Source organism: Neopelma chrysocephalum, unplaced genomic scaffold (genome assembly GCF_003984885.1).
Source record: "Neopelma chrysocephalum unplaced genomic scaffold, ASM398488v2 Primary Assembly neopelma1_72, whole genome shotgun sequence".
In the NCBI taxonomy this organism is placed as follows: domain Eukaryota; kingdom Metazoa; phylum Chordata; class Aves; order Passeriformes; family Pipridae; genus Neopelma; species Neopelma chrysocephalum.
In genome coordinates, this window is record NW_020897732.1 from 6,504,042 (window position 1) to 6,648,220 (window position 144,179).

At 38.7% G+C, this 144,179-nt stretch overlaps 1 protein-coding gene across 1 annotated transcript; it reads left to right on the top strand.

Moving 5' to 3' along the window:
* Nucleotides 1-43,138: 43,138 nt before the first annotated feature.
* On the top strand, nucleotides 43,139-95,536 carry VIPR2 (vasoactive intestinal peptide receptor 2). The gene is made up of 13 exons (XM_027686962.1): nucleotides 43,139-43,421; nucleotides 46,343-46,445; nucleotides 58,282-58,389; nucleotides 62,001-62,098; nucleotides 74,136-74,233; nucleotides 79,920-80,061; nucleotides 82,066-82,216; nucleotides 83,108-83,168; nucleotides 85,422-85,491; nucleotides 89,412-89,503; nucleotides 92,322-92,451; nucleotides 92,538-92,579; nucleotides 94,186-95,536. Exons 1-13 carry the CDS (start codon nucleotides 43,371-43,373, stop codon nucleotides 94,357-94,359), a joined length of 1,320 nt encoding a protein of 439 aa, XP_027542763.1. The 5' UTR covers nucleotides 43,139-43,370; the 3' UTR covers nucleotides 94,360-95,536.
* Nucleotides 95,537-144,179: the final 48,643 nt, after the last annotated feature.

Below are 144,179 nucleotides of genomic sequence, written 5' to 3' on the forward strand. Positions count from 1 at the left end.
TTAGTCTGAAGAAAAATGTGAAGGGCAAAAGCCAGCATGTCTTGATTAATGATCCAGAAGACCTTTCAGGGATTAGGAATCTGGATGAATTGTTTAAAAGCATCTAGAGTTTTAGGGGGACCTTTCTAAATGTTGTAACTTAAACCAATACCTTTGTAAATTGCATAATAATAACTCTTACCATATGGTGAACATAAGTGTATTCCAAAGGCCTCCTTCCAATTTCACTTGCTTGCTTTAACTCTCTATTGAATACACGGCAGTATATTCTTGTCATGTACAGCAGGAAATGAAATACAAATTGGTCACTGGAGATAAGAGAAATAAAAACGTGTGCTACTAACTCCTAGTTCATATCAACAATACTGTGCTAAAAGAAAAGTTATGAAATATTTGAAATTAACATAGTTATGGTAATGGCAACTCTACTTTCTAATGCTGACTATAACTGGCTAGGTCCCTCAGAGGTCACTAGCTAGAAGGAAAGTGAAATCTACCTCTAAATTCAAATCAAAGTTCACTTTGTTTAAAGAATTGGCAGCATTGGTTCCTCTGATTAAGTAGAGAGTAAAGTTTGGTTTGCAGGTTTAAGCACATCTCAACAGAGTGAGAATATGCAGTGAGGCTCTATTGGGAAAAAACCCCATACAGCTGGTACACCTAACTGGTCACACCACCTCTTAGTAGCACACAGTCTGCTGATATGAGAACCTCCGGGTTAAAAAAGTTGTGTTTTTTATTACTTGTATTAAAAAACATGCACTGTCAAAGACATGGTGGGAAAATAATTAATTTAAAGAAATATTTACTGACTGACTGTGTCTCATTCCATTCCTGTAAGAGTATCTAAATCTGATTATAGGGGAACTTTTTTTTTAGATTAGGAAAAAAATTTGACAAATAAAAAAAAGGAAAAAACAAATCTGTACTAAGGAAACAATCTAGGCAAGAACTTATCCTGTTTTCACATAAACTCCAACCCCAACTTATTTAAATAAGTCTATGTCGAGTAAGTTAATGAGGAACTTCAGACCTGGTGGCTGGGAAAACAACTCAGAATAAATGTACAAATATAGCATGAATTTCCAAACTAAAATGATGCATAGACGTCTGAATTGTTTCTGGCACGGGAGCTCATGAATTATATTTCCTCATGAAGAAATCCATGAAGTAATTTGGAATTCTCCCAACAGAGCTACCAGGTACCATATATGTATTGGAAAAAATTTACAAGAATATCTGGCTATGCCACAGTCCTAAGCCTCAGAACCAAATATAATAAACTATATGTGATAAGAAAGCAGATGAAATATAAGAAAAAACCCAACTCTGAAAAATAAAAGAGAAATTTAACCACAGAAGACTAAGATTTGTGCTATTTACTGCAGCAATTTCAAACTAAACTAAAGAGTTCACATGCGGAAAGGCTTGACTTATCACAGGCCATCAACACGGACATCTTGAAGCCCTTTCTCTGTGACAGTATCATAAATTCTGGAAAAAATACATTTTCCAGAGAGGTAATCCTTCAGCATGGGTAAATACAGAGATCTATCAACAAAAGGAAATCAGCCAAAATACACTTTTTCAAGAAACATTTTAAAAAACTCCAACAAGCTCACAACTCTGCCATGTGAAGCAAAATCAATAAAAATCCTGTCAATAAAAGCAGTACAGAAAAATCCAAGAGGATTTATGTGAATAGTAAGGAAATTGATACAAATGTTGGAAGATGTGCTAGTAGGCTTACTTACAAGGCCTACTACATTAATCTATAATATTAAATTACATCTATAATATATCTATAATCTTTAATATTAAGTTATAAGGGCTAAATAAATTATGAAGCTCAACCTGGGAAAAGTTCAACAACACAATTAATAAGTGAAATATGCATCTTAAAAAGGAACTGAAAGAAAGCTTAGCAAGAGCAGGGTTGGTCTTAACCAGTCTTTGAACACATTTTCAGCCATAGAAGATTGTATTAGAGATATATCAAACAAACACTTAAAATAGGCACTAAATTTTTTAAGAAAATATTTGATAACCTCCTTCTTGGAATACTGTATAAGCAAAAAGAAGGTAAATATGATATAATGGGTTTATAACAGGGCATATCTTGCACAGGTGAAGTAGACAGAATATTGATAAAAGTAGCATAGATGTCAGAGAGTTTGTCACAGTGTGGGATTTGACACTGAATGTATGTTTTAAGATGGAGTCAGACAAAGTGATAACAGTGATCCAACAGCAGAACATTACTTGTGTTTTATCAATGATACTGCTCCTATTTCAGACAGTCAGGTAACAGGCAAATTAAACAGTACTGTAAGAAAAGGGGGTTAATAAGCAGTAATAAAAACAATGCAGAACACCAAATATTTTGTAATTTTCCATTGTATTTAAAGGTAATGAGTGTTAAGACAATTTGCTTTCATGTAGATATAAGAAATAATCAGATGAATACTCTATTATGAACTGGGAAGTCAGTTGCATCATTCATTAAATCAAAAGAAATACGGTCACTGCAAATTTAGTAACTCAAGACCAAACTAATCTTTGCTTCCAATATAATTTCTAAATTCACATTGGATGTCTTCAGTGTTTTTGAAAAATAGTAAATATTGAGCAGAGGTTAGTTTATAACGAATTCATAGATTTATCCTAAAATTCCATAATTCCAGCACGTGCTAAGAATGAAGCTATAGGGAGTATCATTGCCTAACAGAAAAACATAGAAAAGGGTCAATGAAAGTAATTTGCAGCTCAGAGAGGTTTGGGAAAACTTACAGATCATAAATAGGATAAAGAAATGGTAATAGAAAAGATTTTTTTCTTCTTTTTTCCTAGCTCTTTTTTGCTTGCATGGGAGAATCCAGATTCAGACGACCCAAATCATTGAATATTTTGACATTCAGATCTTTGCAGTTATAGTTACCTTTCGTGCCTTGGGGAAAAAAAAGGAGCTGTTACCTTTTGCAAGATCCCTCATTACAGCTCTGAAGTTACTGTTGATTTTCACATATTTAGTTTCCTTTCACTTTCATTACTGGGATATATTGACCTTGGGTATTTTGAACCTGCATTTATAAAGCTGATGATGCTGTTGGAATGAATCACACAGGCTTGCATTTCCATTTAATTCATATGTCTTTTGAATTGTGTCTTTTTTACACATCATGCTGAATTTAGACCTTGGAAAATTGAATTGCTACTTGAATTATAGTGGTAAGTGGCACTTTGGAAAGCCTATTGAAAGTTCTTAGTTTTCCTATTTGCCATATGCAGTACTAATTTTCGAAAGTCATTGGGATTAGCTTATCCTTCTGAAGAAGTATTTTTGGACATGACAAACTCATTCTCCCTCCCCTCTCCCCACTTGCAGCCGAGAAGAGTTGTTTTTGCTGGCAAAGTAATAAAGCAGGAGTGCCTGAGCCTGCAGAGACACTCAGCTGGTGGATGGGATACATCAGGAGATGCAGACCAGTTCATTGCAGAATGGCACAGCTGAAGCCACAGTCCTCTAAAGACACTGTGGGACCACAACTTACTTCTTTTGCCTTTGACCCCTGAAAAGCTGCAGCCACTGCTGCACTCACAGGGCACTGCTGGGTACATGTCAGGAGCAGGGGGTGCTGGTAAACCCTTCTCCTTCCACCAGAAGTAGAGCTAATGCTTCCACCTTCACTTGCTGGCAGGTAACTCTATGGCTGTTCTTTAGGTTGCTACTGATCTGACTTGGATTTGATCACGCTTCCTTCCCTGTCTTTTCAGCAGGAATCAATAGGTATGAGTCCTCGTTCCTCAGTCTTGGAGCTGGAAAATTAAAATGAAATGGTGACTGCGCTGCTGAGAGGCCCTGAGCTGGCACTGTGGGCTGGAATTACGTCTGTGAGTGTAACACAGACAAGCCCAGGCCTGGCTTGGGCCAGCTACAACAATGACCTGCTGGAGTACACCCTCCTAAAATGATTCTCAGCCTGGAAGAAGATTTTTGTCTAGCCAGGTCAGAGCAGCAATAAAAGCGCCCTCAGAAAGTCAGATCCACACTGCTATGTGATGAAATATAACTTCTCTCTTTGCCCAGAGAAGCTGTGGATACCCCATCCCCGGCACTGTTCAAGGCCAGCTTGGATGGCCAGCCAACCTGGCCATTTGGTGGGGGGTTGGAACTAGGTGATCTTTATGGTCCCTTCCAATCCAAGCCTTTCTATGATTCCTATGATTCTACGAAACAACTGTGTCACATTTATCACAAAGTAGATAAGCACAATCCTGCTTTTAATTATGTTGGACTAAGCCTGAGGTGGTGCCACAGCCTCTTCTGGAGCCACTCAAGCATTACACCTACGTAGGCCTGCACCCAGAGCTGGGGCTGAATCACCTGTGTGCTGCCTACGAAACTAGAGACCTTGTTTCTACTTTCTTTGGGGCTTTGTGTCTCTATATTACTGCTGCCAGTCCTAAGTGCATCAGTTCTTGCTTTGCTTAAAAAAAAAAAAATGTAGTCTAGTGTTTCACTTCTTAGTACTGGAAGAATTATGGAATATCTATAAATACATATATTCGGCTCCAAAGCTAAGTCCCTTCTGAACGTGATTAGCCTTGAAAAGTGTGGAAATTCTCAGTGCTTTTAGACCATAAATCTGTCAGGATGCATCCTTTTTCTCACTTTGTGTTATATGAGTTGAATGTGAAAGGATTACTTTTTCAATCTGCCCTTTTCCAATCTGGAAAGACATGATATACATTTTTTTATTTATTTATTTGATTGAAAATTCATTTTCTCATTCTTGATATTACAGTTTATTTTGCGATTGAGGTTACCACAAAGGGTGCCTTTAAAAAGTTTTTCTTTTTTCCTGATAATATTTTTTTGTTTTTTTCTCTGTGAAAATATTACTTCTTAGTTGAGTGAATTCTGTTATTACTATTGTCTTTTCCATTAAGCTTTTTTAAAAGTGAAGTGAAGGAGAAGGAATTTGAAGGAAGAAATGGCAGTTCAGCCAGCAAAAGAAATTTCCAAAATGTTGTTGAGCTACAGTAGCTATCCCTACCATATTTCTACTGCAATCTGTTTGTAATTTCCTGATCGGCTTGTGCAATTCTCTGAAGACTGTGGCCTTGACAGGTAGGGCCTGAGTCAGGATTGCTTCTTAGAGATAAATGAGTCAATCTTTTTCCCTCAGCTGCAATCAGTTCATTGTGGTTTTTCATGTATAAATTCAGATAGTATAGATTAGAAGAAGATAACTCGATTCAGATGAGTTACTATTAAGGGCTGATCAACGTCAAAGTTCCAGGAAAAAAAAGATTTTTTTTTTTTTAATTTTTATATATATGTTAGAGTAGGTATTAGGAATTAATATTAGGAATTAAAATAAGTTCTTATATTTCTTTTTTTTAAAAGAGATTAATCAACACTTGGATATCTCCTCCAAAATTCTGCTACGTGCTCCAATATTGAAGGTTCACAGACAATAGGAAACAAATTGTTTTGCTTTGCAATATCATTATTTAGCTTTGTGCCAATTTTTCTGTACATCGTACAGAGCTTCCTCTTTTAGCAAAAAATTTGCAAAAGGATGTTTGTCGTATAACTAACATTCTAGGCTTTCTGAAATCAAAATCTTGTTTTTTTTCTTAAAAAAATAAATAAAAAGCATCTAAATGAAGTTTAAACAAAAGAAGGTGGATGATAGATTATTTGTACTATATCTTTCTGTATAGACTTCAGTGCATAGCACAAAGGAATCTTGAGGACGTTCCGAGCTACTTAACCTAGTAAATCATTAATCCTAGACTACAAAATAAACCATGCTGGTGGGATCTCATGAGTTGGAATAGGATCTCCTTATACAGCTCTCTGAAGGAACTTGACCTTAGTAAGTAGATGATGAAGTTCAGGGTAGTTCTTACATCCAAGCAAACAAATATTCGGGCTGGGGGGGGAAACAACAGTCATCTGATTCCTAAATTGCTGACTAGATATGCTTTAAGTATGTTCTCATATCAATCTTACATTTTGATGGGGAGAGAATAGCCCATCTCCTGTATATTATGATTTTGAAAATAATAGATAAGACTAAACAATAACTAAAGATATAAGGGAAGTAAATATTTTCTGATGTGCCAGCTCTGGAGTCAGCATGAAGTGTTTTACATGAAGAATTGGTTAAATGGGTACAAAAAAGCAACTAAACAAGCTGAAGTTAGTAATAGGCAGGCTGAAAGCTTGCCAAGTTTCTGAAGAGTGGAAAAATGAAAGACACTAGAAACTTTATTCATGTTCTTTGTGTTTGTGTTTCCCTCAAACAGGGATGTGAAGAGTGTTAAGAGAAAGAAATATATTCATGCATCCTATATTGTCCACTGGCAGCTGGCAGAAGTCAAGAGCTTTAGAAGCTTTGTCTTTCTGCTGTGTGTCCTAGAACTCTGACTTTCTGTATTTGGATCAACGTGGCAAAACCTGTAATCTTCTTATAAACCTCCTTCAAAATTTTGTTTATGTATCTCGAAACATAGCACCCAAATGAATTTTACCCACTCTAAGTGCAAGAAAGGTCCCTGCCTATTCTCTTTGGTTTACATCAGGGTATATTAAGAGCCAAATTCAGCCAATGTTTTGGATATTTATTTTGCTTATTTTTCCTGCTTTTCGGCAAGGTGCATCATAGTCTCTTTAGTTAATATAGTCTTGGTAACAGAAGATCTTGCTTGATCTGTTTTCTCTTGAAGATTGAGGATGTTCAGGGATTTGAAATGGATAGATTTACTATGAAGCACTGGTGGATTTGTAAAACAGCAAAATAAGAACTGGATACCCTGCTCCTCCAGTAGTGATTGCCAACAACACTTTGAAAAGCAATGAAAATCCACTGTAGTAGTCCTTACCTAATAGCAAAAACCTCATTGCTTATATCATTGCATGTCTAGTCAGAGATTTTGTGGGTCCCAGGGCATGCAGCCCTGTACATTGGAAAATACAGCCCAAGGGGAATGTAGAAGCACAACATGTCCACAATTTCTGTGCTCAAAAAATAGAGGCAAAAATTTAAATTTAATAAAGAAAAAAAGGACAAAAAAAGGAAAGCAAGAAGTATTCAGGGTTTTGATTAAGTCACTGAATTTCCCATGTAAATCAGAATGTCCAGAAACTTCCCAGGAGGATTCAGGCTATTTCTTCCTTCCTTACACAGGGAGTAAGTAGCAGTACAGCTGTGGTTTGGTGCAGGGGTAACAGAGTAATCTGTGTTAATGCCATTGTTTTACATTGTGATTGGAATCCATCTACTTCTTTGACTTTTGCAGATAGGAAGTTTGCTCCCCTAAATGCAACAGAATGAGAAAATTAAAACATCCTCTCTCTTGCAATACCAAGTGAGGTTCCAGAATGCTGGTGCTGAGGTCTGTGTCTGGATAGAGTCCAGTCCTCCTGCCATTTGCAGGACTACTCAGATTTATATTAGCTTTGTCACTGGGGAAGATTTTGGGGTGGTCACAAAATCTCTTACTTTTTTCATTACAGGTTTTGGACTAATAGAGGGCCAGATATGCTTAACACAGGATTTCTTTTTTCTTTTTTTTAATTTTCCATTGTCTGGAAAGGAATTCTGCTTCATTTACTTGCGTGTCTGGTCCTTGCTATGCCCCACATTTGACGTAATAATCCTATGATGAGAAAGAAATGTTTTTATCCAAAATAGTAAGATTTTGGTATAGGTGTTTTCACATTTAAAAATAGAAAAATAAGGCATACTACTCTGACAGCACTGTGAATTGTAGTTGAGCATAAAACACAGATAACAACAGAATAGGCTGTTAGTATCGTAAGTTTGTGCAACTAAATTAAAATCACTGTTTTTTCTTTATATTAAAATATTCTTGTTTACAAAAACTGAGTTCTCAGAGCCAAGATTTTTTTGTTAAGAAAAAAATAGTAGGTTAAATCCTTGTAATTAGAAGCTAAATGTTATTTTGATATTGGTCAGAATACTACCTAGAAGGTATGAAGTATTTTTGTAAATTAGCAGTCTAGAGTTCCTCTCACTTATTAATCACCATTTAAAAGGTAGGCAGGGCACATAAGAACCCTCCATCTCCGTGGTGGGTCAAAGGCTCCTCCTGGAGAGAAAAACGTATCTCAGACTGTTGGAATGAATTGCTTTTTCCCCAGGTGTCTGTTTCTATAAATCGCTGGGAAAAGGTGACTCAAAGCATTTCACTCAAATATTTTCCTCTTAGGTGAAGTGAATCCCATCTAAGATTAATAAATTCAGAGAAATATTGGAGTGGAAAAAAAAAACAAAACCAGGCATTCTGCAATGCAGGGCATTTATGTGCCTTCCCACAAGTAAAATTATGTTTTGGATAATAAATGTGCCTATAAATATCAGGTAGCTATGGGAATTTTTAAAGATTGTATGTGGCTGGAAGGGTAAATAGAGACTGACTGCCAGTGCTAGCAAGATGATAATCTTTCTCTCAACAAAACACTTGTAAGTTGCTATTCACATGTGAAATATTGTAGAGGACAACATTTAAGGGTCAAATACAGTAGAAACTGGATTGAAGGGATATGGTTAGCATACTGGATTGGTTTCAGTAGTGAACAAGAACTAGAGCCCATCAGACCCTGGGAATTCCTGGATGTTCTTTAATAAAGTTCATTTTCGCCACACAGCAAATTATTACAACCTTAAATGGCAATTTATTTTTGCCTCAGTCTCAAATGACCCTTTCCCCCCCCAGCTGACCTGTTGGCTGACCTTATTTCTTCGCACCTTCTCAGATAAGAAAGTATTCGGAAACCAAAGCTTTAGGGATACATCTCAAGATTCAGGAACTCAATAATTAGATGCTTTAATTTTGAACAGCTAACACCTGGTTCCAGAATAGAATCCACTGCACTCATCATCATGCTGTACCTGAGAATGGACACCCAGCTCTTGTCACACTCAACACCCCTTGAGCAAACCAAGAGTAAGCTCTGAGGCTATATATGAAACACAACCCACCTTGCAGAATTTTTCTGTACAGAGCACTGTACAGAGGCACTGAACTTGAGTTCTATAGTCTGCAACCATTCTTTGAAGCAGTATGTATAGGTCTCTCTTCCTTTTTTTTCCCTAAGTAAAACTTTTTTTCTTTTCAAAACATAGGAACTTTCCCTACTTTTACACCTTTGCACTATAGGGCACACAGCCCTTAATGAGAGAAAGAAATTCAAGTGTGTTTTCATCTCAATAGCTCTGCACCCATCTTTTAGGAAAATTTCCTCCCCACAAAGGTACAAGCTGCTCAGTAGTGCTGCAAACTGCTCCAGCTGAATCTGCTCCAATGCACAGAAAACAGGTAATTAGGAACTATTATGTGGTTTTATTTGCTCAAATTATATACCTGGAGAAAATGACAAACTGTGGTGCTCCAGGTGGCTTCATCAAAGTTACCAAGTGAGAAAAAATCAAAAGGGTAATTGCAGTAAGATTAAATTAGCCACACTTACATTTCACTTGTTTTGATACAGTTTAATCATTTTGCAATGTCTTGTCTTTTCTGCCAACAAGAAACCTTTTCCCCAAATTTGTCCGTTTTCCCACGTAGACTAACTTATCTTATGAAAAACACCTACTTAAGGTCCCCAACTTTGTCTTTGATGTCTTGAATACCCTCAGATAAAAGGAAGGCAAAGCTATTTGTCCTAAAAATTATACAGAAAGAGTTTTGTATGCACAGACGTGATATGTGTGATCTTGCCCTGCCTGGAGTGTGTACGTATGAAAGGATATAGGTTGACAAGATATAGATACATAAGATATTTTACATCAAATGATATAGAAAAAATATATTTGTATCAGCACATAAACCTTTATGTTATCATACTATTCTGAAGTCCTGGAGAATTTTGCAACTCAGTAAATCAATCTATAACCAGTATTTTGTTACTAGAAGTCTGGGAAAATATCATCAGAGTTAAGGAATTTCCTCAGCCATTACTTGTTGATATTTCTAATACTGTCTTTACTTTTGTCCAGTGTGAATTAGAAGTCCTTGTGCCAAGTGATTTTATCTCTTTCCATACCAGGAAACCTCTTTATTTTTACAGAGGAGAGCAAGGATAAATACAGTTTTCCCTCCCTTTCCTTTGTGAGTATGAAGCTTATCATAGGATCAGAGGAAATATTAAAAGAATACTATTGTCCCAGCATTTGCTGTATATTATTGGCAGGTAAGTGCAGGGAACACGAACAATCTATAAACTCAGGAAAAAACACCACTCCTTTGACACTCTATTCTCTCAAGGCATATATTCCAAGAAGGATTACAATTTTTCCACTCACATTTTCTAATTCCTAAGACTTGTTCATGCTTGAGGCTACAGTGAGACACCTCAGCCCCTGAAGGGAGGGTCTATGTTCAGTGGGATGATTTCTTTCCCCCCTCACTCTGATCTATGACATGAAGATGCAATGTCAAGTATATGGCCCTAAATTTTCAGTTACACAAATTCAGTCTGTTTACCTGCAGCCAGGATCCACTGTATCAGCAGCATGAATGCACCAGAGATTTCTGGTTTCCAATATTTAACAGTTTTGCAGAGTAGGAATATAGTCTTCATTGGTGGTTTAATTAAAAAAAAATGTATACCAAATGTAAAACCTAAGTTGTTTTGGAATAAAGTATCAGTTTTTACAGAGTGAATTACCATATCAAATTCATAGGCAACTGCAAAGTCTACCAAAGTAAATCGTCTTCAGGCACAAAAAAAATAGGGACAGCAGCAGCAAAAAAAGAAAATCTTTCTCTAAAACGCCTGAGAAAACAAAGGTCCCTGATGTTATATTAAATATAATGAATAATGATAAGTACTGCTAAAACAAGCTTCCAATATAGTCTTGACAGTGACACCAGTGATTTGTGCTAATGGCAAATGGTGTTTTCTTAATGGACAATTTAAGGTCCATTTCCTTGAATGAGTCCAGTAGGAGGTGATCCTCAGTGGACATCCACTTGATTCTGCCACACTCTTACCAACATACTAATCTGCAGAATCATGAATGTCAGTGTGCTAATGACAATAAAGGCTCTACATAAAGAAGATTGGTTACCATCTACCATTTCTAGATAGTTACCATCTATGCTTTGAACACATATTAGTGGTGATCTTTCTTTCAGCTTACAGACCAGGGCTTTAGGAGGGTCTACTCCCATATGTCTGCACAGATTAATATCTGTACTGGTGCTGGAGTCTGCAACAAACACTACTGGTTTGTGGTTATGAGATCATGAAATCAGAGGTATTAATGGAGAAATTTTGTTTCATTCTTGCCCCCTTTAAATAATTATTTATCCTAGAAATGAGTTCACCATTTTCTTCTTCTTGCCCTTCTTGTCTGCAGGATCTCTCCTAATCCACAACTCAATCATGCTCATGTTGTAGTTTTACAAAAATAGAATATCCATTACACCCAGAAAGGAGTGGGATAAATGCAGCCCAAGATTAAAAGCGTGGGTGTTCTTTTATTGATCAAAAATCATTAAAATGGGCTCTTGTGCACAACAAGAAGGATGTTGGACATCTCCTGTTTTTCCAAATCCTGGAGCTGGTGATGAGTTCCCTTCCTAGTCTTTCTCTATTTGTACACACACAGTGACTACAGATGTGACTAGTGTCCTGAGCTCTTCAGACTCTAAGTCAGACTTCATTGCAGTTTAAGCCTATTTCTAACCAGAGTACAACTGACGTATTTGAATAGGAATCACGACATTTGGGCAGAACTAGCATGGAAATCAGCTCATTTACATTTTCCAGGCTACACAAAAGTCAGTAGACAAGAACACTGTTTGTGTAGAGATTCTTGAATTAAATGAATGTGAGTCAGCATGTGCTTTAACATGGCATTCAAAAAGTTATTTCTTAGACTGTCTTCCAGCTGTTGTATAATATTCTGATTTCATTTATAATATGTGCAGTCACACAAATTCTGTTGACGTCAGTTGTAGTTTCTCCTTATAATTAGTGCGTAATACTCTTCTCATGTTTAACACAGGGAAGTGGAGGAATCATTAATTTTTCTCGAATAATTAAGTTGTCATCAAAATATAATGAAGATAAGAAAATTAAACAAACTCTCTTATTAGTCTGAATGAAATTTAAACTGAAAAAAAATAGATAACTGTCTATATCTGGGTTTTTTCCAGAAGTAAATAACCTTGTTTTTAAAAAAAAAAGCCCCTTCAGCTGGTGCCTTGACAAGTGTGTGCATCTGTCATTAAGAGCAAACCCTAAACACTTGAGTAAATTAATAATTAAGGATATCATAAATCTTATGCCACCCACATAATTATGCCACTTTAGTAGTGCATAAAACAGTAGACTTGGAAAAGATTCCTCTGGTGCAGGCATAAGAGAGTGCTGACATCTAGCTTAAACCTACCTTTGCCCCCTATCAGCCCTTCTCCTGTGCCTCAAATCAATGAAATTTGTGTTGAAAACAACAGAAAAACTCTCACTGATGCTAAGAAAAGCCTCAAAATAATGCAGATCTCTTCATATATGAAAGACAGGATCTAGCCTATTATTCTTATTCATGCCTATTCATAAAATGGGTTTGGTTGGAAGAGACCTTAAAGATCATCTAGTTCCATGCTCCTTGTCATGAGCAGGAATATTAATTGTAATGTCTCAAAACAAAAACCTCTTGTGCTGGTTTACTATTACAGTAAAAAAATTAAAATAAACCTGGAAAAAAAAAGAAAGTATGAGGGTAGTTAATTAATTTTCAAGAAGGGGGTCAGACACAGCACAGTCAATTCAACCCTCATTGTGCAAAAGCTTCCACTAGTCATTCATTTAATATCGTTTATAAAACCTCTTTGAAAAAGACAGTATGTTAGGAAGAAATTTGTCTGCTAATGCCAAGACTAAACCACAGATGTTTCTTCTTATTCAAGCCTATTGGAGAAATGAAGAATATCTGTTTTGCAGAAGAGAATCTGAAAAAGTTTTCTTCAAAACATATTTCTTATTTCTACATATTTCATATTCCTACAATTTCCAAAAAAACCGCTAGTTTTTATTGTTGCAGAAGACCAAATTTGTATCTTCTGGCATGACCACAGGGATGGTTACATCTTGCAGACAACAATTCAGAGAGCCGACAAACCCTGTAAGGACAGAAAAACCCAATGACTAGAAGCATTATTTGTTTGTCTGACTTTGAAGAACTCAATGATCCGTGAGCAGACAGAAACAAAAGACTCATTTGCAAGGTACAGCCTTGGCTATGTGAAGCTTCTGTGTGCACTTAGTTTCAGGCCCAGTTAGTCCAGCATATACAGATGAGAAATTGCAGCCTATTTTCCAACTTCTAAGTAGGGAAAGACTTGGGACTTGATCTAAATCTCAGTGAAGTCAATGGGCATCTTTCCATAGACTCCAATGGACTTTGAACTGGGATCTTTGTTCCAAACACTGCTAGTAAGCAAAGCTGTGAGAAAGTATTACGAGTAGTTTCTTTACTGAGGGTCTTTAGGAAAAAACTGGTCTGTGAGATGTGATTTTGCACATGTGAGCGCGTGGGTGTATGTACTAATTATATACCAACAGGAAAAAGACATTTTCATGAGCAAACTGCTTTCCTTAAATGACTCCCTCCTGGCCTGACTATTTTTGACTGAAAGTACTATAAACAGAGCAGGACAGACATTTGTATCATTCAGACAAGGATTTCTCTTGGGTCAGCATAAGAGCAAACACAATTAAGTCGCCTCTTGAGTGAGGCAATGGCTGTGTTCATATGGATATATGCACGCAACCTAAGATTTCCATGACCCCCTTGTTTTTGCGCCAACTTTTCACAATTGATTGACATCACCCATATTGGCCTTACATTCCCTCCTCACCACCAAATGCCTCACCACTTGCCATTTCTCCCTTCCCCACCACCGCATCCAAATCCCACCCACCACTGGGAAATTCCTGCCTGTATCCTGAATTGGCTGTCTGTTTTTCCAGGACAATTCTAATTACTCAAAAGGAGGGGGGGGAAAAAAGGCAATTGGAACATGCCATTAATTCTCAATGGATTTCCATTGAATCTGCCCATCTTTCTCTCTTCTAGCTGTATCTGCAATTGAAGATATTCACAAACACAGACTTAACATTTTCCAGCCTATTTACTTCTTCTTTCACTGCTCAGTTCCCTTGTTTGCCCAAGATATTCATAATACGCAAAGAGACAGTTTCAGGACTTTGTATTAACTTAGCTCAGCAAGTCATTTTACTATGCCATAAACAAAAAAGAAACATCCACACAAGTGATGTGTGAAGAGAGCAGGTCCCCAAATCTGCTAAAAAAACTCAGTGATAACCTTCTTGTGTTTGTCTTGCTAAGATAGTTGGCAGCTATAGTTTTGCTGCAAATATACAAGTTCTGAGTTGTAACCCAATAGGGGATTTTGTTTCAGCTTGAGTTCTGTATATAGGAAATAATGCACTCCACTCCACCAAGGATCTTGTAATTCACTCTGAAAACCCTGAAATTCATCAGCTTCACTGCTGTCTTCCATTCAGTCTTTTTGTATTAGAGCTAGAGACTTCTTCCATAGGGTTAATAGCCCATTCAGTTCTCCTTCCTAATCCTTGTAGATATGTGATTAAAGGTGATGGGCATGAATACAATGGAGGCTGCTTCTCAATATGGCAAATCAGTCTTTGTTAGGGTCTTTCATACCACAGTTAATTCAGCTAAAATAACCTCAGCACTACTGAGTAGGCAGCAATGCCCCTGCTTCAAACTCAGGAGCAAAAACTCATTTTTATATAGGATTCAGGGATGTGGGGTTGATTTTCTTGTCTGCGGACAGATTTGGACTCTACTTAGAATCACATCGCTGCTCCAAATTTCTGTAAAATAAGTTATGTTTGTTCTTTAAAGAACTCAGGGAAAAAGGTCTTTCTTGACAAAATTTTCTGAGAAAAACCTGACTCCAGCTGAAGTCAATGGGAGTTCTGCCACTGAGTTTACTGAGACCAGCGTTGTGCCTCAAGGACCGTAGATATCCTACAACCCTGTTGGATCTGTTCTTGTTACATCTGATACATTTCTTGTTAGGGAAAACATAGGAGCTAAAGCACTTATCTATACTGGATCCTCTCCAGTACCAGTTCCCTTTTAACTTCCAGGCAAGGCATGAAATATAAAACTGAGCACTCTTCTCGCCTTCTGGACAGCTTCTGAGCCATCTGTCTGGAAAGCCACTATGTAGAAGCTTGAAAACTGTCTCTTTTTTCACAACTAACTTTGCTTATGGCCTGAAAAGCAAGTTTCACTGTTGAGTACAACCACAGTATTGAGGCTTTCCACAGTGAATTCTCTGTTTTGGGGCAAGGTGTTTTTTACTTTTAGGCTGAAGGGAATATTTAACACTCTAAACCTCAGGCATGCAGCAGTTGCCTAAATCAGAAGGCCAAGTCCAATGTGTCATCTCTGATGGCTCTAGAAGAGGATGAAATGCACATAAATTAGGCACCTCCCTGACTTCCTTGACTTTAAAACTGACTGTGTTAAAAAAGAAAGCTAAAATCTATTTTCATGCAGACAAACCAATAAAGAAACAAATCTCGATGTCCTAACAGTGATGTTAAATACAGACATTGAAAAATTTCAGGACTGAGAACCACCCAAAAGTCTGGATAGTTTTTGAAGCTATTAGAATCACTTTTATCAGCTAAATTGGGTTGGACAGTCTTGTGAGAACTGGTTTTTTACATTTTTTTCAAGTTCTTTCTGCTTATGGATAAGCTGTAAATAGCCTGAGAAAAGGCTTTCTCATAGAATTTTCTCATTCTATCCCAAAGGGACCTGGGGCAGTGTGAAAACAAAGACAGAAAATAAATTTTAAGATTGCCTAAAAGCTTGAAGATGAAAGAGAAGTGGAGGATAGAGAAGTAAGATAGATGATGAGGCCAGTTTTTTGATTTGAGTTGATTCCCCTAATACAAGAATATAGGACAACAGTTGACAAGATCATAGAAATGCAAGGACATTTCTATTCAGACCAAAGATTTGTCTAGCCTGGTATTTGACCAGCAGCAAAATCCTTCCAGTGTAAGAACAGGACAAGCTCATATTCATTATCTCCTTGGGGCTGCTCACGGTAGCTTGTGTTTTATGGCTTTCTTGAGCCACTGATGGCATCCCAGTGCCAGTCAATGCTTATTCAGGAGAAGGGCCATGCAGCCCTTTCCCACAGGATGGAGAGAGATTGCAGTTCCTACACATATTCTTTCTACCTGTGAATTCACTGCCCACCTACCAGCAGCTTTCCTCATAAGGTACAAACAATCCCCCTTTTTCTGAGCTGATCTTTCCCTATACAGACAGTTCACAGGATGTGAGCATCTTACCAACAAAGAATATCGTGAAGAGGTTTGTCTTATTTATACCAGCCTAGAAAACAATTCAAAACCACTGAATGAGGAAACGAGGGAAGGGTGGAGCAAATGATGAGAGATTAACCTCTCTGCCTTTGGATGCTGCTGGTAACAACATAATTTCTCCCCGTGTTCAGGTTCTGATTTGTGTGAACTAAAGCAGAGGAGGGATCTGTCTCCCAGAATCAACACAGAGGCAGCTATGGCAGTCTGGAGGCAGAATTACCCATCAGGAAAGTATTCAGCCAGGCACATGTGTGTGTTTCCTGTGAACACGAAGGCCCCACAACATCCACCAGCCCCACCACCACTGCTCGCTGTTCCCTGGGAGTGGAAGTGTCAGCCTGGGGATGGCTGCACATCTGTGCCTGGGGCAGAACAACAGAGAGAAAGGGGAAAATTGCATGGAGCAATGTATTAACAGCAAATCCCAATCCCATAAGGAGCAATCACAATAATAAACACAGTAATAAACTGCCAGAGGGTAATGGTCAATGGCTTAGATCCTAATGGACATCAGTCACAAGTGGTGTCTCTCAGGGGTCTGTATTGGGACCTGTGTTATTTAATATCTTAGTTAATGACATCGATTAAAGGATTGAGTGCACGCTCAGCAAGTTCACTGATGACACCAAGCTGTGTGGTGCAGTCGACAGACCTGAGGGATGGGATGCCATCCAGAGGGACCTGGACAAGCTCGAGAAGTGGGCCTGTGGTAATCTCATGAGGTTTAATAAGATCAAACACAAGGTGCTGCACCCGGGTCAGGGCAAAACCCTGTACCAACACAGGCTGGGGTATGAACAGATGGAGACCAGCCCTGCCGAGAGGGACTTGGGGATGCTGGTGGATGAGAGGCTGGACATGACCCAGCAATGTGCACTTACAGCCCAGAAAACCAGTTGTGTCTTGGGCTGCATCCAAAGCAGTGTGGGCAGCAGGTCGAGAGAGGGGATTCTGTCCCTCTGCTCTGCTCTGGTGAGATCCCACCTGGAGAACTGTATCAAGGTCTGGGGTGCCCAGCACAAGAAAGACATGGACCTCTTGGAGCAAGACCAGAGGAGGTCACCAAGATGATTAGAGGAGTGGAGCACCTCTCCTATCAGGAAAGCTTGAGAGAATTGGGATTGTTCAGACTAAAAAACAGAAGGCTTTGGGGTGACTTAATTGTAGCCTTCCAGTACCTGGAGGGAGTCTGCAAGAAAGACAGAGAGGGACTTTTTACATGAGCATATGGTGACAGAACAAGGGGAAATGGCTTCACACTGAAAGAAAGCAGGTTTAGACTACATATAGGAAAAAAATTCTTTACTGTGAGGGTGGTGAGGTTGTGGATGCCCCATCCCTGGGGGTATTCAAGGTCAGATTGGATGGAGTTCTGAGCAACTTGGTCTAGTGGAAGGTGTTCCTGCCCATGGCAGGGGGACTGGAACTAGATGATCTTTAAGGTCCCTTCCAACCCAAAATATTCTATGATTCTGTGAATCTATGTAAAATATCTGCATATTATAACAGGTTTTATTACTACTAAAACAGAAATTATGAAAAGTCCTGTCAGTAAAAATAAGAAAACATTTAACTTATTTGTGTTGCAAGTATACTTTCTATCCCAATATGTCAAATGGTCTCCATGTAGAGTGTGGGGTGGGAAAGGACTTCCTTATTTGTTCTCAGTGTTAAAGGAGATGAAAGAGATTATGCAGCCATAAGAGGTACGACTTTTATCCTTGCATAGCTGACTCAAGGAGGTAAGGCCTTCTTAAAGCAGAATTAAGTAACTGTAGAAATCCCATGGCATTTGTAAAATACCGCCCAGCAACACAGTGGGGTGCAGGAATATTCTCCTTAATGACAAATTGTCCTTCCTTTGACAGCCATGCAGCTGGCCAGCAGGGATTACTAACCTCATTAGTATCTCATGTTTAGTTCTAGTTTATAAATAGACCCGAAATTAGGCATGTACATGGTCTATGCAACTAAGTGTTCTTATCGCTTTTTCCCTCCTGTTCTCTTCTCCAGTCTTTCCGTTTATCTTATTTGTTTATTCTGTCTGAATCCAGGCTGCTAGCTCTACAGATCAGAAACATTTGTTTGTACAGTTAGGATGATAAGATGATCTTGTTCTGACGGGAGCTGTGGTAATACAAATATAATATAAATTATGTTAATTAGTAATGTTGTTAATCTGTTTGACAAAATCCTTTTGCAGTTATTTTACTGACAAAAGAATAAGCACTCTGGTGAGCAGTATATGGATTAGAGCACTGGAGACACAAGCCAGAAGTTACAGCATACTCTCACTTTTTCCTGCTAACTTCCTTAGATAATTTAAGCTGCAATCTCAGTCTTCCTTATGATGATTTCTCTGTTCTTGGACTAAAAGCAATTGCTCATTCCTGAAAGCAGCTCTCTTTATGATCACCTCCCCTACTCTTGTATGCCAGGGAAGACACCAATTATATAAATGTTCACAGTGAAAAGAATAATTTTTGGTAGATCTCCTAAAATTGAAAATCAGTGGGGGGAAAAAAAATGCAAAAAGTTATGTTTTTTTCTTTCTTTAACATAAGAAAAAATTAAATTAAATGTTTTCATCTGTCCATCAACAAATTGTTTCATCTGAATATCAGTCATCAGCCTCAACTGTGATGTAATGAAAAGAGAAGTGTGACAATAGACAGTAAAACTGCAGTTACGTCATCACTTTTGGTTAGAGCTCTAAGGTTGAATCCTCTGCTCTTTTTAAAAGGTCCCCACATTCACCACCATGTTCCTGCCCTACTCTGCATGAAGTATAAAACATCAATATTGTGACTGAGACAGACTGACTTCGTAGGGTGGCTGTTATCCCTTCCTGTGTGCAGTCGTGCTGCAGTGACTTCATTTCTGTGATAAATGTGGTACACTGTGAACAGGGGAGTGAGATGCTTGGAAAGTGGAGAGGTGAAAAAAGAACTTTTAAGGAGAAAGGGAAATAAGATGTATGTTCTCTAATTCCTTGGTTAAAAGCCTAAATGTTGTATCAAAGGATAAAATTTCTTCCAGTATTTTTAAATTCTAACTGATGATTTCTCTTTCACTGTTTTGGTCAGGTTATCTCTAAAATAAGTAGAAAATAAGTTATGTGTATAACAAGTAATAATTTTATTTGACAACTTTCTCTGAATTCAATTTGAAATTATAAGTGGGTTAGGGTTATTCAATAACATATTTTCTAGTTAATAAATAGCTCATGTGGAAAGAATCATCCAATGCTAACATTAGTTATAGTTGAACATAATTCTCACTTAGCTAAGATGTTTTCAAACTGTTGTTGGACTATTCCTTATCCTATATTGCAGTTGAAACAAAATGACTGCAGAAAAGTAGTTGAATTATAGACTGGTTTGGGTTGAAAGTGACCTTAGGGATCATACAGTTCCCCTGCCATGGGCAGGGACACCTTCCGCTAGACCAGGTTGTTCAAAGTTCCATCCAACCTGGCTTTGAACACTCCCAGGGATAAGGCATCCACCGCTTCACTGGGCAACTTGTGCCAGTGTCTCACCATCCTCACAGTACAGAATTTCTTCCTAATATCTAATCTAAATGGACCCTCTTTCAGTCTATAGAAACATCTTGTAGCTGTGAACTTACACAACACAGTAATGTTCATTGTGCTGCATTGACTGCTTTTACAGTATTGCAATGCAACCCTGAGATTTTGCAGATGCTTCTTGATATATTCCACATTAATATTTCAGAGCATCTGAAAATGTTTTATACTCTATACTAAATGTCAGACGAGACATAGTATGCAACTAATGAAACAGCAACCAATGACCTCTAGCAGTCAGCAATTCAGCAAATCAGTTTTTTTGTGTTGGGTTTTTTTTCTTTTCAGAAGGATTACTACAGCTTGAAGTTGTGCAAATGAGTCTGGCAAAAAAACTTTCTCATATTATTACATATTATTCCTACAGCCATTCTTTTTGATTTCTGACGGGCTGTGTGAGCAAAATTTTAGGGCCAGACAGCATATGTCTTCATAAAATCCTTCACCAAGGGAACAAAACAAAACACTTTGGTTGTGTATGGACGAATAGCTTGATGCATTCTTGAACACCAGAAAGGGCGTTAAAATGATTTGTAGTATTTAATAAAAATCATCAGTTCACTCAAAACTTGAGTCCACCACTTGAGCTTTTTGAGATTACTGGGCCAGTGACAAAGACTGAAGCCTTGACTTGCCATGTGGACACAAAAAGCAGCCACAGTGCTGGCTTTCACAGGAAAAACCCACTTCTCAATGACACTGTGTACACACAGTCCTGCTCCTCTGCATTCTCCCCTTCTTCCATCCCTGACTTCACTCTCATTCCAGGACACAGGACAGGAACAGGTAGTGAGAGAAAGTGCTTGTAGCCCTGCTAGTTGGCCCCTGAAGCTGAGCTGCTCCTTTGTGCTCACAAATCCAGCACCATTTGTGATTTGTCACATCTGTTCTGCCATGACAGTGCAGACAGGTTTTTTTATTCTTTTGTCTATATTTTCACACATTCTATCAGTTTAAAAATAAACCCATCCATCAGGCATAAGTATTCAGGGTTAATGTAGAGGTGGAAAGGATAAAGAAGTTGATTACTAGAGTCACATTACCCAGACTGACAGTGATAAGTTAGAAATATATGATTATACCATAAGAATGTGACTGAAGTCAGACATTTAAGGCCATTCTTTTGTAGACTTAACCATAGGTGAAAAAACATTTTCGCTTCCCAAAATAAATGAATATGTAATTTCCGGGAAGTAGCATAACCAACCTCTATGGAAAAATTTCATGAAATTTAATTACAATTAAAAAAATGGGTGCGGTGATTATGTGAATTAATTAGGTTTATTAAAAATTAATTAAAATATAGAATGCAAAAATAACTAAATAATTATGCTAAATTAATTAGATAATCATATATCTACTGTAGTGTTCTCTGGGAATTTTTAAATAAAATTAGAAAGGTTATTATTCTCTGTTTGTAAAGAATAGAAATATTAATCTTGGGGGGTTTTCTGACTAAAAATATTGTGTGCTTGGCAACCTCATTGAGTTCATTGGCACTGCACAGGTTTAGTAACAATGGTTTGAAATATCAGCTAGAGATCAAAACAAAGCAGAGCAAATCCAGAGAGAGTGCTCTGTACCTTGAAATGGGAAGATGAATGTTTTCCTGAAGCCTTCAGGGGTGTTGGTTTTCCAGAGTCAATACAAAAAGTCTTATTTTGCTCCAGTTTTGAGCTGCCCTCTAATCTGCTTTCACCACTGCAGCTTCAAAAGGCACTAAGCATATTCAAGCATTTATGGAATAAATTTATGCATAACTGTGAAGCCCTTAACATCTAGACTGCAGTTTCTTTGTTTCATTTAATTGTTCCTCAGAAAGGTACTTACTGTTTCCAGTTCGCTGTAGCTCACCAATTTCAAATGAAACACGTGTACATAGAAAGTATTCAAAACTCACTTGATATTATTTTGTAACTCTCTAAGGGGTGGTTCAAGCACTTTCTGTGTCATACAGAACTGTAATTATTAACTGTTTAATTAAAAGTGCAGAAAAACTGCAAATGAACAGCTTTGCTCGCTAAAAGCCTGTCAATGCCATGATGATAAGGCTAAAATAGCATTACAAAACGTTTTCTATATAGCTATTCTGGCAGAAATTAGTGTAGTCAGAGTTGACTACTGTTGATCAGCATTTTCCATTTAAGACTGTTTGAAGTTGCCTACAATGTTGTATAAAATAGACCAGACTCAATTAGAACAGACCTACAGAGATCATCCAGGCAAACTCCCTGAGCATTTCAGGGCTGATCACAAGTAAAAGCACATTATTAAGGGCATTGTCCAAATGCCTCTTAAAAACTGACAAGTGTGGGAGGGTGGGAAGTCGAAGTGTGAGGGTGCGTATACAACAACTGCACATTAAAACAATCATTCCACTGAGAAGTTAGGGGACCTCTGTGGTTTGGAGGGTTATCCTGGCGTCATTCCTAAGTAAATCTTCCAAAATCTGGGTATGTAGCAAAGTTCTGAAAAAAATCAGTCAGCAATATAAATTTTCTAGTATTTAATAGCTGGGTAACTCTCCTGAGGTTTTATTAAGACTCAGTATGCTGCAGTCCACGCCTGCACAGCTTGAGCTATTCTTTCCTTGCAATTGCTCCTTTCTCTTGATAGTGCTGAAAATATTAAGAAGGCTCTGCTGTTCCCTCAATATATCTATTGAAAGGAAAAAAATTAAAGGCACGGGAGAGAGACAGAGAAAGAATCTACATGAAGCACACAAGAAAGAAACAGAAGAAATACAAAAAAAATGTTCAGAACATAATACAAAAATAATGCATAGTTAAACCCTGGAATACTGAACACATTCCAGAAGGGCATGATGAAATCCATGACAAACACTTCAATCATATTAAGAGGATTATTAGGATTTCTACTGATGTTATTTTGCCATTTTCACAAATTGAAATGACATCCAAAGTTAACTTAAGTAATGTAATGGTGGAAAACTCAAGTTTTCAAAAGGTAAGAAATACAACAAAGGTGTCATGTGCACAAGTGTTATGTTGAGGTCCAGGACACTTTAATATTGGTGAGGAACCTAATACTGAACTCTAATTATTGCTGGACTAATGAATGGTCCCAACAGAGCTCACTCATCCCACACAGAGTATGTCAAGGCAGCAAAATGTATGCCTGTGCTCCCATCTGGTTTTCATAAGCCCTTTCTGGCACTCATGGCAGAGGGCTGAGACGAGCCTCCAAGCAGGCAGAACCCACCCCGTAGTCAAGCACCTCCACGCTTCTGTCATTCCTCACTGCTTTCACAAGCTCCCACTTCTCAGACTTTAAGTTACCATTCGTGCAAGGCCTCTCCTGCCCGCCCAGAGTCATCTCCCACGCTGGTGGGAAAAATTTCCCCCCACACCTGTGGTGCCCCCTGAGCTCTGTGGACACAGACCTTTTTTGATTCTGGTCTCACCTTTTTTTTAACTCTCTACTCAAAGACTTCTCTTCCTTTGCTTCCCATAAAATTATTATCACAGTTAGCTCTGTCTTGGGGCTTCTCTAGCTGACCATGCTAGAAAGGCAAAGACCCTTTCTTTATATGAAGTTTAAACTGGTTTCTTCTCCATTTCACTGCTTACATTCTGATACCAAGGTCTACGAGTCACTTTGGGACTCTTCTTTACATTTATCACAGGCATATTTTGGCCAAAGGCTTTCCCAGATCTTCCTCATGCCACCTCTGAAACCAGAGCCATGTAAGCTGAATGGTGACCACAAGTATGAGGCTGCTGCATGCTGGAGGTGTGGGTGTGCTGTAGTTGATTTGGTGTTTTCCTGTTTGTGAGTGGATTGCCTGGTCTTTTTCTGCCTGTTCAGTTTTATGGGAGGCAATGAGCCATTGCTTAGAGCTGAAGGCTGAACTACAGGAAAAGGAAGGCTTGAGCTAGGACTTGATGGTTGTCTATTTTATTGCCTTAGGTATTTGAGGAAAGTGCCTTTCTGGTAGCAGCAAGGCATCAATTAATATTTAAAGATGGTTATGAGGGTTTCTTTTTCTACACTTACTGGGGAGATCAGAAGCGTTCTGTCCTGGCTAGTGGAATCCAAGCTAGTGGCCTATGTCCCCAGTACCTCCCACATACATAAAAACCCATGGAAGTTTGCCCAACTGCTGTCACCGAGGGACTCTGCAAAGTGCTGATGTGTTTTGTTGCTTCAGCTAGGTGCAGGGGATTCCTTCAGGAAGTGGCATTCACTCCCTATAGGATGACATATCTGGGTAATGAAGTCTAGGATGTCAAAGAAGTTCTCTCCATGTGGTCCCTCAAAAAAGCTGAGACCACGATGGAAAACATTTGATCCCCTCTTGTAGTAGTCTGTGGGGATAGACAGGTCCTTGGAGGTACAGGGGAAACAAGCAGCACCACAGAGGCTGGAGTTCAGTCTGGCTGCCCCCTCTCTCTGCTACAAAGGTCTGGCTGATCATGTCAAAGGCAGAACGCTCTGCCTGCTACGCCAGGTTACACATCAGGTCACAGGCTGTGCAGTGTGGAGATGAGGGGGTAAACACTGGAAAGTCCTCGCAGGCTGTTAGTGAATTCGATGCCTTTCTGGAAGCATCTGCCTGGCATTCGGTGTTGATTTCATTGAGACTGTCTGGAGCACTCTCACCAAAGTATCTTAAAATTGCAGTTTGTAGGTTGTTAGAAAGTAGGAAGTCCTAAGCAATCAGGCTGCAGGCATTTCAGCTTGGAACACAAAATTAGGTAGTTAGCTTTTGACCTTCATCTCTAGGTCCCTACAAAGGGCTAATAATAATGTGTCACCTCATCTGGGTGCTGTGAAAATTAATCCCTTCCATTTGTGAAGTATCCAAATACTCCAACACTGAGCACATCAAAACAACCATTGAGAAAATTGGCAAATCTCTGTTCTGAGGAGGGTTTGGATAGCATGAATTAAGTAAGATCTCCAAGGTCACATACTGAATAAAATAAAAAGAAGCATAGAGACTGAGGAATAAATATCATCCTGTAATGAAGGTCTGAACTGTATGCACACACCAGAAGGCCAACAGAAAACTTATAGGCAACCTTAAGTCTTCCTTTCTGAAACTTTTGAATCCTTGGCTTTGTAGCTTTGGTCCTTCCCTCCTTCCCTCCTGCCTTCCTGCCTGCCTTTCTTCCTGCCTTCCTTCCTTCCTGCCTTCCTTCCTTCTTGCCTGCCTGCCTCTCTCCCTCCCCTCCACTCATTTGATGGTGACTTAACAAACTCTGTAAGTTCGAACATCCCCAGTTTTATTGCTGAGTGTGACATCACATGGTGTGGGACATCCCTTTGGTCAGTTGGGGTCAGCTGTCCCAGCTGTGTTCCCTCCCAGCCTCTGGTGCTCCCTCAGCCCCCTGGCTGCCAAGGTAGCTGTGTGAGCTCAGCAGTGCCTGAAAGACTGATGTGTATCAACAACAAATCTAAAACATAACAACCTATGAGTTACTATGAAAAAAATTAACTCTATACTAGCGAAACCAAGTATATTTTCTTTATTTACTTTCCTTTCTTTGCTTTTGTTCTTTATTTCAATCCTTCCTTTCTCCCCTTTTTCCCATTTTCTCTTCCTAGGACAGCATTTTTGAATGCTGTGTACATTTTCTGCCACCATGAAGGTGAATTCTATGCAGCAGCTAACAGCTGTTTAGAAGGCAAATATTTCTAAGCATCTCAAATTGACAGGATCTTTTCCAGATTTTTAGAGCTTGATAATATCCAGAAAAAAATCTGGATACTCAGGTGTTTTTGCTCTAACATGTGCTCAGCATATGACTCATCTTTACTGTCCACTGAGATCCAGCAGAACTTGGATCCACAACACACAGGACAGATCAAGGTGACAGTTCACATTTGTTGGTTTATGTTTTCAAAAGGAATAAATTTCCTAAAACAATGAGAGATATTTTGGGCCACTGATCCATAGAGCTGCATGAAGTGGCTTAGAAAATATTTTAAAACTACAATTGCAACCAGTTGCACCATGCTGACAAGGCAGAGTGATGAAAGAATTAGAAAATATTGTAATACTGAGGTATGGGATGGGATAAAAAATTAATTTGTAGCTTGTTTCTGCTCTTTATAATAAGCTTGTTTGTGCAACGTGATATGTATGGTGAGCTCTGGATTGCCTGACTGGGCAGCAGGCACAGCAGGAGACCCTCATGCCCACTCAAGGGATGTGCCAGCAGGTACAGCCACAGCCTGGCCGTGGGCTCTCAGCCAGGCAGCCACATGGGCAGGAGGCAGAGGACTCCTTGTGCACAGTCATTTCAGGGACTATTCCTTCTGAGCAGCAGACACACAACCCCAGCTGTACCCTCAGCATGAACAGATCTATTTAGACAGTGTCTACTTGCTGTTTAATCTTGGAGAAGTCACTTAATTTCTTTTTGTCCGCAGTTCCTGAGAGTAGATGCTACCATGGGAAATCTCCAAGTCATACTTGCTGGTAACTTTAGAGCTCTGATGAGTCTTTCTGTGAATGTTTGGCAGCATTTGCAAACCTCTAGTAATGCTTCCTAAATATTTAAGGCTTCCGCGTCACAGCTAATGAAGCACCTTAAACTGAAAGAGCAGGTGAGAGCTCAGCAGTTCTTAAATTCTGGTTGTTTTAATTCAAATGATTACATGGAAGACTAGCTCTTCTTGTCCTATCTTCTGTACATGTACTTTTGTAAGCACTTTAATGGTATCATATTGATAACTAAAAAACAGGTTCATATATTTTGAAACAAGAATGGGCAGTTATTGATATAGATAGTCTGTCTTCCTCTACAGATGACTGAAATTCTCTGTGCAATTTTTTCACCAAGTCTCAGCTCACCTACAGCATTTATTTAAAAAAATCTGATCAGTTCGACATCTGGTTTTATTGAAAGATATCTATCCTCTTCTTAAATAAACTACTTACTACACTGGTCACAAAATACTTTTTCCAGTGACAAAGGAATCCGGGTGTGGGGGTAGGATTCCACTTGGAAAAGCCAACACAGAATTTCTTGGGAAATGGATGTCTTTTCCATAAGCCAGGTTACCTGGTTGAATTATAGCTTCCAAGATGCACTGTGGTCTTTATTCTACTCAAAAGAAGCGTAGTAGGTCATTGGTAGAAAAAAGGGATGTATCAATTGCCATGTAACTCCAGTTTCTGGTTGTCAATATAATGATTTTACCAAACTCAAAATATTTTCCATGTGAGTATTTATATTCAAAATTATATGAAAAACAGAAAAACAGTAAAAAAATAAAAAAAAATTGGGTATAATAGAATATATTATACTATTTTTTTCTTAGTTAAAAACACCAATCAAATATGCCGTTTTCAAGGCTGTGCAAAACAGTGCTATGACCCATGGCCAGAAAGCTTCCAATTCTGCTTGAATATTAGAACAATTATGATGCACCAGGGAGTTCTTTTTCCTCTGAATAAGATATCAAGAAAAAGGACAGAAGCTTGATGTTGAGGTGGGATTTGGAAGACAGATGTTTAATTTCCTCCTTCAGACTTCCTATGTAACTGAACATATTATTTGGGTCTCAGTTACTTTTTTCAGGGTCCCAAACACAGGGGCAACAGATGAAGAAATGTGTAACGGCCTTTGGGGCAATCTCTCCACAAGTTTCTTAACTCTGTTAGGCCCTGAGACAGTACAGGACAGTTGCCTAAGCAAAGCATCATGCATCAGGGAAGCTCATAATGAAAATGCAGCATATGTGAAATTTCAACTCCTCCAACCATAAGCAATGGCTGAATCAGAGTTTTGGGGATCACAGTTTAGTACTTGCCCTTTATCCTCCACAAGATGGCTTTTTTCTTTCATTGTTATTTTAGTAGTGTTTTTTTGTTGTTTTGTTTGTTTGTTTTGTTTTGTTTAATCTAGTTGTGTCTCAGTCATCTATGAAACCAGGGGGATGGGTCTACCTGAACTATCAGCTGAGCTCTGAAAGCAAAGGCTATACAGATTTTGAGTCATTATTTTTGCCAGTATGTAGGATCATATAAGTAAGGTGGATGCTTAAAATAAAGCTAAAGCTGAGGATGTATTCTTAGAGCAGTATAAATAAATTTTCTCTCTTAAAAAAGTGATATCCGGAATACTATTTTTGTTTAATTCCATTTTTTCTGTTTACAGTGGGTTTTTATAGGCAGTACTGTATAATGAGGACAGTTGTTTACATTCAAGTACAACCCCCACAAAGCCAGACCACCATAGTTACTATGGAAAGATAGATACTAAGTTGCCAGAAATTTTATGAAAATGGTTGAATTGAAAAAGGAAGAATTCCATCAGTCCATCCATTCTCAGAGAAGAATGCAGTAGTAGTTCAGGCCTTGCTACGAAGAGAATTCATGGAAGAGGGAAACATTAGAAATATTCTAAAGATGGGAAAAATGTCAGTGGGAACTTTGCCTTATTAGGCACTGATGGATGCATTCCTCCCTCAAGATTTTTCTTCCATGTGAGTTCCCTTCACTAAAGTTCTCACTTAAGGCTAAACACAAATCCTTAAAAATGTTGTTCTCTTCCATTGGTCCCGCAATTACTTTTTTTCCTGGTTGATCCTATTTGGATTTTAAAATTCTAGGAGCTTATATTTGTCTAGAATAAAAATTTTGTACTTTGCAACATTTTGTTGCTTGTTTCAGTAGTGTTTAAGCAATTGAATCAATTGCATTAGATACTTATGGAAAACCTCAGCTCTTCCTCTAGGGTTTGCTTTGCTAGATAACACAAGCTAAAATAAAATTTCCTCTTTCTATAGTATATGGGGTTTAATGAGGTTGCAACTAAGAAAAGAGCTATATCCCTTTTATTCTAATATGAGCAGACTGTAAAGTCTGTTGGAAAAGATTAGCAGAATAATGACATATCCTAGATGAGAAATGACATCCCGAGACCAAAGGCAGTCAAACTAGAGCTATTCAGAACAGAAAGGATTTTTTTTTTGCTAACAAAATATTCTGGGTTTTCATAGCTCTTCATTATTTGTTACTTGATTTCAGGAGCCCTTTAAAAAAATATTTGGCATACGTCACGTTTGAAAAAAGTTATTAACAGGCTGCACCTTTATTTTCTCAAAATAATGACTCAACAAAACAAGAGAAAAGTTGATATTTATTGAGTTTTTTTTAAGTTCCAGGCAAAAAAAATAAAACAAACAAATCCCCCAAACAAGCTCCTACATCCCATTTTTTTCCAAATGATTGATAGCAAATACGTATCAGCAGCGTGATCACAAAGGGCTCACAGCCTCAGAAATCCAGGTTTTATTTTTTGCAAACCACCTTTAAGACACGGCTTCAAATTTGCAAAGTATGTCCAGTAAGCCTCTTCATCTTAAATCTTAGTATGTGAGTTCATGAAAGATGAGACATTTTCTTGCTTAAAAAGCTGTGACCTCAGCTGACATGTGCATAACAGGCTATAATGGAACAGATGTTTCTCTCCATGTCCAGCAAATGAAAAATATGCTAAAGAAATGTGTATACAAATATAGGTAAAAAATGAAAATTTCAGGATAATACTCTGGAAATTGGAACCATGAAAGCAATTTTTATTATTATTTTGAGGTCAGCTGCTGTAAATACTTTATCAGCATTATGTTGACACAGTATTTCAACAAGTTTATGCCATCTTTTTTATCCAGCTACTTTAATACAGCTTGTTTTCATATCTTTATGCGTTTTGGGGCAGAAATTGATGGAAGTTATTTTACTAGCTGGGGTGGAAGGTGAAGGATATCTTACTTACCAACCCCATTCACACGTGTGCCTGTGTACATACAATGGAGTAAAGAAATCAAAGGAAGTGCACGAGAGATACTACAATCTCATTTAGGAAACTGCTGAAAGAAAGTTTAGTTTTTGTGTCATTAGTGAATAAAATACACACAAACCAGAAGAATCGTGGATTTCCTGCCCTACTGATATTTTTGGAAATGCAGTAACTATTTGTTCCAACTTTCCTCAGTATTTTGAGCAGATGCTGCAGTTTAATCTCAAGGAAATTTTATGAAGAGGATCTCTTCGTTTTCTGCAGTCTAGGAGACCAAATGCTGCCTTCAGGCTCAGGAGAGTAAAACTCAGCCCCCTGCCCACAGACTGACCTCAGGAAAGCCATGTCACCTCTGATAAACTTTTGAAATGTTTGCGATACTCGTTGTCAGAACTTTATTTGAAGCTGGTGAGTGCAGGTCAGGTAGAAAGATGTGAAAACCATCCAGTGGCCAATATTTGGTCCCATTATCAAGCATTGGTACCAAAGCCTTCAAACAGAATATCTGGGCTAGTTCACTTCATCTGGAATGAGGAATTGGAAACCAAGACCTTTGCCAGCATACGGGAATATATTTAGTTTTCTTTGACCTGATACCCAAATATACGTTTCAAAATCTCCATTTTCTATCTGTGAATGGAACTAGTTTATAGCTGTTTTATCTGATTTGTTTACAATGCAGTAGGAAGGATTTGGAAATTAGATTTATGTCTGAGAGAAAGTTATAGGGGAATGAAGCAGTTTGGAACAGAAATAATAAACAAGGATATATATTCATCTTAACGATACTGGTCTTGTGGGAAATTAATTTATATTTCTGTTTCTGGGCGATTCCAGAGAAAATATTACTAAATAATACACAGTTTGTTACCAAAATACATTTTATAAGTATAAATATTTAGAATTAACTAAACAGTTTGAGCATTTGTATTGGGACCCAATCCAGCCTTGGGGTGTTAAGGCTGCTTAGTCTTCACCTAGCAGCACATTTTTAGGATGGGATCTTAAAATCTTAGCCAAAGTCTAGCAACACATTGACACAGGCTTTTGGAAATTACAGTCTTCCAGGAAAACAAGCAGGAGCTGGCAGCTCTTCTCACTGGTGCAGTCTGCAAGTACCAAGACTGAGCCCAGAATTTTCTGAAATACATTTTTCTTTTGTCCATTAGCAATGGGTGTTGGGGCTTATAGGACTGTTTCAATTTTAAACTTTTCTTTTGGCTATTCTTTGGACAATACTCTTTAAATTTAGCGTCTGCCAGATTTTTCTAGATTAAAAAAAAAATAACTGTGAGAGAGATCTGGATAGTCTTCAGAAATAACACAATAAAAGGTACTGTCGTATCCGTTCATCTCATGAGATTCAAGGAAGCAAATAGTTCTTTCTGTGTGCGCAGTTTTTTCCAAGACACCCTGTATCTATTTTGCTGCAGCAGCCACACCAATTCAAACTTGTAAGCAATGTTCAAGTCTGTGAAGAAGTATCTCATGTTCCCATACCAATATGGAAGTAACTGCTTACCAACCACTGTAGAAAACCACATGTTCCCAAATCACTAATTGGTGCTGCTTATATCAATTACTTCTCGTTTAGTGATAAAACCATTAACAAAAAGGTTTTCCAGGATAACGTTGACAGACCATCCCAAGTAACTAATGGCACTCATATGGAGGACAGCTCCCTTCAGGAGACAATCTCTGTGGTTATGTACAGATTCACATCGATGCTCTGGGACCAGAGGCTTTTCATTCCTTACAGTATCTGCAAAAGTCACCCTCCTTTTTGTGCTCTGTGCTTGAGCTGGGAGGAAACTTGTTTCTCCTGAGTGTGTTTTTACCTGTAGCCTTATGCCTCAGAGTACCACCTTTTTCTTTCTCACGTCCTTCTGCATAACAATATATTGATTTTCCATTAGAGAGGTGCATTGTCTCTTTCTTTACATTCTGCCTACTTTTTGTTCCATCACTTTGTAATATTCAGCCTGGGTAAGGAGTCATGTTAAATAGACATTCCTTCCATTTGTTTGGCTTAGGAGAACGTGATATACCACAGGAATATCACATTTATGCTGCCAAAAGCTAATAAAGACCATCTTGGAAGATCTTTCAGTTCAACCTCTGATACAGGCAAGCCACGCTGCAGACAGTAACTGATTGCTAATGCAAATTTTTTGCAGGGAGTAGTGAAATACTCTGGATCATTCCAGATATGTTACAATTCTTTGGATCTCCAGTTGTGAATATTATTTTAAACTTCAAGGATAAGGGGACTTATAGGCTGTATGAGGTATGTTGTACCTGATTAATTTATGGGATAAGTGGTGTAAGGATGAATTTATATGCCAAATAAAATATCAATTGAAATAGATCTTTCTGTGCTCCCTAGTTTGGGAACAGAGAGTACAATGGACTTGGCTAATACATGTTGCTAGTCGCTGATTCTGCTCTTTCATAAAATCTTTTAGGGTTGGTATGATTTCAGCTTTCCATTTCCTTACAATTAAGTGGACACTAAAAACGCCTAAGCAAACTTAAAATGAAAAATATGTTTTCATAAGAATATAAATAATCTTGCCTGTCAGCAAGAAATAAGTGTGCATTTAACTACCTGCAGAAGAACCAGCAAAAATACATTTGCTTCTTAAAACTGCTGGAACATAAAATCTAACACCATCAGAACTTCCATACTAATCCAACACATTGTGTCTGAGAGCAGCAAACAGCAAATATGTAGAAAACAGTGTAAAAATGGGACGAAGAAAGTTGGTCTTTGATGAGTATTCTCCCAGAATCCAGTGATTTACATTTAAAGTGTTTCCTAAGACAGTGGTAATATCTTTGCATTTAACCCTCTATGGACTTTTCTTCCACTAATTTGTTCGGTTTCTAACCTGTATAAACTTTTAGTGACCAGGGTCCTCTGGAAAGATGCATTGTGTGAAAAATGTAGCTTGGCAGTTAATTTCATGTCCTGACTAATCTTTGTATTAAGAGTACCAGCAAACTTCCATTATTCATCTTCATGCCACCCATACTTATCCCCTGCAATACCATATTTGTACCATATTATCTCAGTGCCAGTCTTCTGCACCAAAGATTAAAGTGAGACTTCACACACTACTAGCAACTCAGTTAGCAGCTCAGTTCTTCCACTTGGAAATTCCTCTAGGATCCTTTGGGAATATTGTCAGACCTAGCAGGTACTGTTCTTTTTGTTTCTTTATTCCATAGATGTCTATCAAAATATTGACAAGAGACAGATTTTCCTGATACATTGCTAATAAGCAAGGCTCTGGCAAGGTGAACTCTCTACATTTCTTCACTGCAATGAATCAGGTACAAAGAATTTCACAAGTATAAAGAATCCATTTTGGTTTTTTTCTATGGCTTACTTTTTTTTGAAATGTTGATGTATCTTGATCCTCTATTTGCTATACTGATGCTCCAGCAGAATTGCTGCTACTGATATATTTGAGAAAGACGTAATCAGTACTGATGTCCACCTGGAAGTTCATCTTCTGTCCTGTTCTGCTTTTTATGTGTAATATAGAGAATTTTATTATTTTTATGGTTTTCTTTTTTTGAGCACATTTTCAGCTTTTGCTTTCTTTTTCTCTTTCTTTCTTTTTCTTTCCTTTCTTTCCTTCCTTTCTTTCTTTCCTTTCTTTCCTGTCTTTCTTTCCTTTCTGTCTTCCTTCTGTAACCTTCCCTACCCTTCTCTCCAGCCATTCTCAATTTCTTTTTGTCTTTCTAAAATGGGACGCACTTGGTCTGAATTCTCATGTTACTTTGAATAGGTTCTTTGCTTCTTGCCAGAGCTTTATCCTTTGACTACCCCTTTTATTGAGCTTCCTCCTCTGTATGCAATTCTTGTTTTTGAAGACACGAGGAGTGGTATTCTTGTTCATATATCTCCTACCACAACTGAAAGATACACCAATATTTAGGCCTTACGCAAAGACATCATCTGTCCTTTACTCCAGAGGCTCAGGGGCATCACAATCCATAGAAAGTGGCAGACTGTTGAGTATCATCCTATAGACTTTTCCATACTTTATCATTCCATGCACATTTATTGCATTGGATCGCTCCATGACCAACAGTCTATTCAACTTCTTGCTACCTCCATGAATTCGATTCTTCCTTCATGCATCCTTTCTGCAGTGTCACATCTGCATCTTTCTTCCCATCTGCATTAACATAATCAATGCACTCAGCCCTTGGCAGAATGGCAAGCCCTTCATATTTCAGAGTAGCTATTAGAAAACAGAAAAAACATAACAATAATTTTCACAACCCATAATTCAGAAATAACAGAAAGGCTCTTAGTTTCAGATTCAATTAGGCAAGTGACCTCTATGAGCAATATATTAAAAATGAAATAATACTGAGGTTGCTGTGGCTACTGCAGTCAAAATCACAGCTTCTGGCTATTCTGAAACCCAGATGCTGGGAGTGCAACCAGACATTGCACATCCCAGGTGAGTTACAATCATGGCTTGACAAGTGGGAGTTGGCAAATGACCCTAAAAAGCTGTTGAGGTAAAAAGAGTGAAATTGCTACCAAATGCTATCTAGTGTCCAGCAGTACAAGGGGGAGAGACAGGAATGTAGAAAGGCCACATGGCAAAACTGTAAACGGTGAGAACACAAACAGATGACCCTTTGAATCTGAGCCCTGTAATTCGTCATCATACTGCAACCAAAACACAAATCAGCAACATAGACTGATGACTAGCAGTTAAGGGACAGAACTTACAAAGACTTACAGGATGTGAGACTGGGGCTATTTCAGAAATAGAGAAGCATCATCGAGTACCATTAACATGTAAGTTTAGTATTGCATGAAACCTGGTGTTAGCATTTGAACTTACAACCTTTCATGTGCCACTATGGACTGAGATACTTACAGTGAGCAGATGCAGTTAGTTCAAGCACAATGTAATTTGAAGCTCATTTACTACAGAGCAGTCCATGCAATCAAAGCCCTGTGATGAAAGCTGTTTTTCAAATAAAAACCATCAACATTAAAGGTTTGTTACCAGCTGGCGTATGCAAATGCATTAAGAAAAAGGGGGGGAAATAGAATGACTAGGAAGGGAAAGCACGCACTGTGTGTGCTCTTTTTATGCTCTATTTGGATAGAATGTCACATTTCAATCCAGCCTAAAAAGAAAAAAAAAAAAAGTAAATCTTAACATCTCTGCAGACAGTTGCTCATAATCATCTTCTAGGATATTCTGAGCTTGTTCCTTTGTTTTGTGTTCTTGTCTTGTTTTAACTGCTTTGTGCCCTGTGTCATTGCTAACCACTGTGGAAGGAATATGTAAAATGCTATCAAAACAGAACATTATATCCACTCCAGTCATTTTGCTCCAATGTAAATCACTGCATAAGGTGCAAGATAATAAAGACTGAGCGCCACTGTATTTCCATAGCCTGACCTTAATATTAAATCCTATCACTGGTGAGTCAGTTTCTGTCTGGTATTTTGACATTTGCCTCTCACTAATCATTCTGCACAATTCCATTAAAAACAGTATATGTTAAAGCAGGGAAATTACTTCCCTTAGAATTAGTTTCTGAATTTTTAAACCCAAAATGGCATTACAACTGTTCTACTGTGATTTCAGTTTGGGAGACTTGGTTAGCTAATTGCTGGCATATTTAGTTATTGTGTACCATTCCTCAATATATGAGGTGCCCCACACAATAGCTGATGTAAGATACTTTAAAAAGGAGGAAACTGTGCTATCATTTCTCTGATGATCATAGGCTCAGCCAGCTATGTGCTCAAAAAAGGCAGTGTGATTTATAGAAATTTAAGGTTTGAGTAGAATTTATATGGTTTCATAGCCAAGTGCTCTATTCTGTTCCCAGCTGAAGCCAATGGCACTATTGTCATTGATCTCAAGGTAAACAGGGTTGGGCCACAAATACAGGATTAAGACTAACAAGGCAATACTCGACTTTCTCTTGAGCGTTTAATGACTCCAGTCTGAGCTTCCTCAATATCCTCTGCAGCTACACAAACCAAAGGACTCTCAACACCTCTCTAGAACCAGAGCAAGAGATTTCTGAGTTAGACTCCCAGGGTTTAGTTAGCACTTGTTAAAGAATGATTGAGGAAATATGGGGCAAGATCTGGTCCATAGACATCCATTTTCCAGAAAAATGTAAGCATCTAGGGCCTGTAAGCTCTTTATTACATCTGTTCAAAGCCAAAGTTGTTAAAATCCATCTTTTGTGTAATACCACAGTAATTAATGCACTTTTCCAGAAAGAGAAATGTAGGTGTCTGGGGTCACATAAGCCTGAGATGTTTGAATACGCAAACACACAACTCCTGGCTGTCCAATCCACCAGGCTCTCTGCTCAAAGACATCCTCCCTGTGCCCCTCTGAAGCTGGACCGCTATGCAGCCATGAATCTTGCTCTCATTTTCCATCCATCCATTTCTAACACCTTTCAAAGCAGCTAGCTCATCTCAATCAAAGGCAAAGTACCAAAGATATAATCTCTAGAGAAGGGCAGAGCACACATCTACTCCTAATACTTCATTTCCAGATAGACACCTGCTCACCTGAATGCCTGTCTGTCTTCACCCACTAACGGTGGCAACCCCCTTTTCCTGCTTTTCAGGTATTTTCTGTTTAACTTGGGACCTGAAGTGGGTGGTACTGATTTTGTCATGGAACATTCCTGTGAATTACAAGGGCTTGTTTTGTCAATATAGATTTCTTTTATCCTCCTGTCATGCGGGAAAATTTTTCATACAAATCTCTGTAATCCATTCCTGATTAGAGTGTCATTCCCATCCCATTACATTGGATGATTAGGCTTCACTTATTATTTTACTACCTGGAGATTTTTTTCTCTTAGTGGAGACATCAATTTTGGAGTGTTTAAATGTTCGATTACATTAATGATGACATTTTTTTCTTTCATATCTCCTGGGTGGACTTGAACTAAGCAATAGAAATCAAGCTTCCTAATAATAACTACACTGAAACCTCATCCCTCTTCTTTCTAAAATTCTTGCTTTATGTGTATCCCATTAGGCTCATGGTTAGACAAAGTTTTTGGCAGAATGATGTTCTGAATTTCAAAGGTATGCCAAGCTTCAATCTTCTTCTTGAAGTGTCATAAAAACCCACCACATTGTAAACAATATTCTATCCTAAAGATACAAAAACTTGACAATCAAAAAAATCTCAAGCTGCAACTTACTCTGACTAAAAATTGTTTACTTGGCTCTAGTCCAAAATTTAAAATAATGAAAAACTAGCACTTAATCTTTTGACTATTTTGCCCTCTCTCCCTTTACCAACTGGCAGTGGCTGGCATTTTCTATCTCTTTTTTTGATCATCCTTTAGTAAAAAAATTAATGTTTTACTTTCCTCTGTCTCTAGAGAAGAGCCCACTACAAGGGTTTCTGATACAGATACTTCCAGATTACCAAAAAATGAGAATCCAGATTCAGTTTTTGCAAATTGGACTAAAATCTGCTTTGCACGAAGAAAAGATTCCAGTGAATAAAAAAACCTTCAGAAAGCAGAGCCTAGTAGTGACTTCTGTTTCCCCTCTAGCAAAATTTATGGTTGTTTTGAAAAGTTCCAAATGGACACATTTATCCAAAGGCTAAATATTTGTATTTCTGGAAAAAAAAAAGTCAGATTTTTGATGAAAAATAGAATTTTCCAAAAAGATGTGCACTTTGTATAGAAAACTACTTCTTATGTGTAAAAAGACAAAAAAATCAGCAAAAAATTTTCTGTGGAACAGTTGTTTTGATAGAAAAGTTTGAAGAGGGAACATTTATGACAAAGTGGGATAGTGGCTTGCAAGAGACGTATAGAAAATCATGGTCTATTGTTTGTGCACAGAGCCACAGTACAAAATCCTTTCTACTGGCAGATCAAGTTCTATCTTAAAAAAAAATTCTTTGCCCTCACTGTTAAAATATTTGTCCAGAACAGCTACCTGGATATGAATCTACACATTTACTCTCACCTAGGTTAATCCACCTGTATTTCTGCCAAATTTCCTTTAGTCTACATAGCTCCTTTCCTGATGACATATTTCATCTCAGTTTACATTTTCACAGGTGATTAAACCAAACATTCTCTAAAATCCTTAGGTCTTCATTTATTTGCTCTGCATCTGCTGAATTCATCTCTCTTGACTGCAGATGGCTGAATTTATGTGCAGCACTTCAGATAAGATCCAACCAGTCCTCTGTGTATTACCCAAACTCATTACTTTTCTTACTCTACAGCAAGTCACTCTCTCATATGTCCTAAGATCACATTTATTTTTCACAGTCACATTAATACTCATATTTGCCACACACTGACTTGCACACATAGGATTTCCTGCTATTGCCCTTTAGCTCGTGGTGGTAACATTTGTTGTTCTTTTGCACATGACCTTCCATCTTGCTTTATTAAGTTTCCAACTATTTTCTAGCACTTCATTTTCATTTGATCCAGTTCCATAGGATAGCCAGATGCCACTTACTATTGACAGCACCTTGAATCAGTAGCAAATTTTGTTTTGTCAAAAATGAAAATAATTACTAAAAAGAATAAACAGGACTCCAGCATGATCTCTGATTAACTTTACTACTATTTCATTTTATCCTTCTGTTTATACATCAACATTATTGGTTAGGTTTATTTGATCACATTTTGACAAAATAGATTTTTCATTAAGCTCCATCATTTCATCAAGCTATTTCTATTCCAGTGTATCAAATGCTTTACTCACAGCTATCTAGAATAAACTCAATGTCTTTTCTTTGTGTAGAAAGACATTTTACTTTTTCTCAGTAAAGTATTGTATTAAGCTAGTACTGACTCCTCTTAATAATTACTGCTAGTATTTTTTCTATTTTTCCTTTCTCTATTCTTCCAGTTAATATTTTTTTTGTAGTTTTCACGTTTTGTCTTCAGAGTTTTGTGGCAAAGTCTAAGTTGTAAAAAAAAAAAAAAAAAAAAAATCATAACTAACCATTACAAACCCTGTAAAAATAAAGGGAATAATTTTCTTCTCATTGTTTCAGAATAAAAAGATTTAATTTCTTTGCATCCAGTAAAAGTCTCAAAAATCACTGATCAAACCTGGAGCTTTGAAGCCAATGATAGGTAAAGTGGCACTACTCAGGTATTTTCCATTATGCCAGATATCCAAATTATTTATTTTAAATTTAATCTATAAATTTAAAAAATCAGATTGTACTTCACCTATACATGTGAATGTAACAGAATACCTATTAATTTAATGAGTATAATAAGTAATAAAGGACCTGAGTATAATGGAAATAAGAAAAATTGAATACCCTGGCCAAGAAATTGAAAAGTTTCATTATACTAAAGGGACCTCTCTCAGCCTTTTGAAATTACATGGAAGTCTTATAAATGTGAGGGAGAGAGGACAAAATTGGATACTTTACACTGTGTGTCTTTGGTGAAAAATGTCCCTCTGTCATATTCTGTCTGAAGACTCCACAGTTACAGACATCCCTTTAAACAAGCTACTATCGTTCATTCTTAGAATGTCTTTGTATGTCTGTTCTGCAGAAGCATCTGTTTGAGTAGCCAAGCTACTTGTACCTTACAGAAAGACTGCTCATTGTGCTGCTTCTCAAAGGATGGTGGTCTATCTGTATGTCCCCTGGAGTCTCCCCAAGGTCTGAATTCCCATTGTCATGAGCAGGACATGTACTGTTTGCCCCACTCAGGCCTGTCACCTTCTTTGTTGTATTCCATCTGATCATTGAGAGAGGCTCAGTAAGATAATCTATGCTAATAGTTACTGATGCTAAAATTTTATGGAACTTTAATTTTCTCCAGTATCAAAGATCTAAACCACACATACATTAAAGTCACAATCCCCTTTTCCTGGAAACCCTCTCTAAAATCTATTTCCAAGGCTGATGAAATCTTTCCTTAAGTAGTTGGACTACAGCGAAAACCCCAAACAACCAACTTAACAAAATGCAGGATGACAGTAGAGAGAGCATTTGGGAGGTTTAGGAATACCTGATGAAGACCTAACATCTTCACAAAGTGTGAAGACTCAGGAAGAGCACTCCTTTTGCAAGGAGACTGAATACGGCATTCCATATAAACTCTCTGTAGTCTGGAAAGCAGGACTCAAAACACATGAAAAAGCTCAAGCAGCTCAAGAGATAGCCACTCTTGAAACAGGCACGTTGTCTAAGATGGTTTGTACACATGCCTTGAGGAAATCCTTCCTAGTTTTTCATATAATTTGGGTATTTCTGGCAACTGTATGTTATGCCTCATGTGAACAATAATTGTTAGATGGTTGAACAAAAGAAAACTCCTTTTAAACAATGAAAGCAATGGATTTATATTCTTTTTACACTGACATGAACAAGATTTGTGGATAGAATACAAATTGTCAAAACATCTTGAACTCCATAAACAATTTAAATAAGAATTGAGCTCAAAGGGGATTGATGTCAGTGCTTCACTATGGAAAGCCTAAATCAGCTATATATTGGTAAAACTGTGTATTAGAGGATTCTGAAGAGAAAGGTGGCCAGGCAGCAGGTACTTATTACTTATAACTGTACTGGCATATGCTTTTCCTCGGTGGGCAGACTTTTCCAACAGCTGCAATTGCAGCAAAGCTTTTTGTTCCTGCATGTGAGGAACATGCAGGAGTAGAGAACTTGCAATTCCTTGGCATTGCCTGCCACTATGTCCATTACCTGTCACTGAACTTTCCATTTCCACTTTTACTGACCTCTGGGTAATACCCAGGCTCTTCTGATTCAAAATAATATATATTTCAATCAAAATGTGTTTACTTTTCTACCACCTCTATTGTGATGAACTTCTCTCCATGTTTGGACTCCATCCTTTCTCTCTGTGTCCTTGCTGTCCTTCTGTGACTCCTGGATACCTCCGTAAAATCTTTCCATTGAATTTGACAGGCCATTCTTTGAAATGACATCAAATCAACACTGACTGTCTAAATTTTTATGACTCTTTTGTTCCTTCACAAACCTATCTGCTCTTTGCTGTGTAAGAATATGAGTCTTCTTTGTATATAACTCTATATATCAACAGCTGGTTTAGTTCCATTCTTGTTCTTCTTTTTCCCCTTCTACAACCTCTATAACAAGGCACTGAACTCTGATATGTTTAACTGAAAAGAATTTTAACCATATTTTCTGGACTTCACCTGTCAATGATTTGAGTATTTTCTTAAGAAAAAAAAGCATTTAGCTATATCTAAACAAAATTATTAGTATTTGATGCATCTCCTTCACTGTGTGTCTTTTTCATGTCAAAGAGTCACTGGGAATAGCAACAGAGGAAATGCTTGAGAAATAACTTTTGATATTTCTCTTTACCTAAAAATGCTGATTCATTGAAAACAAAACATCACAAAAAGCTGACTATTTACAATTTTGTGATAGAACAGATGCAAGTTTCAAAACTTCTTTGCCAGTTTTAGAATATGTGGACTACTACCCAAGATACTAGTTTCTGTCATTCCACAGAAAGAATAATGATGACCGTTCCCAAGACTGTTTCCACACAGAATGTTAACACTAATTTGTTAATTGGTTTCCCAGGCTACTCAGCTTCAACAGCCTAATGAATCATTTGCTCGAAGAATCAAACGCTGGGTTTTGGTGTCTGGAAACTCTTGTGTCCTCAGCTGCTGGGGCAGCCCCACTGGGGGACAGCCTGAGTGATGGCTCCATGGGGAATGCTCCAGGGTTTATGGCCGAGGCACCTGAGGAGCCTTGACATGTATACATTTCACTTGCGAGACCAACTGCTTTCTTAGCGGGATGCCAGTCATCACTAAGTGCCAGAAAGAACTTCTAAAGAGAGAGAAGACAGAAAGGATTTTCCAAAGCCTTGCAATAATGATACACCAGATTCTTGCGAAAGATAAGAGAAATAGTTCTGAGATTTCTATTTTGGAAAAACCTGTAGCTCTTAAGAAATTGTGAGGAGCACATCCAGACTGCCTGTGTCCAGGAACCCAAAGGGGAGCCCAAAGAGGAATCTTGCACAGTGGTCTCAGGAATCAGAGGGGTTGCACTCTACAGTTCTCCATGTCCAAGAGTTTTGGCCTGAGAGCCTGCCTGGGAATCTCAGAGCTAATGGCATAAGCAGACTCTTCTCCAACCCAGCTGCTTCAGGATTAGGTGCAATTTGACATTTCAATTCACCTGTCACATACAGATCAAAGTCAATCCAAAGAGGTATTATTTTCTGTTACAATGAAAATGCTTTCATTACCTGATCGTGTGCCATCCTACAAGTTTTTCTTTGTACATTAATGTTTCCACATTCTTTCTGCATTAATCTTTCCTTCTGCTCTCAGCATGCAGGTTTTTAACACTGCTTATTACAGTTCATAGTATTTTTTAAAATTATATCATACACGTTATTATCAGGAATTTCTTCTCAATATATGACAATAATTTTTGCATATGCATTAAAAAATGAAAATTGTATTCAGCTTTTTCATAGAAGTGTTCTTGGTTTGCTTATAGCTGGTTATTTTGGGTGGCATAACGCTATTTAGGAGAGTTTTATGATGCCTTCTCAGTCTAATACCTAGTACTCACATTGCAGCACATGGAAGAGAGTGGAAAGGCAACTTTTATATATTCTCAGCTAAAGGCCAGCATATAAGCTCTTCTTTTTTTATAACATGTCACTTAACTACATACTTTATATGCCTTGTGAGGCAAAACCCAGATCCATGCCTAGCATAAACAGCCAGGAAATAATATGGAGTAGCCTTAAACTGTTGGTCCTCTATTGAGACCTCGGAAAAAAGCACCCTTGGGGGGAAGAAAGATTTGGTAATACAGCTGTTGATCTCCACTGGGGTAAGATTGATCCTGTCAGGGATCACTTCACTCACTCCATATCTGCACGGGGTTTTTATATGTGTCTGGCTTGAGGGGACCGTGCTCTACGTCTTAATGTTTTCACCGGCAAAAGGCACCCCAGTGTGGGCACCGGTGCGCTGTTGGGACGGGTACCCAGCCCCTCTGAGCGTGTATGCGTGGGAAGAGGGTGTTCTCCGCCACCTCAAAGCGGGCAGCGAGGGGTAAGTGCCGTCCACAGCCCAGGAGCGCCGGGGAGCATCTGCGGGGCGACGGGATGGGCGGGATGGGAGTCCCGGCTGAGGGGAACGACCCGCACCTCTTATGGGGGGAGCGACGGCGGCGGCGGCGAGAGGGAGGAGGAGAAAAGGACGACAAGGAGAGGGGCTGGGGAGACGCGGGCGGGCAGGAGCCGGGGGGCAGAGGAGGAGCTGAGCGCAGAGCGGCGGCGGGCACGGACGCGGCGGGGCCGGGAGCTGGCGGTGGCCGGAGCGGGGGCAGGTGCGGGAGCCGCCCACCGCCGCTGCCCGCGGGGCGGGGGCGCCCCGGCAGAGCCCCCCGGGCCCTATGGTGCCGCGGCAGGACCCGCACCCCGCTCGCCGCCTTCGGACGGGCCCCGCGGAGCGGCGCGGGGTAGCGCAGCCCGCCGGCCCCGGGAATCGGCGGGCATGAGGAACCTGCCGATCCTCCTCCTCTCGCTCTGCTGGAGCCTGGGGCGGGTAAGTCTCCTGCGCGCACGCGGCACAGGGTAAAACTCACCCCCTCCAGACCTACGGCTGTTCCCCGAGGTGCCCGTGTGAAGCCCCCCGCGCCGGCGGTGTCCCGCAGCTCCCCGGGGCGGGGGCTCGGCGGCAGCCGCGGCAGGTGCGGCTCTAGGACATCGGTGCCTCCCGCCACTCGCCCTCACCGGGGGTCCCTGGGCGGGGATGTCGAGGGGAGCGGGTCCACAGCCCCCGCCGGGATCCTCGGGCGCTCCCTCTCCGCGCTCCCGGGGCGGGCTCCGTGCCCGCACCCGCAGCGGCGGTGCCGCCCCGCACCCCCGGGCCCTCCGCAGGGCCGGGACGGCTCCGCCCCGGCCCGGTCCCCATCCTCGTGGAGCGGGCATTTGTTCCCCGCAGTTTTCCCCGTGGCCGGTGGGCATCAATAGTTTGCGAAGAGTTTTCACGGAGCGCTGCCCTGGGGCGGTCCAGAGGGCCGCTGGCGGTCATCGTGTGGGGAAAACCCCGGCGGCCGGATTGAGACCTACAAAGCATTCAGAATATTGCAGCCTTCTTTAGGGTGGCTGCTTTTAGCATCTTTATATTTTCAAGAGTTTCTTAAAAAGTTTGTAAAAGTCAGTTACGTTGGTGGAAACATGATATACAAAAACCCCACCAACTAACCAACCAAAAATCTGCCCTCTAAATCTTTCCAAAGATTGTTACTGTATAACACCAAAAGTCAGGAAACCACGCTGAAGGTGAGTGTAAGCTGCTTGTCAGAGGAAATGTTTATCCATCAAAACTACTGGTCTGGATGCCTTAGAAATTGTTAAGCTGCTTAAAATGCAGAGAGACTCCTCAGCTGGATTTCCAGCTCAATGTGTACCTTTACACTGCGCAGCACACACGGTTCTGTATTCATTGGTGAGAAAGGATAAGCTACTCTTGGTTAAGCAGAGGGAAAGATGGACGAGCACTAGTCCTGAGAGGTGGTGAGCACCCTCAAAATGCATTTTGGGGTTCTTGATGTGTTTCAGGAAGTGATCAGAGCCACATAGTCTTGAACTGTAAATCTCTTTAGCTTTGTGAAGCTGAACAAAACAGGTGTCTTAGAACACCGTGTAGTACAGTTTGACATGCATCCCAGCTTTGAAAAGTAATGTTGTGTTACCTTCAGCTACCAGCAAATTTATGATTTCAAAGTAACCTTCGCTATTACGTCACTGATACTGGAAAACTTGCAGTTATTTAAGAAGTACAAGAGTTGTTTATGCTGCTGGTTTCTTAACTGCTGTAGCTGCTTTGATTTATCCCTTATTTAACATTTCTATTTACGGGAACCTTCTTTTCCAAGACCCAGTAATTATAATACTTTTTGATGAGAAGCAAACCTACTGTTGGTTACTGAATGTTTGCAATTGGAAAAAGAAAAAATAAACCCAAAATATGTTATGTGAAATGAAAATGCTATTAAAAACATTATGTATACATGGGACTTTTATTTTGCATAGGAGCTATCTGTAAAGCAGATAATACATAACAAAAGGTAGATATTTTCAGTATAATGCTGAACTTTCTATGACAAGTTCTAGACATTCTAATTTATGTTAAATATCTGTCTTTAAAAAGAAAAACTCCGCACTGAAAACATATAATTTAAATAGTCAACACAGAGAAAAGACAGGGAAAAGAACGTAAGATTCCGATGTTGTAGATGGTGAAATGAGATATTTGAAGAAGAGACAGATTTTTGTGAGTTTTAACAACAGCTCTTGCTGTTATGCTTATGGCTATTACACAGTATTTTTAAAAGCTGTGAAAGTGGCCGGTCCACAAAGAGCCTACAGAATCACCAGGTTCTCAGTCCTAGCTTTGGGTCCAAGGTTCTGGGTCCATAATCGCAGCTTAATTAAGTATTGTCACTTGAAAAAAATTACTGTGTAATGCATCAGAGATTGTTACCAGATTCTGTTATTAAATATCTCCTAAAAAAAGTGAGAGAAAAGAGAAAGAAACTTGGAAGCAGAACACCCTTTTCGTGGTAACTACAAGTGTGAGGATGAGTAAAGTACAGCATATTTCCATTCTATTTATTTAGGATGTGATTTCATTTGAGTTAATCAAACTGTCCCATTAGCTCCAGTGATGTTTCCAACTTTCCCATTTGTCAGCTACTACAGTAGTTTCTTCCATGCACTCTCTTACGGACTCTGTGTTTCTCTGTGAGGCTCTATCTGTCTCTCTGAATCCAACTGATTCCAGTACATCTTCCCAGGGTCTTGTTTCTCTCCCCAGTGCTGCTACATCTGTCTCTTCCCGTGGACATGTATAACCTTTTCTTAAAATCAAAGAACTGGGGGCAGGGCTTAGAATGAGTAAAGACATTAGTGCTTTAATTTTTAAGTGATGGGGTTTTATTCCTGAATAGTACTTGCTTGAATCAAATAATCATGCTCTGGGACCTCCAGGAGATAAAATACACATGGTGAAAAGGGGAAGAAAAGCAAAATTTACCATGTCAAAGTGAATGCAGTTTCATAAAGTTTCATGTTCTGTGTTTTGTATTAAACTTTCAGCTTCCTAACCTACTACAAAGGGGGAAAAAAAAGCGCAAATGTGTTTACTTTCCTGCTTCAGTTTAGCTCACAGTTTTTCTGGAAAAGGTCTCATGACATAATATTGGGGAATGCACTAGAAAGCTAAATGAAATGCTACACGAAGGAGCCACTGAATGCTAGTAGATAATTTTAACATTTTGCTATGAAAAGTCAATGTGTGAGAAGCTAAAATGGGCACTGAGTATGTTAAAAAATGCCAGCACATGCTTGAGGAAAACCAGTGCCAGTGAAAGTTGTGGCTTTCCTTATTGGTAGTTGCATTCTTCATAAAGCATTTTAATTCACATCTCAAGACAAAATCCATTTGTTAATTCAACACAGGTGAATGGTATCCATCCAGAATGCAGATTTCAGCTGGAGATTCACAAGGAGGAATCAAGGTGCATGGAACTTCTAAAGAGTGCAAAGCCAGTGGACTACAACGGTAAGAGAAGATAAACTGTAATGTACAGATAACTGGAGAATTGAAGATTTTCTCCTTCTACCTTCTTTACTGTTGCAGTTGCGGTTTCCGTACTTGTCTGTACTGTGCCGATGATTTTATGGTTTTCAGAATTCATGTGATTTTGCATTAAAGGTGCACCTGCAGCAAGGGTGTTGTGAGAGACGTGCAAGGGGCTGGTATTTTCTGACTGGCAGGGGCGCTGCAGGCTGGTGATGATGGAACCAGCAGGAAGAACAAAACTGAGGGAAAGTTGAAAGCCTTGGATCCAAGCATCTCTCTCAAGTTATGTTGAAAGTAAAGTACTAGTGGTAGGAATGATCTCTGGGTTTCCCAGGCAGACAATGTTTCAGACAGAAGATCAGATTCACACCCGGAGTACCCTGGAGTTGTGCAAAGGAAAAGCTGTACAGTAGCGTTACATCCAAAAGACAAACTCTCCCTGTTACTTTATTGTTTTTATTTTCTTTCTGCATAGAAAGATAAATATACAGCAAACTGTAATTTAATGGAAGAAAGAAGGAGGAGTAGATGTAGTTAATTTTTTCATTTTTAATTTTTATGGGGTTTTTTAGATTTTATTAGATTCCTTTGTTACATTTTCATGTGAGCAGAACAAAACTTTATGGAAAAATTACATTTTTTTCTTGTAAGTTGAAGCTGATGGTAAAGCTGTTTGTTCAGCAAGCAGAATACAAAGGCAACAGATAAATTCAGTTGGGTGGTACGTAGGTTATTTGTCTTTTTTTGTGTTCAATCTGTTTTAAATGCACTCTGAAGATGATTACAGGACCTCAGAGACCTGCCATCTGCAGTGTCCTTTGAGCATAAACATGAGTCTCAACTTATGATGCTTTCTCCCCCTCTCCTCGATTTAAATGAGTAACTCCCTCAGTGCGTACTCTAATAACAGTTTATATACAATAAAATAATTCAAAGGATCATCAAGAGTTTGTATTTTACCATAACTACTTCTTTATATTAATCCAGATCACTAATTAGAAAAACGCAAAATCTTACTGGAATAATTTATCAAGATTTCTATTTTTTTATTTATGAGTGATGAAGAGAGATGGCTGTTACATAAATAATATTATTGTGCAGCCAGATGGAGAACTAATTAGTAGCCCATCTTAACGAATGGAATCTTGAATTATTAAATTCACTGTTAGCTGTTATAGGGCTTTAAAAGTCAAGCTTTCCTCAAGATACACTTTTGTCATCCAGATGCTAGATGGTTCCAAGGGTATCCTTGTGATGCATACCAGTTTTATTTTGGGTTCCCTAGGGGAAGAAATAAGTTTTCTGTCAATATTTTCTTCCCAGTCTCTTTTCACTGGAAGAGGGGTGCCTCCTGAAGGCAAACTGCTGTGAAAGAACTTCATGTCTTGGAAGGACAGAGTATGTCTGGTGTTGATTCAACTCTGCAGATGTATTTTACTGAATTCCTGTCTGAAACTAAAGGAATATTCCATTCTATTGGTGACTGGAATAAAGTCCCTGTGGTAATGAACCTTTACAACTCTATGTTTAATGTTACAGGAGAATTTATTTTATGATTCATGTTATAGATACCCTTACCAAGAACCTTTAGAGAGTAGCCTATGTTAAATATATGTATTTTTATAGCAAAAATAGCCATTATCTGTGTGTCCTTATTCTCCTAATAAACTCTCTGTAATCATACAAAGATGTAAGGACTATTTTGAACAATAATACTCTGACTGCTGATAAAGAAGAATTACTAATGAAAATTGGCAAGCTGGAACTAGTCCAAGTCCTAGCTCCACATGTAACTTGTAGTACATTTGAAACATAACTCCTTATAATAAATTCAGAACTGTTATTTCACTTTTTCCTGAATGGGAAAGATCACTGTACAGCCTTTGTCATGCTTTGCTAACTTTTTTGTTTGCTACCTGACTTACAAAAGCTGAAACAAAGTCTGAATGTACTGTCTTGAATTTGAAGATAAAGGTTCCCTGAGATTTTCCACCAAAAGCTTGGGCCTCCATTGTCAAAATCAGTGGAATATTTTCATTAACTTATTGGGGACCTGAGAAACCTTCATACTTCTATGTCACATGCTCCAGAATATGGCTGGCATGCACAGCTACTGAGTTTTGGAGGATCCAGATTGTATGGGACAGTCAGCTTCTCCTCTGACCTAGATGGCAATTATGTATTCAATACCTTATCTAATCTTCTCAGCTCCCAGTTAGGGAGACATAAAGGAAATATTTAAAGGCTGTGGAAGTTGGGGTTTTTTTGATGTAATAAAATGATCTTATAGTCATCTTGCCTGAGCTGCATCATGACATGGGCTGAAGAACTTCACTGAGTAATTTCTGTAGTGCACTTAAAATCCCTGACTATGCAGTCTACAAAGGACTTGCTTACTCCATGGCTCAATAAAGCAATAGCATGTTTTACAAGGAAACACTATACTAAACACTAAACACTGTGTAAATATCCTTTGAACAATGCTAAGGATATACTAAACCCACAGGACCCGGTTGGTCTGAGACATCCACACCTCTTGCTTTGCACCCTTTGGGGGATTTTCAGGCATTAGCACATACTTTTCCATTAGTGGACAGCATTACACTCCATTTAGGGAAGAAGTCACTCTCCAAAGATCTGTGGCAGTGCCTTCCTCTCTGTAGTGCTCTCTAGCACATCTAGTTGTTTATTTTATGAAGACTGCATTAGCATCTATCCACATTTGTTTTCTTCTTTCCACCTATAATTTGGCCCCTGAGGTATGGATGAACCTTAGCTGAGAGCCTGGGAGAGGGGTTTTTTTTTGCAAACTTATTTTTGAAGGGTAGATTAATGCATTGTAAACAGTTCATAATAGCTAGAGATTTTGAGGTCCATATGGAAAAAACTAATTTGTTTTTTATCTGCTACCCATGTCTTGTCTTTTTACAAAAAAAATAGAAAGCTCCCAATAAAGTGAATGAAAAGACACAAAAATTGTTCTGCTGCAAATTTCTGTCTTTATTCAGTATTTAGAATTTTTCCTTATAAAATAACTGATTCATTTCTGCTCACCTTTAAATGAGAAATGAAAACTTGCCATCAGAAATGTTAAAACTCAGTCAGTAGGCTTTTTAAGAGGGTTTACAACAAAAAGTTCTAAAAAGATTTCATAATGAAAAAATGAAGTCTAGGGTTTTTTTATTCATCTTGGACTGAGTGGTTGCACAGTTAAATGTGTCTTTTTGGAACTTGCATTCCAAAATGTGTTTTTTGTGAGACCATATGTCAGACAACATTTTTAATTTTAGATATGACGTCTTAACTTTGAGGAAGGGATGTAGAAAAAAAGGAAAATGGCTTTGGAAAGAATTTCATAAACCTCTCAAAGAGAAGCTTCATAACGCAGCTAGTAATGGGAAATTAAAATAGACAAGACTACCAGAATGATGTTATTAGTTATTCATAAATTTAAAGCAAGAGGGACCAATGTTGCTATATAATCCAGTCTCCTGAATTACGCTGTCAGTAGAATTTCACTCAGTGATTCCAGCACTGAGCTCAAGATCTTGTGGATGAAACAGAGCACGTTTTTCTGAAAGCTCTTCAGAACAGTGAGATGAATATTCAAAAGCTGGACCTGCAGCAAGTTGTCCAAAAGATTTTTTATCCAACTAATTTAGGTATTAAGGTTATTTCTCCAGTAAGAAAGGTGCCTATTTTGCATTTACACACACCCAACACACTGCACCCCCACCCATCTGTGTATAACACACACACCTCTGTGTATAACAAGGCCAACCTGACAATCACTCTCTCCTCCATATTAGTAAATAGAAGACTTGACTTATACAGAGCCAGATGAGGCCTTTCTCTTGCCACATGAATAGAAACCTCCTCAAGGTTCCCCTTTCTTTATCCTCCCTCTCTCATCAAGGTCTTGCATCAGGTTTTGTTTGGTTTTGCAGCTATTTTCTCTGCAAAATGAGTCACTATTTCAGCCTGCAGTGTTGCTTACAGTCATCTGAGGTAGCATTTGAAGAAGAATTAAATGGGATAGTGGGATCATGGAACTTCTTTCATGCAGTACCAGTAGCTCTTGGCAGAGCAACTTTGGCTTTCTTGAATCTCTGTGCTGCTGCTTTTCTAGCTGTAGTAGAGACATTGCTACTTTTTGGTTCACACATTTTTTTATGAAGGGAGCTGAAGGGACTGCTTTGGGTGTTTGTCTGCTTTGGCTTTCATTAATTGAAGTGTCATCATTAATGACACCACATGAAACTGAGCATCCTCATGGTGTTGACAATGTCTGGGTTTTGTGTAAGCTGTATTTAATTATTTGAGGGCAGAAAAGAGGGAGAGCTGGTTCATCTTTTGAGGAGGCTGGGTGAGAAAGGTGGGAAAGAACCATGAATGAAAGGAGTTGCCTACTGAAAAATAACCAACAGGAAATAAAATGATGAAGACAAGAAAATGTCCTGATCAGCCTCATTCAAAAATCTCACATAATAAAGGTTACTAAGAGTGACAGTAACTCTTTTGGAAAGAAGAGAAGCAACACTTGTCCGCAATGATTTTGAAGACCTGAAATTTCAACTCCACCCAAAATGTAAATAGAAATTCAGCAGTAGACACTTATAAATGGCATTTGTATTCCAAGGAAAGTGAACAACCATAAGTGGACTTATTGTGTTTTCCAGAAGACTCTGAAAGAAATACTACCCTGTATAGTTTTGCACTTGAGTCCTGATAAAGACAGCTGTGGCCATGGCAGTCCACTCTCCATGACATCCAAAGTTCAAATACCACAAGGAAAAAGTCTTGAGTACCAGAACACTGAAAAATCTCCAGCTTAATACAACAGATAGCAGATGGGTTAGATGTAATACAAACCAACAGAAATATATGGTCCAAGTGCTTTACAGAGACTTTTAATATTTTATGGTGGTGTTTATACACCACTAGAGTGTTTATCAAACTAAAGATTGATATTTATTGGTGTTTTTGGAAGAATGTACAGGATGTCAAAATTGTGCCAACATGAAGGTGAAGGTACTTCTTACAGCTTTGTCTATACATCCATTGAATAAGAATAGAAAGTGGCATTCTCATAGTATGAATAAAATGCTGTCCAGTCATACAAAAATAAATGCTCTTGTCTCCAAAGGACATTTTGAGTGATTGGAAAGCAAGATTTACTTGGAAAATTTGGAGGAAGATCTGTTTTCTTTTTTGTGAAGGGTGGTTTTTTTGAAGTTTTTTGCTGGCAACTTCTGTATTTCCCTATAGAACCCTAAAAATACGTAGATTACATTAAATTTAAAATTAGCTAATAGATTTTTGATTCTCTAATGGGAAACTGTTCTTCAAAAGGGAAATAAGACATTTCTTCTGAAGTGTTACATTTAGTGAAAAGCCAGGAAATCCTCAGAAATCTCAGAAACAGTATTTTTACTATTATTGGTAATAGAGTTGGCTTTTGAAAAACCTATGAACTGCAAATATTTTAGGTGAATATGAGATAAACTCTATTGGTTTGATCATTCCTTTAACTGGTTCAACCTGATGCATACCGTAGACTTCCAAAATTCTGTTTGCTATCTATGAGTAGTGTTTGTTAATTAAAAATTTTCACATTTCCTCAGTACTTCCGACCAATTGGAGCTGCCTCTTGACTGCTTTGCAGGCAGTGTTTTCATTTTCACATGACTTGGAGTACAAGCAGGCAGCTCCACACAGAGGGGCTCTGGGGGACCCTGGGCAGGCAGGGTCCATCCCATCTCCAGCCAGGGAAGCTGGAGAACAGCCAAGGGTAGCCCCAGCCTCAGACATCTGCCACCTCCCTGGGACAGGGACAGCAGTGGACATTAGCCTGCAGATGGAGGGTCAGCATCCAGCCTGGCACAGGAAACCAGGATCAGGGACAACCATGAGATGTCTGGGCAGAGACAGACACAGGTCTGCTCTAAAAAAGCTGAATCAGGAGCTACCTGAAGGTTCAGACCTGAGCATGGATGGGGCTCTGGGCAGGACCATCACGGCCCATTTGTGCACTCAGGGCCCTGACAAAAGCAGATGGCAAAAAACTTCAGTGAATTATCGTGGAGCAACAGCTTTTTTGCAACTGTCCTATTCCTATTGCTGCTCTAAGCAGTTCTGCTGCTTTGCTCTACCACCTCCCTTTCCTTTCTTTTTTATCACTGGTGTGAAAATGCAGAAAGAATGTCAGTCTGTGTGTAATCGTAATTTCATGCAACCTAAGTTACATGCTGTGGTGTACAGACCTGCAATATAGAAATCATTGCCCATAAGAGGTGAGATGGCTTCTGCTCTGTCAAGTTAAATACAAAAATCAAAACATTTCCCTGTTTGAAAAATAAACCCAAGGCTAGCTGTCAACTTTCTGACTCATCTTCAAAGCCTCTCTTGCTTCATGTTTCATGCACGCCTAGACAGCATAAAAAATGCTAAAGGTCTCTTGGAAGTAGCAATTTTTAAATCCAAATGCAAAGTGCCACCTAGTGGTTTTATATGTACAAAATGTGTCTATAAACAAAATTTTCTAGTGCAAGCCCAGTGTCTCATGTCTTAGGTGAAGAAGCACATGCAGGTAAGTGAACTTGTTGCTCAAAGACTGGGTCTCAAACAGCAGGATGATGAATGTGGTGGCAGTACTTAAGTAAGCTGAAGAAAATAAGAAACAAAATGTAGTTTATAGTCTGTTATGTTTCCCTTCGTTATGGAGTATCTGCAGATGCATCACAAGCATTCAAGACCAAACATTCAAATAAAGCAAGTGATCTCATTGAAACCAGCTAACAATAATATCTGCAGTATCATCTAGAGAAATAGGAGGGCGGATCAGTAGAGGAGAACTTTTGAGCAACGGTTTTCTGAGAATTTTGGTTGTTTCCTTGGATATGCTGTGAATGACGTATCAGGGAAATAAATTGTACAAATGAAGAGATTGTAAAGGGATTGTAATACGGAGGGTGCAGTAACGTTCTTCTAGACACCACAGAAATGGGGATGAAGAACCTTTTTCTTTTTCCCTTTGCCAGTCTTGCTAGCAGTTCTCATGGTTTAACCCCATGAGGCCATGTGTTTACTCCCCACCAGTGCGATCAGGGAGAGAATTGGAAGGGTAACAGCTGGAAAACTCATGGGTTGAGATAAAGACAGTTTAATAGGGAAAACAAAAGCCATGCATGCAAGGAAAGCAAAGCAAGGGATTAAATCACTGCTTCGCAAGGGCAGGCAGGTGTTTGGCCATCCTCAGGACAGCAGGGTCCCATCACATGTAACTTGGGAAAACAAACACCATCAGTCCAAATGTCTCCCACTTCCCCCTTCTTCCTCCCACTTTACATACTGAGCATGATGTCGTTTAGTCTCGAATATCCCTTTTGTCAGTTGGGTCACCTGTCCTGGCTGTGTCTCCTCTCAACCCCCCAGGCACCCCCAACTTCCTCACCAGCGTGGCTGCACGAAAAGCAGAAGGGGCCTTGGCTCTGTGAAAGCCCTGCTCAGCAATAACAAAAACATCTCTGTATTATTAACACTTTGTTCAGCACAAATCCCAAACATAGCCAATACTAGCAACTGTGAAGAAAATTAACTCTGTCCCACCCAAAACCAGCACAATAGTTAAAGAAGGGGGTAAAGGATATAACACTAGACATGCAGAAACAGTTGAGGAGCTAACACAGATGAAGAGCTGGATTGGTTTTATATGTGTACGTATCAAAGTGAAAGGACAAAACCACTCAATGCTTGAGAATTTATTGAAGCAGCATACAAATATAGAGACTAAATCCATCAATGAACATAAAAGAATAAAGGTGTACATTAATATACTTTTGAATACTTGAAATATTTAAAAAATATTATGAATAAAGAAAATTGCAGACATTATATGAAATAAACATTGTAGCAATTTAAGTTTTGCTTTAAAAGCTAGATACTTTATATAAAAATTATCATTTTATTGGTAAAATTCTTGCCAGAACTAAAATTAAAACGTGTTTAAAGATAAAATTATGAATATTTTGTCTCTTACTTGATTAATACCTTCGGAGACAGTAGGAAACCATCCTATAATGTGAAAGATGGATAAAATTTCCAGAGAATAAGAGTTTACATAATGATTTTACGAATGCAGCAGTGATGTATGACAGTCCAGAAATCCTAAAACTGAATGAATTAATGGCTGGACAGATAGTATAGAGTGAGTAGAGAGGAGAATATCAAGTTAGATCAAGTAGAAATTCTATGTACAGGAAGAGAAACATTTAGGACAGTATTTACCACACCTTCATGTTCCAACAGTGTGGTATTTAAAGCACCATAGACTGCTTTGTAGTCGCAGGAAAGCAACAGGCAATTGTTGTGAGCAATTAATCTGGCCTAATTTCATGTGTTTTAGGATGAAGTGAATTGTTGTCTGTCACCCTCTGACGTATGTCATTGCATATGTCATTGTTGCAAAAGGTTACTATGGTGGATGAAGAGCAGTATCTACTTGAAGACCTCTGAAACTCCACCAAGATCTCCAGTTGTGCCACATCTTTAATTTCCAAGATCAGTAGGAAATAAATTGCTGGTTTCTATTGTGCACAATTAAGCTCGTGCTGTACAAAAGAGTTGTGTTTTTGGGATGGAAGAGGCAGATTGATACAAGTGCAGTAAGAATGGACTCGTTAATCGTATCCCACCTTGGCATTAGGGTATGTTTTCATAAGAGAGGAAAAAGGTATATGACTGCGACATTGTTAAAAATCTAGCAGTATTCAGCATTCAGACCTAGTCCAGTTTTCAGACCCCCAGTGTAGTCATTCAGTGACTATAAATGCCTCCAGGACATTTCAGCAGTTTTCTCAGATTTCCCATACCATAATAACTAAGCCTGTAAATATACATAACCTGAGGCTTAATATTCTTGGAATTCTGGTGACAGCAACTCCAGTTTTTTATTGCTTTTGAATGTAGTCTAAATGTAGGAAATACATCTTTGGTATTATTTCATCCATTTGATTTAAGGAGTATGAAAAAGCATCATCCTCTCCTGTGCCATAGATGCCTGTAAAGTCTAAAATACTGAGGGAAAAGAGAGGTAAAAAACACCTTCCCCAGAAACCATTAGTGACTTGTGAAATTTTGAACATTAAAAACTTGCATACTGAGTTCCTTCCAGCAAGCTTCAAGATCTGATACAAATTGTGTTGATTAATTTTGGCAAGTATAGGACTTGGACCTCAACTTTTCTATATAATATTACATCTAATTGAGGCTTGAATAAGAGTTTTAAGTGGGTTTTTTGTGGCAAATGTACAAATGGAGCTCTGAAGTCTACGTTGTTCAGCTGCCTTTTAGTAAAACCTTAGCTCAGTCCATATAGTAGCATAGCAAAAATTTATAAAGGCCTCTGAACTTGCACATTACTGTAGCAAATCCATCATCTTATATTAAACAAAAGGGAAAATTTGTGAAACTCATCAGCTTCTTTGGGTGTGCATCAACACTTTTGTGACTCACCTCAGCTCTCACTTTTAGTGAAAATGGAGATGAAATAGAAAGGTCTGAAGTACCACAAGATGATGATTAATCTTGTGTACTCCAGGGCTTGTTTATGCTGGATCATGCAGTCCAACCATCAAAGCCAAAAGAGTTTCATTTTATTACTGTAGTTCTGAGTGCTGGTAGATGAAGAAAATAGGTTTTTTTGCCTTTCTGATTATTTATATGTCATGTTGTTGATGTTGTTTTTGGCTTAAAATCAATTGGGAAGGAAGCATGACCTGAATTGGCTGAGGTAAACATTCTTTTATTTTGCATAAGCCCCAGTGTTGCATCACAGAGATTTGGACTTGATCTTGACCCAAAACTGCAACTCAGGAAGCACCCATGCATGTTGAAGTTCCATTGACTTCAAAGGCTATGAAGGTGACTTGCTCAGATGTAAACCTCTTAAATTATGTACAGATGGCCAAGTCAACATCAGAGATATCTCAGAGATACTGTTAGTAACGCTGAAAGAGGCTGATCCAGCATACAAGGCAATGGAATAAGGCATTACTTTATCTACAAACAGAGATAAACTTTGTGAAGTTTCCCTTTAGTAATCCCTTATTTTTGGCATCATCCTTCTGGATATAGAACAGATGCTGCATTTAGAACTGTACAATACTGAGTGAAGAAAGATGCAATCCCCATGAGAAGTGTTTCTTCTGGAGAACAGCACTTGCTTGGGAAACTGTATACAGAAGGCTCTGTGGAATTGGTGACCAAATGCAGAATTTCCCCCATCATCCTCCTCTCATCTTCATTCATCATCTCCAAACCCTGTTCTTGGTACCACAGAGGCTCCCTCCCAGCTGTCACGCTTGGATGGATGTTTTCCAAAGGAAAGCAAGGCCCATGGGAATGCTGTGTCACTGGCTTTTCTTCTTGCTGCACTAGGACACAACCCCAGGACAAATCCAACTGCTGGTCCTGTAACACATTCTTCAGTTCCCTAGTTTATGTGCACTTTGAAAATAACTTAAACTTTGAAAGCAGGATGCTGCACATTTTATATCAACACAAGCTGTCCAAGTTTAATTGCACTAATATGGTCTAATACAAATATAGAACTTCTAAATATTCCTTTTTCAGCTTCATTTAACTCATGTGGCTTGATTTTGGGCATGACCTCACTAGCACAGAATAAATTAACAGTGAATTGCTAATACTATAAATATTCTGAAGAATAGTATGGATGTGAGCAGTTCCTAAACCAAGTTTTATGTTCTCTACTGAAAGGAACAAACTGTCTCTTAGACTTCTAATAATCTCATGGAAATAATGCTGGTAGGATTAAAGTTTTATTTTTCTCTTTAGCATTAGTTACGAATTTAAATTGTCAATTGCCTTATTTGAAGACATAAATGCCCAGAATTTTGCACATTTTTTTTTTGAGACAACTTGAGCTGAGATAATATGAATAACATGTCCTAACTTCTTTGTCCTCCTAAGGCTTATATCCAGAAACTTTCATAACTCTTTGCTTAGCTTAGAAGACATGGATTATAGGTAGACACCTTTAAACATGGCATGGTTGAGCCAAGTGCCTTTAGCAGGCTATAGAAAGCTTTATGCTCATTCACAAGATACTGCATCTGAGCCACATTTATATAGACATCAGCATGGGCAAAGCTGTAGCAAATTACTATCTACTTGTTAGGTAGTAAGTAATGTACCAAGTTACTGTCTACTTGTAACAAGTCATTACTGCCAGCATAAAACATGTCTATAAAATTTGAAAGCCCCTCCCTTCCTGATATTATTATAAAGGAGCATTCTTTGTTCAAATGTCTGTTATTTAGTTTGAGATATTATTTTGTAAGTCCATGCCTATTGTTCCAAAAATTCTCCATGTGTTCCTATCATATATGTTGACTCCAACGAACTACTTAAATATTTCTTTGTGATGTTCAGTCTGCTTATTACTGCAAATAGAAAAGTCCATTTTGGGATTAAGAGATTCTCAAAATTCTTAATAATCCATATCAATGCTTGGAAGTTATTTTTTAAACATTTCTTACTGTTTCTTAGCATCCTCACATGACAATGATATAGTTTTAATGAAACATTTCACAAACAATATATTAATCAGCAGAGTCTTATGATTTCCTTAACATTTTCATAGAAAACGACATCTTTGCAGCTTTCTTGAAAGAGTCTAACATTTCTTGAACCACTTATCCAAAACTTCCACCAGGTCTTTATAAGGTAAATACAGTGGGGTGATTTGGACCATACTCAGCTTTCAAGTCTGTTATTGCTGGTTTTGTTTCAGGATGTGTTGGAGTTTGGGATAACATCACCTGTTGGCGTCCTGCGAAGATTGGAGAGACTGTCACTGTCCCTTGCCCAAAAGTGTTTAGCCTTTTTTCTGGAAAACCAGGTATTTTACTTTAAGGTGTACTTTTACTGGCTTCTTTCTGGTATTTTGTAACATAATGTGCTAAAAATGGTTTATTTGGAATTTTTATTTTCTTTTTAAAGAGTTAAAATTCTTTTCAGAGCTGTTTGTGATACACCATGAAAAGACCAAATTGTCATCTTTGTGGTCTGTACAGTGTTCTTTGAGCCAGATACTAAATATATATTCTAGTACAGTGACACTCACCAAGGCTGGAGACATTGTTTGCTCTTTTTTCACCTATTTTTGATTATTATTAAGGCATCTGAGCCTGACTGACATCTCTAACAACTGCCAGAAGATCATATGCAGATTATGCCTTCTGTGATTAGGAGGTGAGCTCTGCCTTGCTATCACGAGAATAATGGCCCACATTAACACATAATACCTAAAAATTATTGCTTTTGCAATTTAAGGTAGTTATTATGAAACCTTTTATTCTGCCTTTTAATAGAGCTTAAAAAGAGCTCATCAGTGCCTCAGACTGCTGAAACAACTGTTTTAAATCTACCATATTCTGCACCATCCTGTCAATTCATCTTACTGTGCTTTCATTTTGCACTGTGGCTTGTTAGTGGGGTTTTGGAAATAGATGATGCACTCAGAGTATTTCACATGTATCTCATAATGCAGCAGGAAAAATCTTATCCCCATTGCTCAGGTGAGAAGCTGTTGTCATGAGGAGCTGGTGAAAAATGTGAAAGTCATCACAGTGATTTAATTCTGTTTTTGAGGTTAACTTGGGGTATGACTAAAATACCTTTATTCTCAAAACTGTTGATTAAATCTTGTTCCAGTAAAAAATAGATAACTAAAACAATCTACACATGAGCAAAGGTTTTCATTCCTAGAGCTGGTGAGTGTTGATTAGTTTATCATGGATAGTCTAAACAGTTTATAAAGGGGAAAGTATGTGTTATCTTCACTAAATCTTATGAAATCTATAAAAGTATTCAAATGACTCAAACAAAGATATTAAGGTGTTGTCATGAGACAAGGCAAACTTATAAATATCAAAAATTCAAAATCTGAATTAAATCATTCTCCTTCTGTCTATTTGCCAAAGGTAGAGCATGTACTCTCTCTCTGGAGTTTATTTCATAACTGTTAGTTATTATTACAAAAATATTTTAATTTTACTATAAAAAATATAAATATTTAAGTCTGAAACCTTCACAGTGCACTGCAACTCTGTCTCACCTTAGCGTGGTGTCAGCAAGACTGAAAGAGTCCTTCCTTTTTATAATTTTCTATAATTTTCTCAGATACAGATTTTTTCATGACTACCTGTTTACTTCTTGCTTGTGAAACCAACAGGGTGTTTTTTTAGAGGTAATTATTCAATTAAAGGTGTTTTTTAAATCTTGTCTTTCTATAATTTCAGAGAAAAAAGACAGCAAACATCTTGTATGGTTGATTCAATTAAGATCTAACTAAGCATCTTAGCACCTTTATAATTTGATTATGCTCAGGAATATGTAATTTATTTAATTCATACACAGTACATTTCAAATGAACTTCATTCTTATAGCAGAAAATTATAAAAATATATTTAAAAAACAAGTTCAACTCTTTTTATTTAGCCAGATTTTTGAGATGTATGTTTTAGCTTTTTAGTATTTTAAAGGAGTTAAAATTCTACTACAAGATGATCTAGGCTACCTAATTCTTATGTAAGTATTCCAAGTCAAAAGTAGGCTTTTATATACCATCAATTCTTTAAAAAATTTCTTAATTTAAATAATGAATTTAAAAAAGTGTTTGTCTTCTCATCCTTACCACTTTTGGAGACCTGGCTCTAAATTTCTCCTGTGATGGTCAGGATCATAGTTTAAGCATACCACATAATTAATTCTCTATTGAATATTAGTAACTTTTTATTAAAAGACTTTTTACTGTAAAAGCAACCATATTCCCTATAAAGTTTTCCCTGTATTGTACAAGACAGTGCAAGTTTAGGAGTCTCAGAAAGTTATTCTGTGAAGTTCTTATTCAAATGTATGCGTGAAGTTACAGGTCTTAAATCAGGTTGCCTTCCAAAATAAACAATGCCTTCCATAGAACATTGCCCACCATTGCCTTTAGGTTAGAAGGCATTAGAGTACTTGAAGCAGAAAATACTTCAGCCCCATGAGTACATGGAGTCTTTTTACTGCTTTGACGTAATTTGTGGTTCTGTTAAGACGTTCCTCTGCTCTGCCTAGTCAGAGAAACTTGATGCACTTTTAAAGAGAAGACTCTTCACAATGTATAAATAGGTTACATTTTCTTTTAAAAACGTCATGTCTATGCCAAATGGCAGAAGTGGTCCTGTGTTTTGAGGAGACACTGGGGATTTAGGTCAAGGCCTTTCTATTAGCTGGAAATATTAGGTTGTTGGTTGGTGAACTATTTGTAGGATATTTACAACTTTCCACTGAAGACTTTATACAAAGAAGAACTTCCAGTAACCAGTCAGCAAGACAAAAATCACAAAAGCTTTAGTTTGGAGTGTATATAAACAAGTTTGCTTGTTCTTGGCCAAAGCTGATCTGTGACACATAAATTTATTTTTCTATGGTGAAAACCAGGTATCTTTAAGTCACTTAAAGACCAGTGGTACACTCCAGACCAAAGCAATATATTATTATGCATTTCAAGCATTATGGGTATACAAGTCACTTTAAGAAATGTGAAGGGAATTTAGCCATGAATCAACATTATAGGAGTAAGTTATAATAACATTAATGGCTATTCTTTAGTCTGACATCAATCTCTTCATATTTTTCCTATTCAAGATGATCCTCAGTGCATGAACATTAATTCATTTTAATTAAATTAAGAAATGGAATCATGGGTTGTCCCCATCTCATCTGCGTGACTTCTGTAAAGAGTTAACTTCACTCAGTTCCAACCAGAAAACCATTTCTGAAATAAAAAGATATTCAAAATTCCTTTCCAGCCACACTTCTACAGGTCCTGTATGTTCCTTGGGCTACATTGTTTCAATATTGGTTCAAAGAGTGAGATTCAGCATACATTTTTATTTCCTTGTTCTTCAACCTGTAACATGATTTGGCCTTTAAACTTCATTACCAACCTTACCAACATTTACTGTAGCAGTAATTCATCATCATAATGTCTAAGAGCTTTTATAACTCTTCAGTAGATCATTTGGTATTGGCTTCTCAGAGAAGCTTAAATAGGAGATCAGAACAATTTTCACTTAAATTACTTTTCTATCAAATTACCTACAAATTACCCCCTTTATGGAGTGAACCAAAAGACTTTAAATAAAACATCAAAATACTTCAGGCTGTTGCAGACATAACAGAAAGATCTGTTACACTGAAGGAGAATCCTGCTATCACAGCTTGGGTTTACTTTTGTTTTTCCATAGTACAAAGGAAACTCCAGGCAAGAGCAAAAGCTAAAGCAGTGTGAATGAAGAGCACATGAAAGGAAGTGGCTGGGTTGCTCTAACAGGAGTCCTAGGGAATACAGGAAACAGAGTTAGGTTGTGACTAACTAATGACAAAAAGGTTGTCTAAAGATTCATTGATGAGGACACTTTTGAATCTTTCTGATTTAAACTCTCAAATTTTTCTTTACAGGAAATATTAGCAAAAATTGTACAAGTAGTGGATGGTCAGATATTTTTCCTGACATCTTAAGTACTTGTGGATATAATGACTATGAAGATGATTACAAGGTAGGAGAAATACTTTTTCTATTCATTTTGATGCTAGTGTTCAATACATCTATCAGATATGTTCTGCTTTTAAATAACTCCCGTTTTACTCAGACTCAATGAAAATCAGACTGAATGAAAATTCTGCAGTAATTTCTGGTAGCATTGGTTGCAATATGCTTGGATTGCAGTTGTCTAATGAGATAAAACCAGAAATATAGAATTCAGTAACTGTTTGAAATTCAAGGCTGTAAGCAGTTGGTAATTGCAGTAATGCATCTGTGTTTCTAATATTGCAGTGTTACTCAGCTTATGCACCATGTGTTTTGCATTGTGTTATTTCAAGAAGTTTCACTTATTTCAAAAGAATATTCAAAAGAAGTTATTTCCAAACTGAATACTGTAATAATCTATCAATAGTACATGCACCACTTGATTGCTGGTGTCTGTTCAAGTTATAAGTAAAACAGAATTAAAGTCATTGGAGTTATTGCAGATTTATATTGGATGTTAAACTGCGTTAGCAACTGGAAGTGCTTCAGAAAGCTATCAAGGTATCTTAAATACACTATGCATGGAAAACTAAATTTGTTCACTTTGCAGATTCTATTTCTTGTTCTTTTTATTGAGGGAGAGATTTTTTCCATCACATTTTACATATTTTCTGTCTGTTTTCCTGCTGAGGCTAACAGAGCAAGATTTTGTTTACAAGCATGAGCTCATAGTATCAGTAAAACTCTTGTTACCCAAAACAGATTTAAGTTCTCTCATGAATAAAGATACTTGGCTGGTTGGGGTTTTTTTCTGGATTTCAGTTTGTGTGGAATAGCTGTAGCAGAAATGTTCTATCAGGTTTGCAGAGATGTGCATGCAGTTTCTGCCACCTCCTTCCGTGTTTAAAAGCCCAACCATTACTGGATTGAAAATAGATAGTAAAGAAAATTGAAAGAATATGTTGTTTCCCCAACTTTTCTGAAGACACATTATAAAATGTGTGTGATCTGACGACTTGGGAACACAGGTGTATTACTCTAAAACAGACATTTTAAACACTGTAATTTGCCCCAGACATTGTCATGATGTGAAAATGGGCCAAGACGTAAAAATTCAAACTAACAAAAGATAATATTTCAAGTACTGGGAAACACCTGATTAGCAAATGAAGTAGTACAATAGAAAAGCAGTTCTTGTTTGACATATTCATTAATAATTTGAAAGAGGCAAATGAAATGCAAATTGACTATACTTGCAGGAATTAACCTAGAGAACTGGAAATAGGAAGCAGCAGCAATATTTACAAAAACCTTGAAAAAACCCAAAAAATAAACATGTTAGGATGAAGATCAGAAGAGAGATGTGGGAAGCAGGTACTGAAAAAATCATTAGCAAAAGTACAATAGATAGGATATAATAGATATGTCATAGGGACAATAGAAAAAATACAAGTGTCATGAAGTTGTGAGATTTCAGGAGGCATTTGAGGTTCTGCACCAACCACTTGTTTACACAGAAGATGTTTCCTTCATTTTGGATCTTAGTGCTCAATGGTAGCACCTCAAATCAAAACCTTTACTTGGCATAAGTAAATGCCAGATTTGGTTTTTTGAGTTTTGGTGTGTGTGATTCGTTTGTTTTGTTTTGTTGTTTTTTTTTAAGCTAGTATTTCAACAGTAAGAGCTAAAAATAGAGCCCTAAGTATTTGGATAATGAGTATTCTGGACACAAATTGTCATGCAACAATATGCTTTGTAGATGGTGTATGAGGTTGCCCTCAAAGTCAAGGTAACCAAGGAGATAATATTTTAGGGAATGTGGCAAAATATTTTTCCTGTGGTAAGTCCTAAGTTCTCTTCTGTACGCTTTCCTTTGAAGGCAATGTTAGAGGAGTAGATGGAAACTGCCTTTGGTGCCACTTTGGTGCCCACATCTTCACTGCTGAATGAGTTTCCATTATAGATCCAACGTAGTATTTGTTCCCACATGTTTTTTCTGTCTTTTAAGATATAGACTCATATTTTTAATGCAAGAGGGGCTTATTTCTATACATATTTTGTATTTATTTTATATATATATTTATATATATATGCATATAGACAGACATATCTATCTCTCCAGATATGCATCTCTTTTGGGCAGTTTTGAAACTTTTAGAGAAGATTTAAATTATAAAAATCAGCGAGCAAATGCCGAACAAACAATTTTTTTAACAGGCACCAAATGTTTATGCTGAAAAATGTTTATTCACTGAAATGAGAAAGCTTATTTAAAAGCACTATAAACTTGTCATCTATTATTTCTCTGCTGAAAAAACTTGCATCAACAATTTACATTGATTTTATGTTCAAACTAAAACGTTTAATTTTTATTCTGTGTCAAATTGTCTATTTGCAGCTTATATGAAAAGAAACTATTTGCTTAACATTTTGAAATTAGCAATGCGTGTCTGATACAGAACCCTTGTTTAATTCTATGTTAGATCTGTGTGGTGTTTACTGGTCCTGCTGTTATTTGCAGGAGATCGATTTGATAAGTATGACTGTCCTGGTTTCAGCTGAGATAGGGTTAATTTTCTTCCTAGTAGTTGTTACAGGTCTGTGTTTTGAATTTAGTATGAGAGTAATGTTGATAACACACTGATGTTTTAGCTGTTGCTAAGTAGTGCTTACCCTGAGTCAAGGACTTTTCAGATTCCCATGCTCTGCCAGCGAGCAGGTGCACAAGGAGCTGGGAGAGAGCAAAGCCAGGACAGCTGACCTGAACTGGCCAGAGAGATATTCCATACCATAGAATGTCCCACCCAGAGTATAAACTGGGAGGAGCTGGCTGGGAGCTGCCTTCTGCTGCTTGGAGATGGCATCGGTCAGTGGGTGCTGAGCAATTGTGTTGAGCATTGCTTGTGTTGTTATCTCAACGCAGGTTTTACGCTTCCCAGTTCCCCTCCCCATCCCACAGGGTGGCGAGGTGGGGAGGCAGGAGGAGGAGGGAGAGATTGAGCGGTTGTGTACACAAAATATCCTTTGTTGCTGCTGGGGTTAAAGCAGGACAATTATGATGTCTGAACAAAATGTTTGTATGTTGTTACCACAGCAAAGTGTAGAACTCAACCTTTATCATATACCTCCTGACCCTTTTCTGTAAGTCAACTAGTTACTGCTAACCTTCAAGATCAAGTTTTAGCTTCATTTCAGGTATTCAAATAAGTGTCCTTTTTTTCCATTTTTTATTTCTGTGGAGCTCATGGCAGCACAACTGTAAAATAAAGAGTTGGATTTGACCATTCTAGAAACGCACATCAAGGTATGTTAACCCAACTCAAGCCCCACCGCAACCTTTCCTTAGCATATTTTGACATCTTCTATCTAGACTGAACAAACTGGAGACGTTATCAGAGGGTGTCAAACTCTCTGTGTCAGTACTATTAATATACAGCAAGATGTCTGGTGAATGTAAAGCACTGAAATGTGCTTTAAATTTTTATTTAAAATAATGACTGAATCAGTTAATACAGCTTTGTCTAATCTTAGTGTGAATTGGCCCAAGATTTATTAGATCACACAAAAGCCCCAACATACACAAGTTACAGGCTGTGTGATTTGAATGTGTAGTATTGTACAAAGACAAATTCATGAAGAGAAGGATCCTCAGGGCTATTAAACGTGGTGATACTGCTGCAGCTTGTACATTAAGTAGGAGCATTGTCCATGGAGGAAGTATTCCCCCATTTTGCCAGTTTCTTGAAGCGTTCACTCTTAGGCAGCTACCAGAGAGAACATCCTGGGTGTGCTGCAGACACACCACTCAGGGCATGTGGAGTCAGGCCAGTGAGGTTAGGGCTGACACAAACCCTGTCTTGAATGTCTGTAGCTACCTTTAGAAAACAGATGCATTAGCGCTGTCTGCAGAGTGGGTCACTGCACTGGGCTAATGGGTTGTTTGTATTGATTCTAAATTGAATCCTTGCCTCTCAACAAAATGAAACACAAGGCAGCCATCTACCAATGCTTTTTGCACATACCTGTAAGTTGTGTTATATTTATTTATGTATTTTGTAATTTTTCATTTATTTTTCCATGAGGAGTGATTAAGAGACTAGTACTCCTTAAAATAAATGCAAAATCTTCCACTGACGTCAAGTGAGGACTAGGACTGAATATTAGCTGATATTCTCTCTCCCAGAACACAGAGGGAATTTGCTTTAATTGCAGGCTATTCAATAAACTGCAGAATACTAGTATGTCATGAGAAAGTTCACATTCACAGAAACATCTGCCAATACACATTTACACAGGAAAATGTGGAAGTTTGTGCATTTTTAAAGTTGTCATCTTTGCCACTACAATTAGGGAACTTTAAATAAGAAGACATTCTGACTGACATAATTAAAATTAATGACGCTACTTTTATTAAGAGAGACTTATGGTAATGCTGGTCTCACCTTTTTTGAGTGATGTTTAGGCTTAAGGTGAATTGGAGGAGGAAATTCAGAAAAGGGATATTATTAATTACTTGTATACAGATTATTAAATTCTCTGAGGAATACCGACTTTACTACATGTTTGCAGTAAACAAAATGAAGAGTGATTTGGGATGATAATGGTCATAAATTCTGAGTAATGATCAATTATATTTCTGGGCAAATGAATAAAGAGGTGAGGTATTTTCTTTTACATTAAGCGTGACTTCTGGTCAACAGCAAAACTCCTTTAGACAAAGAGTTAAGCCCTAAACTTTCTCCAAGGTTTTGTCCTTCAGGATTGAGGTACCTTCTCACCCCTAGAGGTCCTTCCAAACCAAGGCTGAGGTTGAAAGATCCACTGGGTAACTGTCAGTTTTGCCTAAAAGGCTTCTTGCTATTCTGTAAATAAACAGAAGACTTCTATCTCCTGAATTTAGTAAAAATAATATGAAACTAACTTTAAAGGAAACATTAGCTGAAACACGTGTCTTTTCTAAGAAAACAAAACACAGGTGTGCCCAAGAATAGATTTTACAAAAAATTTATTGAAGATAACATAAGTTACACAAACTTACACTAATTCAATTTATTTTTATAAATGTGAGGGTTTGTACCCTTTTAAAACCTATTAACATTAGGTAGCCACAAAAGAAGAAGAATCATTTTAGGATTAGATTTTTAGAAAGCATTTATGATTTCTGTAAACATTTCCATGATTTGTTTTCTGAAAATCATAAGCTACTGATTTTTTTTCTGTGCCTGATCACCTATTGAGTTTAGCTTAGTGGTTTTAATGTTAATATTTTTCTCAGAACTTTAGAAATAAGTTGTTGGGTTTCAGTTTTGGAATCAGTATTGCTCAGATAATCCCATGAATATTTTGCAGAGGTAGCTGTTCTTACTACTGTTGCAAAAGTACTGATTTTGTTAGACTTGCAGAAAAGCTTATGTCATTTCAATTTACTAAAGGCATTTCAATTTTATGTGTATGACTCAAATCGGTTTATGCTTTGAATACAGCTGTAAAATCTAAAGGTGTTTTGATATTTCTTCTCTGTTATAATATTTTAGAAATATAATTTAGTTTGAAATTCTGTTTCGGTCAATCCATACTGTTGGTGCAGTCATTTTACTCCTGCTAATCTTGCACTTTTTTTTTTTAAGTTCAGAGGTTAAAGCTGAAGGTTAATTGAGACCTGGCTGATTATAGTTCAGACAGAGTAGTAAGAAAGAAACAAGATACGCCCATCTTATATAAAAGACATGGATTTTTATGTGCCATCAGATTTGGTATTGCTTTGCCTGTTTCGTTTGTAGCAATACAATATAAAGAGTTTGTTTCTAAATGTACTAGGTAAAATAAAGATGAATGACAAATATTTAATAGCTGTAACTAAGTCAATATTAATCCAATTAAATTCCTGGTTTTCAACTGCCCCATCACAATGCAGAATTTAATTCTTTGTCTTTATAGAGGTTATGGGTATATTTAATTAATATATAATTTGAGAACACCATTTACTAATTTTTTTTGTTGAGTCAGTAAAAGTTATAGAGGCTTTACAGGCAAATTAAGACACCTCTATTTATGCTGATACAGGAAATTTAAGTAGCAGCATGATTGCATCATCTTTGATGCTGATAAAGTGCTTCATGCTAATCATCTAACACATTCCAATCATCTAAATTTTTTTTTAAATCAAAACACCTGAATTTGAATAACTGTAATTTTTGATGTGATGGATTAAAAATGGGTTAGTATTTACTTAGCTCTGCAATAGTTTGAGGAGTAGGATTAATCTTTGATCAGTAGAAAATTTTAAAGCATTTAAGATTTCTGACCACTATAAAACTAAACCAGTAAAATTGTTTGAAAAGAAGGAAATGTGTTCTTTTCCACCATTTCAAGTGCAGAATAGAGAATAATTAAAAACCTCTGTCATGTGATAATTTCAATTGTGTAATTATTTCTTATTTACTTAGCTTGAACAAAATGACCATGGTCAGTATTAAGGTGATGTCAAAGCTCTCCCAGCTGATTATCTTCCTTGTTGACATATCTCCATGCAGCTATTTCGTGTTCATCCTTTTGGCAGATGAATGGCCAGCAGACAGATTCAGTCCTGCTGATACTGACAGCTGCTGTGCTGGCCTAGAAGTACACAAGGTTCTTGTTTTGATTTTAGCCCGACCATTTGTTGCGTACAGAATGCCAGAAACACTTTATTAAGTAACCTGGGGTTTTTTTTCTGGAGGAAGACAACCTCTTCTGTTGTCTCTGGGAGAGAAGTGGGGAGAAGTGACGGGAGTCCCTTTCCATGCAGCCTGCCTGACAGCTCCTGCCAAGCTCAGAGAACAGAGCTAGAGGCTAAATTACAGGCACAATTGTAGCAGTGTGGCTGGCAACTGATGCTTTGTTAGTAAGTTCATGTGGGGTTTCACCTTTTTTTCCCTTCATTTAAGAATTCTGAAATCAGACAGGTCCAGTTTCAAAAGTGTCAGTCAATGGTGTTTTTCTGAAATCAAATCTAGACAGATTTTTCAAGATGGTCCGGAATGACAAAAGAATTAAACAAATCCAGCTTTCTTGTTGGGCGTGTTTCAATCAACCCATTGTAGTTTTAACAGCTACTTTCTTTATACCAAAGTACAAAAAAATTCTCTTATTCCATAGTCTAATGGCAGGAATATATTTAAAGTAATATTTTCAATTTTGTAATAACATCTGCCATTCAAGTTTGTTTATAGATGGCAACAATTTTGGTAAGTTTGTGGAGTGCAATGCAATTTATGCATCTACATCCACAGTTGGAGTTACTAGACAATAGTTCAGCTCCCAACTTGAAAATGAGGTTTTATGATGCCTTCAAAAATTGAGAAGGTGAAGGATCTTTCAGCGTTCCATGTTACAAACATAGTGAGACATAGTTCTGAATGCCCATAGAGGAGACAAATGGTGCTTATAGAGAGGCAGGGAGGACGCAATTATGATGCCTCCTGTGTTTCTTGCCAGTGCTATGGAATTGACCATCAGATATTTTCTAAGGACTGAAATTATCCCAGTTGCAAGTTGCTAATATCTAAAGCACGAGACAACTGAAGTCAAGGATGTCTCTGGTGGGAAACCTTTACTGCCTTCGGGGGATTTCTGGACCATTTGCCATGTCCTTTAGCAGATGCTTTTACTACTGACTTCAGAAATTCACTCCATTGACATAAAAATAATCTCAGAAATGCAGTTAGATAAATTTGTGTGGAATTCTGAGACTGCCTGCAAATTCATTTGAGCTACTTTCTTCTCTTTGAATGTTTCTGAACATTTTTTTAAAATAACATCTTTCTTTTTTTTCATTTTATATGTTATTATTTTGGTCTATTTGATGGATTTGCAAACTGACAGCCTCCAAAGATGGCAATTTATCCATTTAGCCATGAGCACCAAAAGGTTGTGAATTAGATATAAATCTCCAGGAAGTTCTGGAGGCGTTATTACAGACAGGTCAGTCAAAAACCTTGCGCAGTATACTTTATTAGTAAAAGCAACAGATCAGAATCAAGGCTTTCCCATGGGAACATTTGTCTTACTGCAATTTCCCAATGATTACTTCTGGTCCAGAATCATTCCTATAAACATCTTAGTGCATGCCATCTAAAGACAATAGTGAAAAAGGATCTGTAAATCTGTTGATCCTATGCTCTAATTTGTGAAAGTAGAATAGGCGCTGTGCCTATGAAAAGAATTAGGAGAGGAAAAGAGTGTAGAAGTACAATTCCTTCTGAAAAAGATGGGAAAAAGTATGGAAAAGTGAGCAAAGACAATGTAGACTAAACACAGACAGAATTTTGATATATTTAGCACCAAACAATTTATGTATTTCCTAAACAAAAGCTTCCAAGACAAAACTAAAAAAAAGGAGAATATATAATCTCTCACTACATCTGATATGCTTGGACCTCTTAAAGGATTATTAACATAATAAAAATCCAATACATAGATGAGAGAATTACATGATAACACAAGTGGTCGCTGTTTTATTAGCAGCAAACTTGTTGCATTGCAAATAATTGCATCAGAAGAAGCAATTAGAAGACAATGAACCCATATGGTTTAGGATATCCCTTTGGTCAGTTCGGGTCAGCTGCCCCAGCTCTGTCCCCTCCCAGACTCTTGTGCTCCCCCAGCCCCCACTGGTGGAGCAGCCTGAGAAGCAGGGAAAAGCAACACTGTTGAGTAATAGCTAAAACATTCCTGTATTATCAACAGGGTTTTCATCACAAATCCAAAACAGCACCCTATGAGCTGCTAGGAAGGAAATCAACTCTTTCCCAGCCAAACCCGGGACAAAGGCCCAGCCCAAGTGTCAGGTGTGAGACGAAGCACAAGGGAATGAACCAAGGAGGAGAAAGGAGAAAGTTTAATATCTAGCCAGAGGCAACTAGTCTGGAGTATAGCAGATGCATGAGTTGGAATGTGTCAGTCTCACATATTTCTTGTCTCAGAGTTATTTCTGCTCTTAGGCAAACCAAAGCAAAGGTTTTGAAGCAAATCATATAATCAACTCATAGCATACTTTGGGTGCTCAGCAGTAAAAAGGAACCTTATAGCTGCTTTAAGATTTTCTAGCACAATGAGAAATCTGAAAAGGAGGGAGGAGGTAATTTCTGCTGGGCAATGTGAAGGACCAGGACACAATTTACCTCAGAAGTCCAGGTTGAGGTGCTCACCTTTTGAAGGCTATTAAAAAAAAGTACAAATTACAGGAGGCCAATGGTTATTTTAGCATGTCAAGTTTTATTAAGCTACTTGATAGTTCCCCAAGATAAGAAGATGGGAGAGATGTAAAGTACCCCTGCGTGCACTCTTACCAGGTGGTGTGTGTGTGGTTTTAGGATACCTGGGGAGACACCTGTCTCTGCTCTGCAGTAATGTGATGTTGAACATCACTGTTACTTTTAAAAGTGTGTCTCCACCAGTCAGTTTTTTCCATGAAAGTGAAAGAGAAATCTTCCACTCAGCATTAACAGTATTGAACAATGTTTCTAAAATTGTTTTCAAAAATATTTTTTTGAAATTAATGTAACTTCACAGAAAATCAGTTCTGAAGAACTGCTCTTCAATTCCCTGCTAGAATGGCAGAACTATACTCCCCAGTTTGACTCATTTTTGAAGAGCTCTAAAAACTGTGCCTTCAGACAAGCACTGCACATCACCCCTACACTTCTTAATTTGGCTTCTGTCATAGCAAAAGGAACATCAGCCATTCTCCAGGCAGATTTTTGGGAATATAGTGACAACCAGTTTCTCAGCAGTAATTACAGAAGCCCATGGCATCAAGAACTCTACAAATACTTTGAGCACCCTCCTTCATTTATTCAACCTGACATGTTCTGCAAAACCATAGAAAAAGGCTTCTCCAATAAATGACCTAACATTTTGTCACCCCCATTTCCCCATCAACAGTATTCTGGAAGAAAAGGAATCTTATTTCCTGACCTTGTGCACAACAGGAGTAGCAAATATAGTGTAAAGCTTAGAAATGATGCACAGCAGTTCCTCAACCAGCTCTGTCATCATCTTGTTGGCATTTGAAGACCCCATATTTACTGAATGCATTTCTACTGAATGTACAAATAGAAGCCTGAATTGCCTCCAAATCAAAAAGTTCTTCACATCCACCATGTAAATGTTGCAGATTTGAGAAAGATAAATTTCATTTGAAAAAAAAAAAAGTCACAATGGCAATAATTCTGTGCTCAGTATTCCACTCAGAATCATTGGACTACTTAAGAGTCCTGTTTAGCAAACACAGGATTCACATGGGTGTCCATAGAAGGACAAATGTTGGTACACTCTGGGTAGCTGCACTTGAATTAGTCACTGTGGGGCCTCTTCACTGTCTCTAGAAACATATCCAAAGAAGTCCATGTTGACTGCTGACATAGATACAAGAAGTGCTTCCTAGAAGACCCTATGAAGAGACCCTACATTGCCTAAGATGTTTATATTCGCAGTGTAGACACCTAATGCTCAGTGAAATAGAGTCTATGATTCATACCCACAGTGTAGCAGGAGTGTAGTAGGGCTCTGCAGATATACACCAGATTCTTTATAGAGATCAATTAAGTAATGCTTCAGATTTTACTATTTCATCCAGTCAGAGACAACAAATAAAGAAAAAAAAAGAAGACAGGATTTATTCAGGATTTCTTCTGGGGAACTCTCTTGCGGTCATTCAGATGACACTGGAAACTTTGTTAAGTCCATATTTTCCTTCTTTATTTCTGAAGTAAAGCAAACAAAACATTAACACATCAGGACAGTTGTCAAAAAGGTCATCACAGCTTACTTTTCCAATTTAAAAGAGATTTCTGTTTCCTGTGACACTGTGTATACCACTTTCAGCTCCTAACAAGCAGGACAGCTGCTATGAATGCACTTACAATCTCTGGCAGTTGTTTCCCATATTTTTCCCCTTTAACCATATCTACAACAATGCAGTTGCAGGATTTTTCATTTCACATTTCACATTTCATCTTTTCCACATCTGTATAATACGTGCAAAGTGGATGTTCAGGTAATTTCATCGTGAATCAGGTTTGCTAAAAATACCTCTTTATTTGGCCTTTTAATGATATAAAAATAAATGAATTAAGTGATTTGCACTTCCTTTTGCTATCTTAGTTTATTTAAAAGTATTGCTTCCTTGCTACTTTTTACAAACATTATTTGAGAAGGTTAGTGGTAACTATGTGCACTAAATATTGAAATTCTGTCTGTTATCCATATCACTTTCTACACTGCTATTAAAATTTTTAGTTTTGTAACATTATAAAAACCTTTAAATATTTTATCTAGCTTGAATGAAAATTAATGTCAGTCTAATGACTTTTTTGTAAGCATAAATGAAGCAGATTAATTCTGAGAATATTTAGCATTATTTTTCTTGATGTTGTCATTCAGAATAGGACTTATATGTAATATGAGCTGTTAAATTTACAGATAATTGCAGTTAATCAGCAGACTGGGCATTTCAGTCTGCTTTTGTTCTGTTGAAAAATTTCCTTTCCAAGTTTCAGCAAACTACTAAAGAACTAAAGGGTTGTTTGGGGTCAGAATTTAGTAAAGTATCTGAATATTTAGAGTGGTAAATTAATGAGATTTAAACAAGCCTTTAAAATTAAATTCATGTACACATGCATTACAAAGTTCACTAGAGCAGAAGGGCTGAAAGAAATTATCTCTTTTAGCGATAATCCGTTCTTTAACTGGCTCATTCTTCCCAGTTTGATTGTGTTTATGGAAGTGTGTGAATCTGCTTTCTTTGACTTCATTGACATGGTATAATCAACTGGAATGGTACCAGCATGTGTGTCTAAGTCTTGAGTTCCTGACACTGAATTTTCTACTGAAGTCAATTGGCTAGAGATGCTGCATTGCAAAAATGTGTTGGAATAGAGATATAACATCCTCATCATGTACTGTAGAGCAAACACTGAAAATAATGCTGTAGCCTTCAGAGCTATTTAATGGTCAATTATATCACTTCACAGTCAATTTTACATATTAGTAAGTGCTTTCTGCATATATGTTTTTCTGTTTAGGTAAACTTCTATGTGAGGGTGAAAGCAATTTATACCCTTGGACACAGTGTATCTCTGATTGCTCTTACAACAGGAAGTATAATTCTTTGCCTTTTCAGGTATGTATTTTTCCTGAGTAAACTAACAATGATAAGGTGGCTTTAACTGTTGTCTGATTGCTCATATATTTAGAAAATGCATTGGTTTTGCACTTTTCTCATTTAAACAGCTGACAATAATGTAATGCTGTCTTGATTTTTGCTAGCACTGATAATATTAAAAAGTTTCAAAGCACTTTACAAATTTACAGACATTACAGCTGATGTAAGAAAGAATAGCCATTTAGGAATGGATTATATAAAGCATTTTCTATTTCATTATTAAAATCAACAGCTTGAATTGCTCTTGAGAATTAGTAAGATGCAGGTCGCAATACTGGACAAGTGAGCGGCTGTATTTTGCAGAAGCTTCTGAGTAGTCTCCAGGGTTACTGTAATCAAAGGTAATCATTAATTTGTCCAAGTGGAGTTGTAAATCACAGAATCACCTTCAAGATCATCTAGTCCAGCCGTCAACCTAGCAACCTTATCAATTGTCCCTAAACTGTGTCGACTTGTGCCACATCCAGGCTCCTCCTGAACACTTCCAGAGACAGACTCCACCCTGGGCAACTTATTCCAATGCCTGACCATTCTTGCAGTGAAAAGAAAAGTTTAAATATCTAATTTGAACTTCCCCTGTTGCAGCTTAAAGTCATTCCTCTCATCCTTTCTCTTGAGTCATGGCAGAAGAGACTGAGCCCCACCTCATTGCAAACAACACGTAATGGGTAGAGTACAGCATGTTGTTTGCCAGAGCCTCATTCCTCTGATGAACTATTCCTATGTCGAGTTCTGTAAGCATTTCAGTCTGACATCAAATTTTTTCAATATTTAAATAGTCATAGACTATTCAGAGCAGATACGTAACCCATAATTATATTTGGAATACCTCTGAAAAAGATTGAGTCACTCATGGCTATATTCTACCAGCAAATGCTACAGGCAGATTGTGCATTTTCAAAATTTCTAAAACCTAACAATGCATTTAATACAGAGAATTATAGACATCTGAACGTTGCCCTTCACCAGAAGTCAGTTGTGACACACAGATCAAGAATTTAAGAGATGTACTCAAAACCTTCAACTTCAGTTTAAATATCCAACTTGAGAACTCCCCAGTCTCCCTGCTGAGTCAGTGAAAAGACAGAGGCTTTTTTTCAGGGAAGAAGCCTCCAAGAAACCTGTTTCTCTGTTATCTGCAGGGAATGTAGGGGTCTCCTAATATAGTGAGTTGACTTAGGAACCCAAATAAGTTGTAAAAATATCCTGTTAAGTCTCCCAAGTACATAGCAAGCAGCCAATTGTGAAAGGCTGAAGCTGAGGCAGTTGTAAATTAAATAATAGAAGTGAATGCAGATGGTTGTGTGCATATGTCTGTCTGCCTCTCAGACATGTTGTACCATTACATTATCATAGAACAGAATCATAGAATCAGCTGGGTTGGAAGGGACCTCCGAGATCATCAAGTCCAACCTTTGATCCACTACTGCTGCAGTTACTAGACCATGGCACTGAGTGCCACATCCAGTCTGTTTTTAAAATTCTCCAGGGACGGGGAATACACTACTTTCCTGGGCAACCCATTCCAATGTCTGATCACCCTCTCTGTAAAGAAATTCTTTCTAATATCTAACCTAAACCTCTCCTGGGACAACTTGAGGCCATGCCCTCTTGTCTTGCTGATAGTTGCCTGGGAAAAGAGACCAACCCCCACCTGGCTACAACCTCCTTTCAGGTAGTTTCATAGAGAGTGATGAGGTCTCCCCTGAGCCTCCTCTTCTCCAGACTGAACAGCCCCAGCTCCCTCAGCCTCTCCTCACAGGACTTGTGCTTGAGTCCCTTCACCAGCCTTGTTGCTCTTCCCTGGACCTGCTCCAGCACCTCAATATCCTTCCTGAACTGAGGGGCCCAGAACTGGACACAGTACTCCAGGTGTGGCCTCACCAGTGCTAAGTACAGGGGAAGAATCACTTCCTTGGACCTGCTGGCCACACTGTTCCTGATCCAGGCCAGGATGCCATTGGCCTTCTTGGCCACCTGGGCACACTGCTGGCTCATGTTCAGCTTCCTGTCAATCCAAACTCCCAGGTCCCTTTCTGCCTGGCTGCTCTCCAGCCACTCTGTGCCCAGCCTGTAGCGCTGCAGGGGGTTGTTGTGGCCAAAGTACAGGACCTGGCACTCGGCCTTGTTGAACCTCATCCCGTTGGAATCAGCCCAACTCTCCAACCTATCCAGGTCCCTCTGCAGAGCCCTCCTGCCTTCCAGCTGATCGACACTCCCCCCCAACTTAGTGTCATCTGCAAATTTGCTGATGATGGACTCAATCCCCTCATCTGGATGATCAATAAAGATATTAAACAGAACTGGGCCCAACACTGATCCCTGGGGGACACGGTAATATGGTAATATTTAAGGACAAATTTGGAAAATAAGAATGTTTCTCTAAGTTTTAACTTTTCTCTACTCAACTGGTAACACCTCCTATCCAAAAAACATAATTTGCCATGAAATGTTCTGGGATTACATATAAATAATGTCAATATACTGTTTATAAAAATCAGTCTCTCACCCTTGAGACACATTCCCTTTTGAATTTAACTAGCAAACTTTCACCTTGCTGTCATTAAACGCAGAGAAATGTTCTCCTCTAAGTGAAACTATCTAAACGAGATTTGGAAGGTAAGAAGTGAGTTAAAACTCAGAAGTTACTAATGCATTAGAGTAGTCAAAATTCTGACTTCATCCAGCAGAATTAGGATTTGAACTCTGGATATTAGTAACACAAGAGGCTATCAAAATTTTACATTGCTGGATTTGTATGTGAATGCTTTATGTTATACTAAATTTAATCCTGAATACCTACAGTATTTTTAATGCCAGAAAACATGGAATAATGGTGAGTTTAATTTAGTTGTAGATAGTGTGTTCATGGCAAGGAAGTGGAAATTCATTTTTAGGAATTGACTTCTGCAGTCCATCGTATGTTGTTATGGACTGCCTGGTAGAAGACACAGTCTCAGGGCTTTGCAGGTATTCACAATATCAGCTAAAAGCACATGAAAGGCGAAAAGGTGTGTCAGGAAAGAAGAGTTGTTTCTGGAAGTTTCCATGCATTTGCAATATTTTGTTTTGCAATTTTTACAAAGAACTGGGCTTGATTTTAACCTTTAGAGATATATTTATGGGTTCACACTATTAATATCTGTAAATTACACACCTACAAGCTTTTTAAAAGGAAAGGATTTTATATCTGGCTAATCTTTTAATCTCAAAACAAAGACATAAAATGTGAATATCTATAAATACCTTAACAAACTAAGCTAACAAACTAAGTTAGTATGGTGCCACTCCCCACATAATACTCTACGTACTTATTGTACTTAAAGCTAATTGATAACTTTCTACCACTTTTTGACAACTGCTTCAAGTTCAGTCTGGTATTATTCAGCCTGGTTGTCTTTTGCCAAAGTGGGGACTAGAAAGGTGGATCTGTTTTTTATTTCCCTACACTCACTGTAACTATCCTTGCTTTAGTAGTTTCAGAATAGATTATATAGTGTCTGGTAAAAATCAAAACTGGGAGACTACTTGGAAGTTGCCAGTGCACACTGCCAGAACATCCTGCTGCATCTTCATTCATTCACTACTTGCTAAAATGCCTTGGCTTCTGGCCTGTTTCCAGGTGCAGATCAAGGTGCTGGTTTTGACCATGAAAACCTCTTAGTGGTTTGCTTTCTGGGGATTTGCTATAAAAAGGATCTTTTAAATTGAAAGGTCTTGAAGGGAATGTATTTTAGGTGAAAAGCCCTCAACTTATAGCTTGCTTCCCCTGAGCACTCATTCACTTACTTGGAATATTTAATCTTCTATTTGTTTGTCAGGCTTTCACATGGCTGATGGACTAAAGAAGAGAAGCTTTAAATCTCATTGGATAGAAAGGACAGGAGATCAAATATTTTGAATATGTTTTTAATTGTTCCTGCATACACTCCCATCCTAGGATGAAAAACCATTACATAGCAAAATGCAGGAGTTAAATAAAAGAACAAACCCAGAAAACAGTAGGTGAGAGCATGTATGAAATATATCCAAGATAATAAAACTTTTATTTTCAAGAAAAATATTGGAATGAGTGCACACACAGAAGGGTAAAATAATCTATGTTTATTGTCAGCTTATGTTAAATGCAGGAGAAATACCACTGGATCTTGTAGTCTGTGATACTACAGTGTCATGGTTTCAGCAGGCCCAAAATCCAATTCTGATTCCTAGCCCCCCACCCACATCTCAACCCCATGTGAGATGGGTTTTCCAGACAAAAACACGAGACTCAATATGGGGGGAAGGAATATATTACAAAGACTATACACGTGAATAAATACTATAATACATTACAAACAATCTTAACTCTATATCTATCTCTACCATGACAATAATATTTACAATGGGCCAAATCTCTTCTCCCTCCAAATAAAAGTCCAGGAGAGAAGAAGAAGAAAAGACCCCTTCCAGTCTGTGAGCAGCAGGTCTTCCTCTCTAGGCAGCAGGCTCTCTTCTTCTCTTCCACCAGAAACAGTTGCTGGCTCTCTGCCAGCACACACGAGGGAGGTTTCCAAGTCTCTCTCGGCCCCCGTCTCCAAACAAGGGGTCTTTCCATGGGCTGCGTAACCCCAGACACGGCCGCTACACCATGGTCATATCACGAAGCACCGGGGTCTCCGTGACGGTCTGGTATCCTCAGGGGAAATCAAGCCCCTGTGCAGAGCTCCCATGCTCTGCCTCAAAGATGGCTGCCAGCTTCTCTGAAGCTGGAGCAGGGGGGGCCAAGGTCACCCCCCACACACACACATTCCTTCGGCCGTCCTGACTTATCTCTCAGGAGGCCATGAGCTTCCTAGCTCCTCTCAGCAGTGCATATTGCACTTTAGGACTCCTCTCAGTCCACCACCCCCTCCTCTTTCTCAGAGGGGTCTCTAGCGAGTTTGGGGGTTTTGGTTTGTCCAGTTCTTACCCTCCAAAACTCTGTTCCTGCTGCTGGCTCGGTTCTCTTGTCCTGTTGCTGCTTTTCCTTCTCCTCAGACACCTCTGTGTCTGCCTTAGCTGCATACCGGCTTGTGTTGCTCCTTTTGGTCCTTATCAGTTGGCTCTTTGCCACTGCTCTTCGGACGCTGCTGTGTCTACTGCTGCTCCGTCTGCTCCCAGCGTCTCCCAAGGCTGCCTACCGGGAGAAATTCTCCCAGCTCTTAGCCACAGGCACTCAGCCCAGTTCTGAGTCCCTGCAGCCCCCCAACCGGGGGCTGGGGGGGGCAGAGGCCCCCAAGGGGCCAGAGCCCCTTCTCCTCGTGGCCTCTACAACATGGCCACCTCTTCTTCTTACAACGTACTACTGCTTCCTTTTCGGTCTCCAGAGATATGTTTATATTTTGCAGGAGCACTGATTGGTCAAGCCCCAAGGGTCACCACCCCCTGGGGGTTACCACTTTCTTAGTTTCAGGGGGAAAACCTGGTTCAAACCACTACAACCAGACAGAAGGAGTGAGAGACAAAAAAACCAGCAAGGCAGCACTGGTAAAATGACAGAGAAGAAAAGGGTAGGCTCTTACTCAGGGTTCATAGTACTAAGAAACGTTTTCAGAGTAATAGAAGTCTGTTCAACAGTTTCTGCATTATAATCTAAAATGCCTGTTTTTAAATCTCTTCTTAGAAAACTTCATTGTACTCGGAACTACATCCATCTGAACCTGTTCCTCTCTTTCATTCTAAGAGCAATCTCTGTTTTAGTCAAGGATGATATTCTGTATTCCAGCTCCAACACAGCTCACTGTCCAGAGGATCAAACCTCATGGGTAAGAAACCTCATTTGCTACCTGGTGTAATATTGGATTGTCACTAAATTTTCCTCCCTGATCCTTTTCAATATTTAGGAATACCAAGCTGTCAGTGTAGACAATTCTGTTAGAAGCAGACAGAGAAAGAAGGTTGCAGCACAAGTAGGAGACGTTAATGTTGTTTGCATGTCCATGTCATCTGCCAAGACAAATCATAACCATCTATAGTGCAGAATAAATATGGTCACTGCATTAAACGGCTGGGAGAGTTGAAGACAAACAGGAGTACCATCAGCTGGGAGTGATTAAAGGCAGCTGGTCTGGAAGTGTTCCAGCAGCTTTATCAAGGGTGCAGGAATTGGACAGGTGTCAATGGAGGGAGAGAAATAACTCAGGAAATTAAATATTTGCAGGAGGTGTCTTCATTAACTCTTCTGTACTTTCAGGCTATGACAGAAGTGTTGTCATCTGCATTCTTAGCAAGCTGATATGTGTACTGCATTTTCAAGCACAGGGATTAAAAAAATCTCAAGTCTTGCTCTTAAAAAACTGACCACTATATGATATTCTCTGTTCTCTGTCCCTGTTGTTTCAGTCAAGAATACCTTCTGATTTTAATATATTACAATTTAAGGTTGTGAAAAAAAAAATGTAAAAAGATATTTTTGTCTTGATGAAGCCATTGTGTCCCAAAATGTGAAGTGCTTAACAAGACATACATACAGCATACTAAGCTGTATGTAGAAATTCATAATCTGGGATATTTCTAATGGAAAAAAATAGGAACTGAGTTAGTAGACCTCCAGTAGGCACAGTTGCTCTTAGACAGACTGCCAGGGGTAATCAGAAGTTCTTAGGTCCTTGAAAGATTATAGGTGAGATAAATTCAAGTCTTTGGGCTGCTACTTAGTTGTTTGTATAGGCATGTTCACGGGCATAAATATAGACATGTATGTTACTTGGGATGCACTGAGATATCTGAAACACCACAGGGGGCTGCTGGATATGAAGAAATATCTCTAATGAGGTCTATGCCCTTCTGACTTAGGAGCTGGGGACTGCATCTCACGTCTTAATAGATATCAATATTTAGAGAGGGGAATCAGTCACTAAATAAGTTTACCTGCTTAGGTATCAGGTGTACGTGGAATTTTAACAGAAAAAATGGAGGTGTGTAGGGTATTTAAAAGGGAGAAGTGAGAAAAGCTGGGAGAAACGAGAGATTTTATTTGTTCCGGTTTGTTTAGTCTGCTACTTTTACCATATCATCACATTTCTCAGCACATTCTCAGCAGAAATATTTTCATATTCAATTCTCACATCCCAGGTTCCTGCTGGGAAGTGCCAAAGTAGCAGCAGCCAGCACCAGGGAACATCAGCAGCACAGACATCAGAAAATTAATTCTGAAAAGCAACACACATTATAAGTATCATTTTATGATACAAGCCTACATGTTTTGTTAATTAAGAAACACTAAAGCATTTTCTAAAGGGAAAACATAATTTTTAAAAGTCCAGTCAACTTTTTCTTCTAAGTCTATTTAGAGTATTCATCATGTAAAGTTATATTTTTGACTCAATTTCCCATTTAGCCTTGAAAAATTCATAAAGCAGTTTCTTTGTTAATTTTTACTGTGTTGAGAAGCCAGTTGGGATTAGAAAATATTTATTAGCCTCCAAATAGATGACCATGTAATCTAATAGCCATTCATTTCCAAACTGTTGCAAATATATGCATTTATTTATAACCAACATATTTTTCAATATTTATGCTATGAAGTTTTCAACATTTCTGAGCAAATTTGCAATGAGAGTCTTCTAAATATTTATTTAGTAATTAATTTTCTTTCTCTATATATAGTAACATTTACTATGTCCCAATTGATTAACTAAAGAAAAAAATTTCTACTGGACCTGGTTTACAAATATTGCACAAAGAGCTAAGATGTATAGGCTATATTAATAACAGAATAATACAGCATATTTCCTGCAACAAATTTGATCCCTATTCTCATATTTCAGGTGGGCTGCAAGGCAATTTTGGTATTTTTTCAGTATGGTGTTATGGCAAACTTTTACTGGCTCTTAGTTGAAGGACTTTACCTCCACATCCTCCTTGTGCTAATATTCTCCCCCAACAGACACTTCACAATCTACTTGCTGATAGGATGGGGTAAGAACTTAAATATCATCCAATAATGTTTTTTTTTGCTGTATGTTTTTTTTGCTGTTTGTATTAGTCAGGGTCAATATTTCATACCAAGGTAGTCCTGCTGTTTCTCCTGGGTGACTCCTCAGACTCCCAAGTTCCTCAGTTCAGCTCCAGCACAGGTTACAGCTGGAGCATAACTGCTGTCTTTCTCCCTGGCACAGCTCTGACCTGTGCCAATCTGCACCATGCCCAGAGGTTGTTCAGGATATAGGATGGTGCAAGGAGTGCCACCAGAAAACACATGGTTCGACTATCCTCGTTTAGGACAAAAAATAAAATTTAGCTGCAAAGCCATGAGCTATGCTGCACTATTTGCCTTTTTGAAAAGCTCAAAAATATTGTTCATCTGGTTTTAAATACATGTATTCCTTTCCCTAAAAGAAAGTGCAATGATATTTATATGGAGCACTTTAAAGCTTCCAGTAATAGGTGGTCATAAAACATTTAGGTGTTGCTGGGAAATGGGAATAAACCAGTGTGTGGACAAGGTTCCTTACAAAATGATTTATACTTCAATTTTATATTGCAGTCCTTGGAAGTGCATTGGTAATGCATGACTTGTATCTGTCAGCCTGTAAGTCACTCTGAAAGCTTGCAAGAAACCTAAGAAAAGCATGGGTTTTGTGTATTAGTCATTATGGCTGCATTTTTGTAAGAAATAAATCCACTTCCCTGCAGCCTTTGTTTGTAATATGTTGCTGACATCATGTAGCTCGTCAGATGTGCCTCTCCCTCCATTCAATGAACTGTTTATATATGCTGTGCATCTGGGGAATAATTGATTACTAGCAGGCTGAACTTTTTTTTTTGTGAACTTATATTTTTGTGATCATGCTCTTTGGCATTTTTCAGGAATTCCTACCATATTCATTATTACGTGGACAGTGACACGGATCATTTTAGAGGACACTGGGTGAGTGTGTGTGGGAGAAAAAGCTTAAAGCCTCCATCTGTGCCAGTACAATCCTTGCCTTGGATACAGTGGTGTTCACACAAAGGTGGTTTGCTGTTCTGAAGGGGACGAGCACAGAACTGATATTTCAGATGGGAATAAAGGGACAGGTGTTTGGAGCTCTTCAGCGTGGGTTTATGTTTGCTGTTTATTTGAAAAACTCAAAGGGCAGAGAGGTCAGAGATAGGTTATGACTAATGTTACCCCTTGACACCCACATTTAAAGCTATATGCTTAGGAAATCAAAGCAATAATATTTAAAATGGCAGAGGGGACGTGGGAAGTGAAGCGATGTGATGTAAACTTATGTAAGATGCACACAATCAGGTAAAACTATAGCTGATTAGAGCTAGGCCTGGCTCCTGGCATGGAAAGGGGAACTGAGGTAAGAATTTTGTAGGAAGATCAGACTGGATGCTTGGGCTGGCTCCAGGGAATAGGAGAGCAGTCCTAGCTGATGAGACAAACAGTTTTCAAAGTCATGTTTTGCCAGACTAACTAATATTTTGCAATTGATTCTCTAATTAAACTGAAAAATCATGTCCTACATAATTTCAAGCCTCTCTTTGCAAGACCTCTAACATGTAAACCAGAGGCAAACTTCTTTTTCCTTTGTCGTTGTGATTACAGACGAACTCTGAAGGGTAATAAATCTTTAATATGACTAACCTTTCAGAGCACTGTGACCATTTGGATCAAAAGTGCTGAGCCCACAGTGAAAATTAAATATACAGTTTTTCAGATGAAGCTTCAAGTTCAGTCTCACATTTTCCTAAAGCAGTTCTAGCCGTCTGTAACCTAAATATCCTACAAGAAATTATGTCATTTCAGTTGTATCTGTCAGTTGCTTTAGATCTTCCTGCTACCCAGAAGGCAATGTTAAGTGCATATTGGGAAGGTGTCCTTACACAAAGTGAAACTGAGCTTGGTGTCCTCAAAGGCCAATGTCCCTCACAATGTCTAATGGTACAGCTTAGTGATTTAACTGATTTCATAGAACAATAGAATGGTTTGGGTTGGAAGGGACCTTCAAGATCCTCTAGTTTCAACTCCCCCTGCCATGGGCCCACAAGACCAGGTTACATCCAGTCTGGCCTTAACACTTCCAGGGATGGGGCATCCATAATTTCTCTGAGCAACCTGTTCCAGTGCCTTGATACCTCAGAGTAATGCACCTTGTGTATTTTGTCCAGTTCTGGGCCCATCACTTCAAGAAAGACATTGAGGTGACAGAGTGTGTCCAGAGCAGGGTAATGAAGCTGGTGAAGGTTCTGGAGAGTAAGTCCTATGAGGAGTGTTTGAGGGAGCTGGGGGTGTTTAGTCTGGAGGAAAGGAGGCTCAGGAGAGACCTTATCACTCTCTACAACTCCCTGAAAGGAGTTTGTGGCCAGGTGGGGGTCAGTCTCTCCTCTGAGGTAACAAGCACCAGGACAAGAGGACATAGTCTCAAGCTGCAGCAGGGGAGGTTCAGATTAGACACAAGGAAGAATTTCGTCATGGAAAGGGTTGTCAAGCATTGGAATGGGCTGCCCAGGGAGGTGGTAGAGTCACCATCCCAGGAGGTGTTCAAGAAATGACTGGATGTGGCACTTAGTGCCATGGTCTAGTTGACAATGTGATGATCCGTCAAAGGTTGGACTTGATGATCTTGGAGGTCTTTTCCAGCCTAAACGACTGCAATTCTGTGAGTAAAGGATTTCTTCCTAACATCTTAATCTCTCCTCTTTTAGTTTAAAACCATTCCTCCTTATCCTATCACTACATGCTCTGATAAAAAGTCACTCCCCCTGGTCCGTCTCCCTGTCTTTTATAGGCCCCCTTTAAGTTCTGAAAACTCACAATGAGATCTCTCTGGAGCCTTTTCTTCTCCAGGCTGAACAGTCCCCGGCTGTCTCAGCCTAGCTTTGTAGGAGAGGTACTTCAGCCCTCTGAACACCTTCATGGCCTCACCTGGACACTTCTAACAGGTCCACATCTTTGTTAGGCTGAGGACTCCACACTTGGTTGCAGTGTTTCAAGCGGAGAAATGGAGTATTCATAATAAAAAAAGAAACAAACTTAAAAGTAGGAAATTATTGAATGCCAAATTCTAGGCTAGAACAGGCATTATTTTAGTGTGCTTTGACTTGCATATAAAAAATAATTTTCCTCATAGGTCTTGCTTGCCAGATGATATTAATGTCAACATCTTTTTCACTCTTTTTTTTTTTGTAGTTGCTGGGATACAAATGAGCATGGTGGTCCCTGGTGGGTTATACGAATACCAATTTTAATTTCTATTATAGTAAGTAAACTTTGAAGCATGAATTATAGATCTGTTCAGCATTCTGCAATGCATATAGCCATTATTCTTTACTGCTAGTTACAGATAGGCAAGAATTCTGTTTTAATGAAAAGAAATTGTGCTGTAGGAGAAATGTTAAACAGATGCCAAGGCCATTAAAATTTGTTGCCTTTAAAATCTATCTGCCTTCTATTAAATGAGCAGTTGCTTTTATTTGTATGTTGTTCTTTCTTTAACATTTCTCCTGTTTATGAGCCTGGAGGAAGCAAAAATCTAATTATACTTTTCAATGAATTGCAGATTTGATTTTGTGTGTAAATAGATAGACCTGCAATTGAGAATCTGATATTATTGCAGTCATAAAAAACTATGGCTGTGTATATCTTTCTTTAATTGGTAGCCTACTGATATATATATATTGAACATGAAGTATTTGCAAAATAATACCATTTGAGCATGTTTCACAGGACTTTTCCTGTGTGGAGCTCATTAGAATTACTGGGGTAGTATAATAATATTCCTATTCAGTTTAATGATTGTGTAATTAACTTTGGGCATAATATACTATGAATACATGTCCAGGTCTGAAAACAGTCAGAATGCAAACTGATACATTTTTAGGTACGCTTGCCTCATTTTTTAACATTGTAGGCAGTAAAACCGGGGCTTTATTAGATTACACAAGATTTCAAAAGTTCCCATTGCTCTTGGGCTTATCTTTTAACCTGTGCCTGCTAAAAATCCTTTTGAGAGAACTTCCTATCATCTTCATCAGAGTGGATTCTGCAGTTTAAAGAGAAAGCACAGTAGGCATATGTGTAAAATAATATAAGGTAAGGATTCACAGAAGAGGTATTTTATGTTATGAAGAAATGCACATTCTACAGCATGAAGAGAATACCTGTACCACAAAGGAGCTGGAGAATGGGGAATGATCCAGAGTGAAGAAAATATGCTGAAAGATAAAAGCAAAACAAACCATCCAGTATTTACAGAAAGATGAAAGCCTATTCTCTGGATGCTCAGTTTAAAGAGCTATCTGGTAAAGAGCTGAGATTTCATGTGCCTGAAAGCAGTGCTGTACCAAAGGAGTCCTAGACCTGGAAAGGGAAGTTACGCCGGGGCACGTTGGCAGACCTGAATTGAAGATGGAATTAGCAAAGACTGGGGAATGAGTTGGGAATTAAGAGAATGGAGTACTGGTCAGTCAGATAAAGTCTGATCTATCCAACAATATTGTGAGAGCAAGTTCTGGTACCATTTTGCAAAGTGGCAATGGCTTCAGTTAATTCAGTGTGTCAGAAACCTTCCCGACATCTCCTCATGACAATGCTGCCACAGCTTCCTTCTCCATAGTTCTATTTCCATAAACTGCTCTCATTTGGGAAGGAGTGATGTTCATGTGGAAACAGTACTTCTGTCCCACCAAAGTAACTGAGAAATGTTTTTCTTATTATCTCACATTACAGGTAGTGTAAGGGACTAAATATAAAGAAAGAAGCAATAAGGAGCCAGTTTAAATGATACATGCTCAGACAATTTGTTTAGACTCAAAATCTTATTGTCAGAAGTAGAACAGGGTATGAGCATCATCTTGCTGTTACTCCACTAAAGAGTCGTCATTTGTCTGTCTTGTAGTTTTTCTACATTCACATTATTTTCTCATGTTCATGTTCTTAGATCTTCATTGAACAGTATCCATATTCTATGTTATTTAAAGGCATTATGCTCAAATGATTTTATGGGACTAAAAAGTTACAGCACTGAAAGTAAAATTCCTGGACATTACTTGTTTCATATTTTGTTGAAAAATACTATTCTAAATCATACACATACTTCAAAGGATTTTAAAAAATAATGAATTGAATGAAATCCTAGAGAAATTAATTTGGTCCACTGGACTAAGGCAGTGGAAGTTGCCCCCTTTAGATCTTGATATCCAGTTTCAGTTAGCTGGATTTGCAAGCTCAGTAGTGCCAAGGACTGTTACAGTCTCCAAAGAAGAATGTAAGTTTTCCTTTAATACAAAATTGTGCTTACAGATAGCAAAGTATGTGTTTGAAAAAAGACTTGAACGTAATACATAAATGTCAATCAAGAATGTGAGTCACCTGAGTGTAGTTCTGCAGCTGATGTGATGCCTCAGAAACCAAGGGGACGACAGTTTATTCTGTTACACTAGACACTAGGGATGCCTGTGAAGAACAAGAAATTATTCTGTCATTCCCTTTGTAAATACAGAATAAAGATTTTTTTTTCTTCTCTTTTTTTTATGACTAACGAATATACAATAAAATGAAAGCTCTCTCCTTGTCCACTTATATTGACTCCTGTGCATATGAAAAAGTATATATCCCTTGGTGTGTACACTCTGATGCATTGTCTGTAGATACAATCTGCAATAATAGGCTTCTGCCTGTTACCTTTGTAGGAGTCTTGCATCAAAGAAACTTTCTAAGTAATCATGTGCCTGAAAAACATATGTAAAGTTCAGCAAAATTCTGTATTTTCTAATATTTGTTTCTTATTCTTCTTAAAAAAAACCCAGATATAATTTTCCTAAGTTTTTATTTCATCCCTGTCAGTTCCTGCCACTTCCCTTCACCTGTCATTTCAAACAAAACGTTAAGTACAGAGGGACATATATTGCTTTGATTATGGTTTATTTATTAATATCCTAAATTGTACAGGTTGTGCCAGAGAAGACACAGACATTCATTGAACTTGAAAAGCTTACAGCCAAATTGTTAGGACTGGAAAAAGAAGAGTTTCACTGATACATCAAGATAGACATTTATAGCGGTGAGACAGGCACTGTCTGCTTGGGTACCCCACCTCTAGATTTTGGGCTTTGGGATGGATTTAGTTTAAAATAACAAAATTCTCATTTTCACAGTGATAGAAATTTTTCTCTAGATTAATTTATTCTATGATGTGTGCATTTGATGCAGCTGTTTACATAGCTGTACCTGTAGTTTTCGGTGCACTTTGTAGCTGTGAAGGTGTGAATCCAAGTGTTCCCTTACTTTAGTATGGACATGCTATATTAGAGTGAGGTTTTCTTGACTGCACCAAACAACCCAGCACCAGAAGGGCTGGTGATCACAACATACCAAAAGCCCAGGGTGAAGAAATACTGGCAATGACACTTAGGATCTACTGTGTGTTACACTTCGATTTTCTAGACTGATCATTATCTGGTCATAATGTTTTGGGGTTTTTTGAAATAAAATATTCAACAAAATATGAAATAAAATAATTTTACTGTTCTGCCTTAGAGGGTTATCATGAGAATTGAACTACAGGGATTCGGTTGAGGGTTGGACTACATGATCTCCAGAGTTCCCTTCCAACCCTGCCTATTCTGTCATTCCTTCAGTCATAATGTCTGCATTAATATCCAAGACAAATAGATACTTGTGAGAGGCCCTTTTTTTGCTTGATTAGAGTAGATAGATCAGCTGTGTAACAATCTTCTCTTCCCCTCATTCAGGCAGAAAATGCTGAAAGTCAAGGTGAGGAGCAAGAGAGGTTCCAAACTCTCTCTGAGGTTCTGGTTGTGAATCCATGTGACAATTCAGGACAGTGCTTGACTGCAGCAAATCACATTCAGTGTCCCATCCTGCTAGGAAACTTGTCTTCATCTACACTTTTGGAAGGAGGGTATTTCTGACAACTGGGGCTTTCAGAGACTTTTGCCAGCCAGACCAGAACTGGTGGGGATGCAGAGGTGCTCTGACATGACAAACCTAGTGTGGCCAAAAACAGACAATAGGTTTGACGATGCAGAGCTTGATGTGTTCTGGTAGGAGTTCCACAACTTACTGCTGAGTTGACTTGTCTGACTTGATAAACATTTTTTTGTGCTGCATATTGAGTGGAGAACTCAGAAATAGCCATTATATTTGTTTTCTTTGCAGGTGAATTTTATACTTTTCATTAGTATTATAAGAATCTTACTGCAGAAGTTAAGATCTCCAGATGTTGGAGGAAATGACCAATCACAGTACAAGTGAGTCATATTTTTAGATATTATAAACAGAACACAAATGATCTCTATAAGGTTTCATCTGCTGAAATGATACTGTAATTACATTTAATTCAGAACTACTTTTAGATATGGTTTAAGAAAGGTTATCACTATGTTGAAATATAGAATATTTGTCAAACAATAAATTGAATAAAAAATATTCACTTTCATAAAGACTAACAAGCTTGATTTTGAGTTTAATCCATGAATGAATAGGCTGATATAAAATATATGGAGAGTATTATCTTTCTTTTGATGTATAAATATTTCATTTTGACATAACAAAAGTTTCAAGGTTGAGACATTTTGCGTCAACCTCCCTAAATTTTTTTTTTTCATTTTTCATTTCTAAAATACTTTTTTGTAATATTTACATATATTTTAAGAGCTGAAAAGAAGTTACATTGTTCCCAGAAAGTTAGAAGTTAAGTATAAGGTTTGATTTAAAATACCAGCTTTATTTTCTATAGGGAAACAGTTGTGTCTGATTAGACCAACTTCCTTTGTGTTTAGACTTTCTTCTTTTGTGTTTTGGTTTGAACATCAAATGCTAATGTCTTTTCTTTCCACAGCTTTAAAATCAGGGAATGTTGGCAGCAATTCAAATATGTTGCTAAAATTGATTTTGGTTTTTATTATATTACTGTATCAGTTATTGTTGTTTATTATAATATCTGCTGGATACTGTAATCCACAATCAAGGGTCTGTGGTAGTAGGTCTTATTTTAAAGCCCAGATATAGACATTGAGTTTGAGACTTCAGGGTGTCAATATGATACTTCAGTGACAAAACCTAACATGAACACTGAAAATCCAAACCCATGAAAGTAGCCTTTGAAAATGTGTTCCTGGATGACACCTTTTCTTTACTTAAAAAATACAGAATTCCTGTCCTAAAAGCTGATAAAACATAGTGTGCTGAAGTAAAGAATAACTTTAAAGCCAAGAGAAATAGAACCTTATGTCTTTTGTGAAGAATGTGGCACATATTATGCAAGAAATGAATATCTGATGGTCCACAGAAAAATCAACATGACTAGACTGACTTTCAGTTCCATAATTTTCCACAGTTTTCTATAGCACTTCATAATATGAAATGTTCTCACTAATAACAACCTTGTCCTTTATTATTCACTCCTGTGAATTCTTTGCTGTTAGCATTTGATTGCCTTTTTCTAAAATGCAGAGAAGAATAAGGCTATTTTTTCTGTCCCTTTCTTTCACTAAAATGTAAGTGCAGTATAGAGAAAGTAACATCAGTTAGACAAAAATCATTACAACAACAACAGAGTGAAATATGAATCTAAAAGGTATACCACTCATTCAAGTCACCATTTTTCTTCCCTTCTTCTGAACCTGCTTGTACATGGTTCCATCCTTTTTGTTACTCACTTTACTTTTGCAGTGGATAAGGTTAAGTTCAAATAAAATCGGGTTTCCATTTGACTTGGGAAACCAGGAAATTTGCTGCCAGTGTCATTTCCTCCAGCTGTAAATTAATTTCTTCTGCTGAGGAAATCCTATTTGTCCCACTTACTGGTAGCATCTTTAGATGTGAGGGTTTTACTATTCTTGAGAAACTTTGCTGTCAGAACTGATTATTTCCACATAAACAGATGCAGCCTCTGGGACACTATGAACAGAGGAAGGCCATGAAGACTGACACAGAAAAAATAAAACTGCTTGAAATACCTTGAATTTTCTGTTAAAATACGTGAATTCACAACAGCAGCCTTTCGATGTTGAATCAAGTTATATTAATCAAGACAGTGATGAATTATAGAACTCAACATCGTAACTTCTTGAATTTTATCTGATACCAGACATCCATAATCGTGCATGACTGGCCCTGTATAATATATAAAACTGACGTTATTAGAGTGAAGTAAGTGACAGACAAGATATAATTAGCAATTCATCATTTCAGTAGTTTGTCAGAGCTGCTCTGCTTAGTAATTTAAAGTTCTCCTTCCTTAACTTCAATTGTGTCTTCTGCTAAAATGTATTATGTAATTGACAATATTGAAAATTAGTTAATGGTATATGATGAAAAGCACCAGTAAAGCTACGAAATTTTAGTACTTGGGAGTATATCTGAAGTTGCTCATGAAAATCTCACAGCTGAGATTATTCTGGATTACATCTCCTAGGTATTATTTGCATGCTGTGTATGTGCAATGTACAAACTTACCATGAAGCTGCACATTTGAAAAAAATTAACAGCAATTAACTTCAAAAGAGAGATATTACCTTCCATACATGAGGATCTGTCAGTATGACTTCGCAGGAAGGCATCATTCCTTTCAACTCTGAACTTTTCATGCCAAGTAAAAAATATCTCAAGAGGTTTGATGTCAGTTCATAACACTTTGTTGGTCCTGTGGAATAATGCAGTAAATCCCACACCCCAACCCCCTGCCATGGAACCAGGCTGGGAGGTGGCTGTTAGTCAAACAACCAAAGCAGAGGACGGATCCTACACCCCACTGCTACACAGGGGGAACTTGGAAAAGGGACTTATGGTTTAGAGAGGCCCTGCAGCCTATCAGCAGCTTTTGGAAGAGTGCAAGGTCAGCAAGATCAAGTATATTACGGAATTTGGCATGTCAGTTTGGGAGGGTGACTGTGGGACTAATCTCATAGCATGCCTGAAAGGAAAACAATTTGTAATAAATTACTCTTCCTGTTCATAAATCTGAAGTCTTATGATACGTATGTAAACTGCATTGCATCATATTCTCATCCCAGTAAAGCAAGAACTTACCATTAAATTTCAGCTTTTTCTCTTTTATTTGCCCAGGAGACTTGCAAAATCCACATTGTTGCTTATTCCATTATTTGGAGTTCACTACACAGTGTTTGCTCTATTTCCTGACCGCAGTTCCAATAATTACAAAATAATCTTTGAGTTGTGTTTGGGATCTTTTCAGGTAAATTTTACAGTTTTTATTCAAAAGAAGTTTTATTTCCCTAGGTTTGTGCTGCCTACTAACTAAGAAATATTGTCTCTTTCCAGGGGTTGATTGTTGCAGTCCTGTATTGCTTTTTGAACAGTGAAGTAAGTCTCACCTTTCCTACCAAGAATGTTAAATATTGTTTTTAGTTAATGTATAAATGGCCCTATAATTCCACTCTGATACATGGAGCTGTTTTAAATGTTTGCATTCCTATTTATGGAATCTATATGTGACAGTTTCTATGCAACAGGAGAAATAAGTGTAGTTGGGTGAAGAGTTTTAAGAGCTATTTAAAATCTAATTTCTTGCAAACTCAGGTCTTGGTGTTGTCTGTTATTTAACATGATCTAATCTAGCTCTGTTAGAAGCAATGTGGACTGTGCAAGTGAGATGCAACAAGTGTAGAAATTTACCCAAGACTTGAAACACCATTTAGTAAGTATTTAGGGTTAATCTCCTGACAGTATCTAACCCCCAAAACAGCAGCAGATTTTTCAGAAGTGCTAAGCATGTGGCAGCTTTCCTAATCTCAACTGAGAAAGATGAAAGGATTTCCTTTTGATGTCAGCCACCATGCAGTACCTGACAGGAGGAATCTGTCTGAAGAAGACACCTGCCTGCACAGGGATGTCATTCAGCTCTCCCGAGTGCTATTCTAATCTTTCATATTAATGAGATGCCTGATTTTTGGGCTAATCATTTGATTCTATGCTTTAAGTACATGTGATTAATAGCTAGATACCAAAAGCTAATGTTGCAGCACAAGTGATACAAAAAAGTGATTTTGAAAGTGGCCTTGGGGCGTCTCCTCAGTGTAGACACAGCCTTTGCTTCAGTTCTGTAATCTTTGTAGAAAGTGATTTTATACTCCAGAGGGAAGGGATGCCATCCAGAGGGACCACGACAGGCATGTGGAATGGGCCCATGGGAACCCCATGAAGTTCCCATCTTATCCATCACAGGGATAAGTGCAAGGCCCTGCACCTGGGTCAGTGCAGTGCTGGCTGGGGGATGAAGGGATTGAGAGCAGTCTGGACTTGGGAATACCAGGGGGTGAAAACTGGGACATGAGCTGGCAATGTGCACTTGCAGCCCAGAAACCCAGTTATATTCTGCATCAAAAGAGGCATGGCCAGCAGGCTGGGAGAGGCAATTTTCATCAGTACAAAGAAGACATGGACCTGCTGGAGTGAATCCAGTGGAGGACCACAAAAATCCTCAGTAGGCTGGAATACCTCTTCTATGAAGGCAGGCTGAGGGAGCAGGGATTGTTCAGCCTGGAGAAGAGAAGACTCTGGAGAGACTTTATAGGAGCCTTCCACTACCTACAGGAAGAGGGTGAAAGACTTTTTAGCAGGGCCTGTAATGACAGGACAAGGGGTAACAATTTTAAGCTGAAATGTAGTGGATTTAGATTGCGTGTAAGGAAGAAATCTTTTCCCTGAGGGTGGTGGAGGCACTGGAACAGGGATGACCCATCACTGGAAGTGTTTGAGGCCAGTTTGGATGGGGCTTGGAGCAATATGGTCTAGTGAAAGGTTTCTCTGCCTATGGCTGGGGTTTGGAACGAGATGAACTTTAAGGTCCCTTCCAACCCAAACCATTCAATGATTCTACTCCTAGAGGTCCCCATTTGACCGCCAATACATGGGTTCCTCACATAAAGAATATTTTCAGCTTATATTGTGCATTTTCTTTTTAACACAGGTGCAGGGGGAGCTGAAAAGAAAATGGCGCAGTTTGTGTTGGAAGCAGACAGCAGGAAGGGATTACAGACTCCACAGCTCTTCGATTTCTCGAAATGGATCAGAAAGTGTTTCTCAGCTCCACCGGAATTCAAGGGCTCACTCGTTTATGCAGACAGAGACCACCATGATATAAATGAGCTAGGTCCCTCAAAACATGAAAAACTGTGGGATATATCATTCATTATGCAGCTTGATGTGATATTTTACAAAATGTACAGTTTAGTGCTTTGCTTTTCTACATGTTGGTATTTGGGAAATTGGTTTGTGCCGCCAACCTGTTAATAACAGAGAAACCTGCCCCATGAATGCTTTCTGTTTTGTTTAAATGGTGTTCATATTAATTCTGGTGTTCTCTTGCAGTTTGCTAGCCATAAGAATTCAGAAGCTCATTTTCCATAATGATCCCTTTACCCTCCAATGTGGCTCCAAGAGTGATGCATGGTATCCTGCTCAATGCAGACTGCTTTGGCACATGTTGTAAGGGTTAAGATGGGAAGCAAGAAAATTTCTTATACTTTGTTTATACTAAAGGAAACATTTATTTCCTTAAGGATTAGGAAATTCTTTTCTAAGTATGGAAAATACAATAAAAATAAAGAAATCTAAGACTATAATTAACCACAGTGGGAGTTCAGGGTGCTAATCCAGGAAATCATGAACATTATTTATGCAGAGAGTAAAAGGTAGTACTTCTTGGCTAATTGTATAAATTTTAAAGATTACTTTCTACAGAATTTTATTCTAATCCTGTTGTTACTTTCAAAAGTGCCTAGTTTTTTAAGTTTAGGTGCAGAAAGTAGGGCTACATTTACAGTCCAACAGAAAAGACTATTATAAAAGTTTTGATCAAAACTTCAGCATTTTCCAATAGTGATGTTCCAGTCACCAGTTGTTCTCTTCTTTTTAAAGTCAGAGGTTTCTGTTGATCTTTCATTAAGCAATTTTCTAAAAAGGTGTTTTATTGCTCAAGCAGCCTCACATAGGAATAACAGCCTTGGATTAATTAACCATTTCAATTAACTATTGAAAATACCATTTTTATGTAGTATTTTCATTAAAATATGTCTCTAGAACTACATACTTGGCAGCTAAAACAAGGAATATTGCAATGAAATTACAACTCCCATTTAAGGAATAAAGTAAATTCTTTTAGTTTTATTTAATTCTGTATCTATCTGAGATGATTTAAAATTTAGTCCTGACAGTGATTCTAGAAAAAAAAAATTGGGCAGAATCCCTAAAAATTACCATAAAAGGCATAAAGGAGGAATTCTTAACAATGCCAAGCCTCTCATGCAACCACATTTTTTTTAAAAAAAGATAGAACTCAGAGAGTCTTACAAAAATACACAGAATATTTGCACTCTTTAAAAGAAATAATCCAAATTATGTTCACTTCCCATGTTACTTTTAACCATGTCCACTATTCATAACATGTTGGAATAATACATATTGGCATGAGTGCCTCCATAAAGGCAATTGCCCTTTTATTTCAGACAACAGATTGTATGGAGCTGGCAGAATTTAAGGTCTTGTCAGATAAAAGCAAGAACAGCATCAAGGGCATGTCTTGGCAGGCATACACGCACATGTTTGAAAATATTACCAGTACTGGGAATATTGTCAGCAGCTGTCAAAGTGTCCCTACAACTCTGATTTAATCTAGCTATTTATCAGTCAAACACAATTTATTTTCACAGGATTACCCCAGAGAGATACAAAGTTTTGTCAGACCAAAGACAGAAAAGGCCTCATGGTTCTCACGAGTTCTGAAGAACAGGTAATGTGGTACATGTTACATGACACCAGCCTTTACCCAGTAGGTATCACTTGAGTTAAACAAGAACCACTTGATGAATCGCTACTTTGCCAAACTTGATTTTAAGGAAGCTATTCATCACCTCCAGTCATTCGGGGTGTTTTCTGCTGTCAGTTGGTGAAGCAGCTCTGAGATTCTAGACGGAAGTGGGCTGCACAAAGGCAGTCCCATGGGGGTCTAAAGGTACACACCTACATATACATATAAACTAAATATATTCCCAAAGGCTTTAGATTCAGAAACCATTGCTAAAATTTAGTAATTTTCCTGGATCTCTGAACAATCTTATGACAAACTCTTATTTGCAAATATATTAAGAACCATTGGAGCTTTGGGAGTTGCTTCCATACCTAAATTAAACATATCTGTGCACTTTAGGCTTCTTTGTCTGAAGTGGCATTGTGACTGCTCAGCTCTCTGAAGTGTGATGTGCAGGATGTTCTTTTTTCTCCAGATTGCAAGGGTAGAAAGGCACATGTGACAAGCATTAAAGCATGCTCACCTTTTTGCTCAAATAAGGTTATGTTAGTGAGTTAACACACAGACAGAATGATGGTGCAGAAACAGGGGTTTCGAGTAATCATTTCCATCAGTCTGTTCTGCATGATGCATCACCAATTATAATGTTTATAATACATCGTATCCTAGAGAAACCCATCTTCGTTCTAATTAGATGAGCATGGAAAAAAAATCTGCATTTTAATTATTTCTGGATTATAAAACAGAAGAGCCTTAATAAGAAAACACATTTTAAGTTGCAACAAAACAGCATTGTGTCCTTTAACAGGTTGCAGATGCATTTGGACATGATTCCACTTTTCATGTAGAGTGTAATGCCATATAAGACAAAGTTGCACCAGTGGGAGAACATAGATGGTATCACTAGGTTTGTAAAGGACTATGTGGATGTGCAAAGAATGTCACACAGGGGAGAGACATGCTGCATACATTTTTCTTTCACATAAGGGAAAAGTACAGAACTTTGTAAATCCTCATCCCTCTATCGATAATCTCAATAGAGAAAAGATGCTTTCTGAGAGACAGTTTAACTTCATAGTGCTTTGTGGAAGCATTATCATGGCAGTAAAGGCCCAGAGGGCACTGTGCTCACTTGTTTTTACTCCCCAAAAATTTCTGATTTCCAAACAATTTTATGCAAAGTTACAGCATCAACCCTATCATCACCTGTTTGACTTCCAGCTGCCTTTTCATACACAGATACACATCATATTGAAATGTATGTAAAAGGTGCAGAATAGTTTGAGAAATCTGGAACTTAATCAGTATTTTACATCTTTACAACACTCAGAACAAGATAGCTTCTCACAGCTTTGTCTTTCACTGCATTTTGCACAGGAGTATGGAATTAAACATTCTTGCTCTGTGCTATGGTGACTTTTAAGTCAAAAGAACAATGCAAGGAAACATCATTTGGCCTTCTGTCATCCCCAAGTCTAGATCTTGCTCATTCCCAGCAGCATCACGGGAGGAAGTAGAGGCTGCAAACAAGCATATCCTTTCTCTGCACATCCTCGTCACATAGTTTTCCTTCTTTTCTTTAATTACTGCCTTTCTCCGTTTGGTTGCATCAGGGTCCAAGCTGAGTTGTAAAGTCTTCAGAGCAGGGAACCTAGTTTTTTTTGTCCCCACTGAAAAGCCAGTAGCACACCTTGTAGTTACTGAACAAGAATGATAACACAGTTCACTCTCTGGTACTGTGGTTAGTTGTACTTTAACTTCCTTGGAGGCACCACTCATTATGAGTGATTTCTCTCAGCTGGTGCCTGAGGAGCACAGCAACAGTTTGCTTTCTAGCTACTAACCATGATTAAAATCTAAATATATAGCACACATTGAGTTAAATTTTCCTCTGCTGAGTCTATTTCAGCCAGGTGCTCCATAAATGCGGAGGAAATTCATCTGCCATGGTTTTGGTATCTGAAAGCTGGATATCTGTCTCTGAGTTAAAGATTCCTTTTAAGTGCTTTCCATAGTCATCTTAGGGAAATAGGCACTAGTTAAAGATTATTCATTCCATGTTCAGCTGGGCATCTAAGGTGGGTAAGCTGGATCACCTTTTTTTCTGTATTCACTATAAAATGAGCCCAGGGCATCTGGCTAGTACTTAAATTAATCACTCTACAACTAAAATGAGGCAAGATTAATCTCTTCAGAAGAGATCATTCAGTTATCTGGGTAATAGTGCCCAGATACTCTTTTTTAAGCCATTGACTTGGGTTGGCCAAAGTTATCCTCTGAGAAATGTGCAGTTTAATTCAAAATTTCAGGGAATGGAAGATCCCACTAGCAGTGCTGATTTTCATGAAATTTTAAGAATTTGACATGTATTTAAGGAAGGCTCTGTGCTGGAGTGCATGAGAGCCCAACAGACTGCCCCTGAAGGGCATGGTGATGGGTGCTGAGGGCAACCAGCTGAAGAACTACCCACTTTAAGCATGTATTGGGACTGTATTGTAGCAGCAATAGCTAAATGGTGGCAAATACCATTACAAAAAGCTTTCTATGGAGGCAGCCTATCCCATTCAGAAGCATCTGCTTCATGTCTTGATTCAGCCCAGACAGCTTTCCTTTGCCTTTAACCTGATGAAAGGGAAAACAACAGACACAGACCCTCAGCAAACCAGAGACTGTCTGGGAAAGATCTATGAAATAAGGCATTGGCAGGTGCACGTGTCACACACTCTGTGGGTAATGACTGAGATGAATCATCCGCATCATTTGCCTCCTATTTTTGTATGTTCCAAAAAACATCTTCTGTTGACTATGAATTTACCCAGTTCAGCAAAGCAATCAGGCGTAAAGTCCAAATTCACTATACACAGATTTTTTTCAGACATCCCTAATGAAAAAGCAAGGACTAAATATGTCTGATAAAAAGGAAGAACCAGCAAGTAACCCACAGAAAAATCTGCTATGTGTAAAAGGGTTATTGTCCAAGCAGTTACTGTCCATGCATAGTCATACAGGAAATACTTTTACTAACAAAAGTACCTTCATGTTGCCATGAGTGCCTATATAAGCCATGGACTGTCAGTGCTACCCTGACGTGACCAAATACCCGAAGTTAGTATGCAGTGCTATTCTACTGATGAAAAAAAAAAGATGTTCTAACATGTATGTTACAAGAGTACATCAGGATAACATTTAAAAGGAGCATTCTGTAGTATGGTTTAAGCACTCTGTGTTGAATCTGGTTCTGCCCAGTGATAACATTATGTAGTTAAATCGAAGTCAGTAGCATTTCCATTGTCAGCTAGAACAGTGACTGAAATGTCCCAACCCCCTCTATTTCCCAAACCACTGTAATAAGTTTATGATAACCTGCAGGTTTTTTTATCATGGTACATTAGTATGAGTATTACTTTGGAATTCTCTTTTGTCATCTTTGTTGATACCTTTTTATCTGTCAAGTATGGTAAAGGTTATGTAAATGAATGTGATTATTTTTTACGAAATGTACAGACTATGATGTTGTATAGATTAATGTGTGTAAATAGATTTCATACTGTAATTCACTATACTTTTCTTCTGGTTTTGCTTTTTTTTCTTTTCTGGTTTCAATTTTTAATGTCACATACCTAACAGCCTTCTCTGAAATGTTATATATAAAGCTGTGAACAAATAAGTGTTTACATCTTTATGCTATTAGAGATAATAGTAGTTAATAACACCATAATGGACTGAAGAGGAATCAGAGAATAAAAATTTTAAAAGTTTTGCACAAAAATTCTGTTACTTATATTTTTAAAAATACTCTGTATAAAGATGCAATTTTCTTATTGATTCAGTGGGTCAGGGCCATGCTGAAGAATGCAGGTAAGTTAATAATTCAGCAGCTCTAAGACATACATGTTAAAGAAAAACAGTCCCTCCAAGAGGGACTCTACGTATCTTCTGGCAACCTAGATGTGCTTACAGGGGCATGAGAATGGTACACACACAGACCAGACCCAGGTGTTGTCTATGTCAACTCCTCTGTGATCAGTAGCTATTTTTCACTTACTATGGCTGCCTTAAATCTCGATTGCTCAGTTGCCTCTCAGATGTGCAGGTATCTGTCCAAAGCACAGCATAATGGAGCTAGAACAAAGGAAAGCTGTGAAATGTCTCCTGTAGAGGCAACACCATGTATCACATTTTTCTCTCCTAAAAGTAATGGGAATGGGCACAGGGAAGAGATTGACAGTGGTGCATTGCTGATGGGGTCAGAGAGAGGTGAGTACTTGTGGAGGAGGAGGTGGCACCTATGGGGCAGTGCCTGTCCTGGCAGCAGCATCGAGGAGGGACAAAGGATGTTTTACCATCTCACGTGGACCAGAGACTCTGTCCCTTTCTGTGTGTATCTGTGTATCACAGAAGCTACACCACACAGAGGGCTCTTCTGTCCCTTTGCGACCAGAGCTCTCATCCTCTCCCACCTTATGTGTGCGCTTGTATGAGCTGCATCAGTGTGGACCCTTCTGCAATCAGTAGCATGTCTGCAAAGTACTTCAGTGTCCTCACCCACATGCATGTCCTCTGTTCCTCATTGCGAAAGGGACAGCCCCAGATCACCTTGATGTCTGCAGGTGAGCTGCTCTACAGCTGATGAGTCTAATTGTGCAGGAAAGAAATTCTTTCTAATATCTAACCTAAATCTCCCCTGGCACAACTTGAGCCCATGCCCTCTTGTCTTGCTGATAGTTGCCTGGGAAAAGAGACCAACCCCCACCTGGCTATAACCTCCTTTCAGGGAGTTGTAGCGTGAGGAGGTTTCCCCTGAGCCTCCCCTTCTCCAGGCTAAACAACTCCAGCTCCCTCAGCCTCTCCTCATAGGACTTGTGCTTGAGTCCCTTCACCAGCCTTGTTGCTCTTCCCTGGACCTGCTCCAGCACCTCAATATCCTTCCTGAACTGAGGGGCCCAGAACTGGACACAGTGCCCAGAATTGGACACAGTACTGAGGTGACTCTGACAGGATAAAGGTCATTCCTGTGTGCAAAGGAGGTTCCTTGGGTTGCACAATGCTATTGAGTTAATACAAAATCCTAAATAATCAGACTCTATGTGTCCAACTGATTAAAATGAAATGCGATTTGTTAATTTAGTTCTATTATTTATAATTGATTGTATTTTAATATCCTTAGCATAGACTGGGGTATATTTTGAGCTAGCTGACAGGTAATTTAGGTTAACTATTGGATCAAATCATTTAATAAGTAGGTATATGTTGCATCAAACCACTAAATAAGTATGTGTTGTATCAAACTAGTTAAAGATTTTTCACACAGGACAAATAAATATCTTTCTAGTAACATCCTACTGAATATAGTCAGTGCTCCAGGATATTCCATTAAATATGAATATTGGATTTGGAAGACAACAGAAATTTAAACAAAGAGCTGTGCTTTATGTTGAAGCTCTTCTGTATTTCTGAGCTGGTGCCTTTGTGACTGAGACTGCTTCTCAACACAATCCTGTTAAGCTGTGAAATTCTCTGTTCAGAAAGGCTTTATTTAGCAATAGCCTTTGGCCACTGCTTATCCCTGGTTTCCTGCTTACATTCTTTACCTGCTCTTAATTAGTGCCTTGGGCTTTGCCTGCCTGTCTCTGTAGGATACGAAGAAATACTCTGCAAATAATGAGGGAATCAGTAAGCAAGTTTATAACTGTGTAATTAATAATGGATCCTTACTACTGGGGGACATTTTGTTATACAGAACTGCATTCACAAGAAGCAATTTGAAAATTAAAATATAATCTGAGTATTACACAAAATTGTGCTGTAGAGGATGATTGTGCCATAGCCAGGTGATGAATTGGACAATTTAATCATTCCTGTAGATTATAGCTTCTGTTATTCAGATAAAAACCAAAATCATATGTCCTGTTTTAAAAAATGCTTAACTTGACCTTATTACTCAACAATAAAAACATGAAGAAAAACACTATTTCCCTCAAACAGGCAACATCTTTAAAAAATCATTTTCATTTTGCCTATAAAGACCATGACATCCTGTTTCTTGGATTAGGGCAATAATTTATCAATTCAGACACTTGAAAGTACCATTTTGTCTGGAAATATATGGAGTTAATATTGTTAATAAGCTTTTTTAAAAATCCTTTCCTTTAAAAGCCCAGGATACCTTGTTCAGGGTATAGCTCTGGTTACCTGTCCTGATGCACCAAACACTGAGTGTGGCTTGAAAAACAGGGGCAATATTGGGGTTTTTTGTCATTTAGGCCTAATTAATTTCTGTCTAACTTTAACCATCTCAATTAAGTGTTCTATTTGTAATTGGCCTTTTTGACTGAATGCAAAGCCAAAAATCCAACCCAAGTACTGATCCTGCCTCTGGGATATTCCATGTCCTGTCTCAGTGGAGGCCTCACCTTGTCCCTGTAGAGATTCACCAATTCCTGGCAGTGCTGCTGCTCCTCATGCACAATTTCCCTCTCACTGGCAGTCTGACAGGGCTGTGCTATAGACATATTGAGTTTTCCCACTCTTTCATCTGCTTACAAAATCTAAATCTTAATTTAAACAGGGTGATCCCTGCTTTTATTGTCCCACTCCCACGATATTCAGTAGGAATACACTTACTTTACAACCCTTTCTGATGTTCACTACAGTGAAATATAGAATTTATAGCAATGATTTGAAACATCTTAATGAGGAGGGAGAGAGTTTAGTTTGAAAGGATTAAAGTTGAGTAACAATCGTTCTTGGATGCACAAAAATCAGCAGGAGGAGATTTCTATGGTTCTGCTACCTACGTGAATTTACACAAGAATAAGTCAAATATTGACTGGCATCACCTAAACTGAAGCTGGAAGTTAGAAAGTTATTTGCAGTCACGGGGGGAGTAAGGTTTTGAAAAAGTCTCATGGCATGCAAGGAAAATTCCACTTTTAGATTCCTGTTTATATGGCTTAAGGGGAGTAATGTGGTATGAGTCTAAACCAGTAGGGGATTAGACCTCATGACCCATGCACTCATACTTCCTAGACTTACATCACACTATGGGATCTTAACTGCATTAATATGTCCAAAGTTTTGGAAAGAAATAGGAAAAGTTAGGAAAAAAGTTACAAACTGTTACAAACTATTTCAAATTTGAGAGTTTATACAGAAGAATTAGTCACAAAAATCATTAGGTTTTGATCTGTTGTCAGTTGCTATCATAAAACTCTCTATTAATGCTATTTCAGTCACTTGTTTCAGCTGTAGATTCAGCCTGATGTGGCTCCATTGTGCCTGGATGAATGGAAACTGCTGTGACGTAGATACTTTGAAAGAAATGTGAGCACTATAAAGAGAATTTTAGTCTCAGTTCATCTTCTCCCTCTATTGTGCTCTGTATTCATCCCAAGAGTAGAAAAGTTCTTCCAATTACCTATTCATATACTGATCTGTGAATAGTACAACTGTACTTCTATATATGTTCTCCAAATGTCTGGGCTGAATAGTTTATTTCCTCTGATTTGTAATTATTCATCTCAGCATTTGGCAATGTTTTCAAGCGGTTTTAACTTTCCTGATTCAATGGGTCATCAGGTTTAAAAAAATAGAGGTTTCTTTGGACAATCTGGATACTGAAATATTTGTTTGGCTCATTGGGTGGAAAATGGCTTTTGACCTTCACAACTAACTTGTAGTCAACTGCTTTAGAACATTAAAAAAATTCAGATTAATGTAAAGTGATGAAATAGAAGAAAAACATAAAAAGAAAACGTGAAGTTGGGGAATAAATTGAGGTCAAAGCTAGGACCTTACTTTGAGAAAATACGATTATACTCTAGAAGGATCGAAGTGGGAAGGGAAGGTTAGTTTGGGGAGGCCACATATGGAATGAAGTGGGTGGAAAAAGGGTGGTAATAGGAAGCCAAGAGCTCTGCTGAAGATCCCATTTGAGTCAATCACTACCTGAAGACTATTTTCATGAGGAATTGGGAATGATCTTCCAAAATATTTTTCCATTGTGTATATGTGAAGCTAAACTAGAACCTAAATTTTCAGAAATGTACACCGCATATAAAACCTGAGCAGTTTTGTTTCAGGTTTTGTATCTAGGATATACAGCCTGAAAAAAAACAGGTGTTCAGGTACAATTCACCTGTCACTGATGGTGTACATTTCTCTCCTCCTATCCAGAAACTTTACACTTTTTTGATGATATGAAGGACGTTTTTGCTTTCTATGTATGACAAAATGAAAATTTTCTGAGTAAAGGATAGAATTGGGAAGCACTGATTGAACTTCTAAGATAGAAAATGCAAAAGACTTTCACACCATCAGACCAAGAAAGCATTTTCACACCAATAAGCCAATAACACTGTGGCATTAGCTGTGTCAGCTGATGGATTATATTAGCTGTGATTCACAAAGCCAAAATCAGTCAAGGAAAAATAATATTCTCTATACTTTCATATGGCTTGAAGTATTTCCCCTGTATCAGAGATTTATTTTTATTTAGACCCAGCATAACTTTATTTTATGATTCTCCCAAACCAAAACACAACAATTTTGGCTTTCACTCTTTCACAGCTGTCCATGTTGTACCTCTTTAATTGCAAATGGTTCACTAACAGTACAGTCCCAGTAGCCAGCAGGCTGCTAACCATCAAAGTATAGCTCAAAACCAGCTAAGTAGAATGACACTTTTTCAGAAAGACTCATTAATTTGCCTTTCAGTTTTCTACTTGAAAATAGTTAACATTTTGTTTCTTTATTAATACAGCTTAAAGTTTGCCATCTGCCTTTGTGAAGTCATAAATTTCAGACATGCTGAGTCAAATTCCTGCAAGGTAACCTATGACCTATCCCAACCTCAACTATGTCCCTGCTCTTCCTGACAGCTTCATTCAATCTGTACTCCATGTCCCTCAGCAACAGGCACCAAACAATCTTAACAGGGCAAACAATTTTGACAGGGCAGAAGTCCTGTCAGGGAAGATGTTTGTCACAAGCTGTGGATGGTGAAAGATGGATGCTTTGTGTACAATTCTTCCTCGAGTGGGATTCACACATGTCATGGTATCATAGTAGTTCTTTGCATGAAAATAGTTGCTGCTCTAAAATAAGTCTTCTACAATATGTTTTAGTTCTTCTGCAATGGACAAAACCCAAAAGCATCTGGAAATCTCTTTAGCATAAATTTATACTGCTTTAAATACTCAAATTTTTGACTTCTGTATTATTGTGTCTGCTGTGGGTGTATGAGTTTCAGTTTGGTACCAGCTAGGAATATATGCCCATCTCCTACAAAGGAAACATATTCTCTCAGGCCCATTCAGGTATCTCGTTGAGCACATTTCAAGCTTTAAACCTATATATAAGTCCTAAAACATCAACAGAACTCAAGATGCTGTTTTTGCTGATCATAAACATAGTTTAGAGCATCAGTGCTTTTCTTCCCCACTTATACTTTTTGATTTCCATTGTGTAAATTACATATGATCTTGAGAACTCCTTACCAATACTTACCCATCTTATAGCATGTTTGTAACTCATTTTTTGCATTTCCTCAAGACGCAGTTTCTTCTTTTGTAACACTGTGAATATTTTATGATGTTGTAAATATTTCCCTGTAATTTGTGTGGACATATTTGCTGACATTGGTCTGCACCTTATTATGGCCTCTTGATACATTTTCAGAATTGTTATGGCAGGAGGAAAACAAGATCAGAGCTACAGCTGAGACAAGGCAGTCATGATACCCCTCAGGGAAGAAAACAGACTGGAACACTAAGCTGAGAGGGCAAGTGCCAAGGCAGGGAGCTGGAAGACCAAAGGATGTCAACATGCAGCAGAAATGAGCCTTGAGCACCCATACTGCCATGGGCAGAGCCAAGAAGATTCCACCAGAGCCTCCACAAAAGGGTCTGAAACTCTTTCCTAGTGATCTTGGTATTGACATAAATTGACACCCCACTAGAAGAGCATAAGGGAAGGGCTTGGAACAGCTGCACCAGTGCTTAGGGAGCTCTTTTGAAGGCTTTAGTTGACTTATTTCAGTGGATGATTAAAACCACAGCAATCTCATCTGGGGCTATTGGACAGCAGTGCAGACAGCTCCAGACTTGCAATATGACCTTCCAGTTGTGAGTGCCAGCAGGATCTCTGGCTCAAACATCAGAAAGTCTTGCTATCATTGCTCAAGTTTTCTGTTTATTCTTTCACATATCTCCTTGAAAATGTTTGTTTTAAATCCTGTTGTGGTATTTCAAGTACTGATCTGATACATGGCTTGAGAATATCACGGCAGTTACTTAAATCAAGATGGCTTTTATCATAGTTAATTACTAAGAACTTGAACTTGAGAGATTTGATGCAGTGTTACTTGGAATAGTTCTACCAGGAATACGACTATGTTACAGTGGAAGAAGAAAGCTAGAGTAAATTAAAAACAGTCACAGATTTTGATGATAAAGGACCAGCCAAGATACAGACAACCATTAGGCCTGATTTTATTTCTTCTTTTCTTGGTGAATAATAACTTGGAGCAAGCTTCTAGACACATTTCAACTGACAGTAAACAAGTAAACACACAAGTCCATCTAGGTCCCAATATCACTTAGCATTCTTTAAAAATCAGCCATTCTCATGTAGATGAGGAATTCAAACAAGTAGAGAGAGGAGCCCACTAGAATTTCCTTGTAACCTCCAATGCAAAGCTATTTTTTAAAACTGTTATATGTTATGGATGGATAATAACCATAGTAATCTATAGCACTACTTGTACAAAACAGTAATTCTGAATGACACTTATGTCAATTCCTGTTTCTTTCTACAGTTGTTTTGCATACACAGTTTTTTTCATCTTTTTCTCCACCCCCACCCTCCATGCCCAGTAATACTGTTTGATATATGACGTGCTGTTTTAGTACCAAATTAATAAACCCAAGAGATAATGCCTGGACACTGAAAAATAGGATGCAATACACCGACACAGGACACTTAGTGCAGGAGTTTCTGCGTAATTAATGATTGCACTTGAGAATGGTGCAGTGTATTTAAAGTACTTAAAGATCTTCACTAAGTCTCACATTATCCAAATGAGATAATTGTTGCTAAAGCCACATCTTTGGTGGGGAAAAATAAGAAAGCGAGAACTTGTGACTTTCCCAAGTCAACAGCAATATCAGTGAGGGAACAACACAGATTTGCCTACAGATAAAATTAGTGTTCCATAAATAGCCAACTATATGGGCTTAAAAGTGAGCCTTGACTTTCCATTTATCTGTGTAGTATCAGATTATCATAAAGTTACTTCAAATACCATTTTACTCCAAGAATCATTCAACTGTATTTTATGAGATGTCCCACAAAGGGAAATAATTTGTGTCAAATAGGGATAAAGACTGCAACTACCTGTTACAAACTGAGTACTGTGTATATGTCTGCTAGTTTTCAAGAGAGTTTTTTGTGGTTTGAATATTTATATATTTAAAAACATTTCTAAATGCATTGCTGTATCATAGATATGGCACAGCGTGCCATACTAAATCAAATCAATGATCTCACAGTCACCTATATGAAATGCTTCAGGAAAAACACACCTAAGCATTGCTACTGTACAACCTCTGCTTGGTTTCTTTCTAACCCAAAGAGTTCACAACTCACACCCGTGACACATGCAAGACCCAGCTCCCTGTGTTGCATTTTAACTATTCCATAGCACTCCTCCAAGACTGATTTTCTTTTTGCCATTCCTATCCCACTGTAGACTGTCCTTTCTAAAAGGGTAAATTTCTTTTCAGCTATTTTTGTTGAGCTGACTAGTGCATCTTCTAAGTGCAGTGTTTCTGTGCTGTATAATACAATACTTATATTAGTCTGAAGTTTCAAGTCTAAGGCATTGCAGTTCCTTATGTGTTTCTAGCCTCCACGCTGAAATGTTGCTCTGTGTTGCTCCATGCTGCTTTACTGTACACCAAGAAATTTTCTTGTTATGGCTGGTGGCTGGAAGATGTTCCTTCCCTTCCCCAGCCTCTTAAGATAGAAGTTTCCAGGCTGCTTAGGCAGATGAAAACACTCCGATGTACTGATGCTCTTATTCAGGATTTCCACTCCCAGAAGAACAAAAAGCTGCATTACACATCAAATGTCTCAGACTCTACAGTTTCAGAAATGTTACAGATTTGCAAGAACAAATAAAATAGCAAAATATCAGTTGCCAATATTTAATTACAAAAGCTTTCTTTGGTTCCTTCATCCCAATTTCAGTGAAGGTGGAACTGCAAAATCTGTGATGTTAAGATGGAGTTTTAAGATTGTCCAAAGCAGCAGCTTCTTCCTGCCTTCCCTTGCTTTTAGTCCTCTGTGAAAATAGGATTCAAAAGCCAGAATTTTGGTGTGTCCACACAAGCTTGAAAGCCCATTTGTTTGTTACAAAACATTTCTTCTTTGTTCCTTGCTGTTGCCTTATGATACTTCTTTTTCCAATAAGGAAAATTTTCTCCTTGAAATTCTGTAGTGTTTCCCATTTTATACTTTCATTCCTTTCTTTTGCTTTCACATGCCATGTCCTTTTGAAAATGGTTAGTAAAACCTTTTGTATCATCATATGAATAATTTTCAAAACACATTTTTTACCAGATTTAGAGCTGTTTTCTCCCTGTGAGGCTGTAAAATGATCTAAGGACATCTCAGGTGGTGAAAATGAAACAAAGCTACTTTATCCCTTTCCTTAATACATCGTGTTTAGGACCCCATTGCATTAATATCCTATTCCATTCATGAATAAATCATGGGCATATTGGCTGGTTTTCAGCTCACAGTATTTATTTCTGAGGGTGACATCCAGAATTTAAATAATGCTGCGTGCCCCATGTATTGCCAGCTCTGAGGGATTTTGTGAAAAGAGCAGCTTACTGCTGTATGGAGCTGGAAAGGGCAATTGAAGTGGTTTTGTTGGAAAGGAGCACGACTGTGATCAGGCAGTTAATTAAGCAATCAAACTGTTTTGTTAATGATACTGCAGGGGCTGTCAATTCACATTATCTGTTAGATTAGTTTCACAGGAGTGGAGCTGAAAGCTGAGGTTTGGTTTCTGTCCCTTTCCTGAAAACCAGCAGCAGATAGCTGGTGCAGAGCAATCTTCTCCACAAGTTCCTGGGACAGCAGACGAGAGAAGGGAGGGGCAGCATTTTAGCACAGACACAAAGTGTGGTGCTGATCAATGTGACCTTCTCTCTGATGCCTTGGCAAAGGCAAGATTCTGCCTGTGGGTATCCATCCCAAAAGAAAATCATGCTGCAAAATATGGTTATTTTTACCTTGCAGCAGTTCCGGGCTCTGTTTCATCATGTTATCCTGCAAATTGTTAATTTGGCAGGCTGATAGTTGTTGTAGACAAAGGAATAGGGGTAGGAAAAGGGAGTCAGAGGCTGCTTAAACCAAAAAGAAAGATCTGTCCCTCTGTGTCCATGTGTGGGGATAGTATAAAGACCTACCTGTGGCCTTTCAGAGGAGCTGCAAGTTGAATTTCTGGAAAACAGGAGCAATTGGTAAAGTATGAATGTAGGGAAATATTAGTAGCTTCAAGAGAAAGGGCTGAAGAATGAATGATGAAGAGAGAAATAAAAGAAAATTAATTTTACTGAGTGAAAAATAAGATTATATTTCATGGTAAAAATCTGCAGTGCATGAATAATTTAGACTTCTACCAAGAAACAGAATAAGTTCCAGGTGTAGACACCCTGCTATGTACAGTGATGAATTATAATTTATATCAATCTTTTGGGGCTCTATACTGTCTCAAGCAAGTGTGTTACAGTTCTTGAAAAATATCAGTTAATAAATTCTCCCAGTTTATTACCATGATAGAACGAATCACATTTTTCTAGGAGGAAAACTGAATATTTCTGATATGCTTAGATCATACAGGAAGTCTGTGGCAGTCCAGGATATAATCCAGATCTTCTGAATCCTAACCCTGCTATTTAGCTATAACTTCAGGTCTCCTGAGACTTGACTTGTTTTGAGTCATATTTGTACTCTAAAATAGCCTCTTTCTCCTTCTTCCCCCCCACCCCTGTCCCCCAAAAAATAAAAAATTCTTACTCTCTATTGCTTTCTTACCTGCCATCAGATTATCAGCATGATGAAGTTTCTCAAATCCTACATTATTCAGAGCTTTGGAAGAAAAGTAAGAACATAACATTGCAATGTATCCTACAGTCCAGACTGCAGCCACCCCTTCTAAATTAAATTCCTTGATAATTCGCTTCTACTTTACATTTTTTTCAAATATTAATTTAATTTTTTCGACGGGGAGATAGATAATAGGTTAGCGAAGGCATATAGTGCCTTTGGAAAACTCCATAAAAGAGTATGGCGTAATAAACACTTGAAGAAAAGTACCAAGATCAGTGTTTACAGAGCCATAGTGCTGTCTACTCTTTTATATGGTTCCGAATCATGGGTCATCTACCGCCACCACCTGCGTCTCCTAGAACGCTTCCATCAACGCTGCCTCCGTACAATCCTGAACATCCGCTGGTCAGATTATGTGACCAACACATCTGTTCTTGAACAGGCAGCAATCACAAGTATTGAGGCCATGTTACTGAGAACACAGCTGCGATGGGCAGGGCACGTCTCCAGGATGAAGGACCATCGCCTCCCTAAGATCCTGCTTTATGGTGAACTTGCCTCCGGCTGCCGCAAGAGAGGAGCTCCGAAGAAAAGATACAAGGACTCCCTGAAGCAACAACTCAGCCTCGGGCATATTGATCACCAGAACTGGTCTACTCTGGCCTCCAATCGGGAGGCCTGGAGACAGACCATTTATAACGCTGCTGATGCTTTTGAGAAGGCACGCAGGATCACTCTTGAGGAGAAAAGACAACGCAGAAAGAATCGAGCCTTGCAGAATATACCATCTAAGGAGTCTTTCTGCTGTGTCTTTTGCAACCGGACGTGTCTATCTCGTATTGGCCTTTTTAGCCACCAACGCGCTTGCATGAAAAATGGGTAGAGCCCTTCCCAAATCTTCGTTCGCGAAGCCTAGCCATGAATGAATGAATTTAATTTATTTTCCAGTTAAGCTTGATTTTGTGTTTAAAATCTCCAAAAATAGTTTGTGTTTTATGACACACTTCCTACAGTTCAAATGTCTAGGCAGATACCTCCCAAACCCTGGCTGACTCCTCGTCCTATCTTGCTCTTTTAGCAAATTTTTAAGTTAAAATTAGTCTTTCCTGAGCACCAGTCACTACAGCAGTATAAAATATCCCACTTGGAAACCCAAATTTTCTCAAATCACTTCCTATTTCTATAAGAAATAACTTCCCAAAGACCTTCTGGGACTGCAAAATCTTCCACAGAATAGCAATGGCAGGTCACAGTCCATGACGTGACAAATACAACCATTTTTCATTCTCACATTTGTTCTCACAGAAACATAGAAATGTGGTTGGAAAAGATCTCTGGATCCCTAGTTCAGTTCTTCTCTCAGAGAGAAACCATTGCCAGCTTGGATGATGACAGTTTAACTTTGTCTAGCCAAGCCTTGGAACCTCCAAGGGTGGCACTTCATAGCCAAAGTTTACAGTAACAGCTCTTTTGCTTAATGGGCTGCCATCTCATGTTATGTTTAATCCCTTTTCTAACATTTTGATCTCAAGTGCCATACAACTATATTTCCTTTACATAATAAATCCCTCTATATGGATGATTTTTCTTGTCTTTGTGTTACCAGCAGGTTTCATGAGTAAATTCCTACATTTCTGGACCAAGGCCTTATGGGTTTAATTCATAATTGCTTTTAAATAAGATTAGTCTCAAGACTGATTCCTGAGGAATTCCTTTGATATCTCCTTCCACCGTAGATGGGATTGCCTGCCATTTCAGGTTTTTTCCTGCACTGCTTATATTAATCCCCATCTTCTACTACCTGACTCACATTTTTAGTTTTCACCTTTAGTGGCAAGGGGCACTCTGAAAATGGGCTGATTTCCATGCTGATGAAATAATGTTGCCAATTTAACGCAGTTATTCAAATCTCTTTCTCAGAAACATGTATGACTACATGCTGTTACCTATTTAAATTACTAGAAATGCGCTTGTGGGGCTTTTTTCTGGCCAGAAAGGGGCCATTCTTTATGTCTCTAGCTCCAAATTATTTATAGAAAGTAGTGGAGATGTCCCTGATATGTGTTCCATTGCAAATGAGGACAGAGTTGGCTTACCAGTTCCCATGCAGCTATGGCAATGGGAGCATTTTGCTGGAATACTTGAAGTGTGAGCTTCAAGTGAGCTGCACACCATATACATCATGGTCAAGAGTCACGAGCAACATTCCATATATGCTATGTAACTAAAAAGAAGGAGATGCCAAAATCATGTGAATGGGTGAGAAAGCAGCTTCCATACCTTCCCAGCTTGAGGACTTTCAGAGTTCTATGACAACACCATGACAAGCCCCACTGGCTGTGACAGGTTCATTTTCTCCCAAAATCCACTCAGTCTCTTTACCAGCCCTCCTGGCAGTGCAACAGGGCTGCCCTGACATGCAAACACACTCAAATGATTTGCTGAGTGAGTGCAGCTTGAGAGCAGTCATCATCGTTTCTGGAAGTTCTGGTTATCATTTTAAAAGTTAATTGAAATAATATTTGAATGTCAACTTCTTTTCTGCTTGCTTTAAGTGGGAAATATGCAGAGCTCTACCCGTGTCCAAAAGCAGCACAGTCAAAGCAATGTACAACTGGAAGGATACTTGGAAGTGTGCACCTAACACAATTCTCCATGACAGTATAACCTTGCGAGGCAGAGTGGGGGAAATTGCAGGACCCTACAACATCAGAACTCCTCAGGGTACCCATTGTGCACCTCTCAGTACCTCCTTGGCCCTTTTGGTCCCAGTGCCTTTTCTCTGCCAGTCACAACTGACCTTCCCAGTTGTGCTGGACTGGAAGCACAGTGCAGAGGACCCGGCAAGCTGCCTGTGAAAGGGATGCACTCCAGTCTAAGAAAAGCTTAAAGTCATTAAAGACTTCATAAATAATGATCTGCTCACAAAGAACAAAAGTAAAGTAGAATAGCTTAGGAACTCATGAGCATTTTAAATGGCAGAAGCCATGTCACCAGCATCTGAAATACATTTAAATGACTATAAATGTTGTGGATTAAGAATGACTAAATTGCGTACTGGAAGGATACCAGTGATATAAAAAGTAATGAAAAAATCCAGAACTGAACATTAGTAATTTTCTTCATAAAAAAGCAAATTTCCATGACTCATTCATATACTATCAATTACATGTGTTTAGAGGCTGAATTTTAAGATTAAAATAGTCGACTAAATTTAACTGTACCATTATCTTTGTATTCTTGCAGGAATGTTTTTCCCTGGCAATTGCAGAGAGTAGCAAGGTGATTGTGAGCATAGGTTATGATAACATCCGTCCATAACCTGCACTTACTGCTTATATAAGTGCGTGATAGCATTGAGGATTTTTTCCGTTCTTCTAAATATTTGCTTGCCAAGGTGACACTGTTTAATTCACATCTCCAAAGAGCCTTATTTTTACAGGCACATTTTCAGTCTTTTCATTTATGTGCAATGTGAACTGAACTTCCTAACACCCCGGAGAGTGATGTTTAGAGATGGCTGCAGACAGACTGGCTCTGCCAGGGATGATGATTTTCACTTCCGCAGTCTTGGTTTGTGTTCAGTTGTTAATAACTTCTTGGAGAATAAGAGCATAAATGTCATATTGTACCGATCAGAGATCAGCCCAGGTGATTAGTCCGTGTCTGGCAGGAATTTCTGGTGGATGCAGGGGGAAAAGTGATGAGAAGAAAACTATGGATAAAAATATTCTTTTCTATTCTCCCAGTTTCCAGCTTATTATAAGCCTGGGAGCACCTTGAGTCAAACTTGCATCCAGAAACTTCTTAATATCCAGTGTCAGACTTGGCCTCTACTAACTGAACCAAACACAATTACATCTTTTTGACTGTCACAGCATTCTCAAAGTCTGACTACTGCAATTTCACTATGTGTTGTCTGAAGAAGTAATTGTTTTTATTTTAATACGGTAACAATAATTTAATTGAGCATCCCTTAAGTTTTCTATTAAGGGAAATTGTGTACAATGTTACCCTTGTTGCCCTATGCTTGAGTTGGCTCTAGAGCACCTCTCTGCAGTCATCCCTCTTCTAAAACAGGAAGTGCTAGGATGCTGTCCTGGATTTGGCTGAGATTGAGTTAATTCTCTTCGTAGCAGCCTGTAGGGTGCTGTTTTGAATTTGTGACCGAAACAGTATTGAGAACACAGGGATGTTTTAGCTGTTGCTGAGCAGCCCTTACACAAGGTCAAAGCCTTCTCTGTTTCTCATGCTGCCCCTCCAGCAAGGGCTGGGGATGCACAAGAAATTGTGAGAGGGCACAGCCAGGACAGCTGACCCCAGCTGACCAAAGGGATGTCCCACACCATATGAGACCATGCTCAGCAATAAAAGCTGAGGGAAGAAGGAGGAAGGGGGGACATTTGGAGTGGTGGCATTTGTCTTGCCAAGTCACTGTTACGTGTGATGGAGCCCTGCTTTCCTGGGCACGGCCTGCCCATGGGAAGTAGTGGATGAATTCCTTGTTTTGCTTTGCTTGTTTGTGTGGCTTCTACTTTACCTATTAAACTGTCTTCATCTGAACCCACAAGTTTTCTCACTTTCACCCTTCTGTTTCCCTCCCCTTCACAGAGATGGAGAGTAAGCAAGCGGCTGTGTGGGGCCAAGCTGCCTGTTGGGGTTAACCCACAACGGCTGTTTAATCTACCTCAATACTGTAGATGCTCTGTCCCTCTGATTGTGTTCTTCTTCCCACTTTGGATTGCCTCTAGATTTGCTGCACCTCTATTCCAATAGGAACCAGAGATGCACGCAGTGATAAAGAAGTGGCTCCCCCGTTGATTTCTACAATGATAATTTCTGTTTGTATTAAGTAAAGATCGTTGTTTAATATTTGATATTTTCTTTGACTTTTGACCATCACTGAGCAGTAAGATACCTTTTTCACAAAATTATCTAAAGACACCTTTCTGAGTGACTATGATGCATGTATACGTGTCTCATTTTATGCCATATATACTTACAGCTGCGGGTTTGCTGCCCATCTGCAGTGTTTCCAAAGGCAAATGTCCCAGAAAAAAACTGTCTTAAAGCAAAATGTACCTCAAAAAAGGATACATCAGGAACCTCATTCATAATGCATTCAATTTCTTCTTTTCAGAACACCCTACCTTGGAAGCTTTACAGCACAGAAGTCCTATGGATTTACATGAAATAGTTGAGCAAAAAAGACTTATTGAACACGAATTTAAAACCTTCTAACAGCAGAATATTCTTTTCTGTAACATTTGGTTTTTCTTTTCATTACATCACATAGAAGTATTTTGAGTTGATTGAAAAGTAATTTATAATCAGTGGAAAACAGAATGTAAAAAGCTGTATATAATATCCATTTCTTTTCTCAACCATCTCTTGATAAGCCTCTCACCTCTTTTTCTCACATGGTTTTTCCCTTTCTTAGGAAATACTGCAATTAGAGTTGAGTAAAATCAATGCAGCCCTGAAGTGGAGTAATTTGATTGCCAGGGAAATGAAAATAGAAAATCAAACTAAACCAACCAAAGGAACAAAAAAAAAACACCAACCCAAACCCAATCACTAAAAACAGTTGCTTCAACTACAGATTTTTAGTATGGCTGTAGTTGGAGAGCTTGTAAGAGAAAGCCTCTTCCTTTAATATAAATGGTTTTATCTAAATAAACAAAAAAAGAAATTCCAATTCTCAAAGATTGTCCAAAACTCCTTTTCACTAGCCTTCACGATCACAAATGTTTGAGAGACAGTAGGGGAATTTCAGTTAAAAGTAAATAATGATTATTAGTTTACCATGGATTGCTTATAAAATTGAAAAATATGAGCAGGTGAATAATCTCATGGAATTTGTTTTAGCTAAATTACATGAATAAAAAAAAAATCTCATGGAGGACTTTTCTAAAGAGACACATGGTAAATGGTTTGGTGTTTTAAATCGAACTATTATTTTTCTTTTTGCAAATACATAATTATTAGTAACAGCTAAAAAGATAAGGTAATGTCTTATCCTCAGGAACATCTGCGAGCCTACAGCAAGGCTTCCTAAATTCAGTTTAATTGAATGCCATGATCAATTAAAAAAATATTTTGGTAGATAAATGTCTGTGGTTGCCTCCCCTCTCTACCCAACCTCAATGTGTCTTCAGCAACAGTAACCTTTGGAACCACTGACCTGCAAAAGCCCGCAGTGATGTGGTGAAGAGATACCTCTTTAATCACTGTTATTTTGACTAGCCAGTATTCATCTTGCCAAGTCCTCCCAAAGTCTGCTTTAATAATGAAAACAATATTTTTTCCATTCTGTTTCTGTCTTCACCCTTTCTTCCATATGACAGATTCTTTCCTTGCTCTTTGTTTTTGGGGTTTTTTTCCTATATCTAATACTGATTTGATGATTGTTCCAACACACACTTCCTATAGCTATTTTGGCTCTCTCACCATTGCAGTTCACATACAATTATGACACTTCATAATTTCAGAACTTTGGAAAAACAAACCTGAAGTGATGGAAAGGTCATTTTCTTCAGGAACATTGAGAGGGAGGAATACAGACTTTAATTTCCACTCTTTATATAGTTGACTTAACAGTTCAAATTATTTTATTTGGGGAACTTCAGTCATTTGTTGCTGCTGCTTAAGTGTTTGTTGCATATTTTTTCATTGCACTTGCAATGATACAACTTCAAGGAAATTTTTTTACCATACACTCAAGTGTCTTTAAATTCCCTGACACAAAACATCCTATTAATTTTTCTGTGTTTTTGCAATAAGTATTTCTTACAAAACCTTCATTTATGGAGATAATGGGTTACTTTTCTCTAGAGTATTTCCCAATACAGGGATAGGAAGTATAGCACTCAGATCAGCATTTCTCAGAGGAATTGTGTCTTCCTTGCAGTCCCTGAAGGACTTTATTTCATATCACACTATTGCCATGGAAGTGTTTGGCATTGGACTCACCTCAGTCATAAAGGATTTGTTGCTCTCAATGAAGTGGGGTTGTGATTTTCCCACAATAGATGATTCTATATTGCATTCACCATTGGAATGAAAATCCTCAAAGCAACTTTAAATTCACAGTTTTAATTTGTATCTTTCAGTCACTTGACTATCTGAGGTTCTTCTCTCATTTCTGCAGGGTTCAGCAGCAGCTGAGTTATTTGTGAAACAAATCTGAATGTTATACTTATATCTTAAATAAAATGTGGTGATCTTTAATTCTCTGGCACTCTTTTCTGTAGAATCATGGGATCATAGAATATCATGAGTTGGAAGGGAGCCACAAGGATCATAGAATCCATCTCCTGGCCCACTGCAGGACCACCCCAAAAACACACCATGTGCCTGAGAGTATTGTCCAAACAATTCTTGAACTCTGGCAGGCTTGGTGCTGTGACCACTTCCCTGGGGAGCCTGTTACTGTTCCCAGCCACCTTCTGAGAGAAGAACCTTTCCCCCCCATATCTAACCTAAACCTCCCCTAACTCAGCTTCATGCTGTTCCCTTGAGTCCTGACACTGATCCCCAGAGAGAAGGGATCAGTGTCTGCCCCTCCACTTCCCCCGTGAGGAGTCTGTAGGTCACAATGAGGCTTCCCCTCAGTCTCCTGTTCTCCAGGGTGAACAGCCCAAGTGACCTCAGCCACTCCTTGTATGACCTTCCCCCTATGCCCTTCACCATTCTTCTTTGTCCTCCTTTGGACACTTTCCTTCTTATATTGTGATGCCCAAAACTGCACAGAGTGGTTGAGGTGAGGATGCACCAGCACCAAGTAGAGAGGGACAATCACCTCCTTCAACCAGCCAGTGATTCTGTGCCTGATGTGCCTCAGGGTACGTTTGGCTCTTTTGGCCAATTTGTGTCTAACTCTTAAATAGTCTTTAAATCTTGAAAAACATCACCAAAAAACATTGTTTCTTCCTACCTGCCCATGCAGGCTCAGTCTGCAGGTCAGTGCCCTGCAGTCTGACAGATCCCCGTGGGAGGGTTTGGGGGTGCAGGGGCACCTGGACAGGCAGGACAGGCAGAGTCTGGCAGGACGGGCAAGGCCCATCCTGCTCCCAGCCTGGACATCTGGGAAGCAGCAGTAGCAGCCTCAGCCCCGGGTATTGGCCACCTCCTCGGGGTTGGGGACAGCCGGGAGCCTGGCCCCACAGCCCAGGGATAGGGACACCTACAGCAGCAGTAAAACCCCTGACAGGGCTGCTCTCAGAGCCATGACAGCCTGTTTTTTCTGGATTTAGTAAAGATTATTCTTGAACAATGCCAAATAATAATTTTCCCTCTTAATATAAATTATTTGTAGCCTTCTTCATTAAGAGCCCCTCACAGCATTCAAGGCCCATTCTCAGTTGTCCATTAATCATGTATTATGCCACAGCAAGAGCTCCCATGAGTGGGTTTGCTTGATGAAGGTTTCCATCAAAATTCATCATGAACATATTTTCAACAGACATTTATCTATGAATATTTACAAGTGGCTATTCCAAAAGTAATCTACAAAACATCTTATCTGCTGAGTACATCAGTGAACTTAGTCAAGGCATAAATTGTCAAAGTAAATAAATCTGTTCTGATAAATGCAAGTCTGCCTGCTCTGACAGTCTTTAAACAAAACCTGTAATTGTGCAAAGTCTTGTGGTTTGCAGTAGTGTTTGCTGTGTGCCATTTGTAGAGCAGGTTATTAAATTGCTTCATAGGTAGTCTGAAAATTTGCTCAATGTTTAAAACAAAGTTTGGTTTTATGACCATTTCATATCTCAGCATTTAATAAGATTATTGTGAGATCAAACATCAGGGGAAGAAAAACCATAATTAATTTATTGAAATTATTTTATTAGCTACCCAAAGAAAACAAGTGGAAAATTTGGACTGTTAATCTCACACTCAGTAGTGGCTCATATATAAACTAATGCACCCCAATAACAAAAGTCCCAGTAAAACACATCAGTTTGTAGTGACACCAGGCAAAACGGGTGAAGAAGATCTTTGCAATGCCAGCTGAGTTGCTACCAGGTTGCTACAAGGCTATTTAAGCTAATTTAACGTCACAGTATCCCTGGTTCTGGGCATTCAGTGAATTAGTATTGAATTAGTTCAAGTTACAAGGAGCTGCTTTAGAAGCCAAGCAGGACAAGACAATTACCATTATGTGCTGACAGAATAATTTCTTTTTTTCCATAGATCTTGACTAAGCAAATCACTCATGTGCCTGCTTCGCTGGCAAAACATTTATTTTTGATTAAGAATCGCAAGAACATGAAGCATGTGCCCAAGACACAGTATGACCAGTCATCACCTGATTTTCAAGAGATTTAAATAGACTTTGGATCCAGTCCCAGACTGCAGTGGTCTAGTTCCTTACAACAAACACTTTCTTAACTGGTAAGAACTTGAAAAGGTCCCAAAATTTTATTTTATAAGAGCTACATAACTCAACAGAGCAAAGAATGGGCACACAACACTCCATATGGTTAGGTATTTTAGGTCCTGCAAATATTATCATATATTGCTAAAATATTATCTTCCAATTCTTTGTGTCTGTGGGTTTGGCACTAAAAGTAACACAGGAGAACAGGCTGAAGGGTTCCTTGGGTGCAAGTGTTCAGTGTACGTGTCCCTCAAGCTGGGATTTTTTCAAGTAAACTGGATAAAGTTTATAGTTATAATTCACACCTATGTGTGTGCTAGCACACAGTTTACATATGCAAATAGTAATTTGCACAGTTTGCATGACTCAGTGTTGAAGGCCTTTGAAAATGTCACCTACATAGAGCCCAAAATGAAATAAGCATCAGAGAGTCTCAGAATTGCAACAACAGCTTTTCACTAGCAGTAACTGTGTATTGTATTTCTACCACAGTCAAATAACAAATGCAAGAGCTATTCCCTTTGTTATCCTCCATGTGAGATACACTGCAAACACAATGCTGAGTGGATGTGTGAAACAAATCACGTCACTTCACACAGAGCAGTCATGTAAGTGTTCATTTATTTAATCTTGGGAAGAAGTACAACCCATTTCCTTACAGTGCTGAACTAAATTATCTCTTTTGTCTGTTTATCTTGATGGTTTTAGGTTTGAGCTTTTTTCCATCACAGAGATGGATGTCTTTAAGCAAGATGCAGTGTTTAGTGTTCTACAGTGAAATAACACTGACCTACATATATGTCAGCAATAGCATAAGGATTACTACATAAAGAATATCAGAAGTTAATTTCCTCCAAATTTTGTTTAAAGAGTTAATTGAAAATGTTTGATATACTGCTAGTAAAGGCTCATCTGTGTAGTAAATGCCTCTTTAGTCAGTTCTGGTCTTTTTTATGTACCCTATGAGGTTGTCAGCTCTTATTAACATCAACACTAAAGGTTTGTATGTCTTAGTTTTGAAGTTTTATAATTTACAGGGAAAATGGACGCTTGACATTTGTTTCTACAGAAAGGACTATAACCAAATAAGACAAGCAGTAAATCTTAATGAAATAAAGTTATATTATGCTTTAAATGCCTTTTAGCTGATGAGTTAACAAGCACATCATGCAGTCTTAGAACAGAGAGACAAAAGATATTTGTATCCATAGCAGCAATTCACAATAACCAGTCTCTAATTTTCCTTATGTCTGCTGTAAGAAAACTATATAAAATGGTCTCCTCAGCAGGGAGGAAAGAAACAAGAATCCCATTTAATGCTTTCGTTAATAGGAAAGCAGAGTGATTAATCATTAAAGAACAAAGTGTAACATGTTTTCTGGTAACAATGATAATATCAGTAAGAGCAACACAAAAGGCACCTACACAAGTAACAAATCCATATTAAATAATCTTGGGGATTATGGAATTCCTAATAGTTTTCAAAACTGTTAAAACATTTCTGTTTTCTAACTCATACCTAAGTGTCTTCATGTAGAAAGAACATCTTCTACCACCTCTGCAATTAAATCCTTGAACATTTTTAGCAATATTTATTCTCTCTTTAAAGGAGTGGCTTTACTCTGCAAAGTCCCAATGTTCAAATATCCTGGGTTGCATCAAAAGAAGTGTGACCTGGGGTGCAGGGGCTGAAGCACCTCTCCTGTGGAGACAAGATGAGAGAGTTGGGCTTATTCAGCCCGAAGAAGAGAAGACTCCAGAGAGACCTTAGAGCACCTTCTGGTACCTAAATGGGGCTACTCGAGAGAGCTGGAGAGGGACATTGACAAGGACATGGAGGGACAGGACAAGGGGTAATGGCTTTAAACTGAAAGGGAGTAGGTTCAGATTAGATATTGCTGTGAGGATGGTGAGGCACTGGAACAGGTTGCCCAGAGCTTGCTTGTTGCCACAGCTTGGCTGCCCCATCCCTGGAAGTGTTCAAGGTCAGGTTGGATGGAGCTTTGAGCAACTTGGTGAATGGAAGGTGTCTCAGCCGATGACAGGGGCCTTGGAACTAGATGAACTTTAAAGTGCCTTCCATCCCAGCCCATTCTATTATTTACTCAAGCTGTTTAATCCTAGAAGTGTATTTCAATACCATTCTTTTAACTTGTCCTTTGGTTTCCTTTTCATTAATTCTTTCCAATAGACAAAGTGTTCTGTGATTATCTCTACAATGGCAGACCAAACACACAAAACCAACAGGCACTTAGAGAAGAAGCAGACGAGAGCCAAGATGATAACTTTTAGAGCAAGAACCCAGATTTTTAATTTAGTTCCTTAGGTTGGAATCATGATGAGAGGCCAATGCTTCCTTGTTCTTTAACCAAAACTGGAGACTGGATGTAAATCACCTTCAGAAAAGCTGATTTCAAAAAACTATTTAGAGACAGGGATAGACTTTCTCATTCTCTACATTCCCTACATTTCCTTTTGTAAGGCACAAATATAGAAATAGAGAAAATAAGATGGACATTTATGTTTTAGAAGTTACCAGGGCTCCAGTCCTGACTTCCTCTGCTGTTCATGTGTTTTATACTAGAGACCATTAACTAAAATACGTAGGTGATTGGGTGTTGCCATACCCCAAGCCCCTTTTCCCAGAAAGACTACTCATCAACAAGCAGCACTTTAGTTCCAGTTCTGTGACTCTACCTTTCCATTTCGTTCTAAGGGCTTAACTTCACTAGGAGGGACGAAGGGTTGTCACGTTCTGTAGTCTGGTTTTAAGCAAAAGGACGATAGCACTTATGCATGTGACTGAATTGTCTACATAATTCTTTCATTAAAATCAGGTTGTTAGATTTTCCCAGTGTTGCACAGTTGTATCTCCTCTGTAGTTGGCCAGGGACAGGAGTGACAGGAATACTGTGACTCTAGGACTCTGTCCTTTCTGTTGTCCTCATGAGAACAGGAATCCCTGGACCCATATTTTTCTTCGTGGAGCATTATAGATCTTCAAATAAATTCTCTGTTTATAATATGCATTAGACAAATTTCTATCCTCCAATTTTAATTTTACACTCAGAGCAATCATTTCCTTGAGTACTGACATCTGAAATCGGACAGAACAAGTCACAGGGCTTAAAGCAATTACCAGCTTGACAGGTATTCTTCCTTTCCTAGAAACCATTGGCTCTGGAATCTCCAAAGCGTGGGAAGACATCAGGTATATCTATTCACTATACTTAGCTGATGCATGCTTAAGAGATGAGTTTAAATGCTCGCAGTCTGGGAACTGGTCATGTTATCTATCTGAAAAGACAGAGGAGTGTCAGTAAGTTTACGATGGAACAGACATATCATAGTTGTAATATTCTCTGAGAAAGTACTTCAAAGAGCTAATTCCTGGAAGAAGAGCACGAAGTCACAGGCGATAAATCCAACTAATGTTTATAAAATATGTAGAGTTTTGAAACTACTGAATAAAATATGCTCACAGAAAATCAAACACAAAGAAGACCTTTTGTTCTTGGCCTTAGGGTTGTTTGGCAGTCCAAATGAAATATAGGGTGAGAGACCATCCCACTGTACCAAGGGCAGGAGGGAAACAGGTCACTACAGGAGGAATGGGATGACCAGAGTCATATCTAGGGTATAGAGCAAGGAGAGGATGAGGGAATGAATATTTGGGTTTTTTTCAGAGGCCCATAGCATTTTGCACTGGTCCTGAGTAATTCATATTCACCAGATCCTTTCTGAAGGTGTAGATATTCCCAAGGATTTTCCATTAATCAAAGTTCAGAGCTAGGGTTGGGTCTAGCAGAGGATTGAGAGATCACTTTCTGCCCATGTGGAATTGCAGACTGAGACATGGCAGGCCCAAAAGGAGTGGGAGATCATCAAAAGGTGCTGCCTAATGAACCAAGGCTTACTATAGACAAGAGGGCTAAACCAGTTTTTTCTCCATTTCGTCCAAAATACTTCTTTACTGGATATATGAGACCAAAACACTGGGCCATAACTGCAAGATACTGGCCAGGCTAATGGTTTTTATTGCAACCTCTTATAGGGATCTTCTTTCTGAAAGTCTTTTTATCTGGTTCTGACTCTGAGGATGTCAGGAAGTGGTCAGGTTTTGAAATCACTGTTTCACTGTGTTGTTTATTTTGTTGGTTGTTTTTTAACAGTAAAAAAACTTTATGCTTCTTAAAAGCCTGAAAATAATAATTGTGTTTGGTCACCACCAGGCAAGTCATGTCTCCTGGTGAGAAGCTGCAGCTTCTCAGCAACTCTGTTGATCAAGCCATTTGGCGAGGAGTCTGATCTTGGAGGAACATAAACATGCTATCAGATGTCACTGGATGACTGGGACACCAGAGAAAAAACTCACCCTTCCAGACACATCAGTACTGGAAGATACATCAGACACTTTGGGGTAGACAGCAGCTAAGATGTGTACTAAATTACAAAAACAAAAAATCTGATGGAATCTTAAACTTCAATGACCATGTTGCACTGGACTCCAAACTGCACCACTCCAATCCCTGCCTTCTCTTCTTCCCAGAACACCCAACAGTCAACTCATGTGCCCTACCTGAATCAGGACATGCCACACTTAGCAAGGATGTTGCAGCACATACCCTGTAGTGATAGGATAAAATCTGTTATTGATTAGGGTCATGCAAACTTCTGTCCATTGAAGTAAAGTATTAATATCTGAAACATAATTTCCATAACAACCTACAGAAATATCAGCCTTTAAGATGTTGCAGAATGCTGTTCTAGTTTCAGTTATATATATGTATGTTTTATATTCACAATACACACATAAACACTACCTTTAACATCAGAAAAACACTACCTACATGCAACAGACGGTTTCTTGATTTTTTTGTATAGTAAAATATCTGTTTAAGTAAATAGTAAAGCCATCATTTCTTCAAGATAAAAAAGATTGCTTGATAGTCTCTATAAATTAGTAAAAATACTAATAAAATAATGTAGCCTTGTTAATGGCAGAAAAAAATTGAACATAATAATAAGTTGCAATTAAATGAAGGGCCACAGAGCAGATTTTGTCTTGGAAATAATTTTTACATGGAAAACAGAATAAGTCAAGAAATCAAAGGGAAGAGAAACTCTACATATCTCATAACTCAAGAATATTTTCTGCAGTAATCAGTGATAAATGTTTCTTCAGAGGTATCTGTCTCTGCAGGAGGGAAAAAACATCTAATGAAATACTTGCTGCTGTACAGAAAATTAATGAATGAATTCACTGAGTAGAGAACATGGCATATGGAAAAATTAATCAGATATAGGTACAGCAGCATCATGATATTTGAATTAAAATATATATATACAAGAAAAGAGATAATTTCTCAGTGATATCAATGCTGAACTTAAAAAAAAATCACAGAAAGATTATTAGAAAGTCTGTTCTAGTTCTACAGAGAGTTTTTTAATCTTAATTTGACTGGTTTTGTAAATAGATCATAAAATCAAGGAACACCTAATCTTCTGTAAGAGACCTCAAGAAATTAATTGACTTTCAACCTCTGTCCTCAAGGATCAACTTAATCTAAACCATTAGTTCAGCATTTTTGTGAAGCAAAGACTGAAGCACCTCTCCTGATAAACCTTGCTAAACAATTTCTGAAACACATAGCTTCATCTGTATTAAACATCTTTCATTAACAGAAATTCATAAAATCACTGGACAACATGCTTAGCAGCCCATTTCTTTTTATTCTGAAACATTCAATAACTTTCAGGAGACTGGTCTCCTGATAAATTATCTTCTGCTCTAATGGACATAGCAGTCTACACTCAGAAGTGAATGTGTGCCATTAAATTACATTTAGGGATCCAGCGTACAGCTCATTTATACTACATTCTGAACTTTTACAGAAATATCACAAGGCAACTGCAATAAAAGAGATGGAAACCTTTTCTTAAATCATGTCATATTGTTATCCCAAAACATTTCCCAGGACATTACAGTTCTGCTCACTTTTAAAAATCTCCATAGAAGAGGGAAAAGGGAAACAAATTATACCATTTTAAATTTCTCACTGCTTAATTACTTTCACTGACATTTACATGGCAACACTTTTCATATATTTCAGTTTCCTCAATACAGGACTGTTTGAGAAAATCACTTAAGTAATCTTTAAATCATTACCACCATTCAGAGAGAAAGCATTTAAAGTGCTTATCCCATAAATAAAGCACTCAAAACCCGAGTACAGTTTTATGAGGGCCAAGCAGCATTTTGCAGTTAATAACTTTTCCGACAATGAAATATAAAGGGACAGCCCTGTTACAATCAGAGATGGGTTCATCTTTTATAGGAATATGAACTATATCACTGCCAAAGCTTGACTATCCTCTAATTTAAATTAAACTAGTCAGTGCCTTCTTAATGACTGTTCTCTATTTGTTGTATTTTACAGCTTGCTCTTGGCTGTAACAAACATATCTTTTCTCTACCACAGTACTTGAAGGAATACTACACTTCCCGTGCAGTTTTCCAAAGTACATGGCTCTGTAGCCAGGAGCCGAGAACATATTTTGTCTTTTTGCTCACTTCTCTCAGTTTTGAGGATTTTCCTCCAGAGGTGGAGCTCATGCAGCCAGTACTATCAACTCACCCACTGGCTTCTCCTCTTCACTGAAGACACTCCATGGATTTGCTGCCCCATGCTCATTACAATGGCATTTCACATTGATTACCAAGTCAGCTGATTAATCCGTGAAAAATTGCTCCACCAGGCAGCATTTGCTATCATTTCAAGTAAAACTAAATACTAATTTCTATATTGTTCTCTTCCTCTGTTTTTCTCTCATACACTTTTTTAAAGAGATGATGAAAGAAAAAGCACTCGTATGACAGCTTCCAACATTTTTCATGGCTGATGGTGGAAAGCAAAGAGACATTTATATTTGTGCATTTTGGCTACCACAGAGGGCACAAAGACACACCTGCATTGCTGGTGAGCGCCGAGTTGACTTCAGCTGGCTCTGTCACCAGGCTCTGACTGCCCACGCTGCTGCTCCCTCTGACATGGGGGCTGGATGGGGATTACCACGATCCACGCTCAGGGTCACGCTCTGGGGCTGGGGCAAACTCAGCCCTGAGCATTTCCTCCCAGCTCAGAGTGCAAAAGCCAAAGCCCAACCTGACAAACCTGGCGCACACAGCACTATCCTTCTGAGTGCCCTGGGTCTTAGACTAAATCTGAACCAGAATGTGCATTTGCAGGCTAATGATGTGAATGTTAAAGGGAACTGGGCTTTAGACCAGGTCTGGACACACATTTAACCAATGGTGTATATATATATATATATATATGGGAGAGGAAGAGGAGCAGAGAGTCTGGTCAGAGTAAGTTTGAACATAATGCAAACAAGATGGATGCAGTTTGGAATGAGAATGTGCTAAAGAATTCTTTTTCAGAGATGGAGTTATCCTCATTTCCCTCAGAAGTTTTAAATTTTACTTCCCTTTTATCTACCAAGGTGATAATTACTTGGGATGGCTGTCAGAAGTGCAGCACCAATTGTTTTTAGATAGTACTCAATCTCAGGAAAGGAGCTGCATCCATCCCAACAGCACGCTCCAGTGTCATTAAGGACAAGGATCAGCTAGAAATGACTGTTCTGCCTAGTAACAAATCTTCCATTTCCTTTGTTATCCAGACGGCCTCTTTCCACTGTGGCCAAGGACTGTGTGTTCAGCCATCAACACACACTGCAGGCCTGCAGGAAGGGGAAGATGCATAACTTGTGCTGGGAGCCAGGACAGTGTCTCGCACGCTTTAAAACAAGCACTTCCTATTTCATGACTTGGGCCAATTCCACAGCTGGAGATGGCTTCTGTCCCACTGCACGTAAGCCTCCTTTGCATATTTCAAACTCTTAGTCCTAGAGGAGAATTTCTATACTTAAAGGGAAATAAAAACTTCCTTCACACTATCTCAAGCTAAATGTTGTTTTGTTTTCCAGGCAGATGAAGAGAATAAGTGCTAGCTACTCTTTGTTCCAGGTACCAATTCTAATTATTGGAGAAATTCTGTTCTCATCTTCGACAGCAATTAATCTTTGGGAGAACATAAGTATTTGATTTTCCCTGCTGCTCTGTTAGACCAGGTGTCACTCCAGCCCCCAGCAGTGGTATGTGTAACCTTTCCTTGCTGCACAGTGAAGCCAGTAAGGATGTGAGCCTGGTCACCCAGTGGAAGACATGCAGATATTAAAATGCAGACATGTTGCATTTCAGTCCTGGCAAGGCCACAAAATCTGAAAGATGCTGTCAGTACTTGGGGCAGAAAATAAATCAGGATTAAATAGGAGGCAGCATAACTGAAAAACTAGTCCTTTTTCCCTCTGCAGCAGCCAAATAGCACTACCCAAACTGAGGCCATGAAAGTTTCTTGCTGGATGGGAACAGTAGAAAAGCAGACAAAAAAGAGAACAATTATTTTATGAATCATCTTTTAAAGAATAATATATTAAGTGGTGCTGTATTACAGGCAGTGGGTCAGTCAATGACAGATTTTCTTTGCTTAGTGAAAATTGTGGTAGACCTAGTTAATGGCATTTTGAATTAATTTTACTTTAAGTGCAAGTCATTCTATATTTTTATTGCCTTCACACATGTCAATCTATTTAACAGAGTGTTGTAGCTGTAGTACCACATTTTGCCCTGGACATTTCACTTATTGTTCTAGACAAACAAGAAGCCTTAGAGGAAAGAAATAAAATAATAAAAACTTTTAAAGCCCTCAGCCTCTCAGAAAAATTTGGAAGAATTATCTTTATTCATTCTAGAATACAGAAGTGTCGCTGAAACATGATAGTAGTTTTCATATGCATATAAGAATTATTACAGAATAGGATAATCCAGGTTTTTCCATTAATGTTAAACAACATTGAATCAACTCTATTTGCAGACAGAGGAATCCGGGTTAGGAAAGAATGTATGCTGTAGGAACTGATAAATCCTACAGTAGATCACCAAGGGAGATGAAAGAATTTCCCATACATGCATTAAAATTTATGCCTGGGATTACGCACTGTGTGCATGCCTTAGACATACCTGCTAAAGGTGTGTTGTTCTTAACAGATGCAGAAAGGGTAATGAAACAGCAGGCCTTTCCCTGTCCTCCTTTCCATAATTTATTTGAATTTATAACAGAGAATTTCAAAAGAGAATCTGGTCACTCAGCAGTTAGAAAGGCACATAAATCATAATGAATCTTCTAGAGAAGATTTCTAGTTTTCACTCTCTAACAGCATCAATGGCTACACAGTTGATGAGTGACCAAGAAATCAGTTTGGTTGTTTTTTTAAGCAACATAAAGGCATGAAAAGGTGTCTATGGTGAACCTCCCATAATATTTACTGTAACTACTCTAATTAGGGCTGATGGAAAGCTCAAGAAGGACAGATTGCTTTTCCAAAGCTGAAAGGGCTGACTCTTCCCTTGGTTTCCCAGCTAGCAACTGGGACAGCAAAGGCCATGTCATAGGGTAGAAAATGCCCCCTTGAGTAACACCTACTCTATAAATTGTGGCAGGTTATCTCAGAAAGTTAAAACTGAAACCTTACCATCGTTGAATTTAATGGGAATTTTTCCACCTTACCACCGTTGAATTTAATGGGAATTTTTCCACTAGCTTTAGCAGAACCAAGGTTTTCCTCTCACATCAAGGTTAAATAACTTCCAGAATAGAGGACATTTAGCTGCAAAGTATCTACAATAATTCCATCCCTTTCAGCTGTGGGAACACAGCCTTGCTTTAAACTAAATGAATAATCTGACCCTCTGTAGTCTGTAAAAGCTCATCTGACCAGACATGACAGCTGTGCACTATTTTCACTGCTTGAGATAGGGAATACTGGGCTTGTGCACTGCACCATCAGGTTCTTGTTTTGAATGTAACCAAACTGCCAACTTTTGTCGGCAGTGGCTGCTTTTGGAATAACTTCAGAAATTCAGAGGGAGCTAAAAAGCCCTGGAGATCCTCCTTAGCTCCCTTACTGGCCCCTAACACACCAGCCCTGTGCAGGTTCATGTACTTCTTTCGTCCCCTCTCATTTCCCAGTACCTGCAGCTCTCCACTGTGGGGTCACTTGTGTCAAATGACCCAGTCTGGATCTCATCCACCCCATATAAAGCAAATATGCATCCATTAAAATAGAGATGTGACATGCAGCACCCACCACCACAACCACCACACGCCTGTCTTCCTTGTCCATGTGAACTAACAGCACACGCTTGAGACAAAGGCAGTTTCCATCATCACACATAAATTTGTTTGATCAGTGTTCAATGCAAAACATGCTACCTGGCACTAAGTATGCTGCTGGCCTTTAATTCTTTACCTGGCAGTCTTTTCAGGATTTCACCCACCACTTTCCTTTCTTAACAATTCCACAAGTCCCACAGTTTGGAAACAAGTGAGATTTCCAAAATGTGTGGCCTAATCAAACTGCTTTTGGGACTAGAAAAATACCAGGGGATTCACATCACTGACTTTCTTAAACCTTCCTAAGGATCTGGCATCACAACACGTATTCCCTTCAGTGGCACTTAGCCAGTCAGTAAGTACTTATGAACTTTTCTTCTGCAGTTCTCCCCAGTATGGTAGAAAAAGGAATATTTGAAAAGATTATTCCTTATTCTAAGATATCTCAAACTGCTGTGAGATGTTCAGAAGGCAGACTAACATTGTATTTTTTGTTCTGCATTCTCAGGAATATTTTACTGACTCGTTTTCACATTTAAGCTTTCTATGGTCTATATGTATTGTAACCATAGTTTCTTCTATCCCATTTCATCTCTTAACTTCTGCCTACACTGGTATGTCTGCAGACAGTGATGTACACTTTAATCATTCTAACTTTCCTTTTCCATTACTTCCCATTGTGTATTAAGATGTTCATAGCATTATTCTCTTGAATAGCTCTCCCTAAAGTCTACTTCCACTATTATTACTACGGACAATTTAACAGGAGTTATATAGATAGAGTCACCATATGTTACTTACAAATTGCTGTTCTAATAATTTGAGGTACACACTGTTTATGAGGTATGAGATCCTATTTTTAGAAATAACTCTGATAAGTATTCAAAGGTCAGCTTGGTGAAATAGTGTCTTGATGATGGAAATCACTAAATAGAAATGCATTAAATCAAAAAAAGCAAGTTAACATAAAACCTTAAACTGCAGTTTGACAAATAAAAACCATTCAGGGCTGTAGTAGAAATGCCAGTGGCAGAACAAAGCAGGAGGAGCAAAAACTGAGCCAAGTTAATAGGAAAGTGTTGCTGTTGATGCTGCCAACTAACAATAGATGTAAGAGACCTCGATAAAGGTATTTTTAAAATAGCTAGACACAAAACGATAGTATAGAAAGGATTTTTCATTTCAAAAGTGGTTACTGCACTTTTAAATTATAAAATAACGAAAAGAAAAATTCCTATAGAAAGATATGGCAGGACACTTATGAGTTACAAGGTCACCTGGTTCTTAATCAAAATCTGAGAATTCCAGAAAATAAGCAACTCATAAAATTTACCTACCCTTCCCATCCCTTTGCTGTAACAAGAATTGAATTACTAAGAGGAAGAGTTACTGAATTTGCACACCCCACTGTTTCATATTTTTCTGCTTAACCTCACTGTTTTATCCTCTGGGATGTTCTGTATTCATCAGAAAGTGAGCTGCTGCTTGGTACTCCATCCATCTCCACAGAGCTGCTGAGCCACCACCTGCTTTTTATTTACCTTAACTGCAAAGTGCAATGAGTTAGCTTAAACCACTTGACTTGTGTCAGCACGTTTGGGACTGTCCCAAAGTCAGTAAACAATCAACTACAGAAGCTGAAATTTGCTTTTTTGCTTGCAGCTGAGGATGTAATGTGAATAGTTCCAATGCAAGGACTGTCCACATGCCCAGCATTTTTGCCTTCTCATACTTGTTTGACAAGAAGCAGATGCTTAGACTATTTTTTTGTAGGTGAGCTCCTTTGTTTTTAACCTTACATCCCACCTGTGAGAGTTAGACAGTTTTTTTTCTCCTGGGAGCAGTCCACACAAATTGCCACCATGGTTAGCAACCTTAAAGAGAGGAAGCTTATCAGCAGACTTTAGCATGGGCAAAATTATACATTGTAACCTGGTCTGTTCTGTCATGCTGAAGCACAACCAGTTTTGTACTCTGGTGTCCTCGCTGTCCATGCGAAGTATATGCTGGTTCATGTTCAGGCTCCTCTCTGATACAAGTCAGACAACTGGAGGCAGGGAAATGTAACTGGAACGGGAGGTTGGACCTTTCATAGATTTCTACTCCACATGTAGGATGGGTATGACTGGTGACCAGCATACAAGAGTAGTTATGCTCTCCTGAGTGGAGAAAGGACCAAACTCACCTGGCAGACTTGATTTGGCAGAGATTTTCTTCTTAAGCAGTGGAAAACAAGCAATGATTCAACCAGCACATACTTGCTTTCAGGTGAATGCTGAAATCCACCCTTAGACAACCAAATCTGAGTATACCAAGGCTTTGGTGAATCTTTACCTAAATTAATGTCAAAGGGAGCCGGCTTGACTCTGAGGTCTCCAAAGGAGCTGGAGAAAAATGTGTTCTCCCTTGCTTCTACCCAAATCAATTTTTGTGCACACGAACACCCTGCACTTAAAAAAAGCAATTGAAGTGTTGCATAGAGCAATCCCAGCCAGACATTGTTTGTGAGAAGCAAACACTGATGTGCAGACATTCAGAGTTTAGCTATATCTCAAATTGTAACAATGATCAATGATGTTACAAACCATGAAAAACCCCACCTGAAATGGGGTGTGTGCTAACTGTCCACAGAAGAGCCAGCCAAAGCAAACAGAGCTTTACTTCACTGCCTGACTCTGCAGTGAGTTCATACTTAACAGCTCATGTTGAGCTTTTCCAGTCTTTCTTTCTCCTACAATATCACCAATCTCCAACTGCAGCTGATGGGATTATGAACTTTGCTTGTGTATTTGGGCTATTCTGTTCTGCCACACACTGCATCGTGTGCCAGTTCCTTGCTCCTGGGAGTCTGTGGGCCGGAGGAAGACAACAAACAGAAGTTCAAGCACCAGCAAGAAGCAGGGGCACCATACTGTGCTCTAAATAGCACGTGTCAAAAGACATTTAAAAGGATACTTCATTAAAACTTGTACTATGGGATGGTGAAAAGCCATGAGCCGAAAAGGAGAGGGCTGACCTGTGTGTTATTTTTTGCAGGGAGAAGAAGTTCAGCACTCAGCAGTGTATCAAGCAGCAGCTCTGTGTGATAGGTGGGTGCAGAGTATCATGGACAAGAGGAATGGTGATGACATGAGCAAAATAACTGCATTTATAGCTTCAGTCTGTCAGCAAGTGCTGTTCGCAGAGATGAGCAAGTGGCACACTCACTGGCAGCAAATCGTGTACATGCAAGCAGAGGTTACTCACTCCACTTAACCCCACTTCCCCAAAGGAAAAAAACCTTTCTGAGTTTCAGTGGACCTGAATTCAGAACCACACATCACCATGATTTGGGTGTGAGAAGTGAGATTAGCTGCATTTAGCCACCACTCTCTAAAAGTGACCTTTCCTGTGCTCAGCTTCAGAGTTGCTCCCCCGTGACCAGACACCAAGTCAGGTACTGCCTTTCACCATCCTCTGTCCCTTCAGAGAAACAAACCTAATCACAGTCTCACTGAAGGAAATCTCACACAATGCTGCTGAAAATCTCTGGAATTTACTTCAAATTGTACCTCTGGACTTTTGATGTCTTTCCAACGTACATGGTTTGCTGGGAGCTTCATGAAACAGGATGTACATCCAGTGCAGCAGCCATATGACAGTGCTAACCTGTCCTGAACTGTAGTTTCTCTTGATGTCGATGTTCACTTAGTGAGACTATTATTAGCTCCATTTTCCAGCCTGTGCAAAGCTGTTAAGTAGCATTCTGGCAATTTAGGGACACATCCTCATTCTTTTTTGTGTTATCTTGGCATTTTGGTTTCCATGAAGGTATTGAAAAATGAAGTAAATGTAATTTGTCATTAAAAGTTTCTCCACACTTACCAGAGTTTCACAGATGCAACCCTGCCTCTGGAGGGGAGACTCTGATTTCACCCATCTGAGACAAGAGAAGTTTTGACAGTCAGCATGAAGATGTGAGGGGGCAGTTTATACTGCCTTAAGAGAAGTGTTCAAGATACCTCCTCCCTTCCTTGCTTCACTTAATAGGATCAGTGTGTGTCTGCTGTAAAGGTCTTTTTTGCAGTGGTTTGTTCCACCTGACAGTGGAGCAGCTCCAAGTGTCACAGTGCCACCTACAAGCAAGTGATACAAGCCAAGGAAATTGTGTTATGATCTCTTAATTGCTCACCCTAAAAGGAGCCCTTTATCTCCCAAATCCACACCACACACTTCTCAAGGATCATAAGCTAAAAAGTACTATTTTAGACAATCCAAGTATAACTACTGCTGCTGTTTACCCTCCAGACCCATCTGGAAATCTGCATGTAGCTATAAATAATGCCTTTGCTGCTGGAGCAGCCACCATCACTCAGGCACAATATACAGTAGCCTGGAAGGAGTCCAGAACTCTCATCTGGGACTCACAGGGACTGAGAACAAGGCAGCCTTCCAGCTTACACCTGGTAGTGTTTGCATGAACACATTTATTTTTAGAAACAGACATAAAAAGATGTTCTCATTATTAAAAATATAATAAAATAAAATATTTTAAAAATAAAATAAAATAGTTAGAGCATTTCGATTTCAAAAACATTTAATAGAATGTTCCAAAGAGCTAAAATTCTCCTCCTTAGCCCTGACTGCCCCCTTCCTGTTCTATCTTAGGCAGCAGAAAAATAGTTTGTTCTATTTAGCTATTTGGAGGAGCAGGGCATGATAAAGTGTATGCATTATAAGTTGAACAGTAACTTTTAACTTATCAAAATATCAGCAATATATATTGTATACCATTTATTTAAGATTATTATCACTTACGCATGCATTTTTCCCCTTATTTTCCCCCTTATTTATAGTGATATCTTCAGATGCAGCCCATATAACAGGCACCAATCTCTGGGATTTGGTTCACTTTGGCATACAATCTCTCCCTGTGGTTATGATGCTCAGAGGAAAGTCCTGTACCCTTCAGTCTTTGACATGTAAGTATGAAAGGCTGGTGCAGGGGTGATGTGAGTAAGGGAGAGCCAACTTCAAAATTCAACTCTCCTACCATAAATCAATTACTTTTTTTTCCCATATTTTAACAATATTTGGCTTCGCAGGAGGGTGAAGGATGAGTGGTGTCCCCCCCACACTAAGCTTTGGGTCAAAGTGACTGCACCCACTAGAGTTTTGCTGATGTCAGTGGGCACTACAGTCCCTGCAGTTCCTTCTCTTAGCAAACCTGCAGCTCTAAACTCCTTATTTCAAATGCCAGACAGATTTCACCATGAGATAGGTGCAGCCAAGACATGACACAACAGCATTTTACAAGCTTTGAAAATGAAACTTGAAGAAGAACGAAAAAGAGCGAGTTGTACAGGTCCAGTAGAAAATACTGTTAGGTGACTCTTGGCAACTTGACAGATCTGCACACCTCTCATGATCTTCTAAGCACTGTTGGCACTTTTAAAATGGACAAAATTCACTGAAATGTTTTTGAAATTAGTACCTATTTTCACCCGCCCACCTCTTCTGCTTACCCATGCTCAGCGAAAATACTTTTTTCTGTCTCTCTCCAATTTATCACAATTATTTTTCAGTCTCAAGGTCATTAAATGAAAGATAGTTGTCTTAAATATTGAATTATAAATGTGTTCTGCTGGCTCTGTTATCAGTGGCTGCTCCAGAGCTGCACTCAGTGCTCACTCTTGCTAAAACAGAAATAGATGGCAATAATCCAAGCAAAGTCACTGCAGGAGGCACCACAGGAGCTGGCATCCATCCACTCCCAGAGAATGCCAGCAGGCATCATGCTGGCCCCTCCACCCCCTTGAAACACCTCCATTCTCAAGCATTTGAAAAGCACATAATAAACATTAATGAGCACTGTCAACCAGCTTCCTTCCTCCTCAAGTCAGCTTGCATAGTATTGAAAATATTTTGAGGTAATTTCATCATAACAACACGTTTAATTACTTCAGACATTTTGGAGTGTGGGTTTCAGCACAATTAATTGCTCTCCATTATTCCAGTTATTCATGACGGTGACACAATTTTTGGAGATAAAAGGTTCTTAATCACAGTTTATTAGGTAGGCGAGTGCAAAGAAAGAGCAGCTGTCATCAGAAAAAGGGGAGCACAAAGACTGCCCGTCTGGGATTGCAGATGAAGCAAGACACACGTATGAAATCAGACTGTGAAATGGTCCCTCTCCACCTGTGTGTGCTGCTCCTCCCCCGTGCTCCACTCACAGACGATGGGAGGAGGAGGACACCCATCCAAGGTGTTTTCCTTCGTGTGGCTCTTCCCCTCTGTGTTCTCTGATGGTTGAGCCAGTGCTGGCCCCAGGAGCTAAAGGCAGGTTTGCTGTGAGAGCAGATAAGGGATAAAAGCATTCTTTAACAATCTTGACATTAAAAGCAGGTCATGAGTACCAGGATAAGCCAGGCCTGGTGCATTTGAATAGATGATGTCCCTTTCTTTGCTGAACTCTCACTGCTGTCCAGAGCTCTTCAGCTCCCTCTGAGCTGCTTCCATAGTACCTTCTTGCCTCTTTTCTGGCCCTCACTAGGCACAGACTGTCTTTTACACAGCAAGAGCTGAGCCTGGGAAGCTGCCCTCCACCCACAAGGGCACACACACCACAGTATGCACTTTTCCCACAGCCCCAGCTTTCCCCACAATACATACTTACAATTCATCGTTCCAGGAACCTTAATATCTGGGACACACAAGCACAAACTATTTTTATGAAGGATTGTTGATTAGGCTTTCTTTACTCTTGATATCTCAAGAAATTAATTGGATCCAAGCACACAGACATGTGCCAATTTTGATTTTAACTTATTTAGTGCCTGTCAGGACTCAGGTTTTCCTGTGAAGTTTCATGTGCCCTGCAACTGAACTTGTTCCTTACATTTTTTACTGGGATATTTATCTCCAACAGCTCACAAAGTATTATTTGATTGCTCCTATCACCAATAAGTGTCTATCTCCTGGTCAAGACTGCATTTGCTCTTTGATTATATTTTTTTCTCCTTTCTCACAGATAGAAAGCTGAAGTGATTACCTCAGTTTGGCTTCTCTCTTTGCCCAAATAAAACTGATCAAAGAAAATGAAATGAAAATCCCTGTGACTGTCTCTTGTCTCTGAAAATCCTGCAAGGATAGAGAAGAAAGGATGGCAAGGGAACTGGGGTTGAGTTAATACAAAAGGTATTTCCATAGCCTTACATCCAAAGCCTTACATCCTTTCCATGAATGGACATGCAGGCAAAACTGGCATGGTCCATCATCCAAGGATGCCCAGGTGGGTAATGTAGTACCAGCAGGTGCTTTTATGCAAATTGAATGAGAAAAGGTCGAGAAGAGCTGCAGCACTGATAAGACATTGGATTGTGGGACTTCTTTACCTTTTACAGCCATCCTGATGCTTTTGATCTTTTATTAGCATTTCAATACATGGAAATGATGCAAACACAGGCAAACTCAGAGGTGTTAGGCAGGACTTTTTTATAGAAGGAGCCTTAATCCTGATGATATCTGTGTGACATCCATAATGTATGTACCTCCTGAGGCTGTAAGACTGAGCTGGCAAGAGCCAGCCTTTTGCATGAGGAACCTATTGCTTACCATTTCCATTTGAGCTTGGAGTATCCCAGCAGGGGCTTTCTGTGGCACAGCAGCAGCCCATGCCAGCCTTCACTCAATGCTGCTGGACATTATGTAGGAGAAAATGAACAGGACACACTGTGAATTTCAAACAGAAGTCATGTTCAAGCTTGGTGCAAAAGGCTATCACCATTGCTAGACAAGAGCTAAAGTTTCAGGCATGAGGCACAGTTAAATCAGCAGATCTGAGGAGGGACGTCACTCTTACTCCAGAGCTGGGTGCTTGTGAGATTGTGTGGATACTTGAAAGGTAGATATCTGTAATCTCAGGGCAAAACCAAAAAGGTACTTAGGGCTCTAAAAGGGCAGCAGAGACTACATGACATCAAACCCTGGGTGGGAGGAAGGTGGGACTCAGTTTCCATATCTTTTTTTCTCCTAAAATTTAGTAGGACTGGCTCTGTCTCTGGTTCCTAATTAATTGCAAAGTAAATCAGTGTCACAGCTAAAAATCAGACAAAAGAAACATCGGTGTGTTTTGCACGGCAAAAAGGCTCCCAGTTTCTTCTCCAACCTACCTGTTCTCCAAGCCAGTCCCTCACATAAGGGTTGCACCCTGTCATTCATCCTTCTATCACCTATCAGATAAACAAGTGTCACTTTGGAGAACAGCACAATCTTCGTCTTTGTTACTTTCTAATCTCTGCCAACTGACTGTATCAGACAGACTGTTACCATCATTTATGGTACCACTAATCTTAAGCTTTTCTTTAGCACTCTTAGCATAAATCTTTATAGCCAAAGATTTTAGACTGAGATATAATAAAACGCTGAAAATTCAAGTTTTTCCAGACACTGTCTCTGCCAGAGGCTATCACTGTTTTATTTTTAAAAAACTGATTCTCTTTAAGAATACAACTGTATTTGACCCCTAATTTCAGACAGGTGTGCACATCCACCACCCGCTTCTTACAGCAATAAAATGTGTTGTAGTAGAGTGTGTCTTCTACTAATTGCTAAAGTCTCCGTGGCTGGCATGTACTATTGGTCACATTTTACAAGTGCTAAAGAGATTGTGAGATACTGTATTTGGGGATGAGAAAGCATCAGAAAACTGAAAATTACAAAGAATCATTGGGCATCAGCACTCTAATATTTAGAAAATTCTGGATTTGCTCACGATTCATAGGGAAACACAGAAATGTTATCTTTACAGTTGGATTTTGAAAAACACTGATCACTTGTTACGGAATCACTTGTTACAAAAGCACCAGCTTTTCGTTGGGGTGAAAAAAACAAAAATTGTCCATTTGCCATTTGAAAATCAGAACGGCAAGTTCAGGTTGCTTTATTTCTCACTTTTTATGCTATCAAAAGTCATTTACCTCACAAATGTTGCATCATCCAAATTCTCGGGAACGCTTCTCCTCTTTCAGGACAACTTAATTTATTCATCTATTGATTTTTACTGAGGTCAAAGTAATGGGAGTTCAAATAACCAAGATCTGAAATAGTGAGAGGATAGACTACTGTCGCTGTAGCTGTACAGAAGAAGAGGACATATCTTTTAGGGTTGTTGGACTCATTTAGTTTGTGAGGATGGTCGGAGGATGCTGTGGAAAGACAACTGCCAGGTTTGGAGCAGCCTGGCAGGAGGGATGGTGGTACATAATGATCTGGTGCAAGAAGGGGAATGAGGGAATGAAAGGTGGGACAAAAAAAGGAGGCAAAACTATGAGTGTGAACAAAGAAAACTGCTGTCCAGATGAGAGAATAATAGATACCAGCCCATAATGATATGCTGAGGAAGTGGACAAAAAGCTGAATTATGCCAAGACCAGCACCAGCCCCTCTCAGGCCTTGTGTCTCTCAAGGCCACCAACAGCCATGGATCCTGATCTGTCAGTGCCTCCCACCTTGTCCTGTCCCTTGCATTCATGTAGAACTAGAGGAAGAGAGACTGGTAGAATTTTATGCTTATTTTCTACTTATTTGTAGTATTTCATACTTATTTTCCACAGGTGTACCCTGATGCAGCAGCATAGTCATGTTGCTCTAACACCTGGGCTTAATTATTTTCACAGGCTCACAACTGGATGGTCATCATGGAAAAATGGATTCAATCAGCAGGGATGACTGTGCTGTTCTGAATAAGTCTTTTAAGGCAGCTGTTTCCATGGTGTTTAAGCATTAAATATAGTAAGTGAGATGCCTGCAGCTCCTTGCAAGGCAGCTGGGCAGTCACTGAGCTAGGGCTTGAAAACATAAGGACTTTCATTCAGATGATTGTCAAAAGTTTATAAGGCAAATAGAAAACAAATGCCAGCAAATCCGTGATGTTCTTATCCATGATCCAGCAATACAGTGTGTTTAGTCTATGTATATATCAGTACACATTTGGATATACCTGCCTCTCCTTGAAGCAACCTGGATAAAATATTTCCCCTTTCTTTCCTTCCTTCTGTTGATGTTTTTATTCTACGTTAGAAGCATTTTTTTAACAAAAATGTTAAGCGATGTTATTGCTACTATTGCAAATTGATAGATGTGCCATAATGCACAAACCCTGTGAGACAGTCCCTGTGCTTCTGAAAACATTTTAAAGGCGTCACAGTGATTGTTAAGTAGGCCATTACGGGTGTTCAAGTTTTTTAAAATGTATTGATTTAAATTATGTATGTTAATGCACCTATCAACATTACAAATGTAGTTTGCAGCAAACTACTTATAATATATGAATGATAAGCCATAAATAATAACTGTGGCTGTAAATTAAATTACTTGATTAAACTGCAAAGATGCACTCTAATTTGGAACAGAAAATTACTTTGAAGTGATTTCAGCAGCTGATAATCCTTTTAGAGTAGCAGAGTTTTATGAGCCATAGTCATCTTTGAGTCAAGCATCAAACTTTCTGATGGATTTTACCCACTAGCCTGGTTGGTTGGGTATTGCTATGCCCTGAATGCAATGGATAAGACAGATTGGCAAAATAATGAGTGAAGACATTTGTTAAACAAAATATGGAAGTGCTTTAATGAATTCTTTTTTGATAGAATTTGAACAACCTTGGTTTAGGTTTCAGCAAGAGCAAAGCCCTTATAAGGACCTGAATTTCGAGAGACAGCAGAGACCCATTGCCTCTAAAGGCAATACTTAGGAATTTCTGAATATGCACAAAGAAACCAAAACCTAGAGCAGAATTTGAGGCTCTGAAATACAAGCTGAGCTGAAATGCAATGTTTAAACTCTACTACCATCATGTCTTACATTGCTAGTATAGTAGATTAGATTCTGGACAAGTTTCAATAAATAAGATAACCCAAAATAACTTACCAAACATGGACTACTATACCCAAAAGCTGTTTTGATAGTTTGCACATACCTAAATGGGAAGGGATGAAGTTGTTGGAAAGTAATGGAGAGCTTGTGTTCAAGGAGTAGTGAGTCTTTTCTGTATTCCCAAGTGAAGCACTGCACCTGCCTTAGAATCACAGAGTGGGATTATGAAGGCATATGTAATTGCTCAAGGCTTCCCTGGAGCTCAGGGCAGTGGTGGCACTGCTGTATACCCATAAAGAGAGTCCTTCTCAAACCCTCTTGGTCCTAAGGACTCCCTAGACACTTGCTGGGGCACATGGGTCCCTTGGGGACTGTAACTTGTGAGCTTCAACTTTAGGGTCACCATTAACATATCCCAGGCAAGGGCACACCAGCAGTGATCCATCTGGGCTGGGTGAACAATCAGATTTCTCATTACAAAGTGACAACAAGGAGACACCGATAAACAAACTATAAGAACAATTCCACTTTAAGGCCTGTGGGTCCTTCTAGTTGTTTGGGTGCATTTATTTTTTGATAATCCAGTATCTCTAAATGTCCCATCTATTGTAACTGGGGTTTGGGGGACACCTTTTCCTTCTGAGTTCTGACACTAGATCTCAACTTGTACATTTGTTGCTCTGAAGCCAATTTCGAGGCACTTTGAGCATTGGTTTGGGTTTTTTCCCCTTTACTCAAAACTGTTTTGGATGCCTCATGCTGTCAGAGACTGAAATAGTTAATGATTTATGCATTCTAAGATTGCCAAGGGACTTTTTCAGGCTCTTAACTTTTGCATTATGCCTTGATGGGCAGTTAGACCCATCCCTCCCTTCAGAGCTGAAGGTATTGAACCCTAAAAAGGCAAGAAGATGCCTCAGATGGGCAGCTGGACCCTAAAAAGGCAAGAAGATACCTCAGGTGGGCAGTTGGGCCCGCCCCTCCCTCCAGTGCTGAAGACGTTAAGCCCTAAAAAGGCAAACAACTCCTCATCTCAGGGGAGGTGCAAAAAGCATGCTGAAGGTATATAAACTGACTGGTGACTTTGAGGCTTTCGGGGGGGTTTCTCCTCCCCCCCCACCGCCTGCGGATCAAGACCACCGCTCTCAAGATTACCAAGCTACATCCCTGGATCCACTGAGTGACCACTGCCCTCAAGGTTGCCAAGCTGCATTGCTGACTTCAGTGAGTGACCATCGCCCCCAAGATGGCTAAGCTGCATCGTGGGATCCAGTGGGCGGTGACTATATACATTTCTTTTTCACTCTCATCTTTTCTTTACTCTTATCCTCTCGTCTCTCCCCTGTGCATTTCCCCCTCCCAAAGGTTATCTTTATGTTGTATCGTTATATGACAACACCCAAAACGCTGGCTTACCTGATGATGCAAAATTGTTAAAATAAATTTTGGCAATATATGTTTTCAAGCACCGATTATTTAGTGTCGTTTCGCTTTAATCCACCCCAAGGGAAGTATTGATTAAAACCTGAGTTACCCCCCCTCCCCTTTTTCCTGGGCAGGTCGTAACACATGCTCCTGTGATACATAATCTCGCCGTCTCCCAGTATTTGCATTTATTAGAGTAAAGGGAACTTAATTGTTTGATCTCTCAGCCTGATATTACAAATCATTCAACAGCAAGATTTGCTTTTATAATTACATTTTGATTTCTCCTCTGCAGAATCTGGTTGGGCAGCATTGGTTCTACAAAGGAAGAAATCAGAAATTTGAAAAGCTTCATCAGTTTTGTGAGTTCCAGTTTGGGCAGTTAACAGCATAGGGGCAATGTCTGGTGTGAGAGGAGGGAATGTGCAGCATGAACATATCCTCTCCATATAGGACTGGCTTGCCTTCTTGCTCCTTCCTCCTCACCAGCACATGGGTGAACTCCTGAACTTCATGTCCTCCCTCCTTCAGTGGTAGCTCCCCTGGATTCTTCTGTCCCATGAGAAGGGTAAGGAGGAGAAAATCCCTATGGTCCTGATGTCCTTCTGCAGCAACATGGGCACTTTTTCCCTTGCTATCTCCTGCCATGCCATATGGAAGCTTTGTTCTTCACCTTCACTATGGGATGAAAGGGATTAAGGAGGCAGAACAGATGCCTTAGGATATAACCTCAGATGTATCCCTGTTATACTGTTGGGGTCTTCATCTGCTTTCTCAGCAGCCACTGCAATTATGTCACAGATACCTGTGGCCCCAGCAACCAACCTGGTGTCCTGAGACTCCCCTCCAAAAAGTAGCAGTATTTCAAGCAGTGCTTTCAGAGGAGAGCTGAGCCAGGTGTTTGAATGAGGTGCTTAGTCTCCAATGAGATTCTAATGCAAACACCCCAAATCGGTGCTCATTTTTTCTTCTGCTTCTGGGACACAGTAGCACCACTTCCCTCCCGTCATGCTCCACAAAATCCATGTTTTTCAATGCTGTCTGTCAGACTAGTGCTGAGGATGCGGAAAATAAAGATTTCAAATCCACATTTGCTCAAAGGCAGACATTTATGAAATAGTGTACCTGCCAATTTTGCCTTGCTGTTTCATTTCATTTGAATTGTGTCACTTTGACTAGAAACTTTTCATGACCATTCTTGGCCATGAGACACAGAGATCCCCTGGGAGAGCGTATTTAAAGTCTCAACTGCTGAATTATGCAAATTATAGAAATATTGCAAATTATTCTGGTATCAACATACAGATATGCACAAGCCTGACACTGCAGATTTTCTTTAGGTCAGCTGTTGGCCTTTTAGATGCCCTACAGCCTGTTTGCTATATATACCTCTGCACCTGCCCATAGGGCTTTGGCACAAGGTAAGGCAGAGAGGTGACCAACTGCACAGTCCCTTCTGGGGCAGTGTCAGTTGCTCTACACTGCAATATTTATATATTTTATCTCTAACGAATACATTGCAGAGAAACTATTAAAACAATGTTTCAGAAACTTCAGTTTCAACAGCTTTCTGCAATGAAATTTTTGTTGCAGAACCTGGTGTCTTGCCTCTGTTTTCTGAGATCTGGAGGTAAATTATACTGTTATAACGAAACCCATCTATGTCAGATTGATGATGGGTTGAGGAGAGTAGGTTTCAGATCCACGATGACATAGATGAAGACATTTGAGAGTTTTACAGTGACCAGCATTGCTTCAGTCTCTCTTAATTTCATTTGAACCATGTCAATCGTACCATGCCACAAAAAGCTCCAAGAAATTTCATGGAGAAACATTTTTCTCCCTCTATGAAATGCATCACCCTAGAATCCATTATGCTGGGGCATCCCAGGAAACTAAGAGAAGGCTCAATCCTAAATCTGACTTGTTTTGCTGTTATGCATAAGTGACACCTCTTGCCTGGCAGAGACACCTGGAATGCCTGTCCCTGGCTCAGGATTGAGGTTCCTTGGTAAGGCCAAGCTTGCCTGCAAGAGGAAGTAATGGTCACAAAACAGGTGATGTCTCTGCTTACAAAGCAGCTTTTAAATCTAAATCTAAGCATCTTTGTCTATATTAGGTCTTTAAATGAC

Excerpts from the sequence above, each read along its gene's own strand:
- VIPR2 (XM_027686962.1), top strand. The coding sequence starts at position 43,371 with ATGAGGAACCTGCCGATCCTCCTCCTCTCGCTCTGCTGGAGCCTGGGG. Across the intron at positions 80,062-82,065 it reads CAGAGGATCAAACCTCATGG|GTGGGCTGCAAGGCAATTTT; the intron begins GTAAGAAACCTC and ends CTCATATTTCAG. Across the intron at positions 92,580-94,185 it reads ATTGCTTTTTGAACAGTGAA|GTGCAGGGGGAGCTGAAAAG; the intron begins GTAAGTCTCACC and ends TTTTTAACACAG.